We start from the raw sequence: 126,590 nt of genomic DNA, 5'->3' as shown, positions 1-126,590 counted from the left end.
CTCGCTCGCCCCTCTCCCTCTCTCACTCATTCATTCTCTCACTTTCTCATACACACAACTCTCTGTCTTCGCTCGATAAATGTAATAGTACCAAAGTATTCCCATCAAGTATCTACTGGTAAGTTCATCGATGAATGAGTCGTTTTGAACATTTGTCCGATGACACGTTTGTTTGTTTGATTGAATTTTTTTGCCGTGAGCTGCCCACTGGCCTTGATTTATTCGCATGTAACGCGCGCTCCACAACCTCGGGGTCCAACCAGCAAATTTATGGCATACGATTTTCCAGGGTCACGTACGTATATAATCGCAGTCTGACCGACTCATGCCATCCACTTCCCGATATCGTGCCAGATAATGCTCGCCGATAAGTCTCAGCAACCTGTCGACATCCGTGCATTGTCCTGCACGCATATATAAATTCGCATATTTTCTTCAATATTCCGCGCTTATTTCCGTGACCCGTATTGCAGAGATTACATCCGTAAAAACAGGTAGAAATAGAGAAAACGCAAAGATTAAATAACTTCCGCCAATATGATTCGTATCAATTTTATTCCATCAACAACCTACAACTTTTTAGTTGGCTTACGTGAGGACCAATTGTCGAAATAGAATGAAATACTATGTTAAACGATAATTAGCAATTTTATATTTCATAATCTAAATCGCATTTGTTCTGTTCGTCCTAAATATTATTTTTATTTTTTTAATTTTTTAATATATCTTTGATATATGTATTTTTTGTTTATTTTTGACGATTTCAGAAGCGAGATCAATTCGACTTATCAAATCAATCGTTCATTAAAGATCCCCAAGCGGAGTGTCGTGTCTAAGTACGTGTTATCTCAGAATTCAGTTGCGAGAATCAATTTAATTAGATGTGCCTTCATCAATTGCTACAGAACACGGAAGGAACGTTCACGTTAATTGAATGCATGCGGTCGCATCAGATACGTCACGTGCGTGCAACGTTAAACCGAGATTCCAATGACGAGAGATCCGTTACAAATGAAAAATAAAAACAAAAAATCTACCGCATAATTCTACATAATGCTACATGAATTCTGCATTACACTCGCAATTAACCCTACATTACTTGCAAAATTTATTTAACTCACTTGAGATGTTTCTGACACACATCCCAACGTTATATATTAATTTTCATCGTTCTCTTCGATAATTTATAATTAAATGAAGATTCACAATGTTCTGTGCATTCTTTAGATAAAGATAAATGCCAAAATATTTTTTAATTGAGAAACAATCTTGCTAAACATATAATAATGTATGTATAAATAGTATTTATACATTTAGGGAATTTATCAGGCAGGCTTATCTTGGACCTCTCATGCAAATAATGAAGGGTTAACAACAAAATTTATTTCTAATGATCTATTAAAGTTGGTCTATTAAATCGTCAAAATCGATTGTCGCTGAGGCTTTCGCACCCAGCGATCGCACTTACTTTCCTGTACAGAAATAGAGTGGAGAATTTCAAGGGTTTCTGATATCTGGTGTAACTCCTCGCGATAAGAAAATTCTCAGACAGAAGTCGTCGCGTGCTTTCTCTCTCTGTAGGGCTCTTTTGGATTGAAGAAGGATTCCGATCGAACTGTATGGCGGTTTACCCGACTGACTACGGTTCGACACGTTACGGACAGAAGGCAGTTTTACACTGACTCCGCTGGTACTAGAACCTCTATGTATACCACCGTCTACTACCTACCTCACTCGTCACATTGCGTGACTAATGTATGTGTTAGTGCGTATCCGTAGTGACGATCGCTTACTTATGTCTGTCCGAGTCTGCCTGACTGACATTAATGCCGGGTTTACCCTCACCACATCGACAATGACCTGACGGCCTTAGACGTTTTGGTCTGATAAAAAATTTCCAATTTCTTTCTTTCTCAGACATTTCTTCTATTATGATTTAGAAAAAAAAATGTTTGTGTGCTCTGAATGATTAATTCAATTTTAATCAAGGATATCTATGACACTTCGTAGGAAGATAGTAAAACTGCAATAAAAAAATAATCTATATTTTATTGGAAAATTAAAAAGATAATCCAATCTTTTGCTTATTACAGAATTTATTACATGTGCATTTTGTTAAATATATGTATTTCACAAAGTTTTGTAATAAAAAAATAAGATTTACGATTTTTTTGTAAAATATTTTAAAAGACACTTAGAGAAACTTAGTATTCAGAATTTTTAGAAGAAATATCATAAGGAGATTAAATAAAAATTTGTCGAATAAGAATATTAAAGTCATTATCAATAATCGTATTAAGTTGGATCTAAGTAAAATTCCGTTTATTATAGTTGTCAAATGGTACGAACAGAGATCTGGATCGAACCGAAATCGAAACTGAAAAGCGTTCTATAATCTTTTTGTAGATATACCAAAACTTTGAATTGTAGATACATGAGAAACTGATTGAACTGATAAACTCTCTCTCCCCCTTGCCCTTCTCTCTTTTTGGTTCGCTTAGTCATGTTGTTTTTGTAATTATGATTTGAATCCCTGCACGTATATACATATAGCACACATAAAACATTGTATTGAATAATATGTTCTTTAATTTTTATTTTTTTTTTACTACACAATTTAATAGAATAAACCATAAAAGTTCTTTTAAACTTTAAACTCCTGCCTACCGCTCAAGTAATTATAATCGACAAAAATGAACGTTAAAAAACTGTAATTTTTATAATCTCAGTATTCTTTATTAGTCAAGAAATCGAAACTGAAATCAGAACACTTATTTGATATGAACCTAAAGAAACATTTTGGGTCTCCAGTACAAACACAATGAGACACTCAATACTTAATACTAATGACTTAACTAAGCATGTATTTGAGACTAAAATCCTTTAGAGAGAAACTAAAGACCTTTCAGCCTAAAGACCCTTAACCCTAGAGACTCTTGAAACTAAAGTGAAAAACAAGATAATGTTATTTTATTTGGAAAGAATAGCAAACCCTAATCATTTCGAATGCAGCACGAATGCAATCAAATGTTTAAGACGGAAACTTTAAAAAATGTTGTCTTTATTTATTTATCTTTTTTTTCCTTATTATCTGAAACAATCCGTGAATAAACGATATTCTTGCTTAGTTCCTCGAGAATTAATTATAAGTAATAAACAGTGAATGGAACTTGACATGAAGACGCGGATATGAAATAATTGCATTTGGATTAAAGATTTTTCAACTGCAGTGAAATTTCTTCGTTGAATAAAGGATTATTTGTGATGAAAGGTCAATTACATTATGAGAATGGACACATTCTACCGAGAAACATTTATCATACCCGTGTAGAAAAATTTCAAGAAAAAACTGGATAGTTTTTCTTGGGTAGGATTAATTAGACAGTAACTATTCAAAACTTGTCCAGAAAACATTGACTATTGTTTAATGGCCATTTACTGGCCATAAACTATGCACAAAAAAACAGTAATAAAATACTAGCCAGTTTCTGTCCAGTAAAAATTTTGAAAATACTGAGCAGTTTTTGGTCAGGAACTAAACAAGAAAAATGATAAGTAAATGCTGTCCAGTTTCTGTCCAGTAAAAATTCTGAAAATATTGAAAACGACTAAAAAATTTATTATAAAACTAGTTAAAAACTGATCAGAAACTAGCCATAAACTGCTTTGAAAATGGTCAACTGCTTAAAAACTGTTCATAAAATAAAAAAAATTAAGAAACTAGATTAGAAACTCTTTAAAAAATAATCAAAAAGTGGTCAGATACCAGTCAAAATCTTGTTAGAAATTGACTAGTTTTACTGTCCAGTTATTGACAAAGCAAGCGTCGCCCAAACTTGACAGTTTCTGACCAGTCAAACTAGCCAGAAACTAGCTAGAATTCATGGTCAATTTCTGATTAATTTTTGGTTTGTTTTCTACTTGGGTAATTCTTTTTTTCTCTCATTGTTAAGTTTATTACGTAGAAGTCCGAACTTAAAAAAAAACAATTTGCAAGTTTGCTGTTTACAACTGGGTTCCTTCATAACATCATATATTCTCGTAGATTAAATTTTTAGCGGAAGTGGAAAGAGTGCGTTCTTTTCTATGAAAGATCTTTTTACAATGAAAAATTGATCAATCTCGCTCGGTCGAAAAAGACTACATCAAACATCCTTCCGGATATAGTTCCCCGAGTACCACATCGTTCGAAAAATCGATATCAAGAGCACCGTTCCTTATCGAGAGCAGGATTTCTCGCACCTAACAGAATTTCCCGTGTCTTTTCAATTACCGCTAGTGATCTCGAAGAGACGCCCGATCTTTCTTACCGTCGCATCGGTAGCTGCCTGCCTCTCATCTTGGAAGTTCTCCAAAACTCGCAGAATTCTCCAGCGGACGAGCGCGTAATTTGCATACGATTAATCTTGATCAACGGCGGCGACACCCTCGTCCGAGGAATGCTCATCTTCGTCCTTGATCCAGCGGGAATCAGGTTAAATGGTGAACGCGCCTACCAAGACTATGATGGATCGTTACGTCTTGGCGAACCGAGGCTGCGCCAAGACGAATTCGGCATTGTGGAATCGATCTAATTAAGCGCACGCACGACCGCGCGACGGAACAAGACGTCGGGCGGATGCGGGCTGATTGAATTGCGGTATGCAAATTTGCGTCAACAGAATATTCCGATTGCGTTCGCGATTTGACAACGCGACCGCGTTATGTTGCGGACTGAACAATGCGATCGTCTAAAATCACACAAGCGCTCTGCTTACGTCTCTTCCATATATTCATGAAAAAACACAGTGAGGGCAACTATAAAGGTGACATACATTTTATATTGTTCTCTTATTTTAAAAGTAATGACATAATTTAAAAAATTAAAAAAGTTTTTCAGAATAGAGAGAAAAAATATTTTTTAACATATAACAGAAAATTATTAAAATTATTAAAATTATTAAATTATTGAAATAATTATTGATATAATCTAATAATATTGATAAAAAGAATATATTCTTAGGAATATAATGTTATTTTCATTATTTTCGTTTCGCAACTTTTAAAAAAACCTTTTTAAGTTGTGATATTCTACAAAAAATTTTTTTTATTTTAAAAAATTATAACAAACCCAAAATAATTTATCAAAAGTGACATAATTCGAAATATAATCAAGTTTATCTCGATCAGTTAAAATAACTAAAGTAAAACAATTTTAAAATAAAACATTTTCTTTTTCAAATTTCGATCATCAAAACTGTGTTAACTTTAAATCTTCTTTGTAAAAGACGCTTCTTTTTATTTACAAAAACGACAAAATTCAAAAGTGTTTGTCATTCTTGTCATCATGATTTCTCTGAAAACCTTAAGGACAACACAAGTGCTATTTGGCGGATAGATTGTGAAGTTAAGTACCTAGTTTACTTTCGATGATTGATAGAGTAATCTTTACCTAACTCTCTCTCTCTCTCTCTCATTTATAATAATTACTAAAAAATTACATTTCTTAAATTATGTCACTTTGAAGTAAGGGAACGGATGTAGAATTAATATACACAGTTGAAAATAAATATTAAACTATTTTATAGTTGCAATAACTATAAAATAATTTACTAAAAAAAAAAGATTATATTAACTTGTATATAATTGAGGGGATGAGCGGAATAAAGGCACAATTTTACTTAGGCTCTTTTTCCGGAGATTAGTTTTTTTTATACAATATTGATCGTAATAGAGAAGTATTGCAACTTCTTAAAGACATTACATAAGTTCATTTGATACAGTACCCATTTGTGTATAATAAAAAAGTAGCAAGTGTTATTTTGATTAAAATCAAGATTTTGTAATTAGGCCTTTATTTTGCCTATCCCCTCCTCAATTGACATTTTTATAGTTGTCATCATTTCTCTTTTTCTGAGTGCTATAATATCTCTCTCTCTCTTTTCTTGATTTTAAATTGATAAAAAGAATATATCGTCATTGCACATATCTTCTAGTGTATAAAAATAAATTGACTAAACACATAGAAGACTATTTTACATTATATCCAGTAACACGAAACAATTGAATTTATTTTTTAAAGCGTAGAATATAATTGCGTGTCGTAGAAGTTTCGAGTTACATCACGCGTTCATCTCGCCAGATGAGTGAGTTACGTAACTTAGACTCGGGAAGATGGATTGCCGCGTCTGAACTGTTATATTATAACGGATTCAGTTGCGAGAATCGATTTAATTACATACGCCTTCATCAATTGCTACAGGATGAGAAGGAAGCGTGTTAATTGAACCGACGTGACGAATATATTCGCATCATGTGTGTGCGACATTGAACCTAATCATACAAAAAGTCACTCGCTTGCAAACTTCGTAAAATAGATTTTCATACGTTACTTTTATATGATTTTGCTTAAGAGTTTCTCGGAAAGCCGACTGTAATTATTATATGCGCGCAGAAACTACTTCTCTATATTTATTATTTCTTTTTTTTTGTCCATTTTTACGTGTGTTCGATATTAAAGCCGTAAATCGATATTCGCGGAAACAGCAGCTCATGTGATCCGCAAACTAAAATTTCCAACGTACACATAATAATCATTGTTTATTTGACGCACGCACGCGCGCAACCCCCATCGTTGCTACCTTCGATACTTGCAGCTCCCTTTTTTTGTCTCGTTCGTTATCAATGTACCTCATCAGCTCGGCAAACCAAAAAGCAGAAAATTAGAAATTTCCAGAAAACTAGAAATTTTAATATTTGCTAATAATGCGAGAGCAGCTCAACGCGTTATCCTTATCTTCCATCGGGTTATAAGCTCGCTAATAGATAAGCGAATGAATTAGTCGCATATCTCTAAATTTTCCATACGATAAAACTCGCACGAACCCCATTCCGTCCTTCCTCTCTTATCACAAATATTTAACTTACCTCACAATAGTAAACGGTTCAATTTTTGAGAAGAAATACGTTGGAGATATCATTTTGTCATGCAATACTCCAATCGTTGCGCTAGTTTTAGTATTAAGAAAAATTGCGCTAATTGATAACCAGCGTCGACTTCTATTGCCTGTAATATATTTTTTATGGTTTCATTAATTATTTTAATTAAAGGAGTCTATAAAAACTTATTAGTTTTTATTAATTTATAATTTATCATTGCAAATATTTAAATACCAAAAACAAACTATTTTGAGATCTGTCTTGTTATAAAAAGTACAACTATATGTTTGTTAGCTTTCACACTAAAATAATAATGCCATATGTATAAATTAATTGTAGAAGTACTAATTTTATATGTTTACATCTGTTATTAAATGAAATATTTTTTCTCCGTCTAATTATTAGAATTTTAAATAAGAACTTCATTAAAAGAAAGTCATTTTATTAAGAAACTTTATGTTTATTGTTATTACCACAGATTCATGATCATATAGAAAAAAAAGCGGTATTTCTTTACATTAGGAGACATCTCTTCGATGACCTTGACATATAAAAAAGCTTTTAAAATTGATTGATATTTAAAAAAGTAATTTACCAACTTCGATATTAGTCCTTATTTTTTTTGTCAAACAATTTTAAAGTAACTTTCCAACTATTCCTTCACTAACTTCTTATTTTTTTAGCAATACGTTTTTCACTTTAATCGAACATATCTGCTTCATTATGCAGATATTTATTCTAAGTTATCGTTTAACCAGTCTTAAGATAAAAATTCTTTTGTAGTTTATAATTATACTGTCACAGTATTAAGAAATATTAACATATTATTGATCGTGCGTGCGATTAAAATATTGATGAAATGATATAAAAAATATTGATAATAATCTGAATTTCTTTATTCTCGATTATCAATATATTTATCATAATATTTACCATATCTACGATACTGATGTACAAGAATCAAGAAATTCGGATTACCGTCAATAATATTGTCGTTTTGTTAGTATTGACAATATCAGTTATTGACTATATACACTCTTAAATTTATAATACTATTAAATCAATTTGAGTTATTTTAATCATTTCTGTAGGTTGCCACTACTTCTATTTAATATGTCGTTAATTTAATCAAAACAATGAATTCTAATTTATTAGTCAAGAAATATATCAAATTTGATTCAAATTTAATTTATTACTTATTAAGCATATGTTAATATGGACGTTGTTTATTTTGAAACTAATTATAAACACTTTTACCACAGAATAAATTGATTTACATTTTGACATGCATAGAAGTTAAAAATAACAAAATATTCAGTCACTATTACTCCTTTGATAGCAACATAAGGTCCATAAAAAGGGCGTGTAAGTTTTTTCCATCAATATACTTGCACAATTAAGCTTAAGGCATGATTGAAAAGCACAGACAATAAGAAAACAAAATATAACAGATTTCAACCTATCAATAACGTGTATTGTGATATACATTTGAAATCTGTTGTTTCTTGTTCTTATTGTCTATACTTCTCAATTGGGTTTCATATTTTGTGTCCATAAAACTGAGCTGAAAGATTGTCAATAATATTGATTGCATAAGATTATAGAAATCTTGATGCATACCGTCAGTATTACTGATTCAATATTCATAATCAATATTATTAATTGATGAGTAAGATCCGTACATGACAGGCACAAGTATCTCGCATTAAAAAAATTTGCGCAAATAGCAGCAGATTTAACGTCGTGCCTCAATTGTAAGAAAGGAACAAAACAATACGACATTTGGTATTCCTTTCCAGTACCCTCTTATCAGCAAAGCTCATTGAGATACGAAAACTATCCTACTCATTCGGTATTATCTAACTCAGACACGGAGAATCTTAATTTAGTCGGCGACTGAACCAGAATTTCCATGTCAGGTGAAATTCCGCCAGGACTGCGATCGTAGCGCTGCACCGAGTTCTTAAGGATTAACCCTCTCAATTTATTTCGACTGATCTAACTCACTCTCCAGCCACCGAGAGGAATCTTCGCGGCGACACTTGAAGGACATGATACTGATAGTATCTCCATTCGCCAAGAGAAACTAGCTTCTAGCCAGTAGCTGTAGTCACACGCTTTTCCGAGTTACGGGGGCTATCTCAACCACGGACGTTCTCGTGAATGTGCATTGTCCACATTGTGCTGCTTGATGACTGCCGAGCTAAGGATACCACGAATAGGGATGCTGAGGGAGTTCACAGTCCTGTAACGCGCATCGCTACGCAGCGTCATTATTTATCTCGCCCAGAATTTCAGGTATTTCTTGGAACGCGACGCGATTACTGCAAGCAAACAGCGTGTAATTAACACGAAGCGTCCTAAAACGAACGATAAACTAACGGAAAAGTTCGTGCACGCGTGCACCGACGGCCGATCGCCGAGCGCGGCGTCTGAATAATCACGCTGATCACATCAGTGATCGATTTCTGCGGTGGTATCGACGAACTGTCATAGTGTTTAGACGCGAGTTACAAAATTTCACACTTGTACGGGGTACATTATGATACTTCTCTCTCATACAGAAAAAATGGTATTATTTAGGATGGCCTTTAAAATATCGGGATTTTTTTATTAATATACATCATATAATATTATAATATTAATCAAATTAAATAAATTAGATATATAACTATGCAAGTAATATATTTATTTAATAATAAAATCAATTATAATAAAACCAAACAATAACTTATTACTGCCAGTCAATCATCGATTAATTTAATCAAAGATTGATGAAAGAGAACCTAAAGGTGAACCTACAGGATCAATAATATTGTCAGTATTTATTAATCTTCTTCTTTTTCTTCTTATGTTAGGCCTTTGTGTTACACTTCTTTCATATGCTTCTGTTGCGCACACTGATTATTCAATTGCCACGAGGATATGGGACCTACAGTTTCAATGCCGGTTCCGAACGACGGATTTTTCGAGAGGTATTTCTATAGGCAAGGATACTCTCGGGAGGTTGCCGGCCTTTCTGAGAGGAGACACGAGCGTAAATATTTTGGTTCCTACTAGGCTCGAACCTGGGACTTCTGGCATGATAGACCAGTACGCTATCTGCTATGCCACGCTCGCGCTCAGTATTTATTAATACTGACAGTATTATTGATCGTGTGTGGTTAATATTGATAAATTGACATAAAATACTAACGGTGATCTGGATTTTGATTATCGAGCATTAGTATCGCTTTATTAGGATTCATGTCAAAGTATATATGTCACAGTGCAATAGATATTGTACGTAAAACTAAAGTGAAATATATTGTCAATAATGCTGATCGTGTAAGATTGTAAAAATATTGATGCGTACTGTCAGTATTACTGTTTCAATATTACTGACCAGTGTTATTGACCGTGTAGAGTCATCTTAAGGTCAAGGATTTTTTATTTTCTAGTTAATTTATGCTTTAAATTTAACTTCTCTTAACTAGTCTTTTTCTAGCTATGATTAATCACTAAACTGACAATTTTATGATGGTGTAACTTTAAAAGTTACTCATTATAAAACCGTTAGTTTAATGCTTTTAAAAGCCTCATATTGCCAACAGAAGATTAAAAGACGTTTGATAGTGGTTTTTATTTCGATTTCTATTGCGTAAGCCATTATTGGTTTTGCTGAATTATTTAAAAATTTATCTAGATATACAGATCTAGAAATAATTCCTTCTGCGGGCTATTAAAATATTTATGTAAGACGCTCAAACTAATTGCTAGAATATCAAAACTTTTTACAACTTTGCTCATGTTTAAGATTCCTTGAGACGTAATTAATTTGAAGTTCCAACAAAATTATTTTCAGATTTGTACCTATATAAATTTTTAGATAGATCCAGTTAAATCATTCTTTCTGTACACGAAAATCACATACAAACGTCTGCTGCGGATATAATTACGCTAACAAGGCGGAACACGTTGGTAGCAGACGCGGGCGCCTCGTTTAATCCTCGCGGAATCATAGTCAGCGCGTTCTCCGCGCCTCACAAAAGATTTCCGGGTACCTACGTCTGCACATCCCCCCAGTGTTGCTTACTGCCTTTCGTCGCGCTCGTCGCCCAAAGTAAGCGGCGCATATTCCGCCAACGTCGTCGCCGAGCGCATCTGCGAATGACAGCAGTTGTTTCCAAGTTTATCCGAAGCCACGGAACGTATCCAGCCTCTTAATTCGCTCGTTTACTACAAAGGAAGCAGGAGAAGACACACGTACATGATAATCGCCACGTATTCGGCTAAGTCGGAGATGAGACGGTCTCACATGCGAATCCCTCTTTCTTTCTTCCCTTTGTACTCCATTATCATGTCGGTGCGGTAGGTGACTTAAGGCGAGCAATGCAGAAATGTAAGAAGAAATCTAATCACGTCGATACAAAGTTCTCGAAAGAAAATACCCCTGGAATGCTACTGTAGGTAAATTTTCATCCATATAATACTTTTTAAGTTTAGTATAGTTTTTACATTAAAACTTTCATAGAGCTTAAAATAACATTTAATAATTGTTCAACATTAAAGTATAGTTTTTACATTAAAATAGTGTTAGTTTATAGTTATTCTAACACTTTGTAAAGAAACCTATAAAATATAGACATAAAAAAATTCTTACAAATTATGTGGACGAATTTTCAGAGTAGTGTTAATGTGAAAAAATATGAATAACATTTTAGAGTTAAATTTACAGCTGATTAGGTAAATAAAATGATTGGGAGAACTTTAAAATACTCACTGAAACACTGAAATAGTGAAAGCATTACAAAATATAGATAAAAAAAGCATATAATACTAATAATAAAAAGAAGAAAACAAGATATTACTGTCACGTCGACATTTGTTCCATTAAAATTTTGTTCTCTTTGTTGTAATAAAACAGAGGATCTCGTTAATGTAAGAATGGTATTGCGAATCGCGAAAATCCCTCACGAAGCGAAGTCCGTGCAAAACGCGGAGGAATCGCTACTGCTGCGCCGGAAAGCTCAAAATTTATCGCCAATAGCTTCCTAGGTGCGCGAAAAGCTATCTTTGATCTCTCTCGCACTGATTTATAGATCCCACTTTAATATAGCGAAAAGGGTGAAAATCGACTTCGCGAGAAAGAGAGAGATAGAATTCTTCTGTACTTCGCTTATACTTCTACGGCGTTAACGCCAAAACACGCTGTTCTTTTTTTTTCTCTTTTCTTGAAATGCCAGAATCGTTAACCGGAAACAATCCCTCCGTCGTAGAATAATCGACTGCAATTCGTTTCCCTTTCCGTCATGGGCAGCGATTCTGCCTTAGGGGACAGAGCTAAATGCCGTCGTATCGAGCAAAATTACAGCAACTTAATCTCCGTCTTCATTTCTTTTTTCCGCGCCCTTATGAGCCCAGCACAAAAACTTCCGGATATTCCGGACACGTAGATGATTGGACTAAACTTTTCTTTAATACATTTCCGCCACTCTACATTAAATGTTAAAAATATTCTCTCACTGTTTTTCGTATTCCTTGTAACGGCTGTAATTACATTCTTAATTCGAATAAGATATATATTTAGAGCAATATAATTTATTACGCACAGAGATTCGGCGAAAATTCCCGATTAAAATTATTAAATCAAACTGTATGTTTATCTTGCCCTATAATGTTAAAGGTGCTCGATCTTCGAGCGAAGAATTATTGCATTTCTCCGATTTGTTCGGGATCAAAGAAATACGTTTACTCTTTCCACGAATATTTCCATAAAAGATTGATAAACGACACACTATGTGATTTAAGTCATTTGATCCGCAGTTTTATATGTCATTCCATTGTCTCGATCTGGAAATGACAATAGTCAAATTAAATTTAAATCAGCAAGAAACGTTAACGATCCCATGGAATTTTATATAATAATGTATATGTGCACGCTGGATATTTTATTACATATATTTTAAATGAAATAAAATAGATGGAAAGGCAGAAAGTTAAAATCTACCTTCACCAGATTCCAATAAATACAATATATTTGAAAAAGGATATTACATACGATTTTGTTTTTCAGTTCAGGCTTGTGAACGTTATGCTGCATATCATTCAAAGTGAAGAGTTTTACGATGATAAACATTTATATGCAAAATATAAAAAATTGAAAATTTTATTTGGATTTTATTTAATTTCAGTTTTTATATATAAATTTATTTTTATCATCGAAGGACTCTTTTCATTTTATCAAAAATTTCTAAAATCTCAAAATTACATTTTTCACAATGGCTCGACGAATAAACCAGACCAGGGCTAAATATTCATTCTAATTTATAGTAGCCCATTCAAGATAATTATTTTATCAGATCTTACATTTATCTCGGATCCGTCTCAATAAAATGATAAATAATTTAGCATTTACCTGGACACTGCGTAATGGCAGAATTGTCCGATGTCTTCTAAAGCTTCTTCTTGCTCTCGGCTTCTTCCGTTGCTTATGTTCAATCACGAACGCTAATCACTTGAATGTGGTAATTACAAGGTGTTTTACATGGTATTCATTATTATTAAGACTGTTAAGAGTTACAAAATATCAGTGATACCAAGCAAGACGCGAATTCCTGCAAAGTGCACAAAATATTATGGTAACTTATAATTTCAATTCCTATAATAATTATGCATCTATTCCTATAAGATAAAATCTGACTCATTTTTGGCCAAAATTATGACTTATTTAAGGTTAAAGTGATTTTCATTAATTCGTGCGAATTTAACGAAGAAATGTTATTAATGTTAATATAAACAGAGAATATTACATTTTTTACGAAAAATTATTCTTATGTTAAATAAACTGATTGTGAATTTTGGAAAAATATTTTGAAAGTATTTATGTAAATCCCAATGGGTCGATAGATTATTTTGTATAAAATTTTTTTACTATAAAATTATTTGTATTGATAAAAATATTATAATTTACATTGTTTTAGTTTATATAATATGATAGTGTGTACTAAATACAATCTACTAAAAGTATTTACTAAGAGACGATGAGTGGCTTACATTTATTTCTATTAATATAGATTGACTTTAATCACGTTTGAAATTATTTTTTATCTTTTTCTAGTTTTAAGAATTAGTACATTGATAGAAAAGTACATTCATAGAAATGCACATTCTCCGTTCGAGTAAAGATCAATTGTTTAATTCCGGTAAATTGTATTATAATCTTGATAGTAACAAAAAACTTAAAACTCAACGCATATCAATAACTGTTGTAAATATCCTAGTGGAAATTTATATTTTTCATTCTTTATCGTTTCGACTTTATGTCGAATATGAACAAAATGGAACAATGTGAACTGTGAACGTGTGCCAATTAATTCATTGCCACACACCGCGAAATATTTAATGCACTGTCGCATTTTACACATTAAATTTTTAAATTTATGTAATTAATTAAAATGATACAAATATTATGCACGACGCTTTCGATACTCGTTTCCATTCGCGACTCTCTTTTCATGAATAAAAATCAATGATGAACACAGTACAATTTTGATGCGTTTCAGTAGTTTGTTGCGCGAAATATCGTTTTTTATTCATATGAAACAAGCAACATAAATATTTGATGTGACCACGAACCGAAAAAGTTTATACGTATGAGTGTGTATGTATGTGTGTGCAGATTATTATTGCTCATATTTAAATATGAAACGTTTGTGAATATAATCAACCGGGGTTTGAATTTAAAATGTGTAATTAAATATGCTAAAATAAAATTGTATACCATAGCAAATAAAAAAATAACGTTAAAATTAGAAGACTATGAATATTTTTCAAAATTTTTAGCTCTTAATTTACTAAATTTTTTACTATTTTCCTCTTCAATAAAAAATGACTCTTATACATAACTTAAATCTCGTTACTCCGATGTTTTTATTAATGAAAAACTGTATTCCAAGTTAGACTTTGTATTTGAAATGCAACTCGAGACGCACATCTTGTATACGTACACGGAAAGAACGGTTTTGCTGAAATATCTAAAAATTTAGCTATATAGGAATCTAAAAATTATTTTGGCCATTAAAACGAATATACATATATGTATAGGAAATGCATGCTGAGCAAAAAGTTTTATCAATTCTAACAATTTGCTTGATTATCCTATTGAATCGACATCAACTAAAAGTATACGAACAATAAGTATCTAAATTTTTAGATATTCCAGCAAAATTATTCGTTCTGTGTATCTCCTTCTGGAAGCATGTTTTTTCATTCCCTTTGATCGTTTTTTCCTGCTGGTCCACGGTAATAAATTTCATAGTCTCACACTTTATTCTTGCGTCTCCTTTCAATTTTTATGCCATTCGATGTATAAGCATCGATCTTCGTGTTTCTATGAGTCGATATAACATCGTCAAGCGCGACAAATAAAAGCCTCGGGCTTGTACATATGGGCACGATCGCCGGGAATATTTAACCAGTTGGTTTGGGTGTGTCAAACGTATTCGTCGATAATCGCCTTCGGCGAAAATTGATGGGAAGGACATCATCGCTCGTGGAATTCTCTGTTTTCGAAATTGCAATGTCAAAACGACAACAAAATATGAACGAAATTGAAGCGAAATGCAGATGCATGAGTGGCCCGTCTCTCCCACTCGCATTAATAAAATATATCTTTTGTCCATACGTTTTTAATTAAATATATAATTATATTTTGTGTGCAAATTTTAATAAATTTGTTAAATAATTATATAATAAATTTCTCTATTGTGTGATATACATACTGATATTTCTTGAGTATATTTAGTTATATAGTACACTCATCAACGTGTATATAATTGTTGGTCGTATAAAATATTTTTAATACAGGCAGCGGCATTAGATAAGTAGGAAAGTGAACAAGTATTGATATTTAATATTGTAATTGTCGTTATAATTGCTCGAACCTTATTGATATCTTATTTATTAAAAAACATAATAATAAAATAATAATTATAGCGATGGAATACTGTTTACAATTGCTCGAGATACTTACATATAAAATTAATCTGTAATTGTTGATATTTTTCTCTGATATCGCTAAAAGAATACGACATGCTTTTAGTTAGTTCAATTCCCTAATTCAATCACCCTCACCAATCACCCTCACCAACCACTCGATACTTTTTTCGCTCTTACAGTAAATACATTATTTTAAATAAATCATGCATTGATTTCCATCATATATAGACGTTCACTCCATCAAAAGCGAAGAATATCCGTCTGACATCGTTAAAATCTTACTATACATTTTCCTTAATTTTCTAACTCTAAAAACTTATATATTTTCGTTATAAAGAGAGAATAATCGCTAAATTAAACTTGCCGAGAAAGTATAAAGATATTTAGAAATTTAATTCGAGACAGTCGAATTTTTAAGGTATGTTATTTAAGAATCTCAATAGACATGTTTTTTTATATAATTATACATGTATTTATATTATAATTATAATTTTTGTTCACACATATATATATATATAAGAAAAATATGTATGGACATAATTTATATATGTATAATTATATATTTATACATGTTTTATATAAAACATTTTTTACTAGGATTTGATTTAGAAAAATTGGATTCCATAAAAAAAAATAAATGGACGTCCAAATCTCTCCCTAAGAGCGTGAGAATCACAAGATCAAAAGTTCCTCTCTTTTTTATTTGAGCTTGTGTACAATTGCGCGTTTTGTCGTGGCGTCAAAGGTAAACGCAAATTATCACAGTAATCGCCACGAAAATGCGCGTTGCGAGAGCATGACGAACAGGAGAGTGAAAATGTAAAATTTCCATTAATTCCTCGCGTCTAGTGAAAGATCTCTGGAGCTTAAACCTAATTAAACGAAACACATTTAAAACGTGTCCATGTGGATGGTATCCATGCTGGAGTACATGTTGGGTATGCTGTTCCTGCTGCCCTGGCCGAAGACAGCCACATCGGCAACCTCGTCCTCCAGCTCCTCCGAGAAAGTCACCAGTACCTGCACATTCCACAGCAGATTACGTGACGCATAATTCGCGAATTAATTATCATAAAAAAATCAACTCGACCACTGTAAAAAGAGATTGGACAAAAGGATTTTATCATGCGTTAGACTTTATAATAGATTGTGCTCCTTTTCATTAAAATTCCAACGACGAGTGAACTACATGGAAAGAACGATTTTGCTGAAATATCTAAAAATTTAGCTAGATATAGATCTGAAAGTAAATATTGTTTCAACATTTCTTAGTATATTAAAATAATACAGTTTATGAACAAGTGGATAATTAATATAAAAATAATATATTTTGAGATGCAAATTCCAAGTGAATAAAATGTGTTAATTTAACATATTAAAAATATTAATTTTACTGAAGAAATATGCCTTCACAATTTGCTTACAAATTGTGTCCGTGTTATATTATTTATCTCAATTTTTTACATAATATTTGTATCATTTCCTAATATATTTATCTTATGTTAAATTAACACAAAAATTTGAATGGATTGTTTGAAATACGCGAAGTATGTTAAATTTAATATAAATTTTCCAACTATGCTAGAATGTCAAAACTTTTGCACCATTGCTCATCATGCTTGAGTTTCCTACATATTATTTTGATGGTTTAACAAAATAATTTTCAGATCTGTATCCGACTAAACTTTTAAATATTTCAGCAAAACCGTTGACCATTTATTCCCTTCCATGTGACAAAACAATTTTATTCGTAATATTATTTTTTCGGCAGATAATTTTTTTTGTTCGTAACGAAACATCTGCGGATAAAAGGTACTTTTATGCAATGTGCAATTTCGCTTTGTCGATCAAACGTCTTATGTAACGTCCTCGCCTGCAATTATCGCGGCTGCGAATCGCAAAACTGAAGTTTCGCGAGAACTGGGTGTAAACTTTTGGTCGTTGCGTCGCTGCAATTCCGTGCGTGCTTCGCGTTGAAACACGTTCTCGCAATAGCGAACAGCGAATGGCGAGCGGACGGTGGGTGATGGGACGGAAGGCTTTCCTTGCTACGAAGACCCATAAAAATCTCAAAACTTTTCCGACCGGCCAAGTTTGCCCTCTGGTTTACATACAAGCACACTGCAATATGGCAAAAAATTTCCTACTTTGTTTGCGAGATCGCTGTCTTTACGTCACGGTGAGAAATGCATTTACATAATGTCCTGACGCCGCAGACAAACTTAGGGGACCTTCTTCTTGGAAAATATAAGTACGGCGAGCTGGCTATATAATCGAGATATTGGCTCGATAAAATTACAGATATGCCGTTTGTAATTGTATTGTAATTATTACAGAAATAAGTTGAGTGCCTAAATCGTAAAAACTGCTGCACTGAAAAAAAGTGTACTAAATTTTAATAAATATTTGTTTGAATAGTACTAGCTACATATTTACTAAATGTAAGCGTATATATTTATTTGACAGAAAAATTTGATTTAATTATAATTTTTTTATTTAGTAAATATTTATTCACCGTAAATAAATGTTAAGTTACTATTCAAATAGATATATTTATTAAAATTTAATACATTTTTTCTCAATGTAAAAATTGTCAGTACGTGAACTACATTAATATTACTTATGATTAAAATGCAGATTTTTTAAATGTAATTACTTCCAAAATATTACATTTAACTAATTTTTCGATCAATAAAATGAAAAATAATATATTTTGCAATCTCCTGGCTTATAATTTGCCGAAACGTTTTAAAATTCTCTATAATTGGATGAATATCCTTTGGCCCTGTAGCAATTTTTTCCTCAATTTAGTTTCCAAATAGAATTCAATTTTCAATTGTGGATTTCATTTATGTTGCATGTACTGAGAAAAATTTCTGGTTTAAAATGAACGAGAACAAGAAGATTTTGATCTTATTAATCAGAATTCTGATTATTTCAACTATATTTATAAGAATCATTCAGAAAATTCTTCCATCTTTAACCAGAATTTCAATGCAACCAACTTTTTTTTCCAGTGTACTCCCAATTTTCCGAAGGATGAATACCCGAAAAGGTTGCGGAACCTTTAGAAGACTTCGCGCGGATAGTTTTCCGCGGCATTGTGGTAATCTAAAAGTTCTTAAATTCAGCCCGACCTAGTTTACTACCGTACTTAGGACTTAATTTATATTCCGAACCGCACTAACTTGAGCTGTTGCTATTGTCGTTACTTTAGAAGCTTACAAAACAACGGGGGGTTCATGGCAGACCTTAATGTTCGCACAGGGAAAGTTTCAAGAAGTAGGGATGAATACGTGACGCAAGTTTGTATTTAACGACGATTTAAATACACCCAGGAGAGGACAGATGACGATGTTTTCCGGCGCGGAAAACGGCGACCTAAACTTCCTTCTCGCTAATAACAATTAGCAATGATAATCCCGAAGGCGCTCTCAAATTCGAGGAGCACGCGGGATACAATTGCGCGATAAATTTTCGCAAACATCAATATTTTCAGACTGAACTAATTATCATAGAAATTGTTAAACGTTACGGGTTGATAGATCGATCGTATTATCGGTCAAAAAGCGATTCTATTTCTGATGACAAAAAGACTCCACAAAACCATTTCTCTCGTTTCAAGTACTGAATTTCTCTCACTTTACCAACGCGCCGTCTTATAAGTGATCAATTAAGCTCCCATTATTCATCGCATTCGATAACGCTCCTCTTGAATTTCTCGCACATTTTAGTTCGCTCTTTCAGTGGATATTGATATTTTATTCGCGAGCGTTTTTGTCACAATTTTTTAATTCCATTCAATCTGCGAAATCCATTTTGGCTGAATTATCAAATTTTTAATAAAAGTCATAATTATGGTTGCATTTTAATGAAACGTAAGTAAAGAGTAAATAAGTTTAAATATATATATTCTTTGTTGCAGTTTATATACGTTCTCGTTTCATGAAAATTAAATCGTACGCATTCAATCGAGATCGATCGATCACTCAAGCAACGATTTCAATTTCTATCCTTCCCTCAAGCGCCGGACAGTTCATTTCGATCTGGAACCGCTTCTTAGAATTCTCAGACGCCGTAGAACTGCGAAGGATAGTTGGAAATGGATTGCGTACACTTTTCGGGATCGTAAGATCTACGTACCCACGCTGACGATTTCACTGTCGCGCAACTCGCCGCGTTGCGTGATTTATGATCGTTGCTTGCATCTAAATCGCGAAACACTGAATGGTGTATTGTTGAAAAGAATTGCGGAACAAAATAAAAGTAATATAAAAAATAAAAACATATCTTTGTCATCAACTCTGTTTCTCCGTAACTTTATTTTATTCACGCGAAGAGTATTTTTTTGCGTGTTGTTCGGTGATGCAATAAATTCTTAATCCGCATTTGTTATATGCACAATAAAGTTCACTTTCCCTTTACGACACGCGAGCGAAATAGATTCTGCTGCATTCCAGCGAGTAAATCAGGATGGATAGGAAACAACCGTAAATAATTTTGCAGCGTAAATATAAAACAGCGCTTTATTTTAATCCCGTTTCATTATTCTCGGCCGGACAGCGCTTTATATAAAACCTGAATTCGAAAAAAAAAAACAAAAAGGGAGGAAATTGCAAGCTTCATACATCGTTGTAATGACCATTTTTTTTTAATACCACGCTGTGAATTCTCTTTTTACACTACTCGCACGGACTGAATTTTTCATAATTTTTAGATTTTGTCCGAACGGATGCGGCATACACAATTTGCGAAAATAATTAATAATGTAATATTGTGACCGAGGGCGGTATTAATTAAAGCGTCTTCGTACGATCTACTGAAAATTTATATATAAGAAGTTTTTTAATTAGCCTCAAAATTAAAATTTTTCTTTATTAACCGGCTTATGCAAATGCGGCCGGTGACCGCTTTGCGCGCACGGTAAATTTCGCAAAGAGTTACGAAGAGCAACGGAATAGTTTGGTGGTAAGACGGAGGCCCCACGAAATGCAAATTTTAGCTCCTGGTCGCCAGAGATGTATAATTTTACGATGTATCGTTACCATCTTTTTTAATTGTAACGCGATATACACTTGGATTTCAAATCATGAAATCACAAGCGATTAAAAATCCATAAATGCAGCTCGAAATAGCACTTGTAATAAAGTATTTATTTATTAAACGTTTTAATAGGAAAATCGTGAAATCAAAATTATCTCTACCTCACATGATTTAAACGTTATCAACTTGATTCCGTTTATTAGCGTTCAAAAGAATTTTTAGCAAAAATGAAAAAGTGATTACAGAGAAGCAAGCGTACATGTTTAATAGAATAACATGCAGCTGAACTAATATTTTTAGTAACAAATATACTTTTCGTTCCTATGCCGAATAAATTTTAATCATATTCCTAATTAATTGTATATATTTTTATAGGAAAATGATTAAACAAAAATTACCGTTATTTCGCATGATTTAAACGTTATGAACTTCGTTCCTTTTATTAACGTTCAAAGGAATTTGTAGCAAGGCGGAAAAGTGATTACAGAAGAGCATATAGAGTAGCATTTACAGAGTAGCACACAATTGAACTAATATTTCTGGCAATAAATATATTTCTATCTTTTAACATAAAAAATAGTTTTGTGAATAATTTTATATATATAATATATATGATGTTTATTTCGTTTTAAAAAGGTTTTTTTTCTTATTCTTTGTAAAATTGATATAGTTTTGAAAATTTATCTTATACATCTATATACTTCATTGAAAATTTATTATCTATTTTAATTGTTTAAATCACATAAAATTAAAAAATCTGTAATTTAAAATAATATATGCCACATGAAATGACACGCGATTCAATGCGTTTACAATACAGAATTATGCTTAATTCCAAATTATATGATAAAAATGATATACACATTCGCTGTAATTCTTAAAGAAGATCATGATGCACAATTTTTTAAATTGCATTTCTCCTCGTGCATCTTCTCTGCATACAAATACACTCTTCCTCAGCGCTGCGACAACGAACACATTGGACATAATTTGTTTGTCCGTAAGTTGGACATACAGGCCACTCAATTACACAACAGTCGTGTCGCTTTAAAAAAATTTTATTCCCAGGTAAAAACGCGAGAGCTTTACGCGCGAGAGAAAAAGCGCGGGACGTCATGCGCGTGTCCGTAAGTTTGCAGATATCACGCGAAAAGAGAGATAGGACTGCCTGCAATTTCGCATAAACGTAGTTGGTGTCTCCGGATTTACTGGAACGTCGCACGAGGACAGAGATTCAAACAGAACGACAAAAAATTCTTTATTCATGGTAAGAGCCATGGCACATAAAAAACTTAAGCAATGAAATGTAAGTAGTAAGGAAATTGGCCAATCACAGTAACGACCGTAAAGCCATATCGTAAACCGTAGCAAATCCAACATGTTAATTTCCTTACTGCTTACGTTTTACTGCTTAAGTTTTTTGGCCCTAATGCTGCATGGCAGCATGAAAGAAAGCTACCGGCACGTCATATGATTTTCATTTGATTGCAATTAATTTGATTGCACTTCAATTGCATCGTGTTCACAGCGAATAGTAACGTTAAATACACGACTCGAGAAACGCGCGTAGAAGGGACTTCGGCACTTTGACGTGCATTTACCGAATCGCGCTGACTTGCGTGCGCCAACAATATGCATTTACCGAGAAGCGTCTGCAATCCTCATTGAAGTGACGTGAAAGACAATTGTCGTTACAACAACACGGCGTACAAGGCTTCGAAATTCGGGAGCGGAATTCGGGGGAGCGGATCGCGAGCATAAGATTTACATTCGCAGTTTCGACAAGATTTGGGCTTCATTATTCAGATGGTGAATTATTTCGGAGGAGAAGGAAAATGAGAAAAGAGAGAAGTAAACGGTTAATTAACAACAGTTTTTGTATGACGGGAAAGGCAGGAAAGAGCACCACGCGCGCTACAAATACCCGGAAGCATTTAGACGAGCTTAGAGGCAACCAGCTGGTGTGTGGGTTTCCCGCCTCCCTGCAGCTTGTAAACCATCGCGTGGGAGTATGTAAGCGAGCTACGAGACGGGCGGATCCATTAATATCCGTCAGGATCGGTGGGACGAAAACGCGGATCGTCTTTGGACGACAGGAGGAGGCGCTGTACGCTGGCGGTGCATCATCTGCTGAAGACAAGCCCTTAGAATATCGTCGGCGTGTATTCATCGCGGAACGTACGCCCAAAGATTACGTCGCGAGAATTAAATATCGTGGTTTTAAGGCTCGTCTACATAAGTCTATCTTAGGACTAAAAGTCCTAAACGGTCGTAGGATCTCAAATCTTAGGAAATTGACCAGTCCTAGTCGAATATTCTCCTTATATTAGATTGTGATTGATTAGTTTCCACTTAAGACTATACAATTGTTTATGAAATTTATGTAGATGAGCCTTTAAAGATAAGAGGACGATAGATAAAATATCGATCGACTGTTGTTCACGATGCTAGAAATCGGTCCGAGACCTCGGATGAAGAAAGAATTGACCAATCTCAATGGTCATGTGATCAAATGGTTCAAATGTGATTTGTTAATTTTTTCCCTGTCCGAAATCTCGGACAGATTTCTAGCATCGTGGACACAAGGCTTGAGTGTTGTGTCGTTTATGAAAAGCCCTTGACAAAGTATGTAACCGCAAATACGTAAGTACATAGGTTCTTACACTGAAAAAAGATGTACTAAATTTTAATAAGTATTTGTTTGAATGGTGCTAACTTAACATTTATTTATTTAGTAAATAAATATTTACTAAATAAAAAAATGATGATTAAATAAAATTAATGATTTTTGTACCAAATAAATATGTTAACGTTTTAAATATCCAGCTAGTACTATTTAAATAAAAATTTATTATAATTTAGTCATTTTTTTCTCTCGGTGTAAGTATGACACAATTTTAATTATTTACCACAAACAACACAATCAGTTGATACTTTCTCTATTAAATGCCTTAGTTTGATAAATATTGTTTTATCCTTCTTGGTACTCAATGAATAACAAAGATATAATGACACTTGTGTCAACTGCGTTTTCTATAAAGCAGCCTACGGAAAGAACAATTTTGCTAAAATATCTAAAAATGTAACTAGGTACAGATCTAAAAATAATTTTGTTGGATCATCAAAATAAGTATATGGAGTATTTGAACTGATTGCCAAAATATGTCAAAATTTTTTATAGTATTGCTTGTTATATTTAAGTTTCCTATGTACTTACTTTGATGGTTCAATAAAATTATTTTCAAATTAAAAAAATCTAATTAAATTTTTAGATTTTTCAGTAAAATCGTGCTCTGGTATATTTATCGTGTACTCTCTTGCCTTAAACCGTCAGTAGTTATATGTGTATCTGAAATACCTTAAACACGTGATACAATTTTAGAAAATAAAAATGATGAAATCGCAAGGATCGAACTGGCATAATTTCACGTACGACAATATGTGTTTCAATTTCGGGAGCACGTTCGAAATAATACGAAAGACGACATATTTGAAAATCAAACTCGACAAAAATCCACGAAATACAGTATCGTTGAATTGGATTCACTGACCTGATCCAGCGAGCTCTGTGTGAGTGTGTAGTCCGTAGCCTTAAGCTCCTCCGCCAGAAGCTTCAGCATGCTGAAGCTCACGCTGAGCGCCATGTCCTGGCTCCGTGGTAGCAAGAGCCGAGCAGCCGTTGCTTGCCTCGAAGAGATCATCGCCTGTGGCAGATATTTCAGGATAACCTTCCTAAGATCCGTGGCGGAGACTGGCTGGCCGAATCTCAGGAAGGCGACGTATCCTTCGCCGAATCTAAAAGTCAAGTCGGCTTTACAGTTTTCAAGACAAGTTCTCAACGTACGTCAAATGACATTCGAATTAACTGTTGATGGTCGCAGTAAAGAAGCAGCGATGGAGAAGTTATTCAGAAGAGCTGTTAAAAGATTTGCAGGGGTCGTAAGAGAGAAACTGGTTTTATTAGCATTCTTAAATTCATGATTTATTCACTTTCTCGTTGCATTCGATCGCGGGGGACGCGGATCTATATTTCAAGCTCCTAGCTTGGACAAAGGACACAGGAGATCAGCTTTTACTGCGCTTTCTATACTGTAACGAAGTACATTCGCCATTCTTTATCATTCAACGTACTCTCTGCGACACACGAGAGCGGATTGCAGGATAGGCTGCTAACGTGGACAGGACCATATCGTAAATTCTGCCCTCGATGGCTCGAGAGACACCGCGGAAACGAAAGAATCGGTATGGAAGGAGGTAGAAAACATTTTCCGAGATCCTTTACGAAGGTACTTTGGGACCATAGCAATTAAATATTTATCACACGCTACATTATTCTAAATAAATCATGTCGTGTTTAATAAAGATTTCTTCGTACACTTTCAATTAATTTTAGTTAAGATCATTTATACATTGAGAAAAATATGTTTAGTATTTGTGACTATAATTGCATAATAAAATAATCGTAGTTTCATTTTAACAGTTATTACTGCTGTATGTTAGTGATAATAATTATTACTGTATAATTAACAATTATTAATATGCATGTAATAATAATTATTAGTACTAATTATTATATTCATAATAATTAGTACATATAATTAGTCATATATTTTTCTAGAAAAATATATAGCTCACTTCAAAAATAACTATAAATTATATTTAAAATATGATAATTCTAACCATTTTTTTCTCTCAGTATAAAAGACTAGCTCATTTTTCTCACGCTTTTTTCCATTAAGAAATCAAACTCAGTGAACAACTTAATCTTAAACGTAAGAATATTATTATTATGAAAGGTCTTAGACTTGATTATATTTTTCGGCGATCTAAATAAATTATATATATCTATTATAGTAACTCGTTAAAATTTTCTTTGATTAAGTTGTTAGGGAGGAAAAAAATATTTATAGGTTTAGACCGATCGGGGATCTAATGAACCTCAATCACCAGTTTCTTTCCATTCTATACTTTCGCTGTATCGCTTATCTCTCTCAAGAGGATTAAAACAGGATGGGATGCTATAAAGATAAGAGATTTCAATTGAAGAATACATTCGTTAAGCTGCAGAACCGTAAGGATCCCGTAAGTTTTCTGGTTGAACCAGAGAAAAGGATTCTGAACAGGAACGGAAAATCAGAACTGATAGAAGCGCCGGGCTTTCTGTGTACGGTTTATGAGTCTGCTGGGAAATATCCGGGGTTAAAAGAGACGCGCTATTCTACGAAAAAAAAAGGTCAGTGTAATCTTACTTGTGTTTCAAATGCTGTGGCGTTCCTATACACCTGAGACCGGCTTTGGCGAGAATGCCCACTCTTGTGCAAAGATTCTCGCATTCAGCAACGCTATGCGACGTTAGTATGACGCATCCTTGACTCCTCGTCACTTGTTTCACGGCTCTGGTCACGAAACTCTTCGTGGCGGGATCCATTCCACTAATGGACACGAACGAGGAATAAAATTAATACATAATTAAGTAACTGTCGCGTGAAATTAACAATTGTTTAATGTAGTTATAAAATTATGCGAAGTACCTCGTGGGCTCGTCCATGAGAATTACTGCGGCAGGAGCCATGACGCTTATTGCGGCACATAATTTCCTCTTGTTACCGCCGCTGAGGCTAGAGACCCTTCGATGAGCATACTTGAGTAGATCTAATCTCTTCAGCGTCGTCTCCACTGCCTGAAATTATAAATGAAATAATAAAATCTTTAATATCCCAATTCCGAATATTTGCTTCTACAAATTTAACTCTTAAAACTTAACTCTCCTCTACAACTCGGAGATAAAATAATCTGTAAAAGTTTACAAGAGCATCTTCAATGCTTTTGTAAAATATAAAGGCAAATAAAAGATATATAAGTTTAAAAAGTCTATTAAATTCTGATCAACAAGTTTAATCTTTTCTTCAGATTGATTTATTTCTTATCTACCTTAGGAACATTGCTCAATCCGCAAACTTCACCGTGAATCGTCAAACATTGATGGGGCGTGAGGAATCCATCCAGAGCATCGCTCTGAGGGCAATACCCAACCTCGCCATTGCACAAAGGCTGCGCGCCAATATCTTTCCCCTTCAGAATAATCTTCCCGGCCGTAGGAATGATTTCTGTTGTCAGCATCTTGAATGTCGTGCTTTTTCCTGCTCCATTCACCCCCAAGAGGCCGAAGCATTTTCCGGCCTGTACGCCGAAACTTAAATTTTGCACAGCGACATTTGTCCCGTACACACTCCTGTATTCCTTCCGCAGCTTCATGGTCTTCAGGGTGTCGTCAACCATCCCGGCCTCAACTCTCAATCTTTCCCTGGCAACGTCATCGTCTTCCTGCACTGTTTCATAACTAATTTTTTGCTTTCTCAAATTGGGCAAGAATCGACACTCGATCACTAGATTCAACACGAATAGAATCACACCAATTACAAACAGATATACATAATGGTAGCCGAGAAGATCCCAGCCGAGTGGAGACTTGTAAGTATCCATGTGGAATCTTTCCAACAATTCGGCAGTGATATCATTCGTCGTAATCTGGACCAACCCGTCGGCGAGAGCATATTGTGGGAAGATCATTAGAATATAATGCAGTATGTTCCTCACGTCTTCGGTCGTTTTACTTCGGCCAACGATGTCGAGGACTAAAATTGTCGCTAGACAGACCACTCCTATAAAGGTATTTACGCAGAAAAGTACCATGTTGGACAGACTCGAATCATCGAATGTTTTTTCGGCTAGATGCGAAAATGGTAATGCTGCCCATCTAAAATTATGGATGAATATTTTAAAGATATTTATGTTATATCGACCTTATGTGAATAAACAATTTAACACTTACGCAAATAGAATTAATAAAAGACAAACTCCAGCTAGATTATCTCTCGCAACGTAGGCTGACAAACCGAAGATCTCGAAAACAATGATTGCTAAACAAGTAGCACAAAGGAATACCTAAAAGAAGAAATATTAATAATATTAGAAATAGTATAAAATATAATAAAAAAAAACATTTCGTACTTGTGTTAAAACCGAGATTCTGATTAAAATTTTCATATTGAATTTTTAACATATTCGAGTGTTAATTTAATTTAATGTGATTATGTTATTTGAATATTTGGTGTTAAATTAACATTTTTTAATGTTATAATAACATAATTTATGAGTAAATAAACAAATGTAAAAATAGTGTAATTTTAAAAAGTACATTCTAAATAAAATGTACGTATTAATTTAACATATTACAAATGCTAATTTTATTGAAGAAATATGTTTTTACAATTTGTTTTAAAATTGTGTTTAAGTGTTACATTTTTTATGTTCATTTTTACATAAATTGGTCCTATCTTGTAATATATTCATTTTGTAGATATTAAATTAACACAAAAATTTAAATCGTTTGGGTAACGTGAAATGTGTTACTTAACATAAATTTTCCAAATATGTATTAGATGATTCGTTTTTAGTGTATTGAAAAAATTCCTGTATTCTTTTTTTCCCACTAAAATTACTCACTATAAAATCCCAAATTAAGATTGTCGTCCAATACGTGACAGGATGAACTCCAGCCAAGTAAAGTATTCTCTTCTCTTCCGACAATCGTTCTCTGACTATCTCCTTAGCTCCCTGAGCTGCAACCGAACTGAAAGCTATCAAAAGTACCAATCCTACGCCGACATCCGCCACATGTTGCAATCTAAAGAAATAAAAATATAACGTAAAATTCCTGACGTTTTTGAAATGACATTTAACCCAGAAATAGTCACCCGAGGAATATTTTTACACCATAGCGTTAAAAAATATGAATTGCTACGAAATATTGTTTTGTTTGAATATTTTGTTTATATTTTCTTTCTTTTTTAATAATTGTTCTTTTGTGAACCTTTAAAAATGCAACTCCATCGAAAATCTACAATAAAAAAGTGTTATATTAATAAAAATCTTTATGTTTTAGAAATACTGTCATAATAAGCTACTTAACGTGCTTACTCCGTTTAATTGTTTAGTTTTTCAACTTACTTTTTTAAAAATTATGATTAAATTAATATCTATAATGTTCTCAAATAGTAATAAATTGGAAAGCAATCGATAATATACAATATGTTGTTGATAGTGATTTTAATTGGGATGTAAAAAGTTCCAGATGATCGTTTACGTAAAAAAAAATCAGGTGATTACTCTCGGGTTAAACGACGCGATCCAACTGCTGTAAAAGAAGAAACGATCGGATATGTTCTTCTGTGCAATATATGATCTTCAATATTAATCACGAAAAACAAACAAGAGTAATATCGTTAGCGATTTGACGATACAAGTAGGAACTCCGCGATATAACGTTGAAACACGCGCCGAGCGGCGTGAATACCGAATGATGAGGTACGTTAATTAAAAGTAAACGAAACGTCTGCGTCTGGATGTTTCGACTCGCCGACCCCTTTGGATTCAAGAGCCGTGTGCAAATATCTTCGTTTATCCATTTGAGGGAACCCGCCTGTATCCCGTCACATAAAATTCCGCAGTTAATTAATCCCGTGAGTGCGCGTAACGAGAAATATTTTCATCGGAGGATTTTCTCCATGATTTGTCGCAATATTAGAGGTGAGGGCTTACAGTGTCGTTCGATTTAACTGATCGCTCGATAACTTCAAAGGATGATTGAGTGTGGTTAAGTGTCCTCGCACCCCAGTTGCTCGCAGGATTGCTTCATTGAGGGCGTTCAAATACGCTGGCATTGAATGGTGGCCCTTGTTATTGTACCAAACGATGAAAAGAGGATCTTCCTTGGAGTGCGACAAGGACCAGCCGCCATATCTGCGAGTCGTTGTTTATTCAGAAAATTTCAATCGAATTTCAATGCCTACCTAGTAAACGCTAACTAAAAGTAACCTAACATAATTTTACATTTAGCACTGTAACTAATATGTACCATATCACATATGTGTATATTATACCAATTCTACAATAACTGTAAGCTGTAATTATAAATGGTTGTAGTTGTAAGAATTGACCAATCACAGTCGAATATTTTCATGTTCGACTAAATTGATCGATTCTTACAACTACAATCACTTACGACTATGCTATGGCTATTGTAAAATAGATACTACGTTTATATTGTTAATTGTGAAATTACATAACATTGATGTTTACTTTTAGTTGCCCATACAACACAGAAGCTTGTAACAACATATCTGCAACATTTGCAATGTTACAGCAATATTGTTGGAATGATTTTGTGTTGTATGGGTTGGTATTTACTGGATAACTTCTTTACTTTAATGCGCGATAGCAAAAAAAAAATCTACCGTTTCTCTATATATTCCTGATGAGTTGAAACTATCCAATCCAGAGTGGGTCGGCCAGGCAGAGTTTGAAGAAGACCTTCGACAGCTTTAGAAACGCCTCGACAAGTTTGTTGACCATCCAAACATTCGCAGGTTCCGGTATCCTATGAATTATTCAAGAAATAAATGCGCAATTGTTTATAATTAGAACTTGTTTGAAGTTCTTTCAAAGCAATCTTAGCCATTTTTATATGGGTTCTGGGTTTCTTGCGTATAGTAACGAAACTTAATTAAAGATTATTGTTAAAGAGAATCAAAATATTCCAAAGACACTCCTCTAAGTCAACACTGTTCTAAGATATACTCTTTGAAACACATTGGACATATTGATACATTTTTACATGAAATATAAAATATCTCGTAAAATATTAATTCTTGGGTAATTGTATTTTAATATGTTTATGCACGAGATATATATTGAGATGAATCAATTGATGTAAAAAATACATAGTTACTTTTAAAAAGAATTAAGCAATTTGCAATATGCAATTCATATCATTTTTTAAAAGCAACTAAATATGTTTTTTTATTATAATAATGGGATAAAACCAATTATTATCCCATTATTCTGTAAGTATATAAAAATGTTAAGATAATAAAAAAATGAATATATTACGAGATATTTTATATTTTGTGCAAAATTGTGCCAGAATAAAATATAAAATACCTTGCAAAGTATTAATTTTTCGATAATTCTACTTTAATACGTTTATATGCAGAATAATTAGAGGATTCGTATTATGTAACAAAAATCATTTACAATTTAAAAATCATTTCAAAATGGCAATAATTTTTATTTTGAAAAATCGGAAAAAACTAATTCTTTTCAGCGATTTTTTTCAGCAACGAATTCAATAACCTATTCCTCTATCGATCAGTATGCAATTTATTACTATACGCAAAAGGCCCAAAATACGTAAGGATCTTTTGAAATAATTATCATTCATTCATACATTAGGTAAGGTTTGCCATGCGCCAGCATAATCATCCCCAAAGCGATCGTGCAGCTGCATAGACACGCGTTCTAGGAACGGGTCATTACCGTCAATACTGTAATGATAAAGTATCAAAAAATGTTAAGAATATTAACAGAAAACGAATATTTAACTTAATTTAGTTTGATCAAACTTAAAGTTCTAATCTGCAGAAATGTAAATGTAAATAGCTCGTATTTTGTTAGCAACTGATATTTTCATACCAATGAAATTTTTACAACGCTTTATTTTTATTTTGTTCTTTCTATTAAAATCTTTATATTAAAAATTTTTTCCACCTGTAAAAATAAGTCGGATGAATGTCATAAAGTTTTGGGGTCAAATCCAGGGGTGGTTCGTTCTCGGATGGTGGCCGTACCAGAGAAAATCCCATAGCGACAGCGACGAACATGGTTGGTAAAACGAGCGCAGCCAACGGCGCTCTCCAATCTCTCGCGAAATGCCATAGCCTTTTTTTTATTATAGCTTTCATCTGTCGAATTGGCGACGGTCTCACCACCATATCGGTAATTAAATCAATGTTGTCATCCGATACGGGAACTTCTGCGCAAAGTGAAAACTTTTATTTTTCTCTATGAACTTAAGTGCCGTTGATTGAAAGTCAATTAAACTAAACTTCTTTCCTTGCAAAATAATAAATCTAATTTTTTTTAATCTGGACATGACGCTTAATTAAATATTCAAGATGGTAATTTTGAGTGGCACGATACTGTAATAATTAGTGGCTTTATTATCATTTCCTTTTTTTTGTTAAATATGTTGTAATTTCAAAATTACGAAACTCATTTTTATAAGTTTAGCATTTTTGCATTTTTTAAATATTACAGTTTTTTATTATCTGTTTTATTTTTAACTCTTTTTCTCTTCTTTTCTTCTTATTTCTTCTAAATCCCCCAAAAAACTAAACAATCAAAAGTTAAATATATAGATCTTTTAATTAGCAAAGTAAATATGTGTACTTTACGGGGCGTGCACGCGGAATATTTCTCACCGGCGGGTTCCACATTAACAACGCTATCTTGACTCGCTCTGATAACGCTCGATCCTCTGTCTGCTCGCGTGCAAAGATCCAAGAAGACTCTTTCTAGAGTGTCACACTCCAATGAGAAGTGCGAGAATCCCAAGAGCTTACGATTGTCCTCCAGCGCCTTTGCCACTTGCGCGATGCTGAAACATTCCTGGCTTTACTCGAACGCAAACGCAGGTATTTAATCAACTTTGTCTCAAATACGATTGCAACGATTCCCTCTAAGATAAATCACGAGGCTTGAAATATTAAATATTTGCAAAGATGGGAATTACAAATAAATCACTCTGCAGTATAATATAGATTTTACTTAATACTTTTTCTTGAATCTTGCGGCGTATTGTACGCGAGTTTATACGAGTTCTTTTAGGCCGGAATCAGACTACGCATTGAAGAATGAGATTGAAGGTTGAAAGATTGATGTTTGACTAATCAGAACAAAAGGAGCCAAAATTTCTTTGTCCTCATTGGTGAAATTTTAATCTTTAATCTCAATCTTCAATGCATAGTCTGATTCCGGCCTTACACGAATAAAAAAATTAAAACAACTTGATATTCGATTATAAAATTAATCAATATTCCAATGATGTGCACGCTAATAATTGACCTTTATAGTACACACAATAGGATCATTCGTGTTCTGTGTATTTCTTTTCTTTGAAATACTAAGGCGCACTTATATAATGATCTCTATTTTTTTTTTTTAATATACAGCTTTATAAATATTTTCTGAAGATGCTAAAATATATATAAGAATTAATAATTAATAATTTTTTTGTATACTTGCAAATGTAATAAAAATTAACCCAGACTCGAATAGCCCACCGTGTGTAGTAAAGGACTGGAAAATAATCGTAATGTTAATATTTTGAAAATTTACTCATTGTTAGTGCCATTCTTTCCCTGAAAAGGCAACGTAATGGTGACCTCTGTCTCGGAGACCTCGTTTATCGCGGTGTTTGATATAATTTCCTCGATAACAGTACGAAGAGCTTTCAAGTTCTTTTTCTCGACTGTCTCTGCTATTCCTCCTATCCCCGCATCTCCGTTGGCATAGTGATCAGGCGGGAAAGACATGTTCAGTTTGTATCCCGTACCATGTGTCATTTTCAAGGATAGTGGCGAACCAGTACACAAGATCTTCCCTTTATGCATCACCACAACCGTGTCACTCAGCATGTCGGCCTCGTCCAGATGGTGAGTCGAGAGGAGCACGGTCCTGCCGATCCTATGTTGGTCTATCAGTCGCCAGATCCGTCGTCGGGCTGCGGGATCCACACCGGCGCCAGGCTCATCCAAGATCACCAAACGTGGCGAACCGAGAAAAGCCAGAGCCACGCAGAGCCTACGTCGTGTACCACCTGATAAACGTGACACGGGCTCATGTTCCTGACGCCCAAGTTCTAGAGAGGCCATCATTCTGTAAGAGAGCAAAAAAAGATCCGTAACGTTTGTCTTCAATTGATAAATATAATCGATAAATATAACCTATTACAAAACGATTTTCCTATGAAACTAAAAGAAGAGACTTTTTTTCACGCACAAAGGAAATATATTAAATGAAAAAATTGAAAAATTTTCAAGTAAGTAAAGAAATGCCAGAAATAAATTCTATCAAGATTGAATCTTTGATGCCTAATAATGGATCGGGGAAAAAGTTTTTTTATGGGAAAAACTTTTTCCCTAACCCAATATATGTATTTCTATATAAATTTCAAATATATCTTTCAGTTATCCATATAAATTACATCGATTAAATTATCAATTTAATAATGATTTGATTATTAGCAAATAAATGTTTTTAAATGTTTTTAATTTATTTAACTAATTAATTTCATTTGTGATGTTAATATTTCAGTTTCAGATTACATTTTTCATTGTGATTACATTTTAAATCTGACAATCGGCGTGCAGTTTATATGAAAGATACACACAAAAAAATATTTTGCTGCTCCAGCTAAAATTATTGCTGTTTTTTTGTATCTGGTAAAAAATTATGTATCATACGCGTAGAATTTATAGCACAATATTCTATATAACAATATATGCAACAAATTTTAAGTCTCATAATCAAATATGAATCATTGTTAAATATGAGTCACAGTCGCAATTATCTGATTGAACATTACAGAGAGACTTTGATGAATTTTACAAAAGATTCAGATATGAATCGTTGTAATCTGTGTTTCTATTATTGATTAGATACTATATTGATTAGATACAAAACATATACAATATTGCAGTCCTTGCAAATCATGTATCCATTTTAACTAATTTTTCGTGTCTAGATAATTTTTTGCTATAAGTACAAGATTATTTTTTTTAGTACGTATTTAAAATTTACACAGAAATATTATTAAGCATCAAGATCCAACCTTGATTGTAGTGCTTAGACTTGGTGCTTCTTTACTTATTTAATTTATTCATACAACAATTTAATTAGTGTAACTTATTTATTATTGCTGAAGTAATAATTTCTTTGCAGTTAATTTTATTTGGTAAATATATTCCAATTATTTGCGAATTATATCTCATTATTTTATGAATACAATTTTCACACAACAACCGCGGAAGTCCACATTTATTTATATTGGATTTATTCTTGGACTCACAAATACTAATAATTTAATTTACTGTAATAATTGCTAATTTTTTTCTAGTTTAACATCTTACTCATTAACGTTCCTCTGCATACTGTTATTGTCATCGTTAGGTTTCTTAATCTTCCAATAAAAAATCATGTGCTCTCTCGGCGTCAAAGTTCCGATGAGGACATTTTCCTGAGGACATACTCCTATGTCGGGCTTACAACCTTCCTCACCGTTTAACCAAATTTCACCATTGGTTGGTGCCACCATTCCCGTTAACATCTTGCTGTAATGAAAGAGCAAAATTGACGAACGTCGTTCAATCGTGATATTGAATAGATTTCAAGCATATCAAAATATATTAAAAATAGCGATCAATTCGAAAAGCGATTGGCGTACATAATAGTAGTTTTTCCCGCGCCGTTTCTTCCAAGCAGGCTTGTTACATCACCCTCGCAGAGCTTCAAAGTGAAGTCCTCCACGGCGATGACATCACCTCGTTCAGTATGATAGACCTTTCTGACTCCTTCGAATTTCACACCGATTTGCTTCTCTGTGACCGTCAAGTTACTCAGATCGCTCTCGTCATCTGCACGTTCGACAACAAACGCCAATTTGTTATCAAGAATATAATAACGACGCCCATATAATCGAAAACAAGCTCTTACCGATTTTACGTAAAAAGAAGCGAGTTTAAAAACTGTTTTCAAACAAAAAGCAATTCCATATACATACCACAAATACGAACATTTCTCTTAAATTCCGATACATTCTATCGAGTCCGAAAACAAACACAAATGTTCCTTTTTAAACTTTATTCCATGCGACACGTGCAATATTGTACGTGCAGATATCGTATAAATTATTCGAACGTAGAAAATAAATTCGAATTGATACATAATATATGAACGATTATTTGGCCTTAATATATTTGCTCTTAAAATATTGTAAAGATATAATGGAATAACTGGAAAGAAAATTGAAAAATATGCAACATTCACATAAACTTCAAGCAGATGTGACCGTATTCTTAAACACCAAATTGAATATAAAAGCATTCAGAAATGCAAGAAAATATAAAAAGCATGATATCCACATAATTACAGCATGAATAAAAAGAACAACGATGCAGGATATAATTACAACCATAAATAAAATAATTAACTTAATAATATTAACTTATAACTTCATAATAATATTACTAAAGTAATATTATTAATCTAATATTACTTTGAAATATAATATTAGATTACAAATGATATTGTCGCTTGAATTGCACTTTTCTTGGAAATAAGTATTTTCCTTGACGAAAATTTTCACAAGTTTTTACAGGAATGTCGAAGTTCTAAATTATTATGTGAAAATTGTTGACGATCATTTCCACCGTTCTACCGTTGGAGCGAAATTTAACCCAGTTTACGTCTATCAAAGCGTTCTTTTTACCCCTGCTCCCTCGTAAAGCCAACATGCGAGCTCGTCGTCAGCAGCGCGAGACGCAAGCTGAAAACAAACTTTCGTGACATGCGTGTGCAGAGGGAAGAGTGCGATACCTTGGTAAGCAGCTGAGGGATGAAGAACGTCGTTAGTGAAATAGAGATTGTTGACGAAGGCGAGGTAACTTGGCCTGCCATAGAGAGAGCGTGTGTCGGTCCACCATAAGCTACGGGACCTCAAACTGTGAAAGCCCCTACCTAGAAAATTATCGGTAATGCTCGTCCGTTTCGCAGATAACTCACCAGGTCTCCTCATCGACTTCTCTTAAACGACGCGACCTCTCGTCATGTCGGATCCGCATTCCTGGATCTTTCTCGCAGATATGCATCTCGTGATTATACGGAAAAGTTAGAGTACGTGTAAAATGTACGTGCAAAAAGTTTGCGAAAATGTGATGGTACCAGGATGATAATGCGTGATCTCATCATTATTTTCTTGATATGAGAACCATGTGGACGAAACGCGTTAGAGTATTTTTATTAATAGTATGATATGAAATTATTTTAAATAAAGGAAAATTAATTTCTTTATAAAAAATATAATTGAAGTAATTAATTTCTTAATCAAATTAATTATTGATTTAATAATTAATTAACCGTCGAATTGATATATGTAGATATAAATTAATATATTAATTAGAATAAATTACGAAACGTTTTATGATTTGAAATAACTTTTGCCTTTTTTTCATAAAAAATTATTAAAACTAATCATTCCGTAAATTTATCGATGAGAGAATTGTGGCAATAGGGCATTAAAACATAGAAAGACAGATACAATTCTGAAATATCATCTATAGAATCAAGAGAACTTAGCGAAAAATTTGTTTGTTAATAAAATCAATCTCAAAAGTATCAAGAAATACTAATTTGCGCAATTTATCTCACACGAAAAAAGGAGAAAGAGAAACAATGTCAGTGTTAGTCAATTTCTACTAGTCACTTTTAACACCTCCACCAAAATGTCAAAGAATTATTTTATCTTAGAAAGTAGATGGGTGGCGCATTGGGTTTATACCTGAATCAGTGTATCTAGCGATGAGGTAGCCGATTATGGCATACAAACAACCATCGAAGGCGATCATTATCAACAATATTCCCAAAGTCATCGGATCACCAGGACTCGATTCCTCCCACATATGTGCCCAAGAAAGACCGATGCCTTGTACTTCCTTTCGCACCGCGAACAGACATCCATAACAGAAGCTGGTCGACATGCTCAGGCACTAAGAAATAAATTGTTTCGCAATATTTTTTCTCGGTGATAGAACGAGTTCTTCATTAACCTTCCGGAGCTGACGTCTATCGAACTCACTCAATTATATCCCTCCGGAATTGTTGGTAGATCTCTTGTTCATAAATCTCTTTGTCAAAAATGTTAAACAATTCAATTTTTTAATGTTATTTCTGCAAATTTGGATTATTTTTTATTAAAATATACTTCGTATTCTCTAATTTCTTTTTATATAAGTTACGTCATTTTAATTTTTTGAAATTAGAGATTTTAATTAACAAAAATTGAATGGGTCTTACAGAACTAACATTAATTACTGTGTTACAAATTTTGACATCAACTCCAGAAGATTAAATGATTGGACATAAATGTCACGCATTCAATTGCCGCAATACTAAGAGTTGTACTTTTGCTTTGTAAAATTAAATACACCGAGAAAAAGTATACTAAATTTTAATTAATATTTATTTAAATAGTGCCAACTATTGAATAGTGCTATATTTAGTATATTTATTCAAATTTAGTATATTTTTTTCAGTATATGAATATGATTAGATTGCTAGCTCGACTCACGATTAGAAGTTTGTATCCTAATCCGAATACAGCCTCCATGGCGATAACAATGACATACGGCATATAAGTTAACAGGAACATGACAACTGTGGTAATCGCGGAGAGACTGGCGGAGCTAAACATCGTCGAGATCATGTAGCTGAAATGTAATTAAGATTTACAGTAGTTAACTCCGGAGTAGGAAATGTAATCTCATGTCCGAATACGTGCAACTGCATGACGGAGGATATTCTTGAAGTAGTTACTTACCAGAAGGTCACTATAGAGAAAATATAATCAAAAAGCAGAAGAAGCACTAGGAAAGGATCCGATCGTGGAAGAATTTTTCCAGCCAATAAAATTATAGAGATGCAAATCATTACGATTGACAATTCCGCGTACGTCGTGATAAACCAAGCCAGAGTATTTCGCCATGGCTTCAATCCCATTACGCTCATTACCTGAAAAATTAATTATAACATCAAACAGATATAAAATTTATTTAATAAAATTCATAATTTTTTATGATATACATACATTTTGATTCTTCAAACGTCTTCCTTATTGCATAGCATATAAAATTATAAACAACAGTAAGTGAAAATTATAAATTCTGTTACAATTATAATGAAATTTAACACACATTTATATAGAATTTAAAATTATAAATCTAAAATTATGAAGTCCTAAATTCTCATATGAATTGTAAACAAAATAGACTTTATACGTTGCATTAACATTATTTTAACAATCGTACCATAGAATTTTGTGATTCTCTTTCCCAAACGATATGTCTGACGGCCGATCCAACGCACATCATTAACGCGAAGAAAAAGCATACTTGCATACCTTGAGACTCGTAAAGCGTCGTTTGGAATCTGTAATATTTATTTCCCTCATTATATATTTAAACATTTGTAGTATCTATTTCCCTCATTGCATTGATAAATAATCACTGATAATTGCTAATAAGGTATAACAATTTCATAATTTTTAACGGATTAATCCTCAACAATTATAAAGTTCTTATCTCAAGATATCGATTACTTACGGTATGTCTTTCCAACACGGGTACGGCATCTGTTGCGTGACTGTCTTCCATTCAAGATCGTATCTTCGCGTTTTCACTTTCACTATCGCGCGATCGACAGAGTCCTGAAGTTGAATGAAACCCCGAAGATACCTGAGATGCTCGAGAAAACTACTTTCCGGCCCGGGAAGCCAAAATTGAGTCTTTAATCGTCTGGTGGACGGCACGTAGTCCACATCCATGCGGATTTTATAGGTAATATTGTCCGGTAACTCGTGGTCGAGAGACCTCTTCGCTAAGTGCGAAGAAGTGTTGTCCAGAAAGATCACCCCGGCTAGAAACTCGTTCGTTTCGGTCAAGCGACTAGCTGCTATTTCCAGTTCCTCTTCCGTAGAAAATCCTATTGTTCTATTCACCACCACGCATCCCATCATGCTGTTCAGCATGCCAATCATCGAAATCAATTTTGTCGAATTTTTCAACCGCCATGCAAGCTCGCTGATATTCAACTCGGAAAGGTCACCTACACAACAACGCGTTTTAGTTAGGAACACTTGTTTGCATTTTAACATAATTTTTAAGTTTAACTTTAATTCTCCGAAGTGACACTGATATCTGTAACACTGTTACTGATGTTGGTTCTGTACGATTACTTAATTTTTGTTAATTAAAAGGCACTAATTAATTTTGGGGAACCAAAACGACATAACTCGTATAAAAAAGAATGAATATCAAGAGTATATTTTAATAAGAATAATCCAAACAATCCCGCACTAATTATATGGAAAATTGGATGAAATGAGTCAGTTTTCACATAAATATAGCTTATAATGTGATCAAAAACAGACATAAAGCTCAATAATGAATAATTTTTTAACTAGGATGTATCAAAAATACTTTGTGAGTACAAGTTTTACATTTTTTACATGCTAAACTTATAAATCTATTTTTGTGTATAATTTTTTGGAGTGGAGTTTCACTCTAAAGAGTAAAATTTTATTCTTAAAGATTGAAAATTCTGCCACTGTTTCAAAAAGTGACAGAATTTTCACTCTTTAGAGTGAAATTTTACTCCAAAGAATTTAGAAAGAATATTTTATACAATTTCTGAGTTATGATATACTAAATGTACTCTGTAAGCACACAAATTTTACACTTTTGATACATCAAACTCATAAACTATCTATTGGTCCTTATGTTTATGACATTTTTTGTTTACTATTTTTATTGTAAGCTATATTATATGTAAAAACTAACATATCATTTCACTGATTAAATTTTCCTTATAATTGTACGGGGTTCTTTTTGCTGATGTAAAAAGAAAATTGAATTGATCGTTTAACACATATTTGACGAGAAAGTTTATAATTAAATAAGTCTAATATATCAACCGGTCCGAAGGATTAAAATGTGAAAGCTTCAAGATTAAAACACGGACAATACCTTCGAAATTGCCACTACTCATCGACTTGATTGCAACCTTCATGACATCGGAAGACAGTATGTTCTGTAATTCCTTCAAAGTATCGCCCATTTCTGTAAGATTGGCTACAGCCTTGAGAGTCTTCTCAACACTATTTACCAGCACGCCAAAGTTATCCATCTGCACGAAGGTTTCGTTCGTCAATGCCATGACTTCAGAAATCACGGCGGTATTAGGTGCATAAAGAATCTTCCCGCGTAACAAAGGCTTAACATACGACCAAACGATCTTTCCGCCGGGCATAGCAAGCACAGTTTTATACGTTTCTTTGCAAGAGTCTGAAATTTAAAACATTTTTTTATAATAAACCGTATTATTTAATGGTCTGCTTTGCAATTTTCATTTATGTCTCACCTGGCAAGGAATCGAGTTCTCTCTGATCGGACGCGTTGTTACTATCCTTCAAGCTGGCAATAATTTTATAAAGTTGCCCCTGATTTTGGAACAATGTTTTACCACAAAGTAACTTGCTAGATTCCTGTAGAAATTGCGAATCTAAAAAAAATTATAAAATTTAATAAAAGAAGTGAAAATTTAATTTCAAAGATAATCCAGGTATATTACATTACACGACTTACTTGCTGTCGCTTCGTCAATTTCTTCCTCGTTACTTTTATCCGTTATCTGTCCAATAGAAAAACTAGCTGATAGCCTGTCTTTGAATAATGGAAATAATTCCGCAGCAACACCAAGATTGTCCAATATAATTTTTCCTTCACTCTGGGTTAAATTTGCGTTAGCCAATATATTTTTCACGTTAGCGCTCATTAGCTAAAACGAAGAAAATCATTTATTTATACTATATGTGAAAAGAATTTAACAAAATCTTTGTGATATATAAATAAACACTGTAAAATTACGTTTTTGAAAATATATTCGAAGTTCAAGTTTTTCATCAACATGATAGTAATATCCTGTGTTTGAGAATCTTCCAATTGGCAGAGCGCGGAACTAACTTCTTCGGCAGTTACAAGATTGTTGTTGAAGTGCAACATATTGCCAAGCTTTTCAGGAGAGCAAATGGTATCTTTCAGACTAACAATACCACGTTGTTGCATGAAAACTGAAATCATATCTATCTTTGCCTCACCTAAAGTGAGAGCGATCTCGTTGGTAATACCAATTCTGTCGATTAAATACGTTCGTACGAAGTCCCAATTGTCGAACATTTCATTGACAACGTCTGTAAAATATAAATTGTTAGCAAGAAAAAAATTTCCGCGTAATCTAACGAAGCTTAAATTTAAATTCAATACATTTCATGTCCAGCAGTCCTAGGTTTTTGAAGATCTCCATTGATTCCAATGTCGCGATTATTCTGTGTAAATCGTCGATTATTTCGTGATCGCTAATAAACGGCTCCACATCCTCGAGAAGTTCTTTCATTCTATAACACATATTTTTAATATGATACGTACCATATATTATTAATTACAAGAAACAACAATCAAAGATTTCTCGATGTTCAAAAATTCAAAAAAAGAACGTACAGAGTAAATGGGAGTTAAGTCCAACTACGAAATGTAGATCATATATATAGTAAAAAAGAAAATGTTAATTTTAACATTTTTTACATGTCCCAGGAGATCCACTCTAAATTTTAAGTTAAAGTAACTCATTCGTCTTGTGTTATTTATTAACGAACTAGTAATGTTAAATAATTGACACAATAATTTACATTTATATTTGTTATTTTGACTTTAAGGATGATTTAAAACTAATATATAATCGTAATTATCACTTTATAACAGATCCATATATTTATTATACGCTTCTTGACTTCTGTCGGTAAACTAAATATATTTTATATTTATTATTTTTATAACTTAGGTTAGGTGATTATATCGTCTTCTTACGGAGTATTTATTCAATTTCCTAATTTATTTTAATCACTTGGCTTTGCAAGTAGTTCGAACGATACACTCATTTTCAGGGAGAATTTATTTTAACTTCCAATTAGAACTCGAGAAATAATTCGAGATATAAATCAAGACGTTATCACTGATGATAGCTCGAATTGAAGCCAAAACATTTGAAAATTTATTTAAATTTTGAATATATATGATTTAATTTCCACTCCACTAACTGCGCTTGACTCTCATTTTCTCTATACGTTTTTCAATTAGGAATTACAAATTTGTTTAAAACTACAGTGAGATAATGTCACATCAAGCTTTTATGAGAAATAAATGAATTTCATAAATTATTTGGGAATATTACTTGTTATTTACACATTTTATCGTCTGGCACGTATAAAATGATATAAATCAAAACGTAAATATACCCGTCGAATAACTTGTCGACTGTTTTATCCTTCAATATATTGATGACGCCCTCGGCGAGATCGGGAACCCCGAGAACGCTGGTGACATCTTCGAGATCTATTTTACTAGCGATGTCCAGCAAATTTCCTCCTTCTTCGAGGATCGAGGATAAATGAACCAAGATCTCTTTAAGCCAGGAGAGATTCCAAGAAGCCTCTGTGCGCCAGAAAGACAGCTGCCGATTTATGAGATCCATGTCCAGACTTCGAGCCAATCGGCTTGAAATGTCGGATATCGTCGGATACTTTGATGCCTTCGGATCGTATCGGAAAACTTTAGCCGCTCTCTTCGAGCTGAGAAAATTGTACAGAACCGTCGCATTTTGACAGTCAACTTTCGTCCTGCATAGACTCGTGTTCAGATTGCTTAGGATCGCGTTTACGTTGATAGTGGCATTTGGTAACGCAGCGTCGATGTCAGCGATATCAGACTTCTTCACTACGTCGCGCAATGGTTGCCAAATCGGCACGTGCTTCTCAGCTAATCGGGTCAAATTGTTGATACCTTCGTGGATGGACGCCGAATCCAAGATGTAAACGTTATTTTCCAGCATTTCCAATATGCCCAGAACAAATGTAACGTACCTGGAACGCAATAAGTAGAGATAAAAATCATAAAAAAAAAAATTAGAATAAAAACTTTGAATTAAAAAAAAGTAAATCTATAAAGTAAAACACCTGTTTTCTCTAGTAATAAATATAAGCAGTATTACTTTGCACAGAATATAATGACACTTATCGCTTGCGTGATACGACGAAAGAAAAAAAATACTTACAATCCTGGTCTAGAATATGTAGGACCACCGACAAATTTGTAAAAGCACTCGTTTACTCTATTACTATATGTCTCATTTTGGAAATCAACAAGGATGTCAGCGATGTAATGTAAAGTAGTTTCGAACGTAATTAAGAACTCATCTAGTGTCTTCTTTTTATTCAGATATTTATAATCCTTAACCTATAATACGTTTTTTCTTTAATTAAACGATACTAACGGTCTCCTATGTAATTTATAACGTCATTTCTTACCATATTGTTTGTTTTATTCCAGTGGAAATCATTCACCAAAATTTTATGCACTTCCGATATATTTAATCGATTCAATTGACAAAGTAATTTTGAGTAGAGACTATGGTGCATCAGCTGAGAATTTAAAACTTCCAGTGGAAGCGTAAAACACCACGTACAATTTCTAAGAACACAAAAAATTACGTATATTATTTTTTTTCTTTATTATTAACTGAATAATTGTTATTCTTAGTGATACGTTTACTTACGCAGCATCAGTTTGAGTTACCAAAAAATTTTTCAAAAGCGATACTGATTTCTTCACCATCGAATATGCCAGAGCCTTCATATCCTACAAATATTTGTAATTAAGCCGCGACAATTTTCTCGAGAGATTTAAACAACAAAGTCTACTTTTAATAAATCATTAATCGGTATAAGGAACGTTTAATACATAAAGATTGTCGACAGTATCTACCTTTTTTTTATATTGCGCAATGAAGTTTTTTAAGCTACCCTCCTCGAATGACGTCCACCATGCAGGAACTTTCAGCTGCTTGAAGCCTTCCGACAAAGCGCGAATCAAAGTAGTCTGAAATCCTTGCACTCTCTGCAACAGCTGTTCTTCGTAAACGGATTCTGATGATTCAGACATATTGGGCGTAATGTAACTATCCTAGAAATGAATTTTCAAAATTTTTGAAATTTAGCTTGACATATTATATGGAAAGAACGACTTTACTAAAATATCTAAAAATTTAGATAAATCTGTTTTTGATTTATTAAAATAAATTATTTAAGAAACTCACGTATGATGAATAATACTACAAAACGTTTTAACATTCTAGCAATCACCTTGAGCGTCCTACATAATTATTTTGGTAGTCCAACAAAATTTTCAGATCTGTATCTACTAAATAACTAAATTTTTTAATACTTTAGCAAAACCATTCTTTCTGTGTATCTCTACTCGATCAAATATTACATTGTATTTTCCATTCAATGGCAACAAATCTATCCATGTCAACTGTTCATCACTCATGAGGATCTTCTGGCAAAAATTCTTAATGCTGGTCAGCAAACCCCTCTTCCTTATGTAGTTGGGTGGAATCAGATATCGATCGATATTGCAAGGGTGCACTAAGCCAAGTAGAAACTTCTGCATGAAATCATCCAATCTCTCGGACGAGACGAAGGTATCGGCAGCGGTGATAAGAAGATTAGGCATATCCTCTACGAGCGTTAACAACGGCTTGAGTTTCGAGGTCTCATGTATGATACGCAGCTTCTGCCAAATATCTCCACCGGACGCGAGATCGATCACGGATTCTAGGAGTTGAAACAGTCTCCTGGACTTAACAAGATAATTTGTACCGACGTGTGACGTCATGTTGAATTTGTACCACGCAGAATTTTTATAATGGTGGATCCAAGATTTCTCAGATTTCAAGATTAGTGCCCAGGTTTCGTCAGACAGATTCGTCCATGTCGTCACATTGAAGATGTTCGATTTGAGACTCACACCTGGTGACTCGGTCATAAAATTTGAGACAATGTCCAATAATTTTGTTAACGAGACAGTTAACGGAGTCGATCTCGAAAGGGCAGTTCTTTTACCAGTGACAATCTCCTGTCGAAAAAACGCATAAGAATATATATAAACGGATTATTAGAAACATTCTCGAGAAATTCAGAGCATGACGTTAAATTATTAGGCAAAATTTGTAACACACACACATACCACATGACGCTACTTCTGTAAAACCTGTTTGATTTATATTAATTCAAAATCACTAAATTTCAAAATATAAAAATAACATAATTAATATAAAAAAGAATAATTACTAATTAATACAATTAAACGAAGATTATATTTGGTCAAGACAAGTTTTGGTGTCCAATAATACTTTTGTATCAATTTTATAATTTCCAGTTCAAGCAAACTGTTATTATTAATTATTGATCTTGAAATATAGTCCTAAACTGAAATTTAATACTAAGTTTATTTTAATAACAATAATTCAAGTTTATAGATGTAATATATAGAATATACAATATTATTAAAATTAGAAATATAATCATTTATATGAATAAATCAACTAAATACGAGAAGCCAATTACGACCAAAGTTAGATGTTGGACTAATACATCTAATATATTTTAAATAAATTTATCTTAGAGAGAAAAAATCTCATGAAGTATATAATTGAATCCAATTAGACTCACCGTCTGGAGGATTAAATAACTTATTCAAATAATATTGTTTTTACTGTACGTACATAGTATTCGTCGCTCGTGGCAGTTCTCAACAGCTGGTAAGGATCGAAGGAGCATATTTTTTGCAGGAAACGGGTTCTGTTTGTTGTGGACCAATAATCAGAATTAAAATGCTGAGAGCACATCATCTTCCTAACATCCTTGAAGGGCATAAATTCACCAGTCACGTCGTTAAGCGTGCTAAGGGTGGCAATTAATGCAACCGTCTCTTCCGGATAAGCCTCCAGAATCTTCAACACTTGACGCGTATCACCATTCTCCGCTAATTCCCAAGTTTTTAATTCGTAATTGTGTATCTCTGCATTCTTCAACGCATTGCCAATATGGATCAGAACCTCCGACACGCCTTCCACCAGTAATCTGTAATTCGACCATCCTTGACCCAGTTTCAGTTCCTGAAAAAGAATAGCCATTATTACATTGCTTATGCCAAAATTAAATCTTAAACTTCCATTTTTATAAAACATAAATAAATAATGACAAATAATTAAATGTTTATATGGCTTGTAAAATGCAAAGCAAGTCTTTTTCTTTGACTACTATAGAAGACTCCGTGTAGTTGAAACGTACAGAGAGAGTTACTCTCTTAACTATATTTTAATTTGTCATGTTAATAAATTACCTGATACCTTACAACATCTTGAATTTACTCGTTGTTGGTTTTCTATATATTTGCTTTGCATTTATATAAGTCATATAAATATTTACTTCTTTGATGGGATATCTTGTGGCTTCGTGTGAGAACAACGGAATCGTAACCGACTGATCACGAGTTTAAATTCCGTAATCCGTAATAACTTAGCGGGAGTCGCAGAGGAACTCTTTAGCTCTAAATAACTCTTTATTATAAAGTACTCTTGAAAACATTTCACTTTTATTTGGAAAAGTATTTTCTATCTCTTACAGTTTCGACAATATTTACTTTGAAAGAAAAAAACCTATTTCTTTGAAGGGGTGTTTTATCCCTTAAAAGTAAATTAGAGGACGTATAAAAAATATGTGTCGCTTATTTTTGCCTGGAGAACAACATATTAAAAACTCAGAGGGAAATGGTTGGGTCCTTTTCCTTATAAATCGTATATAATAATAGGGAAATAGGTAGAAACATAGAGGTTCCTATATGTCTGAACATATAGGAATTGATATAAAGTTCTTCCCATCTTTCCTATTACTGCTACTACTATGACATCTTGCATTTGCTTGTTATTGGCTTTATTTTTACAATTAAACATATGACTATTATTTAATCATATTTACCTTGTGAAAAGTACCCTCTGCATTTGAAATTTCCAGACTCTCTTTCAGCATATGTACCATATGGTTCAAATATTTTTTCGAAAACGGAGGTTCGATGATTACATTGCGTCTCACCGTGAGACTGATAGCTCCGGCAAGATCGAACACATCACCAATCATTGAAGCTACATAAGAGCGATATTTGCTAGCGGCTTTATTCCAGATCGTTATTTCTGCCATATAGAAATCCGTGTAAACGTTAAAGTTCTCAGGATCAAGATCGCAAGTAAAATTTTTTAAAATCCTATACTCCTCGGCGCTCAGACCGACTCTAAAATCCGATAGCCAATCGAACAACATTGAGCATGTGATTGTAGTATTACTTTCCAATGTTGTGACAATATGATCATCTATCACAGGATCAGATAACCCGTTCACCAACGTCGCCAAAATAAAAGGTAACTGATCGTGAAAAATAGTAATAGGAGAAATATTATCGAATCCTAACAAGGACAATAAACTGATCTTTCCTGTACCTGAAAAATAGAACATAACAAATCAAATAGTCATTAATATTTTAATTTTCAAATAATCATACTTCACAAGCGTTACTTTTTTTGTAATAATAATTATTATTTAAAAATCTATTTACCGCTTTTCAATATGTCAGTTATAATACGTGTGCTTTTGTGAATGACGTTAGATAAATATTTAATAAAAATCAAAATACGATCAGTAACGTTAACTGATGGTTTCCAAATTTCATTTGCAGAAAGATCGCTGCCGAAAGATGCAATCCCCTTGTCAATCTCCAAATCAATGTGATCCAAGGTATTTCTTAAACAAAAATTAATGCTTTTAAAATAATTAGTACAAATTAAAATATAAAGATGTCTCTATAATATTTCTTTTTTAACTAGATTAAAAGTTTAAATTATTGTAAAATAAAATAATTTTGATCCACAAATTTAAAAAAATATCTTAATAACACTTACGTCCAAAATTGAAACATAAGACATTTTAAAACATTTTTAAAACATTTTAAAAATGTTTTATATCCCAATTTTAACATCTATATATACTGTCTGCATTATCAAAATCTGGGCCAAAGTCACTCCATTTTATAGTACGATACTTTCACTAGACTAATTACTAATATAAGATGTAATTTATATACTTCCAATCATGTTGCATGCTTGGAAATCTCTCCTCGATAATGTCATCCGATTCTGTCGCGAGTGTGTTAATGTATTTTGCCAATTTCGGTTCTTCTGCCAAAACAACATCTTTAGCGTTGTTTATCAGATCATCGAACTTTGTCACTAATCGTCGAAATTTCGTGTAGCCCAAAGTCCAGTTGAATGGCGGCAAATCTACATTTTCATCATGCTCAAACTAAAAATTAATAAACATATGCTTAATATAGCTATGAATTTATAACTTAGGATTGATTATTCTCAAATTTATATTATTTTTTATTATAATTTGTTAATATTATTTATATTAATCGGCAATAGCAGTTTTTTACTTGTGAAAAAGAAATAATCATATTTGATTAATAAATATATAATTAAATAGAGTAGAAACTCACAATTTTTCGGACTCTCATTATCACCGGTTGCTCTCTCCACTCTTTGATAAAGAGACTTGGGTCGCATGCGATTCTTTCGAGCTCTCTAACAACTTCCTGACTTCCGTTTCTTAATTCTAACGCAGCGCCAACACTTTTGTTCATGATGCAGGGCCATATTATCTCATGTTCTTTGTAATCATCAAGAGCCGATATCTAATAGCAAAAGACGTTCACGATATATTTCATAGAAGTTCCTTGAAATTTATCGAGCAAGATATATTTGGAAAATGCCACTTACAAGAGGTACCGGCCGCAGAGTTATCATGTCGACTACATCAAGAATGACCGGAGATAAATTTCTTAGGAACGTGCTGACAAGTATCTCGGTTTGTGGCATCTCCTGCAAAACATCAGAAAGCTTTGCCACGTGATCGCGATTCTGGATCTGGTCAATGATCTTCTCGATATTATCGAAGATCACCGAGGTCGCCCACGCGAGCCCGTAAATGTTCTTCCAATTTTTCTTCGTTTGGATTCCGAACAGCGGACTCTCCATCACGTCAAAGACCTTGCAGGTTACACCTACGCTGCAGACATATACAGTTGGAAAATTTGTATTAAAGGAGGGTGCGACTTTCTTCATGATCGTTCGAGGATCGTTTTATTTTTACAGTTTTATATATGTATTTTTCTTCATGGAAATCGAAAATTATCATAACGCTACTCTCAAAGAAAAATTAATACATTTTGTGTGTGTGCGTGTGTGTGTGTGTTGTGTGTGTGTTGTGTGTGTATGTGCATGTGTGAAATAAAGTTAATAAAATTCTTATTAACATTTCGTTACAAAATCGTTGTCAGTTATATGCTTCAATCATTTAAAAATTAATTGAGAGTCAAATAAAAAACGGGTTAATGCGGCCTTATAAAAGATCTTTGCGCATTGAAAATTTTTCTTACCTGATCTCCCACGCGTCTTTCGCCGTTATGTTCGTCGTCCACGAAGTCTTAAAGTTCTGTTTTAATTTATCCAATTTCTTCAAATTATAATGTTGATCCTCTTGATGCACAAGAGTATCGATATATTGATAAATCTCTATTATCTTCTCGTTGAAGGCAGTCCAATTAAATTCCTTCCGCCTGTAAGTGGCTTCCTCGTTTTCAATGTTGGTCACGTTCAATTCCAGATTCCTTTGAACAATTTTGGATAGATAGCATGTCAATTCCTTCAGAATCGTACTGTTCGATTCCTTAGGAAAATTTAGCAGTTCCGGCGGATTCGATTCCATGCAGTACACTTGCGTGAAATTAGAATATTCTAGGATCTGTAACGTCTGTTTAACGAAGATCGTATTGAGATGTTAAAATCTAACGGTATACAATCAATTATATTATGCAAAATCTGAAAACCAAAACAAGATTTAATTATATTTTAAACCGACCTTTTTTTTATCCGTGGTGGTAAGATAAAACGTTTCGATTAACTCAGCTTCGTGTTGGCGCACTTCCTCGATCCAACTAGTAGGATTACTTCGTATGTCTTGCAAAATTGTTTCAGCTAAAAAATCCATATTTTCCAGATCTGGCTTGACGGATATGTACGATAAACTGCGTTGTCCCAACATCTTTGCTATGCTGAGATGAATTCCCAAGCTAAAGAAAAAAAACGTTTATGCACAAAGTTAAAATATTTTATAACTTTTAATTTGAATAAATATATACAAGTATCCGTATAAGTAAAATTTATATTGCTTAAGATTTTTATTCGTTCTTTCCTTACTCACATATCTAATCTTCCTTGATGCTGCATTTCGTTGAAAGTTTTTTTCCATTCGTCGCTGATTTGGAAAATGCTCCAGTTTAAATACTTTATTTTTCGCGTATCCAGATAAGTCACGAATCCCTTGACATTTTTTACAACAGATGTTAAGTTTGCATTTTCGATCTTGACTGGTCGTTTGAATGCCATGGTGACCATGGTCGATAAAGTATTCGTTACCTGAAAAATGTGATTTTTTTAATTATATAAAAATTAAAACAGAAGTTATTATTTAATCGTCAATCAATTGTTATACATACAATTGTCCCATATTTTTCGAACTCAAAACTGTTATAGACATCAATAATGAACTTTCTTCCGTCACTATCGCAGAATAATTTATTTATTTCATTAGATTTATCTTGAAATTCAATATAATTCTCGAATATCTCTTTCATTGTATCCTCTTGGCAAAACACTTCATCAAGTTTTCTTTCTCTTAAATTATCTACGAGACGCTATAAGAAAAGTTTAGAAAAGCTTTATTAGCCTAATTAAAAAATAATAGTTATTAAATTGTTTAAAGGAAAATACAATAATATTGTAACATATAATAAATATAACAAACCTCCACAAGATCTAATCGCGATAAAGACCGAATAATCGTTCTGTATACAGTAGGTTGAAGATTTGTCAGTATCTTTTGGACCAAATTCTCATGTCTTTTAGAGATCTCGTATAATCTCCTCAAAGTATCTTCGTGAAGAATAGCAACGTGATGAGTCATTTGCACAATGTTATCCATTAACGATATCATATATGTAACTGAATTTACTATGTTTTCGGAAAAGAAGTTTTTGAGTCCATCAAAAACTTCGGCAGCTCTGAAAATTAAAAATGAATATTACGGACAGTTAGATATTAGTGATTTATTGTTATGTCCAGAAAAGATACTTGCAATTTAAAGTTATCTGCATGGCGATTCAACAATTTATTAGTGAGCTTCATACCATCCTGCAGGATCAGAAAGGATATATCTAATATCTGTGTGATATTTTCATAATTATCTGCACTCGAGGAGAAAGTCGATATTGCTCCGCGCAACCGATTTATCACAGTGAAGAAGTCATCTGGCGTGGAATTGACTTCGTGGTTTTTCAAAACTTCCTTCACTATCTTCAGGAGTTGGTTTATTTTCAAAAATCCACTCCGAGCGATCGGCCAATCTCGTTCGTATGCAAATATGGGATCGAGAACCACGAGGGCTTTATTAATGCTGAAATTAAAGCGCCACGTTTATATTCTTTGAGAACTGTTAATATAGCTTCGAAAGATTTACTTGAAGAAATGGGTTTAGAAAAACGAAACATTACAAATCGACTCACAAGTTTAAATCAATTTCCTTGAAGGTTACATTTTGAAAGACCAAAATTATTTTCGGCAGCCATTCACGGATCCTCAAGTACTCGGGTATATATTTCTTAGCTGTTTTTAAATCGAGGATAGTTTCTGCTGCTCGTTTCAAATCCTGGAAGAAATTGTAATCGCGAAATTTCGCCATCGCGCGATCGACCATCTCTAGTAAATCAGTAAAATCCAAGTGTTTTGAAAGATTCTCCAAAATATCAGGGATTGCTAGCGGATCGATGTTACAAAGAACATTCGAGATCTCCGTAATATCCTCCTCTTTGGATGGAATCAAATATTTCTTTAGGCTTTCCGGGGAACAAATGACGCCGTCGATATTAGTCGAACCAAAAGTTTGAATTAGCTACACAGTTAAAAAATTTATGTTAAATTTAGCATATTTTACGTCATCATAATTATGTTAGGAAGTAACACAAATATTATTATATGTAAAAAACAAAAATATAACACTGATACAATTTGTAAGCAAATTATAAAAACAATTTCTTCAGTAAAATTAACATTTTATTCCTTTGTCTTAGAAAATTTACGTTTTAATATATTATTTTTATGTTAACTGTTGACCTACTCATAAATTGTATTATTTTAACACTAAATATTGAATATTAATTTAACACAAAATATTCAAATAACGTAATCACATTATGTTAAATTAACACTCGAACGTGTGTTAAAAAATCAGTACAAAAATGTTACACCAGTTTTACATAAATACAAAATGTTTTTACTATGTATAGCAAATAAAAATTAATAAAAGTAATTTTTTCGTGCTGCGAAAAATAAATTTAAGAAAAAGTTGTACATTTGCTAATATAATTGTTTAGACACACACTTGTTTATGCAAGACTAATAAAAATAATTAGGTGTGAAAGAAATAAGTCTCAAACTAATTAATAGCATATCTGTTTAAGCAGATATTTAATTACTTACGTATATTAATTTGACGGATGACTCAAATAAACCGTCGATTAAACCATCCCTTGCTTTCGGCATATGAGATCTCAGTAAATTCTTAATTTGATCGTGATTGTTGAACAAGTCGCCTAAACGGATTCCCCTATCTGTCAACATATTCAGATATTTAATTGTTCAAGTATCGAGCTAAATTTTAGATCATTTTTTATGTAATCGTACCGAAAATTGCCTTAATCTCTGGCTTGGTGAGTACTTGCGCCATCGATTTCAAGAGTTGAATACTCTGCGGCAACGTTTCCACAGCGGAGATAATTGTTTTGTTATTGAGCATCGGTTGCAGTTCCACGACTAAAGGACCTAAACTATTATTACAAAGAGAGAAAAAAAGAAAGAATGAACATTTCCGAATTTTAACGAATTAACGATACAGTCATCAGAGTAAAAACTAACGTGGCATTTTTATATGTGGGTATCTTCTCGTATTTCGACAGCGGATCACAGGGATTTCCGACACTGCATATGTAACTCTGCATGAAAGGCAGAAGGCCGTCTTGCGGCATCGACCTCGCAGGAAATTGACACGTCGGATGATACTCTGGATCGTCATTATCGCGCAATGTGAAGAGAATCATAAAAATCACTATCGGCCAGAAAAAAATTAAGGCCAAAATTCCCTGAAATTATGTCAAATGATTTAGACGAATCTATTTGATAAAACGTAAAGCAAATATAGCTTTTTTATTTCGAAAGTAACATAATTGAAAAAAAAAACTAAATTTCTTAGTAAAGAGAAGAAACTATTTTTTAACTTAATAAAAGATTATTGACTAATCAAATAATATTGGCAGAAAGATTATATTCTTAACAAGATCAAATATCATTTTTGTCATTTTTGTTTTGTAACCCTTAAAAACTATCTTTTTTGAATTATAATAATCTTAATGATATTTTTTTAAAATCCTTTTTAAGTTGTAATGATTTTAATAATTTTTTTTAAGTAAAGTTAGTTAATTTTTTATTTATATGCTAATGTTTACTTAATTTATTCACGATAATAATTCGAAAATTACGTTTTTTGAATTGTCACTTTTGAAGTAATGGAGCAATATCTCGTTAAATAATCGGCTAACTTACTGGTTGTCGCTTTCGAATGATATAGTTCTTCCAAAGAAGAAGTCCGAGCTGGTCGATCCTCATTTTTAATGGAATTCAGCCGTGATATTTAACGCTGTAAATTATTTCGAGATTTTAATAAATTATACAATCTGATTTGTAATTAAATGTAACACGAATAATAAAATAATTTAATTTTTAAATATTATTTTGAAAACAACTGACCTTTAATATAATATCTTTTCCATATTCAATTTTACAAAATTCTATAAATATACAATCGCTTTGCTCATGCGATTCCACGAATTCCTACACGCATTTACGTTTAAAATCTATCTCAATGACCTTACAGTGAACTATTACCAGTTACGTACACCGATTATCTAAATAACCTGGAGGAAATAATAATATACTCGGTTTGTGCTGATTCGTACAAACTTTTCCACCTAGCAAAAGCAAGCACAATAGAGAAAATAATAGATATAAACAATATTGATATAACAAACGATAATAATTTGAATATAAAGGAATCTCGATGTTTGAAAAAAATCGATGTTTGGATAACTGGATCTCTCTCACATAGATAAAATATTATCGCAATCTAACAAATACATCCAATATTATTTGCATTTTATAAATGGAGACATTTTTCATACAAATCTATTGTTTCATTAGAAAAAAAAATCATTCAAAATCGCAACAATGTTTTGCAGACGCTTACGAGTCTCGCGACGAGATCTCGCGCTTATAAAACTGTACCGAAAACCTTTGTGCGATACAATGGAAAGTTTCGCGAGCTCGCGTGCGACCGTGTACTTTTGCCATCTAAGAGTGCTCGAAATGTGTGGAATTCACTTGAACCGAGTACACTCGGAAAAATGGTGCTAGTGAATGGTGACCTATCAGAAAATTTTATCGCAGCATGAAGAAACAGCTGAAAATTTCTCACTGTTAGCTGGTGGAGTTGCATTCACATCTTACGTATCCATTACTAAGCAGCGCAATCATGCGAGTAGCACCGGCGAATCCACTTTCATTGCAAATTCAGGCTTGGGGATACGTGGGATATAAGTAGAACTTCAAAATTGTTCCGCTGCATAAAGAGCAGGACAAATGAAATCGACTAACAACCGTTAAAATTACATATCCATGCGATATCCGTACGAATATTTTATTCCAATATATTCGCGTTACGAAGCAAAATCTATTGTTTATGCGTATTTTATCCTCTCATCGTGATGATATCACGCTCAGAGGATAAAATACGCATAAACAATATACGCTGTTAAATTCATAATGTTAAATTATATTTGATTTGAGTTTTTTAATTATTTTTATATAAGTCGTCACTGCTCTTTCTCGACACATTAATTTAATTAAAACAATGGAATTAAATGATCTAACTCAAGAAAATTAAATTTTAATCAAATTTAATCAAATTTTAATCAAATTTATTATTTATTAAATTTATTATTTATTATGCGTACGTAATGTGTGTGTGTGTGTGTGTGCCTGCGCGCGCGTATGGACGCTGTTTACTTTAAAATTAACAAAAATGGATTACATTTGGAAACACATGGAAGTTAAATATAATAAAATGTTATTTTTAACTCAAAGGATTGGGTTATTCTCAAAGGAACCATTGTTCCTTTGATAACTGATCAGTAATTATTTATATTACGATACGAATGTATTATTTTACATTTTTACAAGACAAAAAGTTCTTGTTTCACCGCGTATCTTTTCGCTTAGCAACCTGCGATGGCTAATAGCTATCTGCTCTAGCGACACTACTGTTTGGTTCCACTTTGGGGAAAGCATCCGATATTTCAATAAGATCTGTGAATTGCCCATTGTCCTATCGTGGCCGGAGATCCGCTCTGCCGATCGTTCCACCTAGCACACGATCCAAACTCGACTAGTCCTATTTGTCAAACTTTGAATACCTGACTAAATTTCACGCTCTCTTCTAAGTCCCTCAGGTATAAGGGTCTGCGTTCCACGAAGTCCGCTTTAACCCTTTAATGCACACCATTGTCATTCGTGTCTTATATATTTCTTTTCTTTGAAATACTAAGATATATATATTATCAAGAAATGATAATATTTAAAGAAATTATAATATTTATTTCTGATTTTTTTTTATAAATACACAATTTTATATACTTTAACATGTTAAAGTATATGTAAGAATTAATTAACAATTTCTGTATACTCTTATAAAAAAAGTAATGAAAATTAATATGAACTTGAACGATAATGTAAAAGAACGATAATAAAGGATCAGAAAATCATCATATGTATTAAAAGAGTTCATTATCCAAATACATTTTCTTTTAAATAAAGATTGTTATTGCAGCAAGCAATTGCAAAATTGAATACGTACTGCAACGCACGTTATCGTCACTTCATCAGTTGAAGTTCAAACCTAATTACATTAATTCAAAAAAATAACATTACAAAAACGTTATAGAAGCAGCGCCTCGCGAAAATAGGAGGGTAAAATTTACGTTCATCTGCCTACATCGAAAATAGAATGTTTGCATTGCGAGATCCAACACAAATTCGTATATACACGAGCAGCGTAACTAATTTGCGTGTCCATCGATGCAGCTGCAGCCGGAAATGCGTACTATTCTGTCGCGTGCTGCACCGACGACAGGATGCATTACAGAGATATGGAGCAGTGAACCGAGCGGTGGTTCTCGTGCAAGGATAAAATGCGTATCAGAAATAAATGTCCTGTCTACATCAATCTCCTTCCGGGGAGAAATTACAAATGCAAAGCAACGTGCTTTCCAGCAAAGGCTGGAAGAATTACGAGGGTCATTTATTTCCTGTTATTAGCCGCAATTAGTTTCAGTTCATGAATCTGTTATAAAATTATTAAAACGTATATATTAATAATAGTACAGAACGCTTCAAATGAGTTTACATTGCAAAAAATTGAATCATATTGAATAAAAGAGATTAACATAAATATTGTTTCTTTTTCACGAAGATTTCTTATTACATAATTATGCATAAACAATTAAACAGTTGCAATAATTTGGCGTAAATTACAGAAATTTTTATGAAATTGCAAACAAACGGAGACAATTAAATCTAATGTCGCATTTTATTAAGGAGATTTTTGCAGATTTTTTCTTCTTAATCGCACGACCTCCAAATTAATCAGCATTCACAGTCGCGTATATGACGACCTGTCATTCGTATACGATTACATGAGTCCCTCATGAGATAACGAAGATCCGTAGTAATTATTGATTTGCTAATCCTGTGGAAGAATATGTCATTAATGTAATCGCAGACAATGCGGCTGCACTTACGAAGAACTATCATGGCTATAATACGAAAATACAACCGTGCGCTGTCTCAAATATTCTACAACACAATTTGCATTTCATACACTATACTCAATGTAAATTGAAAAACAATCATACAATTGGAAGATTTGTATTAAATTTAATACATTTTTCACATGTCCCAAACGATCCACTCCAATTTTTGTGTTAATTTAACACAAAAAGATGAATAAGTTGAAGTAATATAAATATTTTGTATAAAAGATCAATACAAAGATGTAACACAATTTATAAGCAGTCATATTTTTTCATTAATTTGACATATGCTAAATTAACATATTTTTATAAATTTATAAATTTATAATATATCAAATTAAAGCATTTTATTCATTTATCTCAAAATTTATATTTAAAAAAATATTATTTTCATATTATTTGTTCACTTGCTCAGAAATGGTTATTTTAATACTAAGAAATATTCTCAATATCAATTTAACATAAAATATACCAACAACATAATTGCATTATATTAACTCGATATTCGAACACAAAACGTTAAAAATTTGACACAAAATTTTAACAAAAACTGAGTGTACCGTTTCTAACCAAATATAAAATGTTCTTATTGCATTAAAGAGATAATTTGACAGAAAGGAAAATATAAGAAGAAAATATGTGTGTTACTATTATATTTATCATTTTTCTCGAATGATTATTCAATGTAAAAAAAACTTATTTCATGTTTCTTACTTATTCTTTCACGAAGGAATCATCCCCCACCCCCGCCTCTCTCTCTCTCTCTCTCTCTCTCTCGAAAACGAACATGATTTACTCAACACTCTATATATTACATGTGAACAGATAATATCTTGCTGCTAATGGAACACAAATACAGACATGTTTGAGGAACACTTAGTAATGAGGCTCGATAATATCGTCTTGAGAGTTTAAATGAATATATTATCAATAAGATCAAAGCCGTGCGCTATAAATTATCTATACAGTGTGTTCTTGAAATTGTGCGCTTCCTCTAGAATTCTCAGATCACACTCTTTATTATAGTTAAACCTCATCTTTAAGCGTAAAAGCGATAAAATGCAATTCAACCCTGCTATCTATTTGAGTCTATTTGATCTAAAATGTAATTTATTTTCTTACTAATATTTTATTTAAAAACATTTATCTCTGATATTTGATGACTTCATGTATTAATGTAACTTCTTTTTTCTCTCTCTTTGTGAAAATTTTTTTTTTTAATTTTTTTAAGTTTTTTAAATATACTATTTCGCACGATACAATCGTATAGTAAAGAATCAGGATCAATAAGTTCTAATAGATAATAATCTAACAAATAATTCTAGTAGACAATAAATATATATTCTAAGCCAAAAGTTTTCAAACACTTTTTAAAAATTGACATTTTTAGGATTACTTATTCTTACATTTTTCTCACAAAACACGTGTCTTATTATTAGACTGCGGAACTTTATGCAAAATACTTAACTGAATATTAACTCAAACTATAGAAATCAAAGCCTTTACACGGTCTAGCTGGATCTTAATGCTTGTATGATTCTTATGTGAATTTATATACTACGTATGTAGTCCCACAGAAACGCGCGCCGAAAAATTTCCGGTCTTGAAACGCTAACTCTACTAAACTACCGCAGTAATATCACGAGTTAAAATTGACTAGCAATTTTTAACTATTTTTTGATGCTTATTCGCATCTTCTAAACGATCTTAATAATGATGAATAACATATTAAAAACTGTAAATAATTAATTCTTATTGCGAAAAATATTACCTCGGCCGGGAGTCGAACCCGGCGAATATTAACTATCAGACAGTTTTAGCAGTCAATCGTTGTTCGTTAAAGAGTTATTAAAAGATGATGTAAAAAGATTGAGATTGCCATCTGTAAATTTACAAAATTGCAAAATATGCATTTTATGCAAAACATTCAGTTAAGTATTTTGCATAAAGTTCCGCAGTCTACTTATTATTATCTGTAGAATATGTTAGCAAATTAAAAAAAAATAAAATAGTGTTTCAAAGGTGCACGATTTGACGTAGAATAGATTGTAAGTATATAAAGTCATTTTAAGGAGAAAAAAAACATGTAAAATATTAACTTACTTTCAATAATACAAATTAGTACAAATTCAGTTGTATAGATTTTTTCCTTTATTTTGTTTTTTTATGGGCCTGCCAGCTTAAATATTATCAACGTCATTGTTTTCTTGGAAATAACATAATATAGAATTATTTTTGACAGTACAAAATAGTACAAATTCAATCGTATTAATTTCTGATATTATTTTTCTTTTTTTCTTTTATTTTGAATTGATCCTGCTAACTAAGCCAGCAACGCCACGATTTTTTTCGAAATGGCACACGGTACAAAATTATTATTAATAGTACAAAATGAGTAAATACTAAAAATTTCGATAGGCCCGATTTGATTCTGCTAATTTGGTCCTGCTAGTTTTATAGAGCTCCTATCGAGAATGGTTACGATACATTCAGCATTTGGCACACTTATGTTTGATGAGAAATGTATTATGCACCCGCGTTTCCTTTGTAGATAAATTCGCAGTCACATAACAGAGTGGAACGAAATTATGATCTCTCACAAAATGTGCTGATAATGAGATAAAATTGATATTAATATTTGCATAGTTTCTATCGACTATAATCATCATAAAATTGTAAATATGAGTTAATATGAGTTCTTTTGGCATTTTATTCAATGACCGTGAATTACGAACCGGTTATGTGAGCGAACTTCTGGTTTTATGGAAAGTCGAGCAAAAAAGAGGCATTCCGGTCCACGTGCAAAGCTTCGTTTATTAATATTCTACGAACAACGTACACTTTCACTGGTTCCGTGTACAGTTATGCGATTGCGGTAGCGATTACGACGTCCGAATAAACCTGAATCATTTCGTAACAATCGCCGCGTTCGACATGTGAAGACTTATAATTAATGATATCTTTTTTATGCGCGCATTTGAATAAAATTGCACTAATAGATCAAAGTGCCTTACCGATGGCGATTAAAGTTCGCTACTCATCACTACGCACAATTGTGTAAAAATAATCAAACACAAAAAAGATATTAATCATGATTTTTCAATATATCATTGTTTTCTTGACTGATAATAACGATTATATTGTTGATTATGCATTATGAATTGTCGAAGTTTGTTAAGCGAAATAGTCGACAGATAGTAATGAAACTTTATGTGACTAATGAAAGACGAGATTTTATTCGACTAAAAAAACGAGATGTTCATGCAACTGCAATAAATCAAATCATTATGATTTAAAAAATCTAAAAACTAATTTTTATGTCAAATTAAACGAGTGTCAATGAGTGCGGTTACAACAATGAGTTCCATCGGACGCGTTGCATCGGTTCTTCTCATATTTTCAGGTGAAAATCTACGATCTGATTATTAATATGCGACGCGACATGTCGTCCGAATATGCGAGAGTCGTTGGTACGTAATTATTATACGCAGCAGTGAGCATTGTTGCGACAACGTAACTGTAAGATGGTAACCTAAATTTCATTTAATAAATATTCTTTTATGCAAAACCAACCCACAGATCTCTCATCAAAATACATTAGTATATATTAATTTATGATATATGATAAATGTAATTGATTGATAACAAAATACTTTTGAATTAATAGGAATATATTTAAAGTTCCTCTTCTCATTGCAGCCATCTTGGATTGTAACATTAGAGGTGAGAAACAAACACAAAGAAAATTCTTGCAAAGTCTGTGTTAATTCTTGATACACAGATGATTTTCCTTAACCCTTTATTAGATTTGATAGGTCGTTAATGTCTCGGGTTAATTTTGATTACTTTTACTAGTATAAAAAAATTATTAAGTTCTTACATAGAATAAAATGAGGTAATTTGGATAGAAATTTTCAAATTGTATGAAAGGTTATGGTCGCATAGTATATTCAATCAAATATACAAAACATACATTATTGATGCAATAGTGTATGTTTTGTACAATTTGTTTGATATAATTTGAAAAATTTTGTTAGCCTATTCAAATTACCTTATACTTTAATATTTTTAGATAGTAAATTTTCAACATTGCCTTAATTCGCATTGAACTGATCGTTTCTCGTTTTAATTTATTTATGTAGTTTGACAGCAGTGGTGTGAAACATCTTTTCTTGAATTTCAATATCTTTTTACTTATTGACCACGTTTTTTATTGTATTTTAATTATTTACTTTACGATTGAAATAATTTATGCCAATTATAATTATCTGTTACATCATTGTGGGATTCCTAGTCGTTCACTATCATCCAATCTTTCAACTGGAGAGATTGCGTTATAACGGATGAATGGTTACCGTCTTATAATGATTGCGATCAGATGAATATCAGTCTACTGTAATTATTTTTGGTTTGGATTGCAACTAATTGATATCAATCTATCATAATAACCTTTATTTTGCTGAAGAAGACTAAAAGATTAACCGAAACATGTACTAGCTAATTTCTAATTTGAAATAAATCTTTTTCAAAGCTAAACTACGCACCGTCTATAGCGCCAATTTCCAGTTGCCTGTTTGTCAGTTATTCCTTTAGATAGTATTTGTAGATTGTGTATTAAGAATTGTGTATAAATGTTGACTAATTTCTTATATGTATAAATGTTGACTAATTTCTAATATTTCAAAAAAAAAAGAAATGCGTGGAACACAAATTACTCAATCGTGTATACTATAAAGATAAAAATGTAAGTACTTTTTAATAAAATAACACATTTGCAATTGATAGAATAGATTTATAAAATATATTAAAAATTTCCCTTATAACCCAATAAATAACAATATGTTTAAAATTGAATCATGCCAGAAAACGAAACAAGTTATATGACAACTATTGAATGAGATAAATATAATTTTATTCTATTCGAAAATAAAAGAAGAGTTTTTTGTGTTTTACAAGTGTACTTTATCAAATGCAAATATTGATTTGTAGAAAAATTTCTATTTTAATATATTTTGCAAAAATTTTTGTTGTGTTGTTTTCCTTCTTTTGACGTATTATCAATCTGAATATCTGAAGATCTGTAATATATTTGAAGATCTGTAATGAATGGACAGATACTCGTATCTTAAAGATGACATCGTTTAAAAACGATGAAAAAAAGTTGAATGTCAAAATGTCAGATTAACTCGAAAAATATCATTTTCAATTTCATTTTTTTTAATCATTATCTTGTGCATGTTTTGCACATACAAATACCAGCCTACTTTTAATTTTCACGTAAGATAAGATTACCGAAGTCGTACCATTTTTAACTTAAGGCTTATAACTCAGAAATTATGAAGAATATTCTTAAGCTTTTACAGTATAATAAACTGCATTCTTTCTTTTCTTATGTAATTTTTTCATAATTTTTTTGAGCTATTATAACATTTTAAATAAGAATTTTGTCAGTATGGTGTGATTTAGGCAACGGATTTCCTCGTTGCCAAAATCACACCATACTAATATTCCATTTAAAATAATATAATAATGCAAAAAATTTTTAAATTACACAAAAAAAGAAAAAAATTATATTTTATTATGCTATTAAAAACTTAAGAATATATTTTTCATAATTTCTGAAACACATGATAATTTCAAGAAGTAATTTAACGAGTATGTAAATAACGATTGAATTTTTAAGCAAGGTAGTACGATTTAGAAGTCGTTTTTAGCAACTTTATCCTTAGATGCTGAAATCAAACAAGATTCAAGGCCGATATTAAGTATTAAAGAATAATTATGACTTTCTCTGCTGTGTCGAGCGATTAATTAACAGTAAAGTGTGAAATTTTCTCAAATTGGATGTTTTGACGTAGTATGTCAAGGTTAAACTAACGGGAGCACATATACACAAGCAAAATCGTATTTTGCTGATCCAGCTAGAATTATAGCTGTTTTTTGTATCTAATAAAAAATTATGTATCTCGTACGCATGGAATTTACAGCACAAATTCTATCTCTGTCATCTATATTAGATTTAATACATATCCAATATCGTAGTAATTGCTAGAAATTTATTTATTTTAGCTATTTTTTGCACTTAGATCATTTTCGCTGTAACTGCAAGATCACTTTTTTGATTGCAGGATATTTTATAATATGTAAACTTTGGAAATGATTTCAAGACAAAAATAATCCAAAAAGTTTATATAAACATTCGTAGTCCGAGTTACAGACATTTTTATGTTTCATTAAATTCTCGTTACAAACAGAACTAGTAGTATATAACGAAAAAAGATTCTGGTAATAACTATCAAATGTTGAGTGAAATAATTCCAATCAAATGTTCGATTAATATAATGAAAAATAATTTTAATAAAGTGTTTTTTAAGATCGTAATATATGAATACATAACAAATAGATCATAAAAATCTTAAAAACCGGTTAAGGGCTGGTCAGAGACTGGACTTAATATTTAAATAATTTAATAAATTATAGACTATATGTATATTCTACGAACTGCGCGTCGAATTTATTTGTTTGGCTTGAAACCCAATTCTAACAGAAATTGCAAAGTAATATTATAAATTAAATTAACAAGTAATTTAAAAATATATTTGTGTTTATGTCTTAATAATTTGATGCTGGTAAGCATCTTAAAACCTGTCAATAGTTTTACTTTTCTAAATATTTAATAAGTATTACTAAAAACTGTTGATTAAATTATTATGTTTGATACAATACTAACTAATTATTTAGGAAATTAAAATTATTGTTAGTTGTATTACTTAAATATTTTATTGGAATTATTTCACTTAACATTTGATAATTATTACCAGACTTTTTTTAGCACAACATTCACACATTTCTGTCTTTAGTTAATAGTAAACATTTAAACTTAAATCGCGATAGTAAACATCTGGATAGAATCAGCTAAGATAATTCAATTTGTAATGAAAATTAATAAAATATTGTTTGTAACTCGGAAACAAGATTACAGATAGTGTTTATATGAACTTATCGTATTAAATTTATTTCTCAAATATGCTTATTTGTTATGAGGCACCACGTATAAAGAATCAAACGTATAATTTGAAATTAACATGTTGTGAAATTATACAAACCAGATTTATGAATATATCAGAATTAAGTGTGTCACGGGTGAGGACAAAACGTTTTTGTATTAAATTTGACGTTTTATCGAGACATGTGAAAAGCATATAAAACTGAAATCATATATGCGAAATAAAACACAAGAAAGTTCTTTGTTTAAATCTGTGTATACATGCATTAAATTTATACTGACAAGGCTGTAAAAAGATCAGAAGCTTAAATATTAGAATGACGTCAATGAGTTTTTAGACGTATTAAAAAAGTAACGAGTGTGTACAATAAATTCTCTATTTCTGTTTCTTATTTTACTAATCTTTAGTCATCTTTCTTCTTGTGCAAATAATAGACTGCTGTAAATGATAATAGTCCAATAATATATGTGATAAAGAATAAAATAGATATAAGGAGTGATTTAAAGTTCTAAGGTGATTAAACCGCAGTTTTTCACATAAACGTCACCACGTTATCTCACAAGAGGCAAAGAAATAAGTTCACGAACGCTAATAAAGTACCATAAAATATGAGATATTTGAAGTTTTTGATATAAATAAAATATAATAAAATATAGCATTTAAATTCTCGATATAGGGGAGCTCAACATGACAGGATTACTTTTACTTTATATATGTTAGTTTGTTTGCTCTGAGGAAGACTTAAAAATGAACCGAAACATGTAAGTGCGTTTGTTGAATAAAGAAGTTTCAAGCTTCATAAGTGTATTATTTGCGCAACGTCTTCTGCCCCTGACTCCTAACGCCCATATTCTTTCCAATTCTTTGATTTATAAGGAGTCTTGATTAGTTTGATTTGTTATAAAATATAACATTTTTTAAATAATATTTCTTAAGTCCAAAAAATGATCACGTCTGAGAGAGAAGAATAAAATGTGAAGAATGTGAGTGAATTTTTTACGAGCGTGCAATTTAATGACACGAGAATTATAAATCACTATGGAAGATATAGATAAGATCGATCGAACAAAGTCTGTGCCTCTCATGAATACGGGAACAATTAATCTGGAGAACGAACCGCGGGATGAGGAAGAAATCGTTCATCGAGTGTTGCTGATTGCCCTTCAATATTTAGCCTGCAGTACTTGCACTGGAGAAAGGGTCTGGTTGAAAATGAACAAATCAAACTTTTCTAATTAAATCTATATAATTCTAATTGAGATAACCAGAATTCTGATTGATGTGATCAGAATCTTCTGGTTGAATCTATAATTCTAGTTGAGATAACCGGAATTTCGATTGATACAATCAGAATCTTTGGGTTTGTTCATTTTCAACCAGAAACTTTTCTCAGTATGCGTTTGACAGATGTAAACTCGGCTCCCACGGCGTACACATGTATCACGTGTGAATGGCGAACACCTTTACAGTGCGGAAGTTCAGGGTCGCGTGCAACCGCACAAAGTAACCACGAAGACTCGAGGAAGAAGTGCATCCTCGCTTTTCTCGGAAACGTCGAGCGATCGCTTCGCCGGCAGCCAGTCGAGCAAGTTTCCCGATCCCTCGACAAGAATCTTCAGAGAAGGAGCACAATGCGAGAGAGGAATCCTTCCGTTACAATGATTCTTCGTGAAGTTTACCTGCGTTTTTCTGCGACAAGAATGAGTGCGAGAGAGCACAACGGCTACAAGCGAGACCAGTTTCGTGGATTCATTAAAAACGAGAACGCATAACACGCATGTTCCAAATCAACATTTGGAAATGATGAAGTACAGATTGTTAGTGACAGATTGCTTGTTGACGAGATTGGAAACGATACGATTCTATTTTTGCAAGGACACTAATTGCTCGCATGAATCATTGCTCGATGAATATCTGATATTATGTATACATAATTTTTATCTATATGTATACCTTGGAAATCTTAAGGTCATAACATTATTTAAGTACTTTTGTTTATTAACGGAAAATGTGAGATATTCTTCATAGCAATTATCTTTATCTTATATTAATTTTCCTACAAATAACGATATAAAACAATAGTTTGTGATAGCAGAATGTTAATTCTACTGTACTGTCCATGACCGTTGTCAACTCTCATAGCTTCGTAATCATCGTCATTACCGATTAGCAATTCAAATCATTTATTATACTTATATAATCCGCGATTAATGTATGTTAAAAAAATAAAACATACTATGTATATTAATAGTCAAATAAAAACTAAATTAACCTAATGCGTAACTGCATATTATGAAAGCACTTTCAAGAACGGCAATTTCCAACAACTATAATAAATCACAAAGCTATAAATTTCCGTACTTCTGTTTTTCTCTTTGTTTTTCGATAAATACTCAAGAATAAATTACATTACTTACAGCCTTGGAAGGACCTTGCCTCTTCGTTTCGATCAGCGACGCAAAACTCACACAAATAAAGTCTATAAGAAGTCTAAATAAACACCGATATGTACGATTTGTTTTTATTTATAGAATAGAGCGATCGAGCAGATTGTATAAATTATGAACAATCGCGTGATCGCGCAGCACACATCACGATCAACGATCTCTACGGAGTTCGTGAACTCTTTCGGAGCACATCGCGCGCGCGCGCGCGCACGAATCCTCCGAATAATGGAGAACTGGAGAACAACTCGCTTCGACGGAATGCACCGAGAGGATGGTACCGGTAAATTGGCCGTTGCGGTCGGCGGCGCAAAACTCACACAGATCGGCGAACGAAAGCGAACTTGTCCCGCGGCTTGTTTTCTTGTTTCGCGTTTTTCCCATCTAACTCTTCTCTCGGCGGCGCGGTAACGGCTGCGGCCGGTAGAGATGATGACCAACGTTCATGCAGACTTGAACGACGGTCGGGGGACGACTGTTACCACTACCGTGATCCACAACCACGTGGACTTTCGAGGTGCCACACACCATCTCATTTGTCGGCGTGTGCGTAACTTGTACACAAGATGAGTGCAGGCGAACTCACGAGCGAGCGTGTGAACGGATCGTGAATCGTTTGATCGATTCATCGATCAAGATCACGCGAAGCAATCAGAGAAAATGTAAAGGTGAATGTAAAGATACAAAATTGAAGAAGAAAAATGAGTTTTCTTGTTGACAATAAACTTCGTACAATTAATGTTATCTCTATTTTTTTCCCATGATTGTAATAACCTGCAATATTCAATAATATAATTAATGATGTTTCTCATCCCGAGAGAATATTTTATTTTTAACAACTTGTAGAAATCTGATCAAAGTATAGTATATATAGTATATATAATAATTAATTGTTTCTTGATGAATATCAAGAAACGTTTTTCAGGCTGCCAAATACAGAAAAGTTTATCTATGCTTGTTGATATATATACGGAAATTTACTCGATAATAACATAGTTACTTCGTGGAAGAGTAAAACGAACAGATAACGTCGTGATTTTTCGAACACACGTACTTCGATACGTGCACGGAATCGTACGAGAAATCACGAATTCTCGTGAGAAAAATGGCGAATTCTACATTCCAATCTCGTATGGAGTACCCACAGCGGCACTATTCTCAATATCAATTTATCTCGTTTAATCTATACACAGGGTGGATACTAAGTACTCCGGAAAATTTTAAAGGGTGATTTCTCACTTTACGAAAACTTTACTGACCATATGTCCGAAATGGCTTAGTTTCCAAAGATAGAGCAAAATTTTATTTTTATCAAAAATTTCAAAAACTACTCGAGTTATTTTAACGATACTTTAAAATATAACAACAAAAAAACTCCAAAACCAGGGCGAATGAGAGTCAGCGTGGTAATTAATACGCAATCGTAATTCTTCAGTTCAAATTAGAATCTTTATTCCAACAATAGTACGTTTCAGTTCACTTTGGAACCATCTTCAGCAAACAAATTTAAAATATCAATCCCTTCATGTCAAAGAAAAATCACCATCAGATTAGCAAATTTGATGTTATAATCCCAAGACATAGAAGGAATTCGTCTCAACATTGGATCAAATAAATACAATTAATATTCACTAAAAAGTATCAAATTAAAAACGCACGTTGCTCGCAGCTCGAACGAAACATGACTAATACCAACTTTAAAATATATTTTAAAATATATCTTTGAAACTAAATTGTTTTGGATATGGCTATATGAAGTTTTCGTCTTGAATTTGTGTGAGAAACCTTAAAATTTTTTTAAGTACTTAATATCCACATTTATATGTATAAACACAGAAAGAACAGTTTTATTGAAGTATCTAAAAATGTAGTTAAATACAGATCTGAAAATAATTTTATTCGACCATGAAAATAATTATGTAGAACGCTCAAATTGATTGCAAATTAAAAATTTTTAAACTTATATTTTAGTAAAATTGTTCTTTCCATGAGGACATTGGAGTAGTTTAACACAATAATTTGAATAAATTAGCACCCTGATCCTAAAAGTATATTGCCATGTATTCGGTTTATTAACTTGTCTGATTGATGCGACGAAGAAGCTTCGAAGAAAAATATTCGGTCACCAAGAACGATAGCACGATCTATTTATCAAACAATCGTGAAGGTCAGCGGCGGGATCAATCGACTGACCTTTCGATTGACTGAAGACTATGGTAATAGGAATTTCCATAGTTGATTGTCCGACTACTTAATAATAATTTAGAATTTTAAATCCGCAACTTATTGATTTTATATTTTAATGTAACTGCAAAAAAGAGGCCGAGGCCTTTTTACAAAAAAATGACATTACACTGTGTCTCATAGAAATTTTCGATATCAAGGCCTAGCACTTTCATGAATAATTAATTACATCGTCAGAATAAAGTTGAATTAATTACGACAGTAATTATATGCATAATGCGTGATATGCATAATACAGAAATCTCATTGTGGTATAATATGATCGGTTGAAGATTCACAAACCACGTCATTTTATAACTTGTATTACACGAACGTATACGCACCATTAATTAAATTACCATTTCAAACAGTACTTTTTACCGGGTAGCAAGCAAGATAAATACAATCATTTAGATTTCTTTGGCAATAACATAATACACTTCTCTTTCACTTTCTCTTTCCCTCTTTCTCGCTTTTTTCCCAGTTCTTACAATTTCAAGAATAATTATTTTATATCGCTTCCTCAGAAATAGTACACATTATTATCATAGGATGTTTATCATCGTGCAATTCCGCTGCATCATTGCCTTGTTACCTCGAACATAAAAGAAAAGCGTGTAAAAAGAAAGACTTAAAATTAAAGTAACTTCCGGTATAATTAATTAATAAAGACTATTAATAAAAACACGTAAAAAAGTTTTAATCGTAATCATAAGATTGTAAGTAATATTAACCAATCATGGTTGAGAATTCTAACACATAAAACCGTACTTTTGACTTATATGATTGATCGATTTGTTTACAACTTCTTTATAGTTACGACTAAAATTTTTTGATATACGATAGCCTTAAGATAGAAGATAGGGAAATAAAAATTTAATAAAAGATTTCTTTAAAATCCACATATGTACTTCACTTTTAGATTTTTATTTTAAAAATTAAACTATACATCTCAAAACCGTTTCACATATACTCCAGACCAAAAATTTTAAACACTTTTTGAAAATTAACATTTTTGAAATTACTTATTCCAATATACATAACAATGTACTTTTTAGCAACAATTCTTCAGATTTAATAACAATTATTGGATCTAAAAAATTATTATTTGAAAAATACATTGTTATAGATATTTCAATAAATAATTCCAAAAATGTCAATTTTTAAAGTGTTTTCGAACTTTAGACCTTGGAGCGTATACATTTTAATGATTAAATTTTCGTTTGTACGTCACGTAGTAAATAAATCTACGAAACTTGTAGCGAATTCAGTTGGGCGCACTAATGTGCACTGGTGCATATTAAAGCTGTATACCTACTCTAATTTAAGTAAAATACAAATATCTCGAATAGTAAAATGCTTAATACATATCTTACGAAACAGCGCAATAAAATGTATTGAGAACTTTGCATTTAATGCAAAATATCAATTTTTTCTATTTAAAATTTAATATATATTTATATTAAATACGTTTTTACGTCGATTTATATTTGAAGTGTACATCAGTGCACACTAATACATTCAACTGAATTTACTATTAAAAATGTTCGCAATAAATATGACATATTGCTCCCTTATTTTAAAAGTGACACAACTAAAAAAACGTGGTTTTTCAAATTATTATCTTGAATAATTTAAGTAAACATTATCCTATTGATTATCAAATACAAATTAATGAATAAAAAATTGTCAAAATCGTCACAATTAAAAAAGGATGGTTTTCTTAAGGACTATGAAAGAAAAATAACAATTAATCACGTTACGAATGTATTATTTTTTGCTGATCTTGTTTGACTAATCACTAATTTTCTGTTAAATTAAAAAAATGATTTGTCTACTTTTCTAGGAAACTGAATTATTTTATTATCACTTTTGAAATAAGAGAGATCTTCTATCTTTTTAATACACAAGAAGATTCCAGTGAACAGAACATCATCTTTGAAGAATATTCGCAAGGTTTTTTCCTTTCCACGAAAATTGTCAAATTGTTATAACAGATTCCAAGAGATGAAGTTTTTATATTACTTTTAGAATTGAGAGAATATTGGGTTGGTCTGCAACGCATAATGCGTGAGTAGATAGAACTCAGACTACCTGTGGCTAAATCATAAAAAGAATAAAGCGAATGCAATCTCGCTTTTTAGAGACATCTAAAAATAGGGCTTTGGGCATATTTAAAAAAGGGACAAAAAAGATGGAAACTCGTTTGGCAAGAGCAGCCTCGGACTGTATATCTCTCACATTTCGTCTGATGGAAATTGAGAAATTGAAAACAAAAAGAATTTTCGACGCACGTTTACGAAAATATGCACAGCTGTTTACATATTACATATACGTCTATATGTACATATTACATGATAACCAATAATTGTTTACGTGTAAATTGGCATAACATTAATTATGATACCGTTAGGGAGCATCGCAAACATAATTTAGTGGGTGATTAAGGCATCATTTGTCGCTTCGTAATAGCAGCCGCGAGGAGATATAATATTTACAATGTACGCGAAAACACACTGCAGGTGAATAATAATTTTATAAATAATTGATAAGACAACGATAATCCAGCTATTAGAAGAAAATGGAACATACCAAAAAATATAAATTTTACGAAGAACATACATTTCTATCAGTGAATATTTCATTTGTATTGTCAAAATATCTATATAATTTCGTAAATTTTTTATTATGTAAAACCGCTTTATAATAATTATCTGATACTAAATTAATTTATTTATATCATAATACTCAATTTAATTCTTATTTATATTATAATATTAATTTATTACTGAAAATAATTATATAGCAAACAGGAATTAAAATGTCATGAAAAAGACATCATTTATGTATCAGTAATAAAAAATAGATTCCGCTTTTATGGATTAAAGTAACCAAACGATTGTTATAAATAATAATATATTATAAATGTATTATATTATATTACTATTATTGAATGTCTGCATATTATTAAATTAATTAGAATGCTTATTAGCATCAATATTATTAAATTGCTTGATAATTTAATTTGTGCTATTATTATCCCAGTTTGGTTTAAGATAACATTTAAAGACTGAAAATGATTTCAGCGCGCGGTTGTAGAACTGAATAGGTATATATAAATTCACATCGAAATGTTATTTAAGCAATAAGATTCAGTTGAAACTCCGATAAAGTCTTTTCGTTACTTATTGTGTACTCACATTGTGATCTTACACTTTGTTTAAATTAATTAGCTTTATAGTGAATTTATTTGCGTGATTTACAAAGTAAAAAAAACAATACATTAATAAAAAAGAGTAGAGATCTCTGGAATATGGTTGTTAAAAATCGATTTCCTGCAAAAAGATTGTTTCAAAATAGCCATATTTGTTAAAAAAAAAACAATTCTTTACAAAAAGAAATCGGTTTAAAATTCCTATTTTAATTAGAAAAATCAATTTTCGCAAAAAGATCGATTTAAAATCGTTATTATCGTTTCGCTATTATCGAGAAAATCGATTTTTTGGAGATCGAAACATCTCTAAAAAGGAACTTGATTGCATTAATTGGAATTCTGATTAAAAATAGACAGATTAGACTTTTCTGATTGAATATATTACGATTCTAGTTGAGATAACCAGAATTCTGATTGATATGATCAGAATCTTCTTCATTCATTTTCAACCAGAAAATTTTCTCAATATAAAAATAAACTTGAGATGTATCTTGATAATAATATTAAGTTTGTTCTTTTCAGCTTTTTGCACAGTTCAACTTTCCTCTTTTTTTTCTTCACGTTGGAAAAAAGAGGAATGAACGGTGCAAAAAGTTCAATTAAAAAGAACAAACCTATCACATATTTTTACATGTATAATGTTATTACCGAATACCGGTATTTGGTAATGATGTTGCGTCTATAAAACTAGCGCAGAAATTTTATATTTACGTTGCATTCTTGTGCAAGAAATTAAAACGGAAAACCTGCACGAGGTATTTCACAAAGATGCATCTCGCCGACGATTGTTACATGTAGACAATAAGTCATTTATTTGCTCGAGATATTACGAGGCACCACCCAGATTTTCCCATAAGTGTTCGCACACACGCGATCACCAAGAGTTAAGGGATAAGACGAATAGTCGCGGTGAATGGTACCTCATTAACCGACTTCTCACGTGCTTCCGCAATGGCGTCAGATGTTCCGCGTGTTGCACCGATCGGTCGCAGCCCATAGCACGTTATTGCAACGTGCCACTTGATAATATCAAGTGTTGATATATTACAACGCGAGTATTATTTCTTTACGAGTAGTGATTTTATTAAATTTTCCAGCAATCTGTCAAACCGATTCGCCCTCTCGACAGCCTGCGATATCTCTCGTCTTCGAGAGAAACTGCAACCACTCGTTCGGACGGGAGCCCGAAGAGTTACGAGGGTGAAGAAGAGACAAGGGAGACATGCAGATGTCCAATAAATATTCTAGGATGCGCATTAGATATCCGAATGTCTTGCGATATTCAGATTTATGGATATTTGTTATTGCTATCGTACTTCAAGTTCTCGAAGTCCCGTAACGGAGAGTTTCCTGCGAAACTAACTGTGGGGATATCGGGAGTTTTATCGTGAAATAGATCAATAGACCGGGACGATAGCGAGCATCGATCGTTCGCGCTTGGCCGATTACGAGTGCAATTGGGAACGGAAATACGATCGCGACAAAATTCGCTCGTCGAGCTGAAATAAATACGCGGTACGCGGAAAATGCGATCGCGGCCGTGATCGTATTAAGCGCGGCTTGAACGATACCCGATCCGTTGTGAAATGTTTTTTCCGACCGCAATTTAGTGGACACTCCACGGCCGGGCAATTAGATACCTCCAAGATGAACAATGTTGGAGGCGTTGCGTAAATCCGTAAACCGCGAGCGCGACTCCGTCACGGCATTTCGTCCTTCCGTTCTGGAGAACGGCATCCCTCAATACTTCACACACAATTTACCCACTCTTTTTCTCTCTCAGGATAGACTTCTATTTACTTGTGGATGATGGAATACTAGAAAGAGCGGAGCTGTGAGTAATCCATAACATGAGCGATCGTGAAAAGTTTTCGTAATCGTGAGAAAAAAAAGAAACAAAATAAAACAGACATGTGGGAAGAATTTTGCTGAAACATTGTAAAAACTAGATAAAAGAATTTTGAAAAGAAAAGGATTTTGTTTGAGAAACCAAAATAATTGTATGTAGGAAACTCAAGCAATGCTGCAAAATTGGATATTCTATCAGATCCATGCAAAAATAATATTGGTTCTTAACCTTTATCTTTAAATACACATATCTCAGCTCATGGTAAACTTTACTAATCGAAATAAAAACCTATACATTTTTGCCAATGAGATATAAATTCATTTATTCCATTAGCAAATAGCTATAAGTTGTCCTCGACCTTTTTTATCTACAAGCTTTTGTCTTTATTACGAAATTTTTGAAACCATCATACTCTGTACATTTATTTGAAACATTCCCTGGTTAAATGCTTCATTAATTTTTCAACTCGTTGATTTATAGCATAGTTTGAACTTACTACAAAAATTTGCTTGGAATTGCTTCATTTATATTAATTATTATAATAATTAATCACAAATTAATATTGAAAACAGGCAAACACAATTAAATAGAACGAAATATATGCTTGAAAATGATGTGTAACATAAATACAATTAAACACAGTCTTATTGTAGAATAAATTATTATAATAATTAGCTTCAGCGTCGTACATAATCATTTCGATAGTTCAACAGAATCATTTTCAGATCTGTATCTAGCTAAATTTTTAGATACTTCAGCAAAATCATTCTTTCTGTACACTGAAAAAAAAGATTGGCTGCTGCAGCAAATTAGATAAAATATAGGTGAAATATGGCATAGTATTTTTAATTGCCTAGCAACCAATTTTTGGTTGCGTTAGTCTATTCGCAATATCAGTATTGGATTTTGATAGGCTTACACAACCAAAAATTGGTTGCTGCAACTTATTAAAAATGCTATGCCATATTTTGCCATCTAATTTGCTGCAGCAGCCAATCCTTTTTTTCGGTGTACGTACACGAAATCGAGCAATTTCTTCCTCGACTCGTAAGTCGACATTCATAGTCGATTCTTATATTTAAGAATCGACAATGCACAATATTAAATTATAAACCAATCACAGAGCAATATTAGTATCTTAAGGCATTATTTGAGACAATCTTAAAATAAGAACCGACTATGAGAGAATACCGGCCTTGCCGGATACGAGTGATTCAATCTCGCTACTCGACTTTACAAACATTAGCGAAACTGAGAGCAAATAATCAGGCGGCGCATTATCTTCATTTTATGTCGTTGCACTCTCGATTGCGACAGAACGTGCTCTCTCTCTAAGAGAATTGCGCGAGTAGCCGCTTGGAAAAAGGATTGACTAAATATGTTCAACGGACGAACTAACGCTGCAGAATAAATCACTATCTTGCATCTGAAATCATAATTAAACTTCTATCACGTGCTTCCGTTTCGATATATTTTCTTCGTAGGCACTAAAATTACTGAAATTAGTTTTTAACATCTGCTATCAAAGTCGGATCTTACACTACTTTGCGATTATCTGCACGCTTATAATTATATAATCGAGAAGATATATTATTTCTTAAATACCTCGTGCATTTAATTATCGCATAAATATTTGTGACGTGTTGTTTCTGCGCGGGCATTATTTAAAGTGTGTCATGTTTTTTTCGTGCCTGTTAGGAAGTTGTTACACGAGCGGATCTCTTCGTTCTCTGCTTGAGAGAAAATGTAATAACGAGCGCTAAGCAGAAAAACCAGGATACACGAGGTATTAATTTATGCAAATTACGGTCAAGGCTTACTACTGTACAATACGGAAATAGAAAAATGTTAACATATGGAAAAATTGGAATGAAAAATATCTTAGGAGTGACGTAACGAAACCCGATCAATAGAAAATTATACTCGTTAAACCTTATGTAATTATACCTCATGAATAGTATGTATGAAACTAATCACTAAATTTATTATGATAATTAAATTGTACATGTCTCTCCCCTCGGATGATATCTGCGCGTGTTGGATTGCTTACAATCCTTGCGCGATACGAAAGATAATCTCACAATCATTAAACGGAATATCAGAAATTAGCGATAAACGCGTTCGATGGACATATCCTTCATGTATACTCCTGGTAATTATATCAAAACACTTCTCGATGGTACACAATTACGTAAACGAGTATGGTACGTCATTGAAGATATTATCGAATAGAACTTCCGGCTCTGGATAAGTGATATGCAGTGACATGTAGAATCATTGAAAATCTCGAAGTAAATTGTAACTGCCGTACGTAAAGCGGCGTTTACAATGAAATTTAAGGCATAAAGCTTAAGCCTTAAACCGTAAGAAATTGACCAATCACAATCGATTGTTTTTCTCATTCTTAAAATCATCATGCACAAAACATTGAAATGACAAATCAGTAAAATTAAATGCAATTATCAGCAAATGTAGCGCGATGTAAGTATTGATCGGACTGTCGAAATCTTATTTGAAATAGATGTACGATAACATCTTTCTGATATAAAACTTGTTCGCAAAATATATATTTTTCCAGAAAATGCTATTTACCGTTAAGAATGTTTTCTTCAGTATATGCATATCTGTGCATATTGCATTTCTTCTTTCAGTCAAATCTCATTTTGCGAATCAAGTACCCTTGAACTCTAGGAATCTTGTGCAACTGTCAAATATTAGGGTTTAAAAATCTTTTGCTTTATTCGATTAATCTATCACATATTTGAAATGTAAAATTAAATTGTATCTTTCCTTTATTCGCGAATTTATCGCGTAATGTAAATTATCTTCATTCGCGTATATGTACACGTATATATGCTAGATAACCCGATAGTAGTCGAAAAGGATGAAAAGGAGCAATGTTCTGAGAGAAGCGAGGAAAATTATAATCAGTGACGCGGAGTTATCAATACTTCCGGGAAACTGCGTGTCCGGTGGACGATTAAGTGTCATGAACAAATTTTATTGCTATCCAGGATCGTGTCACGGTCGTTATAATTATTATTAATAAGCTTCATTTATCCCAGCATTTATACTTGCTATCGACTTATAATCAATTCTATTTATAATGTAATTTTATTACATCGTTGCATCATTCTTGAAGTAATCTTTTTCTGATAATTACACAGGCACATATAATAAAATGTAACATTTTGGAGATTATATCATGTATTCTTATGTATTTTGATGCTCTGAAACTCCAAATTGAATTATTCATTACAATTTTTTATCGATGGAAAATAACTCCGTTTTCTAATATTTTTAGAGCTACTTATGGCCTGGTTTTTTATATACAAGCTGAAGCAAAAGAGAGAAACTAAAATTTAATGATAATATGTAAGCATATATATTTAATATGCAAGCTGGTAGGTTAAAAATATATTAGAAAATAGAATTATTTTTCGTTAATAAAAAAAATTGTGATGAAGCAATTTGGACATCGATTCAGTTTTAAAGCGTCAAAATACATAAGAATACCATGGAGATCTAATCTCCGGATCAACAAATTTTTTGTGTATATCTGTGTTATCGAAAAATTATCTGAAAGAAAGAGAGTGAAGGGGGGGGAGGGAAGATCATGCCATGCATATACATATATTTCCGCAACTGTTAATCGCATTTTATATTTATTATTTACTATATAAATATATATAATAATTAAATAAATAAATTATTATTACTAATTATATTATAATAATGACAAATAAAAAATGATATAAAGTTATTGCGTTTAGTTTAATTATTTAATGAAATTGAGAAATTTTTTTCATATATGTATTTCTTCTTGCTGGACTTTCTATTTTTAACACTCTTACTGTTTTTAACTGAAGGAGTAATACACGACGCGACATCTGCCATCCGAGAGAAGAATCAGGATAGAATTAAAAAAAAAGTTTTACAGTAGATATATAGTATTGTAGAATTCTACAATAAATCTGTGGATAAGTTTAATGTTACTGGTGATAAAGATTATCTATGATAAATTAAGAATCGAATCGCGCATGAATTTATGCGACTAATTGTGTTAATAATGCACTTTAAAAAATCTGTCTATCTTTTATTTAACAAGCTTGCAAACCTATAATATTTATTAGTTAAATTTTTGTAAATAAAAAATTAATTGAAAAATAATAGAAAATTAACTAAAATTAATAGAAAATTGAAACATATGTTAACGTTATTAAAATTAAAATTTTATTATAGCAATTTTGGATATGTTTTGGAACTGTATAGGAATTAAAAAAGATATTAAAAAATTGTCTTATTTTGTTTTTGTCTGAATATCTATAAACAATGTCCAGAACATTCCTCATTTGATACTTTTTTATATTACAATTTTATGTACATAGAATGTACATAACATGTATATTTTGTGCATTATTACATAAAATTATTATACGTAAAGTAATCAGAATAATTATGTTTTTAAGATATTTAAATTATCATGTTATATATTTTTTCTTAAAAAAAATTTATAAAATATATAGTTTTAAAACTGTTTTTTCATTTTTCCAATTTTTCCACGGATTTTCTCGGTTCTTTTCTCAAGAATGGAAAAATTCATTGGAAAAATTTATGTGTTCGTAAGATCTGTCATATTTGCTTCTTTCCGAGAAGAAAATAATTTTAGTCTTCTTTCTACTAGAGAGCTTACGTGACCACTGTCTTCTCTGATTGGGCATGGGCATCAAAGCTCCATAGCCATGGAAGAGATTGGAAAAAATTGGTCACGTGACTCCCGTCTTGATTGGACGTAGGCATTCACATGATGAAATTTACCATTCTCTCCCTGTAAGACTCTCTACAAATATAGAATTCAATCGAATGAAAGAATAATAATAACAATTTATATTGAGAATTCGCGGAGAAAAGGGCGAAGCAACATCCAGTGAGAAGTAAATCTCGTTCATGTAATATTTCTGTACTTAAATGATGTAATGAAATATATTTTTATTTACACATTGAGTACATTAAGAAAATAGAAACATTTTTTATATATAAAGGAAAGGCTCCGACAAAGTAATGTTTTAGAAAGACCTGAATATTATTCAACAATCTATCTTAGCAATTATCATATGAAATAATTATATGTCGTTATCGTAAAAACATTCCGTTCTAAAAATTTTTCGATAGCAATACTGTCATTATACAGAAGATAAATTCTGAACGACGAATGGAACGTTAGTCGAGCGCCACCCACCTCCTTGACAACGTGCACCGCGCGTGGATCTCCTACATGCAAGGGCGACATTTGACAAGTCGTATTGTCAGATATTCCAAGTGAATTGCAGTCCGTGTTACGTTTATTAAAACAATTCGGGCAATTGTTTTATTCGCTAAAACAAAAATAAAGCATATCGAATATTTAAATCTCTAAGTGTCACTTTATCTATTTCTCAAATTACAACGTAAAGAAATATACTTAAAGAATGTCTTGTCCAATGAGCAGTATTCCGTAAGTAATACACTTTTGATTGCAATATTCTTAGATACTTAAAACAAATATCTCTAGTATTATTTATCGTATAAAAGTCGCAAACTATCCCGAATATTTTAATCTAAAAAAAAAGTTTACTCTGAGATTTTCTGTAATTTTTTAACTTTATTCTGTATTCTATTATAAAGGAAACAGAAACAGTTCAACGCGTTATTAAAGCATACTGTTTGAAATAAGCTCTATTTCAAAACAAGCAACGAATATTCTAGCATTCTAATGCAGTGATTTTACATAATTCCGAAGATTTTTGTGTTTACAAATAATAAAACTATTATAATCAGAAAGTATTTTATATATTTATCAAATAGAGAATAAGCGATTATATCGTCATCATTCATGTTGCAATCGATCACGCGTTTATCTTTCTTTTTTTAAAATAAGATTATACGAAAAACTAATGACGAAATATTTATTAAAGAGAAAATAATCACGATCAGACGCAGCGGGAATTAACGCAAGGACCGGCGTTGCACTACAGCGAGTATTTGCGTTTAGATAAAATCTTGTCCGCGCAAAGGCTTCTCAGCGCCGAATACGGCAATGAAGTTCACGACGAGCATCTCTTTATTGTCATCCATCAAGGTATTTTACTAACAATTACGTTTTCTTCGATTACATACATAATTTGATAATGAAGTTTTCTTTTTCCTTCTATACAAGAATAAAAGCTCCTAAAAAATATTCCTTAGTGACAAAATATCCTCATTTAAGCGACAAATATCCTTACTTATCCCTTCATTATGTTCTATATGAATTTTGTTTTAATAGCGCAATATCTTAGATTATTTATAATAAAGTGTTTCTTTATTATTAAATTTTAAATAATGAAATAGTAATAAAATATATGACACATAATTTTTTAATTCTACAATTTTTTAATAATTAATTTGTTATTCACGAATAATGTCGAACGTAATTAATAATATGCAGTTACTCGCGAAACTAACAAATATATTACACAATAATTAGCTAACTATTTAAAGAAAATAAGTAACGAAGGTTATGTTGATATTAACATATTGATATTGGCGACCTATCACTATCAACATTCATCATTTATCTATGACGACAACATACATTTAATCTTAGTATATTGTCCTTCATGGACTTTTTTAATGAAAATTTATAACAATGGTACTATTGTTATAAATTTAAGCAATTTCTCGGTTATTATATAGATTTATAATATTTATATAATAATTATTTTATTGATTTATATGAATTGTTTTTTCCAATTGTGTATCTATATTATTCAATTATATATTAATGTTATATTAATGTTATAATCGCAGCATATATTTATAATTATATTTTAATAATTGTTTTATTAATTTATATCGATTCTTTATTGCAACCGTTTACATTACTCCAATTTATTGTTGCATTTCTATTCGTTACATCGTACGACCTTTTACTATCAATATGACATTTATCATTTATCTGTGTTGATAACAAATATCTGTAGTCTTGCTATATAAATGTCTTTTTTCGCGCATTTTGAAAGAAAATTCATAATAATACGATTTTCTCAATCGTTGTGATATTTATAACATTTATATTTTAATGTTTTATTAATTTATATGAATTATTTATTGCAATATTTATATTGTATTGCTGCATTTCAATTCGTTGTAGCGTACGAGCTTTGGTTCAAGCAAATTATTTTCGAGCTCGATTCCGTTAGGGCACTTTTCAGCTCCGAATCCAACAATTGCAAAATGTCCAACGGGTCTTCTAACGATTACTCAACCGCCAACCAGAGCAATGGAGTCTTGAACGAATCAAAAACCCTGGAGATTCTAAAACGATTGAATCGCATTGTCCTTATCCTGAAGGTACGTTCTAAAATCGATTCTCTCGAAAAGGGTTCTTATACGAAATGTAGTTTCGTGTAACTTCGTCTAACAATAGAATATGTGTAATTATATATAGCGACATGCTAAATAAGTGTTTCGCAGAAATCCGCTTATAATAATAATGGCAATGCAAGGTGAACGGCCCTTAATTACAAGCCGATTAGTTTGCCACAGGCTGCATGTCCCTTTAATCAAATTTTTCTGTCTCGTCAGACAAAGCTGTTTACCGTGACACTTTACATCCTCTTACATATTTCAAAAACATCGGATATTTCATAGATCTGTTTTTTTCCACATTTTAAGACTGAACTCTTTCCATGGTTTATCTCTTTTCTTTTTTTTTTCACATTAGAGAGAAAAAGACAAAAGTTGAACCGTGCAAAAAGTCCAGGGTATCGATCAAGTAACTTTTTCTCTAGAGCGAAAACGTGAAAAGTGAAAACTTTTATGTATGATGCATGTACATATACACACATACATACAAAAAATTTTCACTTTTCACGTTTTCGCCGTAGGGAAAAAGATACATAATCGATACCCAGTCCTAGGATACAGAAAAAGTACAGGTTTAATAACATACATATAACATACTTTGTTAGGAATAATATATTTCGACAGCTTCTTTGCCGCTCGCTTCTTCACGATAAACTAGATCGATAATATTTCGTAATAGCTGACATATCAAGTACGCGACGCGGCGTTGTGATTTTTCTTACCCGATTTAGGCACGATATGAGATAAATAAGACTGTGGGAACCGCACAAGGCACCCTGCGGGGGGCACATTGTAAGATAATATTTCTAGACGATATACGACACCAGGCGCTCGTGCATGCATTAAAGGGAGAACGGAGAAGACGGTACGTTAGGTAACGTACCCGTTACTCTATTTCAATACCGCAGAAGGTGCGGTCGTACCTTACTTTATTTTGATTCGATAAAACGTCTCTCCGCGATACTGCATTCTCGATACGCACGAGCGCGTAATATTGAGTGCTTCAAAATACAATTACGATCGAAGCGACTAACTGTCGCGAATTTGTCTTCGATACACAATACCGTTCAGAAGATATACTACAAATGTAATATCTGATCTATGCGATGTACGTGAATGCATTAAAATTCACGGATTGTGAGATAACGTTAAAATTTCTGCGTGTAAAAAAAACTATTCTCGTGTTCTTTAAAGAATACAGTTGTACTACATTTATTTCCAGATACACCTAGCAATGCATTATAATATTGTATTAACGTATTATGTCGCTCACGCACCCTTCGTTTGCACTGGCACCCATAGAAGTGCGAATGTAGTCGCGTTGACAAATCGATGAGAACGTTTCAAGATGTTCTTTCGCAGCTACAAAAGACCTCGATCTTATTTAATCATGTCTTTTAATAGCGAAATTTATCTTGCTTTTATTAAAATAGAGATTAAAACACATAAGTAATATAATAAAGATAAGGATTAATATAATATTAAAATAAAGAAATAGAGTAAGAAGAGCAATAAAAAAATGTCAAATAAAAATAAACATAAATTTTATTTTAAAATGTAATGGTAATAGTTTTCACTTATCAAATTTTCTTCAGCCAAAATGAATAAATTATAAAATATAAAGTAAAGCCATAAATGTATTAAAAAATTTAACAAAAATTAAAAAATACAAAAAGAATAATTAATTAATATAATTACAGTCGAAATAAAATTATAAAAAATAGAATTTTTTAAATTCTTAGTATTATGTACATTTAACAATGTAATTTAGCTGTGTCGTTTCTTTTTTTTTAACAAACTGGTAAGATACTAATAGCGTTTTTCATTGGCGAGAACTAGTGCGCACTCAGTGCACTTTAAAGCCGTTGTGCACAAATCGACCAAATTGTACATTTAATAAAAATATAAACACGAATTAAACCGCGAAATATTCAATACATTTTATTGTGATATTTGATAAATACATTGGGCATTTTCATCAATTGAGATAAGATATCTCACTTTTACATTTATATTAGAATAATGTACAACAGTTTCACGTGCACTGAGTGCGCACTAGCTCTGCTAATAAAAAACGGGATAAGAATTAACACAAACAAATCTTGATTTGCAGTTATTGGTAGAGCAAGTGACCATTTTGGAAACTATGACACCGTTGGATTTCATGGCATTTAGGGACTTATTATGCCCGGCATCGGGTTTCCAATCGTTGCAATTCCGTCTGTTGGAGAATAAATTGGGTGTAAAACAGGACCTCAGGGTCAAATATAATTACATAAAGATTTTCGGGAGGGATCCCGAAGCTATCGAGGCGATCAAGCGATCTGAGGAGGAGCACAGTCTCAGTACTCTGGTTCAGAGTTGGTTGAGCAGAACGCCAGGGCTCGAGACACATGATTTCGATTTCTGGGGAAAATACAAACGAGCGGTGGAGAAGATGTTGACCGAGCAAGAACAAGCCATACATGTAACTACGCTCGACCTCACTAATTTTGTAACTCATAACGTTACACTAAATTATTTGATATTCGTACTTCTTTAACAATTTCGGCAACAAACTCTCTTTAGAAAAATCTAAAATAATTAACGAAACAATAAAAGAATCAAAACTTTACTTTCTAATATATAATATATTAATAAATATTTGCTAAGAAATTTAATTTAAAGCTCAATTATTGTAGAATTTAAAACTTAATTAATATTGAAGAGATTATCATAAAGCTGCAAAATTGAAAACTGCAAGACAGAACAGATATAAAAAGACTTGTCTAAATATACACAATATTTTATTTCTTTATTTTCGAATTTCAGAATAATTGGCTATTCATAATTTATTAACTTTTCAGAAACTGTCAAAGGAATGCATTAAAGACTATCATTTAGCTAATGTGCGCTCGCGGCAAGCAGTTTTCGATAGCATCTTCAACGAATCACTTCATAACGCTCTTGTGTCGCGCGGGGAACGCAGATTTTCGCACAGTGCTCTTCAGGGAGCAATAATGATCACCCTATATCGAGATGAACCACGATTTAGTCAGCCACATCAGATCCTCACGGCGCTAATGGACATTGACTCTCTAATTACGAAATGGAGGTGTAAGAGAAAACACTTATTAGCATCTTGTTATTTATATTGACTTTCTAAAAAATATGGGTGTGGATTTAGTGCCATAGATTTAACACTATAAGTTTTTAATCCATATCATGGTAGTATTATTATATGTACCACGGGTTTTTAAATCACATCACGTTGGTGTTAATATCAACACGATGAATTATATATACCGCGTGATATGTTGAATCCACATCCATATTTTTTAGTATGCATATTTTATTAAAATCTATTTTATCGATATTTTATTTAATTAATTTATATATAATTTATATATAATTATTTTAATAAATAACAACAGTCATAAAAATAACCGATATTTTAAATTTTTTTACAACATTCACAACTACCAGTATTTTTTTGAATTTTCTTGCAGCATTCAAAAGACTTACAAAAGCACATAATCATTATTATCGGTCATATTATATGTGTATACATATACATATATAAAGTTACCATTACGAAATTTTAATATAAAAATTGTAAATTGTCAATATTATTATTACACGTGATGAAAATTCACTTGTATCATACGAGTTATATTTATACTAGAAATTTAAAATGCCTATTACGGTCGAAGCTGGATCTTCTTGAACCCAGATCTGTTGTATTCCATACGAGCGTCTTAAGCCATTAGACCACCGAGGCCAAAAGACTACAATATGGTATATATGCAAGTACATATATAGTATGTATTAGTAATTCAAGATTGAATTATTTAAGCAACGAAGATACAGCTTCGAGACCGTAATAGGCATTTTTAATTTCTAGTATTGATTGTGTTTCTCACATATACGGTCTAAAATAAAGATATTGATTAAGTTATATTTATATTCTATCATAATCTTATCTCGTACATATTATATTTCATCATTATCATACATTAAAATTTATTAGAATAACATTTTATTTTACACTTTTAGATAATCATGTTATCATGGTACAAAGAATGATCGGTTCTCAACATCTAGGCACTGGTGGTTCTTCCGGCTATCAGTATTTGAAGTCCACGTTAAGGTACTTATCTGCTTCAATTAATATAAATATATGATTGAGATAATTAATAATGAAAATTGATATCAATTAATTTATTTACTGAAAAGATACATTAATGGCAACATGAAAATATTATCACGAATTTTTATCATCAGCACAAATATTATTATTGTAATGTCAAAAGTAATTAAGTCATTACAACAGTATAACTTTGTTTATCGATAATTTAACATAAATTTTTATTTACACTCAGATAACTGATTTTCTTAGATAACTTATTAATTATTACTGATTACGTCACTTAAGAAACGCATATATTGCATTTCGTGAGACTTTAGTCAACTTGATACAATTTACTGATTTGCAAATACAAATGTTTTAAATAATAAATTTTGTTTGTTTTATACGTCTTGACGAATAGCGACAGATACAAAGTCTTTTTGGATTTGTTCAACTTATCGACTTTTTTGGTACCACGTCACATGATCCCGCCGTTGACGAAGCAAATGAAAATGAAGTTATCAATTGCATCATACAATTGGATCACGGACGAAGATCAAGATGAATCGGCGGATTCTTTAAGAAGCTCATATATTAGTCTACCTGTGACACAGCAAACTTCATGAAACTTTAATAAGTTTTATTTCTCTAACGTAATGTATAGTCAGTGTATATTATATGCGCCACGTTGATCCAATAGGTAATACAGTTAAACAATTGCTTGAAAACAAATTATACTTTCTCTTTAGCATTTAAATTCTATATTTCTTTTTAAAAAAGATTTAGTATACATGATTCTCAAAATTAATTTAATGTTAAAATTAATCCGAAACACATATTTTTTATGACGCTAAAGGAACATGGCTCCATGAGATCTATTAAAGTTTTCTGTTATTTGTTTTACAAATTTTAAAATGTTTAACTATATAAAAAATTGCAACAATTGAACTTAACAAATATAAATATAACTATGTAGTACAATAACCATACTGCATTTGATCATACCTATATGAACAGAATAAGATAGCAAAAAATAAGATTGTGAAATATAAAATTATTCTAGATCATTACACTATTTAAAAATTAGGAAAATGTCTCAAAATCATCATGTATTCTACCTTTACGGGTTAAAAACTAAAATTTCAAATTTTAGATAATTTATAAAAAAATTATAATTAAGACTAGGCATAAATTATAAATTAGATTAGGCAAAATGATCCTAGGAAAAGTCAATGTCTCGAACGTTCAGAATCGGTTATTATAAGAAGAAAAAGTGAGAGATACAAAATCTTTATGAATTTTAATTGTCGATCTTCTTGATATTAATTGTAAGTCACATAGTTCCGCATGTTGATAAAGCAAATGAAAACGAAGTTATTAATTGCACTGTACGATTGGAGAACATAAATGAAAATCAAGAGAAATCGGCGGACTCTTTAGGAAGATATGGCTGTGTATAGTTTCTAATAATTGTATATATCACTGCCTCACTTTCCGAAAGATTAACTTTTCGTCTTGGATCGCCTTTTATATTAAAGCAGTCATATTGATAGACTTCTGACGTAACAAACAATGTGAGGAACATAATTAACACTAATGTTCTTAATAAAGTATTTTATTAAGTCATATTTTTTCACAGCATTACTCAATTTATTTTGTCAGAAATTGAAAACGTTGCAATTTAACATTCATTGATTGATTAAACAACTTGGAGTGAGGAGACCTGATTGGTTATACCTGCGAACATACATCAAGGTATTTGTTTATCCGCTCGAAGAAATAGGCACTCAATTCAATCAGCGTAAATGTCACATGCCCGCTCGTTTATTGGTCTTACCGCATAAATTCTTGCCAACCGCAATATAAATGTAACCTTTATTGCCAAAGGACGGTCCCCACGAATTTTTAATGATATAATGCGGTATACGAGCTTCCGTGTCATATCCCACTATCTGCACCGCATGATTTAGGCTGTTGAACGAACCATCACAGTTATACTGTATTATGCCACCTAAATAATTCTGCCAAGATATGGCGTTCACGGCAGCCGCCACGGGTCCATGAGTAACGAGCAACGTCAAAAGTTCAGTCTCCGCGTCTACAAAGCTGAAACAAACTCGATTAGTATTCGCGAGTGCCGAGGTATTAGACAGCGTGGCGTCCAGCCGAAAGCCTTCAGGCTCTCCCTCTTTGTTAATGCTGTAGTTTGGAAATTGATGTAAATCTCACAGCAAAACAAAGAATTATGTTTATTTCGCGATATTCATTTCGCGTGTGAGAAAAAATAAATAATAAAACAATTAATTTTAATTAGTGTAATTGTTTCAATATTACATCCTTCACTCCATTTTAGCCGATTTTTTTTTTAATTTTGCATTGCAAAAGAGGAATTGTACATATATATACATTTTTTATTGTTTAAAAAATAAAATATTATAAATAATAAGACAATAAAAAATAATGCATTATAAATAATAATGCACAAGTAAAAATGAAACTACCTGTCGCATGTGAAGTCCGTTACTTTAACTCCCGACGTCTTCTCGGAAATTCTGAAAGATCAAGTGTCATCATACTTTTGCGGTTTCACTAAGAAAAACATCCATGCAACCTACTTATGCAATCTACACGTGTCGGTTTGCAATGTGAGAGGATAATCGATCTCAGATATAATTCTTGTTTTTGAGGCCAACAGCCACGAGAGTAGACTGCATATGTCACCGCCCTGGCATCCGAAATTGCCTGGCATGCAGTCGATCATCTGTATAACGTCGGTGAATAAATAACTATCAGCTGACAAATTAATAAATAGAAACGTCTAAAAAAGTTTTGAGATTTTCAAGAGGTTGTTCATTTTTAATCATTTTCTTCTCGTAGAGTTAAGCATCGGCTCCTCTAGATGATCAATATTATTTAACAATATTTAATATTGCACAGTATTATTGATCATCTAGAAACAATATTGACAGTTTATACAATATATTGTATCAATCAAGTTTTTTAAGTATATTGGTCCATCTGTGATTATTATTGCTCAATAAAGTACCAATTTACGCTCATTTTTAGCGTTATAAATAAGTTACATTAATTTACATCAAAATGACGTTGAATAATAAAACTTTTGAATTGTCACTTCTGATTACATTTATTTTCTGAAAAAAACTAATCAAATACCCTTTTTTTTCGCTCGTTATCATACGTAGAACGATAGCTGTTCCATCGTGAAAATGCTGTCCAGTTTAGAAATTTGTCTTCAGTAATTCTAATTGTTAACTTGCTCGGTATGATCAGATGTTGACTGATTCTTATTACAAATACTTTGTCGAATGCAATCACAAATGTCAATACGCATGTCATTAATGATTAAGTAAGGTCAAAATTAAACATTAAATTAATAACAAGAATTAACTAAATTATTGGATGATTTGATTGAAAATTGCACTGAATTTACATTGAATTGTCTAAAGGAGGCATCAATAATGTTATAAAATATATGACTGAACAATAATATTATTAATCGTCTAGGGACCGCTTTAAATCTCAAAACTTTTCTAATTACCTACGTATAAAACCAATCTTACATTTGTCCGTTGTCGTACGATAAATTTTTTAAGTCAGTTGATTGGTTATAGGATAGAAAAATCCTAATCCTTCTTCTACAATCAATTAACACGCTTAAAAAATATATCATACGACAAATATAATATCAGCCTAAGCATTTAAGGACTGCGTTGAAAAATCGAGGAAGCTGCTAAAATAAGAGCCTATAGCCACTTTTTAGTGCCCATTAATGTGTACAACATATTTATTAATGACAATTCGACACGCGTGAAAGCGCTTTTATAAAATTTATATTTGACGCGAACTTCCTCGAACAGTTCCTTCGCTTAGTAAATAGAAAAACGTGTCGAGAATATAAGGACTTACTTCCTGTACACTAAAGGAATGCAAAGTTCCGTTTTTGATGGCATACATCGATTCGGCCACCCCGACAGTGCTGAACGCCCAGCAGGCGCCGCAATTCTCTTGGCTCATAACTGGTCCTACGACCCCTTTATCTCGCCAATCAAATTTAGAGGGTATGCCCGTTATTGGTATCATTCTTTTCATACGATTAACCGAGCCCGCAGAGTGCTGATGATAATATGACGCTGTTGTATGTTTTTGCCCTAACAAAATTGCCGTACTCAACAAATAAATTACAACGTTAAATTATGCTCATTGCAATTGTACTTTTCTCAGAGAAATATTCTTGTAATTTGTAAATAATGTAGTATTCTTAAGTATTTAATAAACTTTAATGAAGGTTGTTCTTGTATACTTCCAATTTAACCCTCAGTACTCACATCTCAAAAAAGTCCCTAATTACTCACATCCGGGTATTTGTAATCTAGCGTTTTCTTTTGCTTATATCTCAGATTATAGTGCATCGATTTTAACTAATTTATTTTTAATCTATCGTTTGACTCTGAAAAAAAAAAGAATTTTTGAGTTAGAAAGTCTAAAATGTCATAGCACAAAAGATATTTTGCAATAAGTGAAAAGGGATCGGATAAAAACGTCTGAACTATGAAAATCGAGGGGGGGGGAGGGGGTTACGCTAACCCTTTGTGTGTACTGAGGGTTAAATATTTAATTGTTATTTTCCTTAAATTTTTCTTAAATTAAACTTACCCCGTAAAGATAAGTCTGGAATTAGTGTTTGTTGCACGAATTCATCATCGGATAGATCGGAGAATTCTGTCAGCCCATAGTATGCGCTTTCTTGCGACGATCGTAAACTATTCAGCTTTTCGATTTCTCGCAATGATTTCTGTAATTGTGTGTGTGATTTCATATCTTAATTAATATATTAATTAATACAATAATTTATAATATTTAAATAAATTTATAATATTTACAATAATTTATAATATTTAAATAAATAACAATGAAATGTACTTGAACAAAATTCAGATTTAGAATTTTTTTCAAACAGTTTTAGATTTATAATTTTTTTCAAAATTTAAAGACGAATGATGATTAAACGTTGGAAAAGATATTGGTAATAAATTATCTTCTTTAACATATTTATCAAAGAAAGTTTTTCCAAAATAATCATTATTCTTCTTCTATCAGTAGAGCTAAAGTGTCACATCATATCACAGCGAAAATACGAGTGACATAATAGACGCGCACGTGTGTGTGCATGTTGTATTTACATATTGGAATGCGGTTAATAACCGATTGTCATTTAATTAAAAAATCTCTTAATGTGAAACTTATATGATTTAAATTATAACATGACAATGTATACGTGGAATAAACGGTGAGTTAAATTCAAAACGGACAAGGTTGCTGTTGCGCAATCTTTTAAGCCCAAGCTATTCCTACAATCACGGTTTACAGACAAATCTTTACCTGAAAACGCTCAAATCGCTCTTCATATTTCGCAGGATCATTCCTGTAGGATTTATTATATCGGGCTATGTAGTTCGCGAACAGTTCCGCGTCCTTCTCTGTTTTATCGAAATCTACTTTGATTGGCACGATAAAGAAGCAAAGGCTCACGATCAGCACTATCACCACTACTGTTCGCCATTCCATGTTTCATGCACGACGACGCAGGCGGCAGAACGCACGTTCGTGATGTGCGTACGTGTTGTCTACAGACGACGCAGACGCGATAAGTAGAGAGTGGTCAAATAACAAGTGTTATGGCTAGTATTTAAAGACTTGTCGATTAAACATCTGGATACCGTATGCTATCTTTGAAAATGGCGATAGTATTAAATACTCTCGTGGACAATCTTTAGCGGAGATGTTCGATTTAGACTAAATTCTTTAAAAAACGATTTTTTTATCTCCAAAAGATCTATATTCCAAATCGATTTCGCAAATCTTGAGTTTAAGACAGATCGATTCATTTAATGAGAATCGATTTTCGATTTCTTTAATCGAAAGTTGCCTTAATTTACTTTCAAGAAACATACCAGTTGAGGTGCATTCTCACCGCGTACCGAAATGTATTTGTAGTAACTAATAATAATTAAAAATGAATAATTTATGTTACGTATGTTATACTGTACATTTTTATAACGTTGTGTCATTTGTGTCTTAATTGTTTTCTGAATGCAGTAATTTAATCAAATTTTTATTATCGCAGAGTTATATTTAGGAATTCAAGATATCATTTTATCTGTTGTTCATCGAATGTTAAACAAAGATAAAACATGATATTTGGATGCACCCGGATGAAGTTTCTGAACGCAGCTGTGCTCTGTAGTTGGCGGTTGTCATATTCTTAAGGCAATGGCTCATAAAAAAACTTAAGGCGTAAGACTTAAGCAGTAAACGAATCGACCAATCACAATAGAGATCGTAAGACCATACGTAAGCAATAGCGAATTCAACATGTTGATTTCGTTACTGCTTAAGTCTTACGTCTTAAGTTTTTCTATGTGCCAAGGCCTTTAATCTTTAAATGACACAACAGTGCGCAAAATGTTGCGTACATTTAAATTTTATAATACTAGTTATAAAATCTAATTTAACGCGGCGTTTATATATGACATTACGTTAGTAATTAATAACTATAGGAGTTGTTAAACCTAGATTTTTTTAATTAAAATTATTTTAAATTAACTTAGAGACAAATCAAAATCGTATTTTAATTGTTTTATCGCTTTTAAAATTATATCATACTATATTAAAAATAATATAATTCTTTATAATTGAATCGATTTTTAACAAATCTATTCATTCAACCCCGATTTCTAAATGGATCGATTTTGATCGGTCCGACTCAGGAAACAATTCAGAATCGATTCTTTAATCGAAATCGAGCAGCCCTATTCTTCAACATTAATGGACATACACAATTTTTGTAAAAAAAAACAACTACATTATAGTTTAGTTGACAAGAAGAATCTAATTAAAAAATTCTTTTGTTTTAAAATTATTTTGACTTAATTAAAAGACATTTATAACGTTTAAATAATGAACAATGAAATACACGTCTTTAACAAAATTATAAAATGTTTTCTTTTTCAATCAATTTTAAAACTTTTTATCTTATTACAATTTCTCAATGGAGTTTATAAAAGCAAATGACGATTTAAAAAATATTGACAATAAATTATTATCTTTTTTAATATTTTTGTCAAAGGTTTTTAAAAAAATCAGTCGAAGAAATTAAAATGGATTCTTGTTTTTATTGTTTAATGAACCTGTATTTTAGCTCATTTTATGCAAAATTAAATAAGTACATATATTTTTAATGTTTTGAAAATAATAAAAGAAATCAAGAAACAGTATACAGAAATGCATCATGCAATTCTAATTAAATGCCATTTTAAATCGCCATTTGAATTGTCAGTAGAAAAAAGTACAGTCATCTGGTTCATATCTATTAGACCTGTAATATCTATGCATTCGTTTGTTAAAAATTATTAGAAATGACTGCAATTCATCCCAAGCAATTGTATGAGACAAATCATGTCAGTGGCGCCTTCTATTGAGACGATTACATGTTATTTGCTGCTGTCTGCTGTTCATAGAACATATATGTTATCAATTGAGCATCGTTATAGATAAATAATATTAAAAATGTATATACAGAGAGTTGAATTAAATATTCTTTAAAAATTAATTCCTTTTAATAAGTTTTATTAGTTTACATAAATTAAACATATATAATATAATCCATCAATACTTCCATCTCTTTTTATATAAATTTTTACGCTTATAAAACCTTAGTAGTAATTGTCTTTAATAAAGCATGATTAAACATTTTGCACAATATAAGATGTTTTTAGGTCAAGATGGCTACTCTCAGGTTTCTCTCTGGTATATATGTAGATCGATTTCATAATTGATAACATGTTTGTTATCAACAGTAACACGGAATAATCAATAATACTACGTTGTAATAGATAGCGCCACTAATAGAGTTTTTTTCCCCATTGTTTAATTCAATACGTAGCGCATGCGCTTCGATCGACTTCTCCGGGTTTCTCCCCTAGACAGGTCTTTTCGATCCCTTGGTTTCTTTCGTTGGCTTCGCTAAAATATGAGACAGTGATGGAGAATCGTTCAATATCTAAGAAGAGGAAGGTTAGCGATCTTCAGAATTTATCGTGTGCAATACGCAAAAATATTCTCATTGTTGCAACGCGGGAAACTCGTGCGGCGATATTTCGCTGAAAATTGGATGAACGCGGTCACCGTGGCCCGCAGATGTCATGGATTCCAACGTCGTTCTCGCGTGGATTTCGCAATTCCACATGTTCTTTTTCAGAATTACTTAAAATGTATATATTTCTATTAGATGGAATTCGGTATATTGTGATTTTTCTTTGTAATATCCTGAAATTACAAATTTGATGTTTGCATTATATTTATTCCAAGTATAACCTATAAAATAAATTAATATAAACTTCCATTAATTATTTTGTATTTACTTTTCCACTTGTATCTGTAATAAGCAATACAGCTCGTGCAATTTACTCCCGTTACAAACTTTTATGAGATACAGTTCTCTTAAATATAATGATTTATCTGTGTTAAATCTAATGGATAGTCTGAATAAATTAAATTATATATTTATGTTATTTAATGTAAAGAATAAGAGATTTTGTGTTTTATATATATTCAGATTTTCCTTTTATTTTCAGTTTGTAGGCGATGGTGTCTTCAGAGCAGAGTTGAACGAGTTCTTGACTCGTGAGCTCGCTGAAGATGGCTATTCGGGTGTGGAGGTCCGAGTGACACCGAATCGAACTGAGATTATTTTACTGGCTACCCACACACAGAGCGTGCTCGGTGAGAAAGGCCGTAGAATCAGGGAACTGACGTCTGTAGTACAGAAGCGTTTCAACTTCAAAGAACCCCAAAATGTTGAGTTATACGCAGAGAAAGTGGCCACACGTGGTCTGTGTGCCATCGCACAGGCAGAGTCTCTTCGTTACAAGCTGATTGGAGGTCTTGCTGTACGAAGGCAAGTCAGAGTTTTATCTGCTTTCTTTTCATTTATCTTGTTACTCCTAATAACATCTATTTATTTCGTTATTTCTGTCTTTTGCAATTTTCATTAAATATTATTTTATTATCAGGGCGTGCTATGGTGTTCTGCGTTTTATCATGGAATCTGGCGCGAAAGGCTGCGAGGTCGTCGTCAGTGGCAAATTACGTGGTCAAAGAGCGAAATCGATGAAGTTTGTTGATGGTCTTATGATCCACTCGGGTGAGCCGACTAATGAGTACGTGAACACTGCCACCAGGCATGTACTCTTGCGGCAAGGTACGATTGTATTATCACATCGATTGCTTTGACTAACAATAGTTTCCATCGAAGCATACAATCAAATTTGAGTCGATGGAAATGTGTTTGACTATACTTGTTTTACTTCCATTTTAATCTACAGTTTCTACTTTCAATGGAAACGATCTTCTACATTTAAGCTGCATTGAATTGGTGGTTTCAATGGAAACTAGACCAATATAGTAATGACGACGTTCAGCAACATGTTTATTTTGCAACTGTGGAAAGGTTTTTCACTGAGATGTGACTATTCTTCTAGATGTAAAAGTAGAATACAATTAGCACGAAGAAAACTTCCTAGTAATTGCAAAATAAATATTTTGCTAAATATGTTCATAAAGACTTGATATTATAATGTATATATGTTCAGACATTCATTTTATATCCAATTTATTTTATGAAGCCATTCATATGTGCTTTTCATACTATATGTTATGTTTGTAATATATTTTAGGGGTATTGGGAATCAAAGTCAAAATTATGCTACCGTGGGATCCCAATGGCAAGAGCGGCCCGAAAAAGCCTCTTCCTGATTATGTATCGATTGTGGAGCCGAAAGAAGAGGTTCCGCCATCAGTTCCAATCTCCGAGGTGAAACCTTCAAAAGACATACCTCAACCTACTCCTCTCGCCGTATAACAGTAATTTAAATGCATTTATATGCATTTAAAAAATAAATACAAAATATAATATCTGTGTTGTTTTATTTCCAATATTTTTTTCAACATATTAAAAAAAGGTTCATGCTAGGTAAGAATATCTACTTTAAAGAGATACCTTTACTTTTTATTTAAAAAGATTTATTAATATTTTTCACAATATTTGCTCTACAGTATATCCGATAACTATTTTCATTTATAAAACCATTCTGAATTATTTTTAAACATAAATATCCAATAGAAAATACACAAATTCACATTAGAATAACAATTGGTAAAACAAACATATATGACATGTATTAAACATTAAACTTATTCCAGAGCTTATCCCAAAAAGTGATAGGTCAACCATTCCGTGTAATTCAGAGAGAAATATAAATTTTAATAACTTATCTACTAGATATTATACACAACATTCCCTAATACCGCAAAACTGTGCAAAATCAATCAAAAAAGAGTTGATATTTAATCAACATTGAACTCCATTAATCAGTAAACTTCATTATACACCATTATCTTACTAGTTACAAATTTATGGTTCAAAATTACACTTAAATCATAAAGTTAGTATGTGCATAGTTATATTTCTATTTAAATATAATGGGCCTTCTACAATAAGCCATTAGTCAGATCAAAAATTAAAAGCTGGAATTGATCAATTACAATTGTCAATTTTCAGCTTCTAACTTCTGATTTATGACTAATAACTTATTGTAGAATGGCCATTAAATTTAAGACTAAAAAATATAATCCAAAATTTAGCGAAGTTATCAAGAGGTAGGTTAAATCTTTTAACCTAACTTATAAATTTTATATTTATGATTAGTACAAATCCTCACATTTTCACTTAACATTTAGTAGTAAATGAGCATAATTGTTAAAGTAAGAAATTGTTCACATACTTTGATTGTTTTCACGGATATTTCAAATCATATAATTCACGTAACATTCACTATGAATTTTTATGTCTGCACTCACTTTGCGCTAACACTAATTCATGAAAGTGTCGCTGAGTGGACCCTAGAACCCTAGGAGATCTGTCTTTGAAAGACAATATGAGAAATAATTGAAGAATTCAATATCGTAGATAATATAGATATTATTGACGCACTGGCGCCATTTGTTGGGTCAAAGAAAGCAGACCGTCGATCATCCTCCGAACGATGTCCGGTACGGCCGGCTTTTTCGACACCGAACTCAATCCGTTTCTGAGTTCGTAAAATACGTTACGCGTGAATGGATTTCTTTGAGATGCAAGACGTAGTTTCAAAAACTGATAATAAACAAAGGGAGTCAGTAAACCGGCGCGTCCTCTGTAAAAAAAAAATATAAGGGATGTTTAAAAATTGCAATACTATTTTTCGATTATAATTCATATCGCGTGGATTACGATGCGACTATAGGTCTGTTCTTTGTAGCTAAACTAGTATGCACTTGGACTTAAAATGAAATAGAAATCCTGATAAATTGGATGAGAGTGTAACGCAGATGTTGGAGCGTAATAAAATAATTTTAATCAATGCAGATCTTAATAGCGTGTATTTCCATATGGATATACATGCTATCAAGATCTGCATTGATTAAAATTATTTTTTTATTACGCTCCAACAACTGCGTTACACTTTCATCTGCCCGATTTATCAGGATTTTATTTGGAGTCATAGGGAAATCATAATATTTCCTTCATTAATGAAATAGGATATATTTAATAGAAAAATTTTAATGCAGCTCACTAAAGCGACAAAGAACATAACTAATCGTGCTAATGATACATACGTGAATACTAGAAGAACGGTAAATGGTAAGATGATGATTTCCGACAGAGCACACAGGCGAAGAATATTCCGTGATTGAAATTCCACCAAAGATATTAATAGACGAGCGCCCCACCAGCTATTATGTCCTAAGCACTGAAACAGAGTTCACAAGTTCAACTTACATTCTCATTATGACTATGCAGACAATCGTAAGGTATAATTTTTTTGCATATGTACATATTGCATAATCAGTCTGTTTACTTACATCTAGCAATGTAAGGGAATAACTAGCCATGTGCATCAGAGCAAAAAGAAAAACTGGTGTGAGCACCACTGTATACGAATCAGTTCAGGATTCAATTTTGTTATTATTAAAATAATTCTTTTATCTCAAAAGTAACATAAAAAATTCAGTTGTCAGGAAAGGAAAAATTATTTTTTAACTTGACAGAAAATTAATGACTAATCAAAATAGTATCGGTAAAAAGAATATACTCTTAATACAAATGTCATTTCTATCATTATCATTTTGCGATCTTTAAAAAAAATCCTTTTTAAATTGTGACGATTTTTTTAAACTATCCTTTTCTAGTTGTGTCAATTTTGATGATTTTTATGAAGTTAAGTTAGTTATTACAGTTCAATGTGCTAATTTTTTACTTAACTCATTCATGGTAATAACTTGAAAATCACATTTTTGTTGGTTGTCACTTCTTACTTAAGAGAGCGATATGAAACATTTAAGAAATTGCTTGAACAGACTATACATAAATATGAGAAGGATACATGTAACTGGCGCCGCGTATAAAAATATCAAGGAGTAGAACAAATAGTGGCACGAATCTTCCAACAGCAACGTCTCCAAAAATTGTCTTGTGAGCTGAACGCGGGGAACTCTTTGATGTAGACGTAACGCACTAGTTGCCGCATTATTCATTAATACCTTATAGTATATATTATAGGGATTCCTGAAACAAAATCGTAATTTAATTCTCTGAGGTTGAGATAGGTCTATTTGATCCGTTCAATTATATTCCTTTGGAATTAATGGGTTTATTGAATCCATCTAATAGATCTCTTTGTAGAAAATTGCAAACAATTCTATTTTTTTAAGTTACATTTGCACAAAAATTAGGATTATTCTTGTTAAAACATTCTTAACATTCATTTTTTTTGTCATTTTCCTTAATTTCAAGTTCTTGGAAATTAATGCCTTTTAACCTTTATACAGAATGAAAATCTTACAGTTTTTTCTTGAATAAGATTTGTTATAATTTATTTTATTATTATTATTATTATATCTATTGCAATGCACGACAAAGTTAAAAAATTAAGTGACAAAAAGAATTACAAGAGAAATAGAAACGCAATACATATTATTTCATTGTATTTCATGCTTTAAAATATGACATTGTCTCAGCGCCACTATATGTGACCTTCCCATCTTGTAGATCAATTAACATATATTAATGGATTCCATAGACCTAGTGTCACTAACTAGTAACTATATTTTGGCATCAGTTCCAAAAGGTTCTCAAACAGAACACAAGTTATCATTAAAATTACATCAAAATGACTTCAAAATAATCACTAAGTCGCTTTTCAATCATTTATATTTTATTTTAATGTCATTTTGACATTATCAAGATTTGTTGTTCTGCTTGGATTAAGGAACTTCATAAAAAGTAAGTGTTCTAGCTCTAAAATTATGAAAGATTATAAGTACCCAAATATAGGAATAATGTAACCGATGGTGAATATTATGGTGAAGAGTCTCGTGACCCATAATCCAAATTTAATCTTATTGTCTACAATATGCTGTTTCAGGGCTGGCCATCCCTTTTCGATTTGTGGCGACGAGTCGCTGGATCCGCTACTTGCGTTATCCACCATCCTGAAGCTAAAAAGAAACAGAATAAGAGTAACCTATGATTTAAAAAACCATGATTAAAAAAACAATTATATCAACATGTATACAAAAAAAAAACATGTTTGCATTAAAAACTTATTTCCTCGAAGTTGATTATATTTTGAAACAAGGTAATTATAAAAATAAGCGAATTTATTGGAATTTTATTGATCAATTTTATTGATCAACATCTAATAAATTTGCTCAATTTTGTAATTTTCATCTTGTTTCAAGATATACAATCAATCTCTAGACCGACGCAATCAACTTTCTCCTCTCGGTGGAAATATTAATAGAATTTAGGCTTGATTATGTATTTTGAAACAAGGTGAAAATTACAAAAGTGAGCAAATTTATTGGAATTTTTTTTTTTATTGGAATATTTATAATCTTTGATCAACATCTAAGAGTCAATTGTGTATCTTAAAAATTACAAAAGTGAGCAAATTCACAAGATGTTGACCAATGTATAAAATTACAAATATTTTAGTGAATTTGCTCTTATAATTTTCACCTAGTTTCGAGATCGACTCTCTCGATGGAAATATTAATATTGTTGATTTTCGGAAGAAACCTGTTTTTTAAATTCATTCAAATAAGCGTGAAAACTATGCAGACTTATAGAATTATAAAAAAAAAAGGTGCGCCTTTGCGTGTCGTAAGCATCGCGCGTTTCTAAAGTGAAAGTGGCCAGGCTTTATGCGGGAAAGTTGTTTCTTTTTGGACGAGAAATGAACTCACGAGCCGTTGACGCGTAAACGTCAACGAGCGAGAATTTCGGTTCGGGATTCATGTCTGAACGGCATGTGTAAGCAGTTTTTTTTCTCCGCACGCAGCGCGACGTACACAAGTCACACGATTTGGTAAATTACATCGTCATCCGGATGACACCGCTGTATTCGTATCGTGAAGGTCTGATCTAAATCGGGCGAACCGAACTTTAATTACGCTTACACGCTGCACGCTCCACACGACGACGCACAGGATACTCCAGTGGTGTTCTACACGTCAGTTACGACAGCAAACAATCGCACGAGTCAGGAATCCACCTATTCGGAACATCTACGTGTCTAACGAGCCGAGAAATCCAACTTCCGACTTCCGACAACCTCGCGAATATTGGCTGATATTGGCGAATGAATATCGTTTCCGTAAATCTCCCGTTCGCAGATGTCGCACGATGTCTGCGACACGGTGCCACCTTCAGTCAAAATTAGCAACTTTTAATCAGATTCGATAATTAACTCGACCGATGATTAACTTATCGGGCAGAATTATTCATTAGCAATTAGCAAATAATTAACTTTTAAGGAGATGCTAGAGCAACGCGCGACCGAACTTAATCGAGGTCGATAGTACACATCAGACTTTTTAATTCCAAAAATTCGATAATATAGTGACATCTTTAATTCATTTCTTATATTTATTACATATCATAGTGGCTGCGGTCCACTTGACGCTACAAACGTTTCGAAGCGTTCTTTGATTAGTTAATTCGTAAAATTCTTTGTTCTGATTGGTCGCTCAAACGCTTCGAAGCGTTTGTAGCGTCAAGTGGACCGCAGCCAGTGTCTCACTCAAACGCATTTATCTGTCCTTATCTAACATATTGCAACGCCATTTCTTGAAAGATCGAACATCTGCTGCTAAACGCGTATCAAGTACTCGGTGTAAACTAAGCCATAGTCGCATAAACGTATGCATAACGAAAATTATTCAATCACATTTTACGTGCGTCTTTATAAGAGAAATGCGATTGGATAATTTTCTTTATCCCGGATCTACAATAGATTTTTAAGCCTTAAGCCGTAAGAAATTGACCAATTACAGTCGAATCCGAGAAGAATAAGCGACTGTGATTCGCCCATTTCTTATGGCTTAAGGCTTAAGGGCTATTCCATACAAACTTGCAGAGCCGCATAACCATGTGCATAAAGAAAATTATCCAATCACATTTCTGTCATACAGACAAACGTAAACTACGATTGGATGATTTTCTTTATGCATATGTTATGCGACTATGGCATATACATACGACTAATACACACTGCGTATTCCACAATACATGATTTCTGATAGGTTGAAATTCTTATTCTCTGTTCTCTGTTTCCTATTTCTTTTATTGGGTGGCACCCAGTTGGACACGGCTCAATTGGACACGAGCCACTCACAGCGATTGAGACTACAAAGCTTTTAAGCACCGGTCGCTGTGATTGGTGGTGTCCAATCGAGCCGTGATCAATCGGGATCACCCCCTTTTATTGTGCGGAGCCCCTAATTTTCAGCATTGTAACGTCAGGTAAAAACCGAGCCTTACCCCGGATCTACAATAGATTTTTAAACCTTATGGCTCCTGCACACTGGGCGCGGAAACGCTTGCCACGCGGCAAAATGAGACGCGGTAACCAATGAACACATTAGGAGCTGTAAGCTTATTGACTACCGCATCACATTTTGCCGCGCGGCAAGCGTTTTCACGTCCAGTGTACACCATTAAGCCAGAATCAGACTACGCATTGAAGAATGAGATTGAAGATTGAAAGATTGAAGTTTGACCAACAAGAACAAAATAAACCAAAATTTCTTTGTCTTTATTGGTGAAATTTCAATCCGGCGCGTTCAAGTTGACAAAGCGGCTAGCCAGCTCGCCGAGCAAATGAACATAATTGGTTGTTACTTATAGATCCAACCAATCATATACAATCGCTCGATAAGCATGCCTAGCCCCTTTGTCGTCTTGAACTCGCCCAATCTCTCGTTGAACAGAGTATAGTATACATAACGGGAACTATAGATTTTCAGTACTGGCAGTCAATTGGCACTAATATACGAGCATGGCCCTAGATACTACAGGGTTGACTCACTAACTTCAATTAACCGATTGTTACATTGGAATTGACCAATCGCATTTGTTATTCAACAGAATTGATCAATCACGGTTGACACTTAATCGATTGTTTCGGTTAATTGAAGTTGATAAGACTAATCCATAGAATTCCAAAAATACAAGCGTGCATTTATTGATAAAAGCGCAATCTGTGTATGAGCTAAAAAATCGGAAGTTTCTTATTTTAATAAAAATTGAATAAAATAATATCGCAAAATAATAAATACAATTTTACAACAGTCCTTGATTCTTATTCTTCAATAAATCTAACTCGAGAAAAATCGAGAAAGATCGAATTTGTCACTCGGAGTTGAAGCTGCACATGCGTCATCCGTATCAGCTGTTAGTAGTAGCAGACTACTTTAGCTGTGTTGCAAATTTACTGATAGCGCTGTTCTACCATTTACATATGTTAGAAAGACCAGTACGATCCGAACACAAGGAGTTTATAAAAGAAAATCGAAGCCTAGCATTCTGGTATCGTCAGGTTGTATTTTTTATTACCATTTTGCGAGGATCATTGTTCCGTGTACGATCATTTAAATTTATTTTAATGCAAATCCACACATTGTATACACCCATACACTTCAGTGAAATGTGGAGACTATGAAAAGACATGTGAATGAAATTATATATATATGTACATTACGTATGTTCAAATAATAAGTCATTTCATTCTTTAGAGAAATAGATATGATTGGCCAATTTCATAACATCGATGTTATAATTTCAGCATAAATCGAGTCGTGTAAACGTAGTCTATACAGGGTGTTCCATTTTAACGTCCCACCCCAAATAACTTTTTTATTTTTGATCTTAGAAAAAAATGTTTTAGACAAAAGTTGTATGGTTTAGAGGGGGACATAAGATTGTACCGTTGGTTTGACCTTGGATAGTCATTTAAAATCACGTGAAGATCAACCTTCAATTTCTTAAATGGGAACCCCCATTTTTCATTGCATATTCTTGTTCTTGTAGCTTACCTCGAGAGCTTCCCAAAACACTATACAAAATATTTTTTGATTAAGTATTTCTCGAGTTATAAGGCTCGAATGTTACATCAGTATCGCTGGCATAGCATTACGCAAGGTGTCTTTAGCATTACCCACGGCTAAAACCTTTTGAATGTTATTCAGAATCATGTTTAATAACATTTGTCGAGATCAAGATCATTGGAGATTGTACCTCTTATTTTCATTTTTGCACTAAAAATTCATTTTTACGTAAATAGTGTTTTCCATATGGTGACATAAATCAATACAAATAAAACATCGTTCTGTCTTCGTTACTCATGAAATGCAAAGATAGAATGACGTTTGTGTTGACTCATATCCCTGGCGGAAAAATTTTTACGAAAAAGTACAGAAAAACTACATAAGTTGAGATTCATCAATTAAAAAATTTTGTAAAAATATTCGGCATACGTATGTGGAATCGCGTCGTCACACAGCAGAATTTTTTAACTATACAATCCATTCGAGTTCCATTTTGAAATTTTCAGGGTTATTTTATAAATTGAAATGGGAATATGATATTTTTATAAAATTTTTAAATTAATGAGTTGATAATGAAAAATGTTAATAAAAAATGTAAATAAATGGAAAATTATTTATTTATACGAAAAAACGATAAAGTAAAAATAATCTATCCATAGTACAATTTAAAATCTTTATAAAATCGGTCTCTTGCATTTTTTGTATGACTAATGGTTTCAACGATATATTTGAATGTCGCATATAATTATTTGAATATAATTATTTTTTGTATGACTAATGGTTTCAACGAATTATTTGAATGTCGCATATAATTATTTGAATTGAGCGACATTTTTGTAAATTTTTGCAATTTATAAGTGTAAATAACTTCATAAAAAAATTGATATTTTTTTCACGAAACACGTATCTCATATTTTTATCTATAGAATATGACAAATTAAAAAAAAAAAGAAAATAAAACTGACAATATTTCAAAGGTGCCCGGTTTCACAATGAGATATCGAAGATTTGCATGAAGAAGTCATGTAAAAAAATACGTCAAGAAATATATGTGAAAAACACGAGGGGGTAACCACTTAATGTAATCGTGGGACAGAATCCTCGAAATCATTGTAAAATTTATATAAAATCTCTATGTATAATCCGATAATTATATATGCAACCACGAGAAATCATTGTATAATATTAAATAAAATAGTATATTTTACCAAATTACTTCATAGTAGTGAAAAAAATTATTTGTAATCAGATGAAATCATGTAATCTGTGGGACAATATTTCAGCTAGTGGTTACCCCCTTGGAAAAACACATCGTCGTACATTTTATCGTCAAATGAATCACTTATTTCCTTATCTCTCATAACTTGTGCAACGTAAAAGTGTAAGATGATTTACGAAAAAAATTTTGTAAGGATAAGTATCGGCTATTTTTATTTCATACGATAATCCGAATTCGAAAAATTGTAGAGATAGACGAAAGAAGAAAATAAGATTTTAAAAGCCCAGAAAACTTTATAATTTCGATATTTTTTAATACGAATTAATTTTTCGTTTTGAAAGAAACACTTAGCTAACTTATGTCAACATATGTTATTACATTGTCTAATTAAAATCAACCAATTAATAAATACAATTTTACATTTAATCGTGTAAAGAAGGCAAAAAATCATAAAATAGATGTGAATAAAACTGATGAAAATAAAAACTGTATTTTTTCCTAGTGCAATAATAATACAGTTAATTGAAAAGAAGTAGAGGCAAAAAGTAATATAAAAGGAATATAAATAGAAATTCAAATGAATAAGAACACTTTAAATTGAAAATACTAAACTTGAAAAGAAGAGTAGAATTTATCTAATTACAGTAAGAAAAATGTACTTGTAGAAGATATATTTTGTTTTGTATCTTTACGCATCTTTTTAACATTTTTAAATACGTATATTATTTACATGACAATAGTTAAAAAATATGACAGTTGGAGCATCGGGCACCCATTCAGTGAGCATTATTATAAGGAAGAATTCTTCAAGATGACTTTTTAAAGACTTTTTAAAAACCCCATTAAAATCTTTTGAAAATTATATTTAAAAAATCATTCTATAAAATGTCTTTCAAGGCTGCGTTCCGTAAAGCGCATGATGCATCATTTTATCCTTTATCACTGAATAACCCTTAGCGGCCACACCTCAGCTCGGCCACACCGGGGTACATAGCTAAAAAAATTAGTTGTACAAGATATATGGATATTTTAAGATTTCTAATCGATTGTTTCATGTTTGTTGAACAGTTCTTCAACATTTCTAATGATTTATATTAGTCAATTTATAGATGGCGCTCTAAAAACTGGTCATATATGTGAAAATTCGGCAAAAATGACTTTTTTCAGAAAAAAATTTATTACTCCGCCATTTTTCAATATTAACGGCTAAAATTTTAGGATTGTACGCACAAGATACACCACTACCATAAAAAAATAACAGTATACGCCGATCTTTCAAAAAGTATATTTATTTTGCAAAATTACGGTTATGAGGGAAAAATGAAAACGTTGAGAAAACGAACGCTCAAAGCGCCGCCATGCGATTTTTCGGCTTCCTATGTAATGGAGTCACATCTCACACGTGTCTACTAGTGACAAATGTCGATACTTGTATCAATTTCAAATGTTTTAGACCTCTAATTTCACTTTTCCTAAGCCTTGGGGTACAAAGTCACCCCGTGTGGCCGCTAAGGGTTAAGGCTCTTAAAATATTCGAAAAATTCTGTAAAAATTCACACATATTCTTTAAGGTCTCTACTAAATTATTCTGCTATGCAAACATTGGAAAAAATGTTTAGAAAAATTATGAAAATTACTTTCTGCACCAGAAAAAGAAAATAATTCAGTTTTGATATAAAAATTGTAACTTTGCTATATATGTACCAAAAAAATCATTGTAGGATGTTTTTGTACAGAGATCATAATTTACAAAAAAAAATATTACACGAGCCAGATGCAAAAAAAGTGCAATTATTTGAGCATCTGAATATATTATATTTTTAATGTGGACAAATAGAGTATTTTTAAAGAAAAAACAGTTTTTGATTTTATTAAAGTACAAAAATGATTATTTTTAATGCAAACAGAAATATTAAAAAAGTGATTACAGAATATTAAATTTTTTTATGGTATGCTGTATATCGGTGATTTGTGGACTTCGCATATCGGCTTCCCGCAGTGAATACAGCAAAAAAAGTATAGACATAAAATAAGTCTATTCAATACAAAAATAGCAAAATAACTGAATCCACTTACTTGTGAAAAAGGCACCTTTCGACTATAAATATGGGTCTTTCCTCACGCAACTTTGCGACCGTGCTGCTCGATAACACAGAAATTCCTTATCGCCGTTGTTTCCCTATATTCCCCCCATCACAAAAATTTTTCCCGCGAAGAGGCATAGGACCATACACAGGTATATAAGAAATAAGAACTATTAGAAATAGCATGGACATGAAAGACCCATTGTGTCGTTCAAGGGCTATTATTATTTCTATTACACTAAAAAGTAATTTTACAAAAGAAAGAGGGATGTATGAACATATTTCATATATGGTTATACATGTTTACGAATATTTATGTATGTTTATATACAGGGTATCCGGAAAATCGAGGCCAATATTTTGGGAAGTGATTCAGGGTTATAATCATTTTTATGTTAAAAAATTGAAATTTGTTTCTCATAATTACAATCATAATTTATTTCACAGTGTTTCAACATAAATAATTATGTTTTATTTAAAAATTTTTTTTACTTTTTATTTTTTTATTTTCCGGTATTTATAAATATGGTTACTGCATTATTTTTAGATAAACAGGTTAAATAGAATTAAATGAAATGTAACAGATTAAATGAAATGTTCAAAATGACCACCTTCAGCACGAATGCAAATCCTTATTCTTCTATCAAAAGAATTCCGAACTCTTTGAAAAACAGTTGGTTCCCTCCTTATTTTTTCGAATCCGTGGATTATTCTTTATCTTAAGTCAGCAATATTATTGGGTGCATTTCTGTAAACTAGTGACTTTACATGAACCTATAGATAAAAATAAAGTGGATTCATATCTGGTGATCTTGGGGGCCAGGCAATCGGACCTCCACGCCCTATTCATCTCTGGCCATAATTTCGATTCAAATGATCTTTGGCTACACACGGCTAAAATGCGCAGGTGCACCATCATGCATGAACCACATGTTTTGACGTATTATATTAAAGGGACATTTTCAAGAAAGTGGTGGAGGCCTAACTCTTCTCTAAGAAATCGTACATGATTCTGACCGTTTAATTTCTCTTCAAAGAAATAAGGCTTTATAAGTTCGTTACCAATAATACCCGTCCATACCGTGCAATTAAACTGTTGTTGATGCCTCCTTTGATTAATCGTTGTGGAATTTTCTACAGCCCGTTGATAAAAAAATTGTGGATGAAAGTTGAAAATTCCTCCTTTTTGGCTCCCGAATCACTTTCCGAAGTATTGGTCTCGATTTTCCGGACCCTGTATATCTATACATATTCATGGATAAAAAATTTTTTATCGGATGGTTTATTCCTTAATATGCACTATATTTTCTCATCCCAAGTTTTATTAGGTTTTTTGGTACTAAAAAAATTAATTGTAGTAAATTGTAGTAAATTTTCTCATCCCAAGTTTTATTAGGTTTTTTGGCACTAAAAAAATTAATTGATGTAAATTGTCAATACGAAACGATTTGTAATACTACATTAAAAATACAGATAACGATGCAGAGATTTTTGGAAGATATTTTAAATTCATGACTAAATATACAAATTATATTGTTCATTTGTAATACAATTAAATTATAGAACTCATTAAGACAAATCATTTATTATCATTTAGATAAAGTCTTTTTTTTTGGATGGAGGAATACAAAAAAAACTTTTTATTTAATGAGATGTAATTTGTATATTTATTCATAAATATAAAATTTTTTCCGAAAATTTTTGCGTTTTTATTTCTGTTTTTAAATAGTATTACAAATTGTTTTATATTATTAATAGAATATTGATTTATGCATAGACATTTTTTATTATCAAAAACGTACTTAAAATAAATTTGAAATATGAAAACGTATAATAATCTCTTAAATAATCTTATAATAAATATAAAGGTTAGTGTTAAATTTACAAAATTTATTGTATTCTTTCGCGGTATAATTGTAGGAAATAGGTTTAATACGTTCGATATAATTGCGTCGAGTTAATTCTTGATAATTACACAAGGTCATAACTTTTGTTGCTCTGTTGTAAATAATAGAGTTATGTAGTTTAAATTTATGCATCATGTAAGTGTCTGAAAAGTCACATAAAGAATCTAACAAGAATTCTATTTTTTTAGAGACAGAAGTTTATTAAAAAATCTTACGAAAAACACACATCTGAGACTTTCTCAATTTTTCATATATTTTTTGTTCAAAATTTCAGGTAAGAGTAGAAATTTGTTTAAATACAACTCTTAAGTAAATTGAAGTACAAACAACATAAATAAACTATATATTGAAAATTAGTAAAAAATAGGAATTTCACAAGACTATATCTGTCATTTTCTATAATTAAAGCCGTGAAATCTACAAGATAGTAAGGAAAAGATTCACTAGAGTGACATAGGGTATTTATCGAAATCTTGTGAAAAATTACCTGAGTATTCCCGGACCTGAGTATTATTTTGATCTTAACTACCTTCTATATATATAGGTAAGGAAAAGATTCTCTAATCTTATCTGGAATTTTGACCCTAATTACCTTCTGGGTAAGATAAGATTTTGAAGCAACTTTAAAATAAAGGAGTGAAATTGAAGTGCGAGCAACGCAAATAAGATATATATTGAAAATTATTAAAAGACAGGGATTTTTCATAATAGATACAATTTTGACTGTATCTATCATTGTCTGTGATTGTAGAGCAAAACTTATAGGATAGTATAGGGAAGACGCACTACAATGTAATATCAGTGAACTATTCTATTCTGCTGAGTATTATTTTTTACTGTCACCCTGATTTTTTAAAATAAATCTCGCGAAACACACGATAATATATATGAATATATACGGATGTCTATACCATACTTATTGCTAATTGATTATCACGTTTTGTGTTATTAAGAAAAAATGATGAAAGAAAATGTTTTCAGAAACAAACAGAACTTAAATTTAAAAATAAAATTTCTATAACATTTCATTCGGACCTTTTAGCAAACAAAGGAAATTATTTATCGCGATCCATATCGTTTTGTTCATTGTTTACTCGAAAATTGAGACATATAATTTCAGACTTATTATCAAATAGGGATGAATTACGTAATATTTATAATATCTAATAATTAATATTTGTAATATTTGTAATATATAAGATATCGGCAGCAGGTGTTATTTTATTAATGAAATACATGATAGAAAAAATACAATCTAATAAAATATAAGTAACTAAGAATACTGTAGCATATTTAAATAATCCTATTCTCTTAGAAAAATTTAAACACTTTAAATATTGTCTATACGCTATTACTCTCTGTCATGATAACTGAAATTACTGCACTTTCTTATGTGAAGGACACTTATACGAAATCAGAGAAGGGAACGGACTCCCTCTCCCCCCCAAGAGGTATTTCTCAAAACAGCATTCTCCATATATATAGTCTGTAACGAACGATCCTGTACGCATAACGGTTGATACAGCTGAAAAGTACGGATGTGGAGCGAGTAACAGCGGTGCCTAACGGTGATCGGTTTGGACTGCAATTTCTTAGAGACGTGAATTTCGTTGCAACTTGAACTTAAAGCGATTCATCAGTATTCGTATCGTGACGAAAATATTAAATATATGATTGTTAACTAACGATTTTGTGTAACAATGTTATTTGAAACGACGTTGATTTGTGCCTTTATTGTGCTCGGCATCATTTGTTATCATAAAACGTGCTTGTGGTGCAACTTAAAATATTATTCTATTGGAATAAAGTATCATGGTCACGATGTATTCAACACGAGATACAATAAAATAGGTAAGAAAAAAAGGAAGGTATAAATTTTACATATTTTTACACATATATATTGCATCATTTAAAACACTCTCTGTACGGATGTATTGAGTGTTTTAAATGATGCAATACGTATATGTAAAGTTTTTGATGAAGACAAGAACAAATTATATTCGAAATTTTATTTGTATATCCCAGAAAAGGCATGTGCAAATAAAATTTTTAGCGATATTGCAGTAGAAATTAAATATTAAATAAATAAATGAATACGACATTACGTATACAAATATTTATGTATTAAATATTTTATTTTTATTTTATTTTGTATATAAATTGGAGTCATAATAAATTCTGGAGACATTGATATTATTGTAAATTATTGCAACTGAAAATATTTTGGTGGCAATTGCATCTTTTATTGTGTAAAATTATATTAACGCATAAAATTCTTCGTTCCCTTACAATCAGGAAAATATGAAAATTATTTTGAAATAAAAATAAAATCTTTTGCAATTGGATGATATTTAACAATATAACATTTAATTCTTCGTTTATGATACACTTTTTCAAAATTCGCTATTTATAAAATATATTTAATGAAGCATAATTTTTAATATTACATAATTATAATGTTTGTTTTATTTGGTTCATATTCTTTTTTAGATTTATTTCCAAAGCCGAATAGAATTGCAATTGTAACTGGTGGTTCTAGAGGTATAGGAGCGAAAGTAGTTAAGCAATTGTTACAGTGTGACATGGAAGTTATACTCGGTAAATTATTTAAGTTATTGTCGATGTAGTATTATTCTACAACACTATAACATGTCAATACATGGAAATATGATTAGCTTGTAGAGTAATTAGCTTGGGTGAAAATATTATCCACCAGATTAGAGAATCTGGTGTCACTAGTGGACGAGCAAAAGTTTATAAGCTTGATAATTCCTCTCTCGAATCAGTCAAAAAATTTGCAAAGCAAATAAAAGCGGATTATGATAAAATTCATGTATTAATTAACAATGGTAAGTAATTGGACATTTCAACTCTATTCTAATATAGAATGTTGATTGCATGTAAAAAAGATTATTTTTTTTTAGCTGCTGTTATGTTTCCTACTAGCTATAAAAATACAGAAGACGGATACGAAGAACAATGGATGATAAACTATTTATCACATTTTTTATTAATGTCTCTTCTTCTGCCATTATTGAAAACTGGCGGGCATCCGGAAGAATGTAGTAGAATTGTTAATGTTACTTCATGCGCTCATGACCTCGGCACCATAAATTTTGATTACATCAATAATTTTGACAAGTAATCATAAAAATATTGTTAAATTATCTTTTTTAATTTATTTTCAATGATGAATTTAGGATTATTCGCTAATGTATGGCATGTGAATTTTTCTTAGAACTTAAACAATTATTTTATTATGCAGGAAAATACTTTGTAGGCATGATTCGTATGGACAAAGTAAATTAGCACAGACAATGTCTACGATAACATTGCAGAAACTCTTTAAAAACAAATCGTTGAATATATTAGTATATTCCGTGCATCCGGGTATAGTAAAAACAGATTTATTCCAAGATACTGTATTAGCCTGGAACAAATGGCTTATGGTTGGATGGAAGGTAAGAATATATACCAAATTTTTCAAATTCTCCAAACTATTATCAATCAATTCATTGTTACTTTACTGTCGCAGACAGCTGATCAAGGAGCAACGCCAGTAATATATGCTGCAATTAGCAAAGATCTTGAAAAAAAAGGTGGGATATATATTAGTAATTGTAAAGAAATGGCTGTTCCTTCGTTAGCACTCGAAGAGGAAGTTCGGGAACGATTATTTGAATTATCCTTAAAACAAACACATTTAAAAAATTTTTTCCAATATTTGTAACGAAAATATACACAATATTTCTTATTCCATGTCTTATTAAATAATTTGTGCGTCATTGAATATATCGCGCACACTTATTTCAATAAATTTATATTAAAAATTAATATTTTTTTACATTTGAAACATTCATGCGATGTATCTATTCTAATTCTAACTGTAAGAAAATGCAAATAACCGATTACCCACGCAACATCATTGAACATGTATGAAAATATTGGAAAAGATGACAGACGATAAACTTTAGAGACGTAAAAGAATCCTTTTAGTTAAATCATTCTTTACTGAAATGAGATATATATATATATATATGTACATATATATATATATATAATGAAGTTTTTTTTGACATGCAAATATTCCTATTCTATTTATGAATAGATGTTATGAATAGATGTTATTGCTGTTGGATGACCTTTACATAAATAAATATTAAGTACATTTTTTTTTAAATAACATACGCAACATTTCCTTCTTCATAATGTCAATTATTTTTTTCTCGTTTATATTATAAATAACTGTTTATCGGAGATCATATATTTTGGCAATCTAGCAAGTTATAATTTATGATATTAAAAAATGGTAATTCTATTCAGGTTCGGATTTAAGAATGAATTAATATACAGGGTGTTTCAAAATTCGCCCATAAAGAATAAGACGTAATATTTTATGCTAAAACAAACAACTTTTTCCTTTAACAAAATTGTGTTCGATAAATAATTTTTGCGTTTATTTGTTAACTTCAACCTGTTCTCCTGCAAAAACTACTTATCGGACGCAATTTTGCAAAAGGAAAAAATTATTTCTTTTAGCATAAAGTATCACGTATTGTACTTCGCCAGCACGAATTTTGGAACACCCTGTATAAAAAAAAAAGCTTCGCTTTTATGCAGGAATATTTCATTTTAGGTGTCTAAAATAATGCGCAAAAGAAACTAACAAAATTTAAAGGTCAATACGAATCTTATTTTAGACCGTACATGTAAGAACACAACCAATACAAACTAGAAATTAAATGCCTATACCTGTAGTCGAAGCTAGATCTTAAATAATTCGATGTGAATTATATACTATATATGTACAGACGGAGATAGATATGCCTTAACACCTAAAATTGTACGAGTATTGGGACACATTAGCGTACTCTGAATGTCTCCCAATACTCGTACAATTTCAGGTATTAAGGCATATCTGTCACCGTCTGTACATGCATTCATGCATATTTACCATATTTATAACATTCGAACTGCGCGCCGAATTGGTGTTCCAGACTTATAAATGCAATTGAATAACTGTAATATTATCACAAGTTAAATTAAACTGACAAGCAATTTTTAATAATTTAATGCTCAATCAGGCACCATATTAGAAAGATGTTAATGTACTGAAAAACTGTAAATAAATTTATTGCAAAAAATATTACCTCGGCCTGAAGTTAAACCCGGATCTCTTGTATTCCGTCCTAATCCTTTAGACTTTAGACTACCGAGGTGAAACATTAAAGATCCAACTTCGACCGGTATAGGCATTTAATTTCGAATTCGTATTGATTGTGCTTTCAAAGCCATAATATATATTTTTTTAAGAAACAAGAAAAGACATAGACATCAAACCTGATTTTAATTTTTGACTGTCGTAACTTCATTGCGAAATCTACGTATAATGAGCTAGAAATATACAATCATTAAGCAATAAAAATGTTAGCTAAGCAGGCTGAGCTATGAAAATTAATGGAGGTGATCAGTATGCAGACGTGACAAGCTGATGATTTAAAGTACCTGTTTACTCATCACTATATTATTTCAGACTGTGACTTCAGAAGCAAGATCTAATGTTGCAATCTGAAAGTAATGAGTGAATAGGAGCATAATTTTCCTGAACGTGAACTTTATTTGACTATATTAACTATATTAACTTCACACACGCGCGCGCGCGCGCACACATACACAAGCGCTTACTGCTTATTCTTTAACTATTACAACACAGACATTTTCATAATCAACTTTAATTGCTTAAGTACTCTGCAACTGTTGCGAGACACAGACATTTTCATAATCAATAATATAAATAAAATATTTTATTCAATAATATTCTTGAGGCTTCCACGGGTGCTTTCTATATAAAGATTATGCGTTTCGCGAGTTTTCTCCGTGTCCAGATCCATTCTTGGTATGATACTGATCAGACTCCTCGCCCTGATGAAGTGGATTGCAAGGTTCACGTTGGCATACCAACCCGCATAAAAATATACTACTAATGCATAAGTAAATTCGACAAGTGGTGTCACTAATAATGTAATAGTGGTGAAGAAAATTTCATTAAAATTTCACTGAAATTTTAATGAAATTTTTTATCGAATTTACTTATTGCATTAATTACACTAGTAGTATATTTTTATGCAGGAAGAATGGATCTGAACACGGAGAAAACCCGCGAAACGCATAATCTTAATATTTTATTCAATATTTTACGTAGCAGTATGATTTCGATGCGCGTGTATTAAGAGAGATTTTTTTATATTATATATATATTATATAATATAAAAATACAGAAATTCGTATTTAAAAACTTATGTAAATTTCAATGAAAATATATCTGATATAAATCTTGTATGTAACTTAGTAATAAATTTTGATTGATTTTTTTATATTAGAAATATATGTGTGATATAAATTTGTATTGACTATATAATTTTTATAAAATCTACTATAAACTAAGGACAAACGTGCATTGTCCGTGCATTGTTATGTATTCTAACCTCTACAGGGCGTCCAAGATTTGCGAATCAAAATACTATAGCAAGAAAGCTCTCAAAAAAATACATTTAAAAAGTACTTGCCATTTTTCGTTCCAATCAATAGTTTTTAAGATATAATGATTCGAAATTTGCCAATTATACAAGTCATAGTCTAGTGTAATTTATTTTTTTTTTAAACTTTCTTGCTGTATTTTTTGATTCGCAAATTTCGGAACGCCCTGTATATATAATTTTCTATTAATACGATAACACAATATTAATCTCATACCAAGAAAATTGATATATATGTTTTGACTAATATAGTTTTTATTACAAGTCGTGATTTATATTATGCATTATTAATAACTTACACTATGTAATTATAACAAAACGTTTTTGTAACATAAAATCTTTGGAGTAATTTCAAACCGAATAGCTAGTGTATAAACTTAACTATGTTAAAAAGATCTTAATTACAGGTATCGAAGAAAGGAAAATACTTGAATTTTTATATAAATATCTAACCTACATATAAGTTATGCATTTTCTGAGGACTTATGCAAATTTCATTGAGAATTACTAGATAAATAAAAATCAGATATGTAACAATTTCAAAGACTAATTTAATTTCTTTTTTGCTGTAAAAAAAGGTAAATGTTTGTCTCACACAATGAATTCATACATACAACTTACATAAAAGAAACAATCTATAATGATAATTAATACTAATAAACTAGACTATTTAAAAAATTAGAAAGTATTAGCTAACAAGAAATTCATAATAAAATACATATTACTTATAACGGTTATATTGGTACATATAGAGTATAAAAGAAATGTGAAAAAAGACTAGACAGTTTAATATCATACGAAATGTATATAGAATAATTAATACTCAACCACATATTGTTTATAAGATCCATAGATTATAAATTAAATATAACAAAGATCTGATCATATAAATGCTAAAAGTTATTTAATAATATTTTGTTATCACTTTTTAAAATTATTACTAAATTCGTAAAAATAAAAATTATTTTCGTTGATTATTGTATGCAGAGTTACAATGTCATTTATGTTTTAATTTTAACATGCTGTTAGGAGCACATTGTGAGCTGTCTTCTTCAAAATAGTTGTGATAAACACATATAAATATTGCACGTTAGAAATAACTTTATACATCGTAGGCTTGTGTGACGTGTTGTAAAAATCTTATTACTACTAATAAGATTTTGGACAAGTTACCAAAATCCATTGTGGTAATAACTATTTGTACTTTCGAAGTAACAAAAAAGAAATACTACAATTATATTAAATAAAATTTCCATTGTATATGGAAATGAATGCTTAAACAATTTAATATATATCAAGCAGTATTAGTTTAATTAAATAAAACGCGCGATAAGAGAGCGTAAAACTGCGCTATATATCTATAAAAATTTAATGTCCTAAAAGCTAGAGTGCTTAATGATATATTTAAATTCTTGTTTTAAATATTAAATATATCTTACAACATAGTATAAAGCAACGTAGCATATAATATCATAACACTAAACAATAACACTGTATCAAAGATATACGTGTACTATACGTTCCCTAAATTATCAAATATTGATACGCTCGATTTCAATCACCGTGTCTATAAAAAAAGGTATAACATACAAAAATTATTTAAGAGAGTCTGCTACAACCGCAATTACTACTATCACCGATTGACGTCGTTTTACCGTTTATTGAAGTTGTATTCGTTTCATACCGAGGTAATTCCTTACAGCGTGCTTGCTAAAATAACATACGAGCACTGCAAAATGTTCTAAAATGAAATAATCTTAAATAAAATACGCTCGCTTACCTCCATAAGTTCAGCTGCTATTTCCATAAATAATCTCTCTACGTTTTCCGCTTCTTTAGCGGACGTTTCTAAAAAGTACATGCCATGCCTTTGTGCAAAATCCTCTCCCACGTGCGTCGGTATCTCTCTATCTTCTCGATCAATTTTATTCCCTAATTAACATATAGAAATTGCATAATTTCTCATTGATAGGAGAGAGACACACATGTCCTCATATGTTAACTTATAATCTTTATATTTTTCATTTACCTACTAATATCCTAAGAACTTTATTACTTGCATATTCTTCGATTTCTCTCAACCAATCTAGCAAACAATCGAATGTAGGTTGACAAGAAATATCATAAACTAATATCAATGCATGTGCTGATCTATAATAACTTTGAGTAATGGAACGAAATCTTTCCTGACCTGCAGTATCCCATATTTGCAACTGAAAAAAACATTTAACAGTAGATTATATATATCTAACACACATGTCGCATATAGATTGTATACCTTAACTTTTTCATTTTCCACTTCAACAGTTTTAATCATAAAATCAACTCCAATTGTTGCACCTTGTCCAGGTGGAAATAAACCCTGCAAATTAAAATATTCACACTAAAATCATAGAAATCATATAAAATAATCGCACTAAAATTAAACATGCCAATATCACTTCAATGTCTCTGCTAAATTGCATATCCATTTAATGATGCATTTTTCATCATTTTGTAATTTTAGCATATGTGTCACCTAAGACGTTATAAAAATAGTGCTCAGTAATGCATTCTATTATAAGAGATGACTAGAGTTTTGAGAGTCATCTCTTAAAGATCTCCCAATGGAAATAAATTTTAGAAAGTTTCGGGGAATATAGGCTGGCATAAAATATGAACTGAAAATACGACGCATCGAATGGTACCCATCGCAGGCAAATAAACCACGGTAGATCGGCTTCAAAGTAACGTTCCACATATGTAGATGACATCATCTCCAGGATGCATAAATAACGAATTTTCCACCCTTTCCAGGAAATGCGTTCGTGCATGAATTCTGCACGCGAGGGAGAAGATAGGGGGGTCCCACGAGAATGCCTCTTGTTCGACAACGAGCTCTCGCTCGAGGTTTTCGTAACCCGTGACGGGAAAAGAGAGAAAAAAAAAAGAGAGAGAGGAATCGCCGACCGGAGGACGTCACGTCGACGCACCTGAGTGAATCGTCGCACCAGGCAGGTCTTGCCCACACCGGCGTTCCCCACGAGCACGACCTTGAAGAGAAACTTGTAGTCCTCCATGTTCTCCACTGTCCGGCACCAGGAGGCGGAGGTCCGCGCTCGCGAGTCGCCCGTTCAACAAGGACGGCGCATCCGTGCGATACGGGGGGGAAAGGGGGAGGGGGGAGGGACTTTCCGACACCAACCGCGGCACCGCCGGACTTTCCGCAAGCGTTCACCTCGACGGCAGACCGCGCGAATGTCACGCACGCTGCACGGGCTGCACGCACACACACGGACCACGGACCTACGCGCGCGCTCACCTCGGTTTCGCTCTCGACAGTCTCGAGGAAGGGAGAGATAGAAGGAAAGAGAGAGGGGATCGAGAGAAACCGACGGCGACTACCTCGGCATCGTCGCCGCGCTCACCGCTACACGCGATCCTCACTTAGCTTTCGAGAATCTCGCGTCTTCTTCGGACGCGATCGACATTGTTGTTGGTTATGTATATAGACTCCCCATTGGACGAACTGCAGGAGACGCCTCTCCCTGTCGCGGTTTTTCCATCTTGATCCGTCCCGGAGAGGCGCCATCTATCACCATCCTCTCGGCCCTTTCACTATCAACCTTGAGTAAATTTCCGTTCGGGTAAATTTCTCAACAATGGAGCTCCCGGGACCCGGAAAGCTCTGACATCATCTGTCATTTTTGCTGCTCAAAGATGTAAGCAAACAAAAACAAATGTCTTCTTAACTCATCCACACTCACTATTTTATATATTTAGATAATATAAAAAAAGTGCAGGAAAATGCGAAAGATATAGAAAGTGTACATGTGAGAAAAACGGAGTCATTACTGTCATTAGTATATATCAGTACATATACTGGGTATAATTTAATAAGACTCCACACACAACAAAATCATTCTCGAGGAGTCGAATTTGAGTTTGACAATCAGAGAAACGTCAGGAAAAGATGAGACGAAAGGCGGGAGTAGGTGCGATACAAAAACAGAAGCTAGAGCAGGAGAAGTACCGAGACAAGGGCACGGAAATCCAGGAAAACCAATTCGAGCAGATGACCAAGCACATGGAAACGTTTCGTGTGAATCTTGAGGAGTTTGCTTCAAAGCACAAGAATGAGATCAAGAAGAACGCGCAGTTCCGACGCCAGTTCACAGAGATGTGCGCTTCGATTGGTGTGGACCCTTTGGCATCTGGCAAGGGTTTCTGGTCGGTGCTGGGCATTGGCGACTTCTACTACGAGTTGGCTGTCCAGATTGTCGAGGTCTGCATGGCGACCAACTACAAGAACGGTGGTCTGATATCGCTAGACGAGCTGAGAACACGTTTGATTCAGGCCAGAGGACGTAGAAAGGAGCATCAGGAGATCACCAATGAAGACCTGCTAGCTGCCGCGAAGAAGTTGAGAATATTCGGAAATGGCTTCTCCGTAGTTCCCATTGGTAGGGGAAAGCACTTGGTACAATCGATACCTGGTGAACTCAGCATGGACCATACTGCAGTATTGAGTCAGGCTAGCTTGTCCACAAACGCCTACGTCTCCAAGTCTATTCTGTGTAAAGAATTGAGATGGGAGGAGGACAGAGCGCAAAAGGCTTTGGACCACATGATGAAAGAAGGACTGGCTTGGCTGGACAGACAAGCGAAAGATGAGACGTTGTATTGGTTTCCTAGTTTATTCACAGCTTGCATTGTTTCCAAAGAATGAACTCGGTGTCAATATCAATGTTATTAAATAGATAGGTAATAATTTAAAGAAAGAATTAACGTTGCTTGTTAAGGTTTGTATCTCTTTGGTCCGTAAAGCCAATCGCTCTGTAATATTTACAGTATCTGAGATGTGTTGCGATCGTTTTATACTTATAAGTATAGGACATTGTCACCTGGTCTCAGATTCTTGTATATAACTAAAATCACAAAAAAAGAAATATAAGTAAAAAGAAGATGCCATTTTGATATGACTCAATTTCTCTAAGATTTTATACAAACCTAGGTTGAATAGTATCTGTTTTAAATTGAGTAAATTGCTGTTTGCAAAGTGCTTTGTGTAATTCGGCATTCTCTTTTCGTAATAAACTAATTTTTCCACGTAATTCCTTAGACTTTACTTGGAATTGTGTTGTCAAAGATTTTGCTTCATCTCTCCATCTAATCAAATTAAATCAAATTTTGATTATTTAGCCAGATTTTAGATAGTGGCACATTTAAACTTTTTACCTTCTGCTTAGTTTTTGATGAATTGTCACATGCTGCGTCATCTCTCTTATTTTCTTGTCAAAATGTTCTTGTTGTTTATTCAATTGCTCAGTTAATAGAGACTGCCAGTTGGAATCCATATTTTCAAATCTGGAAAAGTATCCAAAGTGAAAGTTATTTATTTTATGTAAGTACAGCTTTGGCCATATGTATAAATTTATTGCATTTTCTTGAAAAAGGTGATAATAAAAGCCAAAGAAGAATTAACAAAATATTAATATTATTATATAAATAAATAGTATTTTTCAATAAAACTGTTTTAAAATTTATTTTTCGTTAAATATAAAATATTTCAATTTGTGGAGGTGCCTTATACTTTTGGCCAAGGCTGTATAATTATAGATGTATTAAAATGTTGTATAATAAAATTATTTACCTTATATCCAAAGTATGTTTGCTTGTATCCGCTCTATGTTGCGAGACTTGCATTGGAGAAATATTGATGCCCGATTTACCCTCTGTTACGTAATTCTCTTTCAAAAGATTTGCTTCTAATTCACGGATCTTAGTTTCCAATGAGCATCGCTCGTAATCTCTCTTATGTATTTCACGGTCAAAAGCCGATTGTAGCGATTTCAATTCTGTCGCCAGGGACTCCTTATCATCTGTAGCTTTGACTAATTGGCCCTCCAAATTAATGTAACGATCGATCGCGTCCTTCGTTCTTTCATCGGCCAACTTGATGCGATCTCGTATATCCACGGAGTTCTGTTGTTGAAGTTGCCTCAGTTTCTCATTCGAAGTTACTAACTTCTCTTCCAAATTAACAATCTTTTCTTGCAGCTGCTGCATCTCTAAATTATATTGTCTCTTGCACATTTCGTTACAAGCCTCCAACTTGGAGTCCGTCTGTTTCAATGCTTGTTCGAAGGTTAAAATCTTCGCGGTCGATTTTTCCAATAAATCTTCGGAATCTCGACGCATCTTCCCCAGTTCCTCCTCTGCCAATCTGCTCTCTTTTTGCGATCGATCCAATTGCGTCACCTTTTCCCGTAATTCTGCTTTTAACTGTTTGATCTCTGACAAATATTGCTTCACGTTATGCTCATGAGCATCTTTCAATCTAGCAATCTCCTCTTGCATCTTAATGGTGTGTTCTTTGGCAATGGAGGCCAATTGAGTTTCTAACCTGGTATTCTGTTCTGCAATTTGAGCTTCTTTTTGAAGTACAAAGTCCCTCTCTTTTACAGCAGATTCTACTAGATCAAGGGCTTCGGCCATCTTGCACCTTGTTTCTTCGTACTTTGCCATAATATTACTGACTTCTCTTCTACTTTCATTCAGTCTCTTCTCTAAGTCTGATTTGAAATGATTTATGATCCGTATCTCTGCTTTCGCGGCAGATAATTCTTCCGTTAACAATTGTACTTTCTGCTGACCATTCCTGTCTTTTAAATAAAATTACTGATATACTATCTCTCTCTTTCATATCTCGAATTAAATACTACATAAATCACCGACCTTTCTGTTGAGAGTCTTGTTGAAGTTCCTGAAGTCTTGTTGCTATTTCCTGTTTTTCCCGCTTTAGAGCTTCTATCGTCTCTTTACTAGACATCCACATTGACTGATGCTTTGCAAAATTTTCCTTAGCCTGAAGTAATTTACTCTCTAAAGCTTTTATAGCTTCTGAATATGATTGTCTGATGTTTTTCAATTGCTCCTCATAAAACATGGCATTGCTGTTGTCCATTGGACGAGTTTTTAGTTCTTGCTCTAAAGTGTCCACAGCTTTCATTGACATTTGGTACAATTGGACCGCAAAATCCTTCTCCATTTGTAGGACTGTGATATGCTCTTTCAAATTCATGACCATTTTATTGTGCACATCTTCGTTGCCACATTGTTCTGAGTGAGCACATGAAATATAATCACGTATGGCATCACTACTATTTTTATTCTCAACATACAAAACTTGTAACTCAGAACGAATGCCGGCTTGTTCTGTCTGTAAAAGATATATGTATGTCGTATATAGAATTGTTGCTATCCAAGATTCCTATTTTATAACTCTTGATAGTATCATTATATTGTCATTGCACAACTTTTATGTCATCTTTCTAATCTTATATTCTCTAAAACTTTTGGAACGAATCTTACTCTTAAGGAGTGAAATCTTACTTTTAAAGATGGAAAATTATTTTTCAAGCTGAACTCAATTTTCATTCTTTAGAGTAAGCTTCTACTCCCAAAAATTTAAAAAGTATTATACTACATAACAACAATGCAACAATATCAACACTGTCGTTAAGAATTACAGAATAGCAGTACTGATAAAATATAGAAGTCATAACTATCAGGATATAATTGTTTTTAAGTGATAAATAGAGTCATTATAACATTCTTCTAATATCATATAGTCTCTGTGTTCTACCTGGGAATGTAGTTTATGTAAGAATAAGATACAATTGGAAGAAAGAAACATATCCCATTACGTTAAACAGACTATTATAATGATAAATAAGAAGCTTACTTTGCACGTTTCCAACTCCCGTTTAAGTTCTTCAACAATGTCATTGTATTCTTGAAGAATAACATGATGTTCTCTGGAATATAAAAGAATAGTTATCTTTTATCTAAACATCAAAAGTATATACTCAAGATTTCCTAACCACACTCACCCGCGTTTCAGCGCGTTGTACTCCGAATCGAATTTTTTTGTTTCAAACATTTTTCTTTTACAAAACTCATTAATTTACAAAAGGCAAATCAGTTATTATTAAACAATTTTATTTCAATATCTAAATTATTTCCATTCAATTGAATCAACAACTATCCGTAACATGGTCGTATAAACACAACACACTACATCTATATAATTGATTTGACACACACGTATACGTATACCATACATAATTACGTATATTACGTATATACATATAGATATATATTGATGTGTATATTTTTAGTGGTAAAAATGCTCAAAATTACGAACATTTGATGATACAGAAAATATTGATTAATATATTTTTTGTCAATAATTATCTACGGCGATATATCGATAATTTATATAATAAATTTATGATAATTAAAGTAGTCTGTTCTTCTTCTTCTGGCTTCCTCTTGATTGGTTTTCCGACTCAAGCATAGAGTCACAGTGCCATGCAGAAATAACGGATCTTTCGATCCAATAAATAGCCTCCTCGGGGAGCAGAGACCTCACTTCAATTTTTGAATAAATTCTTAATTTGAGGTTATATTGGAGGTCTTGTCAGTGCTTTGAACCCACAAAGCTAAAAAACTCCATGCTCCAAATACTGGGATAGTTGGACAATCTAAGGGCAATTGCATCCCTATCAAGGTATATTGCATTTTCATGGCCGCTTAAACCTTAGAACATATATAAATGAAAGGGGTAAAGGTGCAGACACATGGAGCCGTCAAGCGTCAAGCAGCAGAAGCAGCAACCAATCAGCTGGACGATACTGGCAGTGGTGTAAAAAATATTTTTTACGCCACTGAACTTATCGTCTCGCTGATTGGTTGCTGCTTCCGCTGCTTGACGCTTGACGGCTCCATGTGTCTGCACCTTTAGGGGAATAGGGCGCTTGAATGTGAAGCCAACATCTGTGCGATAGAGAAAGTAGTAAAGGATAAATATTCGCAATGCGCATGCGCATTGCGCAGCACCGTCATCTATGTGAATTGTGCAGTTGGTTTAATGTTTCTTAAGCTGGAAACACAATAGACGCAGGAAACAGGGAATAACGAGCCGTCCAATCAGAGCTTTGGGGTATAAATTCGATATTATATTCCAGAGCTCTGATTGGACGGCTCGTTATTCCCTGTTGCCTATGCCTATTGCCTGTGTCTATTGTGTTTCCAGCTTTACACATTCGTACATTACACAGATGTGTATAGGTGCTATTACATGGAAGCGTCGAGCGTCGAGCATCTGCACAGAAAATTATTGCGCAGAAGTTTGAATTTCCAGACTCCTGCGCAATAATCTTCTGCACAGCTTCTTGACGCAAAATGGTAAATTATGAAAGGTTATGTTCTGATATACACTACTATCTTAACATATAATGCTGAAAATTTATATTTATTTACATTATATAGTGTAAACTACAAGATTCAACTATTAGTATATCTCGTACATTAAATTCAATTTCAGTAAAATTATTAAACATTTTACTGTGCATGCTCTGACCGCTCTGACGCTTGGCGCTGCCATGTAAAGGCACCTTTAAATGTGATGCTGCGCATGCACATTGGGAACATTTATCCCTTACTACCTTTCTCTCTCGCACAGATGTTTGCATCAGCGCGAGCCATGGGAAGTATAGGCAATGTCCCTTCCATTTATATATGTTCTAAGGCTTAAACTGGCCGTTTCAGCGAGAAGGGAATCACGTGGTTAAAATTGCCGAATAACAATGGCTACGTTCAGCAGAGAAACCAGCTTTGCAACTGTTGTAAAATTCTTCAATATGATTGGTCTTGCTCGTAGTTCCTCATTGGATCTAAATGTGTAAACCAATCATATTCAAGAATTTTACAACAGTTGCAAAGCTGCTTTCTCTGCTGAACGCAGCCAATATCAATTTTGATCATGCGATCTTTTTTATCGCTGAAATTACAGACTGAGCGGTACGTGAAAACGTACCTTAAGGCGTTATCCCAATCAGAAATGATAATGGAATCGACATCGAATCGACGTCGATCGACGTCGATTAGATGTGTTTGATGTCGTTCGATGTTGAATCGACGTCGATTCGATGTCGATTCCATTATCATTTCTGACTATAATTCGACTCGCATCGTACACACACACGTCATATTGGCTGAAGTTGCCGCTATTTTCGAACTCTTCCGTCGTCCGTTGTCGAGGCTAGGACGGGGTGAATTGATCTCGAGCCAAATAACGTCGCGACACATTAAATTCATTAATCGGTAAGCGTAATCGTCATCCACTCGTATTTATTCGCATTTTATAGTATATAGGCGGCTTGTGAAGCGCGCTTCTGTTCGTAAAATGGCGAAATTCGATTGTAGCTTTATATATCGTGCAATAATTGTCCCCTCGAGACCCTACACTGTGAACGAGCAGTACCTAAACAGAACAACAAAGATTTGTTCTTTTTAGCTGATCGAACTTCTTGCACGGTTTATCTTTTTACTTTTCCTCTTCAACGTAGAAAGAAACTCTCTAAAACTTTTAGAGTGAGTGTCACTCTTGAAAAGTAAATTCTCTCTTTTAAAAATTGAAAATTAAACTTTTTTAAAAATCTCAATTTTCACTCTTTAGAATATATGTAAGACTCCAAAGAATTTAGACAGAAAAGAGGAAAACGTGCAAGAAGCTCAATTAAAAAGAACAGGCCTCATGTCACGGTAACATGAAAATTAAAATAAAACATGACTGATAGAAAAGTGATTTTCAATAATTACTTTAAAGCCATTTGACATTCTTTTGACGTCATTATTACTTGTTATTCTGCTGTTAAGTAAAACGAACGATCATTATACTTTCATTATCTTATTCCGCAGAGGATATCCACCTTTGATTTTGAATCATATTCAATCACGTTGTAATACGAGATAGTAATAGCTACGAAATCTTTCATTTATTATTCAGAGAACAGAAATTTGGCGCATAAAGCGCGGAAAACGCGCAAGAGTCGCCGCTGGCGCGTGAAGTTGGCGTTAGCGCGTGAAGTTTCTCGCGCGATTTGTGTAGTTAATCGCCATTTTGGACTCCTTTCCGCCGCGTTAATAATACACGGGCTGCGAGCGTCTATTCAATTCCTTCGTTTTTTTCGCGGCGTTTGTTCATCGCGGTGATCCAAAATGTGTATCGCATAAGACGGGTAAAATCAATATCAGGAGTATCGTGCGGTTATTGTAGTGTAATGATTAATGCGCGTATATATTCGTAATATCGGTCCCGTTTTTGCGAGCAAGTTGTGCGAGCTAATGAACGGTGACGACGCGAGAGAAGAAGTAGGAGACCCAGGAAGCATCGGGCGACTGCAAAAAGGTGGACAGGTAATTATTTATTTATTTATTGCTTAAAGTTGAATAATCGTTTATTTATGCGATGATGGCATTCTGTGTGCCATTTTATATTTCACAGGTTATAAAAAATGCGTACAAAATAGTTTGGATTTTTCAAAACTTTAAGTATTTAATAAAATATTTATAATATTGAATATATCTTTTTATTAACAGTAATTAATATTTAATATAACATTGTGGCTGG

The 126,590-nt window shown here is 32.3% G+C and overlaps 10 protein-coding genes across 14 annotated transcripts in view; 4 read left to right on the top strand and 6 right to left on the bottom strand.

The window, feature by feature from the left end:
• The window catches only part of Mdr49 (Multi drug resistance 49), a 93,735-nt gene extending 92,052 nt beyond the window's left edge, over positions 1 to 1,683 (bottom strand). The window contains exon 1 of the mRNA XM_018519527.1: positions 1,469 to 1,683. The gene's annotated coding sequence lies outside the window, so the exon portion shown is untranslated. The remainder of the gene's footprint in view (positions 1 to 1,468) is intronic.
• Positions 1,684 to 16,498: 14,815 nt separating this feature from the next.
• On the bottom strand, positions 16,499 to 67,112 carry ldd (lipid droplet defective). Its single transcript, XM_018519522.1, has 50 exons — positions 67,072 to 67,112; positions 54,328 to 54,421; positions 53,644 to 53,867; positions 53,413 to 53,555; positions 53,209 to 53,339; positions 52,236 to 52,621; positions 51,806 to 52,126; positions 51,479 to 51,734; positions 51,171 to 51,368; positions 50,876 to 51,090; positions 50,534 to 50,744; positions 50,052 to 50,425; positions 49,393 to 49,681; positions 49,113 to 49,307; positions 48,699 to 48,916; positions 48,174 to 48,358; positions 47,543 to 48,057; positions 46,288 to 46,680; positions 44,994 to 45,638; positions 44,487 to 44,684; positions 44,278 to 44,360; positions 44,030 to 44,192; positions 43,777 to 43,958; positions 42,962 to 43,585; positions 41,934 to 42,064; positions 41,538 to 41,860; positions 41,256 to 41,448; positions 41,032 to 41,172; positions 40,638 to 40,955; positions 39,216 to 39,717; positions 38,922 to 39,042; positions 38,435 to 38,625; positions 38,186 to 38,324; positions 37,397 to 37,604; positions 36,436 to 36,576; positions 35,285 to 35,474; positions 34,971 to 35,171; positions 33,178 to 33,717; positions 32,262 to 32,437; positions 31,549 to 31,813; positions 31,229 to 31,325; positions 30,237 to 30,379; positions 29,542 to 29,742; positions 28,447 to 28,627; positions 27,773 to 27,885; positions 26,872 to 27,697; positions 26,472 to 26,620; positions 26,190 to 26,372; positions 24,492 to 24,735; positions 16,499 to 16,917 (listed from the first exon to the last, which is right to left on the bottom strand). The coding sequence occupies exons 2-50, from the start codon at positions 54,388 to 54,390 to the stop codon at positions 16,789 to 16,791; spliced, it is 12,258 nt and encodes a 4,085-aa protein (XP_018375024.1). The 5' UTR covers positions 54,391 to 54,421; positions 67,072 to 67,112; the 3' UTR covers positions 16,499 to 16,788.
• Positions 67,113 to 79,624: 12,512 nt separating this feature from the next.
• On the top strand, positions 79,625 to 86,631 carry vermilion (Tryptophan 2,3-dioxygenase vermilion). 2 transcript variants are annotated; one of them, XM_018519289.1, is made up of 7 exons: positions 79,625 to 79,878; positions 80,339 to 80,502; positions 81,556 to 81,755; positions 83,884 to 84,237; positions 84,617 to 84,866; positions 85,806 to 85,899; positions 86,300 to 86,631. In XM_018519289.1, the coding sequence occupies exons 1-7, from the start codon at positions 79,853 to 79,855 to the stop codon at positions 86,502 to 86,504; spliced, it is 1,293 nt and encodes a 430-aa protein (XP_018374791.1). In that variant the 5' UTR covers positions 79,625 to 79,852; the 3' UTR covers positions 86,505 to 86,631. The 2 variants fall into 2 exon arrangements, with proteins under 2 accessions (XP_018374791.1, XP_018374792.1); XM_018519290.1 differs by lacking the exon at positions 86,300 to 86,631 and having other exon boundaries at positions 84,617 to 84,864; positions 85,806 to 85,872.
• A 461-nt stretch (positions 86,632 to 87,092) lies between these two features.
• Positions 87,093 to 91,539, bottom strand: LOC108768746 (cathepsin O). The gene is made up of 7 exons (XM_018519298.1): positions 91,279 to 91,539; positions 90,553 to 90,691; positions 89,806 to 90,047; positions 88,494 to 88,639; positions 88,380 to 88,430; positions 87,716 to 87,984; positions 87,093 to 87,615 (listed from the first exon to the last, which is right to left on the bottom strand). Exons 1-7 carry the CDS (start codon positions 91,462 to 91,464, stop codon positions 87,578 to 87,580), a joined length of 1,071 nt encoding a protein of 356 aa, XP_018374800.1. The 5' UTR covers positions 91,465 to 91,539; the 3' UTR covers positions 87,093 to 87,577.
• Positions 91,540 to 93,871: 2,332 nt separating this feature from the next.
• Positions 93,872 to 95,832, top strand: RpS3 (ribosomal protein S3). The gene is made up of 4 exons (XM_018519263.1): positions 93,872 to 93,972; positions 94,533 to 94,855; positions 94,971 to 95,158; positions 95,634 to 95,832. The coding sequence occupies exons 1-4, from the start codon at positions 93,940 to 93,942 to the stop codon at positions 95,816 to 95,818; spliced, it is 729 nt and encodes a 242-aa protein (XP_018374765.1). The 5' UTR covers positions 93,872 to 93,939; the 3' UTR covers positions 95,819 to 95,832.
• Positions 95,833 to 96,700: 868 nt separating this feature from the next.
• Positions 96,701 to 100,640, bottom strand: Kr-h2 (transmembrane protein 33-containing Krueppel homolog 2). 3 transcript variants are annotated; one of them, XM_018519324.1, is made up of 6 exons: positions 100,459 to 100,640; positions 99,322 to 99,495; positions 98,382 to 98,563; positions 97,861 to 97,928; positions 97,615 to 97,748; positions 96,701 to 97,151 (listed from the first exon to the last, which is right to left on the bottom strand). In XM_018519324.1, the coding sequence occupies exons 2-6, from the start codon at positions 99,486 to 99,488 to the stop codon at positions 96,938 to 96,940; spliced, it is 765 nt and encodes a 254-aa protein (XP_018374826.1). In that variant the 5' UTR covers positions 99,489 to 99,495; positions 100,459 to 100,640; the 3' UTR covers positions 96,701 to 96,937. The 3 variants fall into 3 exon arrangements, with proteins under 3 accessions (XP_018374826.1, XP_018374827.1, XP_018374825.1); XM_018519325.1 differs by lacking the exon at positions 100,459 to 100,640 and adding an exon at positions 100,246 to 100,421 and having other exon boundaries at positions 99,322 to 99,489; XM_018519323.1 differs by having other exon boundaries at positions 96,702 to 97,151; positions 99,322 to 99,489.
• Positions 100,641 to 102,724: 2,084 nt separating this feature from the next.
• LOC108768752 (retinol dehydrogenase 12) lies at positions 102,725 to 112,612 on the top strand. Of its 2 annotated transcripts, XM_018519311.1 has the most exons (7): positions 102,725 to 102,878; positions 109,996 to 110,447; positions 111,087 to 111,194; positions 111,272 to 111,445; positions 111,521 to 111,737; positions 111,862 to 112,057; positions 112,132 to 112,612. In XM_018519311.1, exons 2-7 carry the CDS (start codon positions 110,297 to 110,299, stop codon positions 112,324 to 112,326), a joined length of 1,041 nt encoding a protein of 346 aa, XP_018374813.1. In that variant the 5' UTR covers positions 102,725 to 102,878; positions 109,996 to 110,296; the 3' UTR covers positions 112,327 to 112,612. The 2 variants fall into 2 exon arrangements, with proteins under 2 accessions (XP_018374813.1, XP_018374814.1); XM_018519312.1 differs by lacking the exon at positions 102,725 to 102,878 and having other exon boundaries at positions 109,912 to 110,447.
• A 4,010-nt stretch (positions 112,613 to 116,622) lies between these two features.
• On the bottom strand, positions 116,623 to 118,724 carry LOC108768906 (RAS oncogene family member Rab9Fa). Its single transcript, XM_018519593.1, has 5 exons — positions 118,105 to 118,724; positions 117,411 to 117,494; positions 117,162 to 117,345; positions 116,913 to 117,064; positions 116,623 to 116,842 (listed from the first exon to the last, which is right to left on the bottom strand). The coding sequence occupies exons 1-5, from the start codon at positions 118,189 to 118,191 to the stop codon at positions 116,732 to 116,734; spliced, it is 618 nt and encodes a 205-aa protein (XP_018375095.1). The 5' UTR covers positions 118,192 to 118,724; the 3' UTR covers positions 116,623 to 116,731.
• A 39-nt stretch (positions 118,725 to 118,763) lies between these two features.
• Positions 118,764 to 119,858, top strand: lsn (vacuolar-sorting protein SNF8). Its single transcript, XM_018519592.1, has 2 exons — positions 118,764 to 118,833; positions 118,895 to 119,858. The coding sequence occupies exon 2, from the start codon at positions 119,085 to 119,087 to the stop codon at positions 119,838 to 119,840; it is 756 nt and encodes a 251-aa protein (XP_018375094.1). The 5' UTR covers positions 118,764 to 118,833; positions 118,895 to 119,084; the 3' UTR covers positions 119,841 to 119,858.
• A 102-nt stretch (positions 119,859 to 119,960) lies between these two features.
• LOC108768904 (myosin-7) lies at positions 119,961 to 123,203 on the bottom strand. The gene is made up of 7 exons (XM_018519590.1): positions 123,007 to 123,203; positions 122,859 to 122,931; positions 121,850 to 122,333; positions 120,765 to 121,776; positions 120,350 to 120,478; positions 120,122 to 120,280; positions 119,961 to 120,039 (listed from the first exon to the last, which is right to left on the bottom strand). The coding sequence occupies exons 1-7, from the start codon at positions 123,054 to 123,056 to the stop codon at positions 120,012 to 120,014; spliced, it is 1,935 nt and encodes a 644-aa protein (XP_018375092.1). The 5' UTR covers positions 123,057 to 123,203; the 3' UTR covers positions 119,961 to 120,011.
• Between the last annotated feature and the right edge of the window lie 3,387 nt (positions 123,204 to 126,590).

This window comes from Trachymyrmex cornetzi, unplaced genomic scaffold (genome assembly GCF_001594075.2).
Source record: "Trachymyrmex cornetzi isolate Tcor2-1 unplaced genomic scaffold, Tcor1.1 scaffold83, whole genome shotgun sequence".
Classification (NCBI taxonomy): Eukaryota; Metazoa; Arthropoda; class Insecta; order Hymenoptera; family Formicidae; genus Trachymyrmex; species Trachymyrmex cornetzi.
This window is presented reverse-complemented; position numbering and strand designations above follow the sequence as displayed.

Bases quoted from the DNA above. Each gene is read 5' to 3' on its own strand.
- ldd (XM_018519522.1), bottom strand. From the start codon at position 54,390: ATGAGGATCGACCAGCTCGGACTTCTTCTTTGGAAGAACTATATCATT. The intron at 53,868-54,327 runs GTAAGTTAGCCG...ACATAATTTCAG, and splicing joins TCATTCGAAAGCGACAACCA to GGAATTTTGGCCTTAATTTT. The intron at 43,959-44,029 runs GTAAGAAATGAC...AACGTATTATAG, and splicing joins GGAATAAAACAAACAATATG to GTTAAGGATTATAAATATCT.
- vermilion (XM_018519289.1), top strand. From the start codon at position 79,853: ATGTCTTGTCCAATGAGCAGTATTCC. The intron at 80,503-81,555 runs GTATTTTACTAA...AATTCGTTGTAG, and splicing joins CTTTATTGTCATCCATCAAG to CGTACGAGCTTTGGTTCAAG. The intron at 84,867-85,805 runs GTAAGAGAAAAC...TTACACTTTTAG, and splicing joins TCTAATTACGAAATGGAGGT to ATAATCATGTTATCATGGTA.
- LOC108768746 (XM_018519298.1), bottom strand. From the start codon at position 91,464: ATGGAATGGCGAACAGTAGTGGTGATAGTGCTGATCGTGAGCCTTTGC. The intron at 90,692-91,278 runs GTAAAGATTTGT...ACACAATTACAG, and splicing joins AGCGATTTGAGCGTTTTCAG to AAATCATTGCGAGAAATCGA. The intron at 88,431-88,493 runs GTAGGTTGCATG...TTGATCTTTCAG, and splicing joins GACACGTGTAGATTGCATAA to AATTTCCGAGAAGACGTCGG.
- RpS3 (XM_018519263.1), top strand. From the start codon at position 93,940: ATGGAGAATCGTTCAATATCTAAGAAGAGGAAG. The intron at 93,973-94,532 runs GTTAGCGATCTT...TTTTATTTTCAG, and splicing joins CAATATCTAAGAAGAGGAAG to TTTGTAGGCGATGGTGTCTT. The intron at 94,856-94,970 runs GCAAGTCAGAGT...TTTTATTATCAG, and splicing joins GGAGGTCTTGCTGTACGAAG to GGCGTGCTATGGTGTTCTGC.
- Kr-h2 (XM_018519324.1), bottom strand. From the start codon at position 99,488: ATGGTGGATAACGCAAGTAGCGGATCCAGCGACTCGTCGCCACAAATC. The intron at 97,929-98,381 runs GTATCCTTCTCA...ATTCGTATACAG, and splicing joins ATACGCGGCGCCAGTTACAT to TGGTGCTCACACCAGTTTTT. The intron at 97,152-97,614 runs GTATGTATCATT...TTTTTTTTACAG, and splicing joins ACCGTTCTTCTAGTATTCAC to AGGACGCGCCGGTTTACTGA.
- LOC108768752 (XM_018519311.1), top strand. From the start codon at position 110,297: ATGTTATTTGAAACGACGTTGATTTGTGCCTTTATTGTGCTCGGCATC. The intron at 111,446-111,520 runs GTAAGTAATTGG...ATTTTTTTTTAG, and splicing joins TCATGTATTAATTAACAATG to CTGCTGTTATGTTTCCTACT. The intron at 112,058-112,131 runs GTAAGAATATAT...TTACTGTCGCAG, and splicing joins GGCTTATGGTTGGATGGAAG to ACAGCTGATCAAGGAGCAAC.
- LOC108768906 (XM_018519593.1), bottom strand. From the start codon at position 118,191: ATGGAGGACTACAAGTTTCTCTTCAAGGTCGTGCTCGTGGGGAACGCC. The intron at 117,495-118,104 runs GTGCGTCGACGT...TTTAATTTGCAG, and splicing joins TGGTGCGACGATTCACTCAG to GGTTTATTTCCACCTGGACA. The intron at 117,065-117,161 runs GTAAATGAAAAA...TATGTTAATTAG, and splicing joins AGTTCTTAGGATATTAGTAG to GGAATAAAATTGATCGAGAA.
- lsn (XM_018519592.1), top strand. From the start codon at position 119,085: ATGAGACGAAAGGCGGGAGTAGGTGCGATACAAAAACAGAAGCTAGAG.
- LOC108768904 (XM_018519590.1), bottom strand. From the start codon at position 123,056: ATGTTTGAAACAAAAAAATTCGATTCGGAGTACAACGCGCTGAAACGC. The intron at 122,334-122,858 runs GTAAGCTTCTTA...TATCTTTTACAG, and splicing joins GGGAGTTGGAAACGTGCAAA to ACAGAACAAGCCGGCATTCG. The intron at 121,777-121,849 runs GTCGGTGATTTA...TTTATTTAAAAG, and splicing joins ACAAGACTCTCAACAGAAAG to ACAGGAATGGTCAGCAGAAA.